Below are 144,179 nucleotides of genomic sequence, written 5' to 3'. Positions count from 1 at the left end.
TTCTCCAAAAGTAAAGTATTTGCAAACTCATCCTTTTAGAAACTTGTTTGGGCTGTTGAGAGGAGTAAAAAACCATCAAAAATTTCAATCCTGCATGATTCTACCAAGAAATGTGATTCTTCATTCAAAACCTGATTTTTGCTATTGGGCTCTATTGAATAATGAATGTTTTGAATTTTCTCCAAAAGTAAAGTAGTTGCAAACTCAAGCTTTTAGAGACTTGTTTGGGCTCATGAGAGGAGTATGAAAACATCAAAAATTTCAGTCCTGCATGATTCTACCAAGAAATGTGTGTTCATTGAAACCGCTGGTTTTTGATAGTTTGGGCCCTATTGAATAATGAATGTTTTGAATTTTCTCCAAAAGTAAAGTAGTTGCAAACTTATCCTTTTAGAAACTTGTTTGGGCAGTTGAGAGGAGTAAAAAACCATCAAAAATTTCAATCCTGCATGATTCTACCAAGAAATGTGATTCTTCATTCAAAACGCTGGTTTTTGCTATTGGGCTCTATTGAATAATGAATGTTTTGAATTTTCTCCAAAAGTAAAGTAGTTGCAAACTCATCCTTTTAGAGACTTGTTTGGGCTCATGAGAGGAGTAGAAAAACATCAAAAATTTAAGTCCTGCACGATTCTACCAAGAAATGTGTGTTCATTCAAACCGCTGGTTTTTGATATTTTGGGCCCTATTGAATAATGAATGTTTTGAATTTTCTCCAAAAGTAAAGTAGTTGCAAACTCATCCTTTTAGAAACTTGTTTGGGCTGTTGAGAGGAGTAAAAAAACATCAAAAATTTCAATCCTGCATGATTCTACCAAGAAATGTGATTCTTCATTCAAAACCTGATTTTTGCTATTGGGCTCTATTGAATAATGAATGTTTTGAATTTTCTCCAAAAGTAAAGTAGTTGCAAACTCATGCTTTTAGAGACTTGTTTGGGCTCATGAGAGGAGTAGAAAAACTTCAAAAATTTCAGTCCTGCATGATTCTACCAAGAAATGTGTGTTCATTCAAACCGCTGGTTTTTGATAGTTTGGGCCCTATTGAATAATGAATGTTTTGAATTTTCTCCAAAAGTAAAGTAGTTGCAAACTCATCCTTTTAGAAACTTGTTTGGGCTGTTGAGAGGAGTAAAAAACCATCAAAAATTTCAATCCTGCATGATTCTACCAAGAAATGTGATTCTTCATTCAAAACCTGATTTTTGCTATTGGGCTCTATTGAATAATGAATGTTTTGAATTTTCTCCAAAAGTAAAGTAGTTGCAAACTCATGCTTTTAGAGACTTGTTTGGGCTCATGAGAGGAGTAGAAAAACATCAAAAATTTCAGTCCTGCATGATTCTACAAAGAAATGTGTGTTCATTGAAACAGCTGGTTTTTGATAGTTTGGGCCCTATTGAATAATGAATGTTTTGAATTTTCTCCAAAAGTAAAGTAGTTGCAAACTCATCCTTTTAGAAACTTGTTTGGGCTGTTGAGAGGAGTAAAAAACCATCAAAAATTTCAATCCTGCATGATTCTACCAAGAAATGTGATTCTTCATTCAAAACGCTGGTTTTTGCTATTGGGCTCTATTGAATAATGAATGTTTTGAATTTTCTCCAAAAGTAAAGTAGTTGCAAACTCATGCTTTTAGAGACTTGTTTGGGCTCATGAGAGGAGTAGAAAAACATCAAAAATTTCAGTCCTGCATGATTCTACCAAGAAATGTGTGTTCATTCAAACCGCTGGTTTTTGATAGTTTGTGCCCCATTGAATAATGAATGTTTTGAATTTTCTCCAAAAGTAAAGTAGTTGCAAACTCATCCTTTTACAAACTTGTTTGGGCTGTTGAGAGGAGTAAAAAACCATCAAAAATTTCAATCCTGCATGATTCTACCAAGAAATGTGATTCTTCATTCAAAACGCTGGTTTTTGCTATTGGACTCTATTGAATAATGAATGTTTTGAATTTTCTCCAAAAGTAAAGTAGTTGCAAACTCATCCTTTTAGAGACTTGTTTGGGCTCATGAGAGGAGTAGAAAAACATCAAAAATTTCAGTCCTGCACGATTCTACCAAGAAATGTGTGTTCATTCAAACCGCTGGTTTTTGATATTTTGGGCCCTATTGAATAATGAATGTTTTGAATTTTCTCCAAAAGTAAAGTAGTTGCAAACTCATCCTTTTAGAAACTTGTTTGGGCTGTTGAGAGGAGTAAAAAACCATCAAAAATTTCAATCCTGCATGATTCTACCAAGAAATGTGATCCTTAATTCAAAACCTGATTTTAGCTATTGGGCTCTATTGAATAATGAATGTTTTGAATTTTCTCCAAAAGTAGAGTAGTTTCAAACTCATCCTTTTAGAAACTTGTTTGGGCTGTTGAGAGGAGTAAAAAACCATCAAAAATTTCAATCCTGCATGATTTTACCAAGAAATGTGATTCTTCATTCAAAAACTGATTTTTGCTATTGGGCTCTATTGAATAATGAATGTTTTGAATTTTCTCCAAAAGTAAAGTAGTTGCAAACTCATGCTTTTAGAGACTTGTTTGGGCTCATGAGAGGAGTAGAAAAACATCAAAAATTTCAGTCCTGCATGATTCTACCAAGAAATGTGTGTTCATTGAAACCGCTGGTTTTTGATAGTTTGGGCCCTATTGAATAATGAATGTTTTGAATTTTCTCCAAAAGTAAAGTAGTTGCAAACTCATCCTTTTAGAAACTTGTTTGGGCTGTTGAGAGGAGTAAAAAACCATCAAAAATTTCAATCCTGCATGATTCTACCAAGAAATGTGATTCTTCATTCAAAACCTGATTTTTGCTATTGGGCTCTATTGAATAATGAATGTTTTGAATTTTCTCCAAAAGTAAAGTAGTTGCAAACTCATGCTTTTAGAGACTTGTTTGGGCTCATGAGAGGAGTAGAAAAACTTCAAAAATTTCAGTCCTGCATGATTCTACCAAGAAATGTGTGTTCATTCAAACCGCTGGTTTTTGATAGTTTGGGCCCTATTGAATAATGAATGTTTTGAATTTTCTCCAAAAGTAAAGTAGTTGCAAACTCATCCTTTTAGAAACTTGTTTGGGCTGTTGAGAGGAGTAAAAAACCATCAAAAATTTCAATCCTGCATGATTCTACCAAGAAATGTGATTCTTCATTCAAAACGCTGGTTTTTGCTATTGGGCTCTATTGAATAATGAATGTTTTGAATTTTCTCCAAAAGTAAAGTAGTTGCAAACTCATGCTTTTAGAGACTTGTTTGGGCTCATGAGAGGAGTAGAAAAACATCAAAAATTTCAGTCCTGCATGATTCTACCAAGAAATGTGTGTTCATTCAAACCGCTGGTTTTTGATAGTTTGTGCCCCATTGAATAATGAATGTTTTGAATTTTCTCCAAAAGTAAAGTAGTTGCAAACTCATCCTTTTACAAACTTGTTTGGGCTGTTGAGAGGAGTAAAAAACCATCAAAAATTTCAATCCTGCATGATTCTACCAAGAAATGTGATTCTTCATTCAAAACGCTGGTTTTTGCTATTGGACTCTATTGAATAATGAATGTTTTGAATTTTCTCCAAAAGTAAAGTAGTTGCAAACTCATCCTTTTAGAGACTTGTTTGGGCTCATGAGAGGAGTAGAAAAACATCAAAAATTTCAGTCCTGCACGATTCTACCAAGAAATGTGTGTTCATTCAAACCGCTGGTTTTTGATATTTTGGGCCCTATTGAATAATGAATGTTTTGAATTTTCTCCAAAAGTAAAGTAGTTGCAAACTCATCCTTTTAGAAACTTGTTTGGGCTGTTGAGAGGAGTAAAAAACCATCAAAAATTTCAATCCTGCATGATTCTACCAAGAAATGTGATCCTTAATTCAAAACCTGATTTTAGCTATTGGGCTCTATTGAATAATGAATGTTTTGAATTTTCTCCAAAAGTAGAGTAGTTTCAAACTCATCCTTTTAGAAACTTGTTTGGGCTGTTGAGAGGAGTAAAAAACCATCAAAAATTTCAATCCTGCATGATTTTACCAAGAAATGTGATTCTTCATTCAAAAACTGATTTTTGCTATTGGGCTCTATTGAATAATGAATGTTTTGAATTTTCTCCAAAAGTAAAGTAGTTGCAAACTCATGCTTTTAGAGACTTGTTTGGGCTCATGAGAGGAGTAGAAAAACATCAAAAATTTCAGTCCTGCATGATTCTACCAAGAAATGTGTGTTCATTGAAACCGCTGGTTTTTGATAGTTTGGGCCCTATTGAATAATGAATGTTTTGAATTTTCTCCAAAAGTAAAGTAGTTGCAAACTCATCCTTTTAGAAACTTGTTTGGGCTGTTGAGAGGAGTAAAAAACCATCAAAAATTTCAATCCTGCATGATTCTACCAAGAAATGTGATTCTTCATTCAAAACCTGATTTTTGCTATTGGGCTCTATTGAATAATGAATGTTTTGAATTTTCTCCAAAAGTAAAGTAGTTGCAAACTCATGCTTTTAGAGACTTGTTTGGGCTCATGAGAGGAGTAGAAAAACATCAAAAATTTCAGTCCTGCACGATTCTACCAAGAAATGTGTGTTCATTCAAACCGCTGGTTTTTGATATTTTGGGCCCTATTGAATAATGAATGTTTTGAATTTTCTCCAAAAGTAAAGTAGTTGCAAACTCATCCTTTTAGAAACTTGTTTGGGCTGTTGAGAGGAGTAAAAAACCATCAAAAATTTCAATCCTGCATGATTCTACCAAGAAATGAGATTCTTCATTCAAAACCTGATTTTTGCTATTGGGCTCTATTGAATAATGAATGTTTTGAATTTTCTCCAAAAGTAAAGTAGTTGCAAACTCATGCTTTTAGAGACTTGTTTGGGCTCATGAGAGGAGTAGAAAAACATCAAAAATTTCAGTCCTGCATGATTCTACCAAGAAATGTGTGTTCATTCAAACCGCTGGTTTTTGATAGTTTGGGCCCTATTGAATAATTAATGTTTTGAATTTTCTCCAAAAGTAAAGTAGTTGCAAACTCATCCTTTTAGAAACTTGTTTGGGCTGTTGAGAGGAGTAAAAAACCATCAAAAATTTCAATCCTGCATGATTCTACCAAGAAATGTGATTCTTCATTCAAAACCTGATTTTTGCTATTGGGCTCTATTGAATAATGAATGTTTTGAATTTTCTCCAAAAGTAAAGTAGTTGCAAACTCATGCTTTTAGAGACTTGTTTGGGCTCATGAGAGGAGTAGAAAAACATCAAAAATTTCAGTCCTGCATGATTCTACCACGAAATGTGTGTTCATTGAAACAGCTGGTTTTTGATAGTTTGGGCCCTATTGAATAATGAATGTTTTGAATTTTCTCCAAAAGTAAAGTAGTTGCAAACTCATCCTTTTAGAAACTTGTTTGGGCTGTTGAGAGGAGTTAAAAACCATCAAAAATTTCAATCCTGCATGATTCTACCAAGAAATGTGATTCTTCATTCAAAACGCTGGTTTTTGCTATTGGGCTCTATTGAATAATGAATGTTCTGAATTTTCTCCAAAAGTAAAGTAGTTGCAAACTCATCCTTTTAGAGACTTGTTTGGGCTCATGAGAGGAGTAGAAAAAAATCAAAAATTTCAGTCCTGCACGATTCTACCAAGAAATGTGTGTTCATTCAAACCGCTGTTTTTTTATATTTTGGGCCCTATTGAATAATGAATGTTTTGAATTTTCTCCAAAAGTAAAGTAGTTGCAAACTCATCCTTTTAGAAACTTGTTTGGGCTGTTGAGAGGAGTAAAAAACCATCAAAAATTTCAATCCTGCATGATTCTACCAAGAAATGTGATTCTTCATTCAAAACCTGATTTTTGCTATTGTTCTCTATTGAATAATGAATGTTTTGAATTTTCTCCAAAAGTAAAGTAGTTGCAAACTCAAGCTTTTAGAGACTTGTTTGGGCTCATGAGAGGAGTATGAAAACATCAAAAATTTCAGTCCTGCATGATTCTACCAAGAAATGTGTGTTCATTGAAACCGCTGGTTTTTGATAGTTTGGGCCCTATTGAATAATGAATGTTTTGAATTTTCTCCAAAAGTAAAGTAGTTGCAAACTTATCCTTTTAGAAACTTGCTTGGGCAGTTGAGAGGAGTAAAAAACCATCAAAAATTTCAATCCTGCATGATTCTACCAAGAAATGTGATTCTTCATTCAAAACGCTGGTTTTTGCTATTGGGCTCTATTGAATAATGAATGTTCTGAATTTTCTCCAAAAGTAAAGTAGTTGCAAACTCATCCTTTTAGAGACTTGTTTGGGCTCATGAGAGGAGTAGAAAAACATCAAAAATTTCAATCCTGCATGATTCTACCAAGAAATGTGATTCTTCATTCAAAACCTGATTTTTGCTATTGGGCTCTATTGAATAATGAATGTTTTGAATTTTCTCCAAAAGTAAAGTAGTTGCAAACTCATGCTTTTAGAGACTTGTTTGGGCTCATGAGAGGAGTAGAAAAACATCAAAAATTTCAGTCCTGCATGATTCTACCACGAAATGTGTGTTCATTGAAACAGCTGGTTTTTGATAGTTTGGGCCCTATTGAATAATGAATGTTTTGAATTTTCTCCAAAAGTAAAGTAGTTGCAAACTCATCCTTTTAGAAACTTGTTTGGGCTGTTGAGAGGAGTAAAAAACCATCAAAAATTTCAATCCTGCATGATTCTACCAAGAAATGTGATTCTTCATTCAAAACGCTGGTTTTTGCTATTGGGCTCTATTGAATAATGAATGTTTTGAATTTTCTCCAAAAGTAAAGTAGTTGCAAACTCATGCTTTTAGAGACTTGTTTGGGCTCATGAGAGGAGTAGAAAAACATCAAAAATTTCAGTCCTGCATGATTCTACCAAGAAATGTGTGTTCATTGAAACCGCTGGTTTTTGATAGTTTGGGCCCTATTGAATAATGAATGTTTTGAATTTTCTCCAAAAGTAAAGTAGTTGCAAACTCATCCTTTTAGAAACTTGTTTGGGCTGTTGAGAGGAGTAAAAAACCATCAAAAATTTCAATCCTGCATGATTCTACCAAGAAATGTGATTCTTCATTCAAAACCTGATTTTTGCTATTGGGCTCTATTGAATAATGAATGTTTTGAATTTTCTCCAAAAGTAAAGTAGTTGCAAACTCATGCTTTTAGAGACTTGTTTGGGCTCATGAGAGGAGTAGAAAAACATCAAAAATTTCAGTCCTGCATGATTCTACCACGAAATGTGTGTTCATTGAAACAGCTGGTTTTTGATAGTTTGGGCCCTATTGAATAATGAATGTTTTGAATTTTCTCCAAAAGTAAAGTAGTTGCAAACTCATCCTTTTAGAAACTTGTTTGGGCTGTTGAGAGGAGTAAAAAACCATCAAAAATTTCAATCCTGCATGATTCTACCAAGAAATGTGATTCTTCATTCAAAACGCTGGTTTTTGCTATTGGGCTCTATTGAATAATGAATGTTCTGAATTTTCTCCAAAAGTAAAGTAGTTGCAAACTCATCCTTTTAGAGACTTGTTTGGGCTCATGAGAGGAGTAGAAAAAAATCAAAAATTTCAGTCCTGCACGATTCTACCAAGAAATGTGTGTTCATTCAAACCGCTGTTTTTTTATATTTTGGGCCCTATTGAATAATGAATGTTTTGAATTTTCTCCAAAAGTAAAGTAGTTGCAAACTCATCCTTTTAGAAACTTGTTTGGGCTGTTGAGAGGAGTAAAAAACCATCAAAAATTTCAATCCTGCATGATTCTACCAAGAAATGTGATTCTTCATTCAAAACCTGATTTTTGCTATTGTTCTCTATTGAATAATGAATGTTTTGAATTTTCTCCAAAAGTAAAGTAGTTGCAAACTCAAGCTTTTAGAGACTTGTTTGGGCTCATGAGAGGAGTATGAAAACATCAAAAATTTCAGTCCTGCATGATTCTACCAAGAAATGTGTGTTCATTGAAACCGCTGGTTTTTGATAGTTTGGGCCCTATTGAATAATGAATGTTTTGAATTTTCTCCAAAAGTAAAGTAGTTGCAAACTTATCCTTTTAGAAACTTGTTTGGGCAGTTGAGAGGAGTAAAAAACCATCAAAAATTTCAATCCTGCATGATTCTACCAAGAAATGTGATTCTTCATTCAAAACGCTGGTTTTTGCTATTGGGCTCTATTGAATAATGAATGTTCTGAATTTTCTCCAAAAGTAAAGTAGTTGCAAACTCATCCTTTTAGAGACTTGTTTGGGCTCATGAGAGGAGTAGAAAAACATCAAAAATTTCAATCCTGCATGATTCTACCAAGAAATGTGATTCTTCATTCAAAACCTGATTTTTGCTATTGGGCTCTATTGAATAATGAATGTTTTGAATTTTCTCCAAAAGTAAAGTAGTTGCAAACTCATGCTTTTAGAGACTTGTTTGGGCTCATGAGAGGAGTAGAAAAACATCAAAAATTTCAGTCCTGCATGATTCTACCACGAAATGTGTGTTCATTGAAACAGCTAGTTTTTGATAGTTTGGGCCCTATTGAATAATGAATGTTTTGAATTTTCTCCAAAAGTAAAGTAGTTGCAAACTCATCCTTTTAGAAACTTGTTTGGGCTGTTGAGAGGAGTAAAAAACCATCAAAAATTTCAATCCTGCATGATTCTACCAAGAAATGTGATTCTTCATTCAAAACGCTGGTTTTTGCTATTGGGCTCTATTGAATAATGAATGTTCTGAATTTTCTCCAAAAGTAAAGTAGTTGCAAACTCATCCTTTTAGAGACTTGTTTGGGCTCATGAGAGGAGTAGAAAAAAATCAAAAATTTCAGTCCTGCACGATTCTACCAAGAAATGTGTGTTCATTCAAACCGCTGGTTTTTTATATTTTGGGCCCTATTGAATAATGAATGTTTTGAATTTTCTCCAAAAGTAAAGTAGTTGCAAACTCATCCTTTTAGAAACTTGTTTGGGCTGTTGAGAGGAGTAAAAAACCATCAAAAATTTCAATCCTGCATGATTCTACCAAGAAATGTGATTCTTCATTCAAAACCTGATTTTTGCTATTGGGCTCTATTGAATAATGAATGTTTTGAATTTTCTCCAAAAGTAAAGTAGTTGCAAACTCAAGCTTTTAGAGACTTGTTTGGGCTCATGAGAGGAGTATGAAAACATCAAAAATTTCAGTCCTGCATGATTCTACCAAGAAATGTGTGTTCATTGAAACCGCTGGTTTTTGATAGTTTGGGCCCTATTGAATAATGAATGTTTTGAATTTTCTCCAAAAGTAAAGTAGTTGCAAACTTATCCTTTTAGAAACTTGTTTGGGCAGTTGAGAGGAGTAAAAAACCATCAAAAATTTCAATCCTGCATGATTCTACCAAGAAATGTGATTCTTCATTCAAAACGCTGGTTTTTGCTATTGGGCTCTATTGAATAATGAATGTTTTGAATTTTCTCCAAAAGTAAAGTAGTTGCAAACTCATCCTTTTAGAGACTTGTTTGGGCTCATGAGAGGAGTAGAAAAACATCAAAAATTTAAGTCCTGCACGATTCTACCAAGAAATGTGTGTTCATTCAAACCGCTGGTTTTTGATATTTTGGGCCCTATTGAATAATGAATGTTTTGAATTTTCTCCAAAAGTAAAGTAGTTGCAAACTCATCCTTTTAGAAACTTGTTTGGGCTGTTGAGAGGAGTAAAAAAACATCAAAAATTTCAATCCTGCATGATTCTACCAAGAAATGTGATTCTTCATTCAAAACCTGATTTTTGCTATTGGGCTCTATTGAATAATGAATGTTTTGAATTTTCTCCAAAAGTAAAGTAGTTGCAAACTCATGCTTTTAGAGACTTGTTTGGGCTCATGAGAGGAGTAGAAAAACTTCAAAAATTTCAGTCCTGCATGATTCTACCAAGAAATGTGTGTTCATTCAAACCGCTGGTTTTTGATAGTTTGGGCCCTATTGAATAATGAATGTTTTGAATTTTCTCCAAAAGTAAAGTAGTTGCAAACTCATCCTTTTAGAAACTTGTTTGGGCTGTTGAGAGGAGTAAAAAACCATCAAAAATTTCAATCCTGCATGATTCTACCAAGAAATGTGATTCTTCATTCAAAACCTGATTTTTGCTATTGGGCTCTATTGAATAATGAATGTTTTGAATTTTCTCCAAAAGTAAAGTAGTTGCAAACTCATGCTTTTAGAGACTTGTTTGGGCTCATGAGAGGAGTAGAAAAACATCAAAAATTTCAGTCCTGCATGATTCTACAAAGAAATGTGTGTTCATTGAAACAGCTGGTTTTTGATAGTTTGGGCCCTATTGAATAATGAATGTTTTGAATTTTCTCCAAAAGTAAAGTAGTTGCAAACTCATCCTTTTAGAAACTTGTTTGGGCTGTTGAGAGGAGTAAAAAACCATCAAAAATTTCAATCCTGCATGATTCTACCAAGAAATGTGATTCTTCATTCAAAACGCTGGTTTTTGCTATTGGGCTCTATTGAATAATGAATGTTTTGAATTTTCTCCAAAAGTAAAGTAGTTGCAAACTCATGCTTTTAGAGACTTGTTTGGGCTCATGAGAGGAGTAGAAAAACATCAAAAATTTCAGTCCTGCATGATTCTACCAAGAAATGTGTGTTCATTCAAACCGCTGGTTTTTGATAGTTTGTGCCCCATTGAATAATGAATGTTTTGAATTTTCTCCAAAAGTAAAGTAGTTGCAAACTCATCCTTTTACAAACTTGTTTGGGCTGTTGAGAGGAGTAAAAAACCATCAAAAATTTCAATCCTGCATGATTCTACCAAGAAATGTGATTCTTCATTCAAAACGCTGGTTTTTGCTATTGGACTCTATTGAATAATGAATGTTTTGAATTTTCTCCAAAAGTAAAGTAGTTGCAAACTCATCCTTTTAGAGACTTGTTTGGGCTCATGAGAGGAGTAGAAAAACATCAAAAATTTCAGTCCTGCACGATTCTACCAAGAAATGTGTGTTCATTCAAACCGCTGGTTTTTGATATTTTGGGCCCTATTGAATAATGAATGTTTTGAATTTTCTCCAAAAGTAAAGTAGTTGCAAACTCATCCTTTTAGAAACTTGTTTGGGCTGTTGAGAGGAGTAAAAAACCATCAAAAATTTCAATCCTGCATGATTCTACCAAGAAATGTGATCCTTAATTCAAAACCTGATTTTAGCTATTGGGCTCTATTGAATAATGAATGTTTTGAATTTTCTCCAAAAGTAGAGTAGTTTCAAACTCATCCTTTTAGAAACTTGTTTGGGCTGTTGAGAGGAGTAAAAAACCATCAAAAATTTCAATCCTGCATGATTTTACCAAGAAATGTGATTCTTCATTCAAAAACTGATTTTTGCTATTGGGCTCTATTGAATAATGAATGTTTTGAATTTTCTCCAAAAGTAAAGTAGTTGCAAACTCATGCTTTTAGAGACTTGTTTGGGCTCATGAGAGGAGTAGAAAAACATCAAAAATTTCAGTCCTGCATGATTCTACCAAGAAATGTGTGTTCATTGAAACCGCTGGTTTTTGATAGTTTGGGCCCTATTGAATAATGAATGTTTTGAATTTTCTCCAAAAGTAAAGTAGTTGCAAACTCATCCTTTTAGAAACTTGTTTGGGCTGTTGAGAGGAGTAAAAAACCATCAAAAATTTCAATCCTGCATGATTCTACCAAGAAATGTGATTCTTCATTCAAAACCTGATTTTTGCTATTGGGCTCTATTGAATAATGAATGTTTTGAATTTTCTCCAAAAGTAAAGTAGTTGCAAACTCATGCTTTTAGAGACTTGTTTGGGCTCATGAGAGGAGTAGAAAAACATCAAAAATTTCAGTCCTGCACGATTCTACCAAGAAATGTGTGTTCATTCAAACCGCTGGTTTTTGATATTTTGGGCCCTATTGAATAATGAATGTTTTGAATTTTCTCCAAAAGTAAAGTAGTTGCAAACTCATCCTTTTAGAAACTTGTTTGGGCTGTTGAGAGGAGTAAAAAACCATCAAAAATTTCAATCCTGCATGATTCTACCAAGAAATGAGATTCTTCATTCAAAACCTGATTTTTGCTATTGGGCTCTATTGAATAATGAATGTTTTGAATTTTCTCCAAAAGTAAAGTAGTTGCAAACTCATGCTTTTAGAGACTTGTTTGGGCTCATGAGAGGAGTAGAAAAACATCAAAAATTTCAGTCCTGCATGATTCTACCAAGAAATGTGTGTTCATTCAAACCGCTGGTTTTTGATAGTTTGGGCCCTATTGAATAATTAATGTTTTGAATTTTCTCCAAAAGTAAAGTAGTTGCAAACTCATCCTTTTAGAAACTTGTTTGGGCTGTTGAGAGGAGTAAAAAACCATCAAAAATTTCAATCCTGCATGATTCTACCAAGAAATGTGATTCTTCATTCAAAACCTGATTTTTGCTATTGGGCTCTATTGAATAATGAATGTTTTGAATTTTCTCCAAAAGTAAAGTAGTTGCAAACTCATGCTTTTAGAGACTTGTTTGGGCTCATGAGAGGAGTAGAAAAACATCAAAAATTTCAGTCCTGCATGATTCTACCAAGAAATGTGTGTTCATTGAAACCGCTGGTTTTTGATAGTTTGGGCCCTATTGAATAATGAATGTTTTGAATTTTCTCCAAAAGTAAAGTAGTTGCAAACTTATCCTTTTAGAAACTTGTTTGGGCTGTTGAGAGGAGTAAAAAACCATCAAAAATTTCAATCCTGCATGATTCTTTTTCAAATATGTTTATTGAATTTTCCATAAATAGGAGGAAGGACAGGGGTAACAAAACAAGACGAAAATGGGAAGAAATAAAAAATAGAGAACTCCACATTGAAACTAGAGCATATAACTTTCAGACCAGACTCCAAGCATATAGTACAGCAGTCTAATAACTTTACATATAAATTGAGTTCCACACTGCCCACTTTAAATGATATTTATGTAAGACATTGTTGTTAAAGGCAAATCGTTCTTCTATGAGACTTTGTGAACGCAGAATGTCCAAAATAATGGGGAATGCGGGTACCTCTGTCTTTCTCCACCACAAAGCTATTTGATTCTTAATTACAGTAAATAAGTGTATCATAACGTATCTGATGGATGTATCCACCCCCTCCATATCCAAGGATAAGATTACCATCTGGGGAGAGATCTTGACAAGATCAGATGATAGCAATTTAATATGTTCTCTAGTTTCCCTCCAAAGAATCTGCAATTTGGGACAACTCCAAAAGAGATGAAATAAATTCCCCGGAAAAGTACGTCCTCTCCAACATTGAGAAGACATCCCATCCCCTATATGTGCTAGTCTGGTTGGGGTGAAATACCATCGGACTAATATCTTATAGTAGGATTCCTGCAAAGACATAGAAACCATGGCCCTGCAAGTATGTTCTATGGCAAATTCCCATTGCTCTGGGTTAAATTTCTTTCGTAGATCAATTTCCCATCTTTCCATATAAATATGTTTCGTAAAGATGGAGCCCCCATTGAGGCGACTATAAATATTTTTGCAGGTCCAATTCAGTTTAGTATTACTGTGATTGACTAGTGAGGTCATTATCTCTAAATTGAGAGATCTTCTACGTATCAAAAGTAAAAGATTATCCTTCAAGATCTGATAGAAAAGAAACTCCCCAGATGGCATATGATATTTCTCCCTGATCTCGGAAAAAGAGGATACCCTACTACCATCCCATATATCTCCTACTTTCCTAACCTTTAAATCAAACCAAATCTTGGGTATGGATGATTGAAACATGACTTCAAGAAGTTTAAGAGGACATCTTTTTAGTGAAAGAGTTCTATTCTCTGTCCTTTTTAATTTAGTGAATTTCGACCAGGCATCTAATATAGCATGTACTATTGGGTTAGAGTGACGCTTAGTTTTAGGCTCTAATATATGGCTAGAGAATGTATTTTGTAGCGGTTTATAATTACCACTTGCTAGTTCAAGATCCATCCATGCAGGTTGCTCTCCAGACTTGAACCATTGATGACTGTTTTTAACCAGAATCGCCTGATGATAGGCCCTAATATTAGGAAGAGCCAACCCTCCATGTTTCTTGCTTCTAAAAAGGATAGTATGTGCTACTCTCGGTTTTTTATTGCCCCAAACAAATATTTTAATTAGTTCTTGTATTTTTTTTATTAGTTTTTCATTGACTTTGAGAGGGATGGAGCGAAAAATATAAAGAATTTTAGGCAGTATGATAGATTTAACCACCAATATACGTCCCATAAGAGTAAGGTTCAAACTTTCGAGATGTTTAAAATCTTTGGAAATGGCCTTTATTAGACCTTCAACATTACTAGGCACAATCTGGTTGAAATTTTTTGTGATATTTATACCTAAATATGTCAATGATTGTGTTTCCAGCTGAAAGTTGGTGGAGGCTAGAACTTCTTTAACTTCTTCTGGCGGAACATTAAATGACATTACTTTAGATTTTCCCGTATTAATTTTAAAGCAAGATATTCTGGAAAATTGTGCTAATATTTCCATTAAAGTTTTGACTGATTTAATTGGGTTAGTTAGGGATAAGAATAGGTCATCCGCAAAAAGGCTGACTTTATGGGTGCGATTTTTAGTATTATATCCGGTAATTGATGAATTTGCCCTAATTGCCTCTGCCAGAGGTTCCATTGCCATTGCAAATAATAAGGGAGAGAGCGGACAACCTTGTCTAGTCCCATTTGTTATGTTAAAGGAATTAGATAAGTAATTATTTAGGTAGATTCTGGCATTTGGGTAAGAGTAAAGGGAAAATATTTTAGAGATAAAGTGATCGTCGAAGCCAAATTTAGACATGACATTTTGAAGATAAAGCCAATTGATTCTATCAAACGCCTTTTCAGCGTCTAAGGCTAAAAAAAGAGATGGGACACTAGATTTCTTGATTAAGCTAAGAAGATTAATGACTCTTCTTGTGCCATCTGCTGTTTGCCTACCCACAATAAAACCCATCTGATCTGTATTAATTAACTTGGGAAGGATATATTTAAGTCTTTCAGCCAGTATTTTGGAAAATATTTTAATATCCCCGTTAATTAGGGAGATGGGCCTAAAATCTTTTACATTTACTGATTCCCCCTTTTCTTTAGGTAATAAAACTATAGTTGCTTCCAACATGCTTTTAGGAAAGGAACCAGCAATTGCTACTTGATCGTAAAGATCCTTTAAAAAGGGAGTAAGGGTTTTGGCAAATATTTGATAATACTCGTTAGCATACCCATCTGGGCCAGGAGATTTCAGAGGTTTGAGATTCAAAATAGTTTTCTCAATTTCCTCTATGGAAATGGGTTTGTTTAGTGTATCTAGATCCGAATCATTTAAACGAGGAAGTTTTAAACCGGTCAGAAATGTATTTATAGCAGTTTGGTCAGGAGAAGGGTACCCAGGCTCTTGATCCAAGTTATAAAGACTTTGGAAAAATTTTGCAAAAACATTAGCAATGTCTTGCGGGTGTGACTGCAGTTGTCCTGCTGTGTTTCGGATCTTGTTAATTCTTCTTGTAATCCTATCCCTTTGTATTTTCCTCATCATATAACGTGTGGGTTTATTTGTGGAGGTATAATAAGTGGCTTTAGTGGCTCTTATTGCTGCGTCATAATCTAAAATAAGTAACGCTTTCAATTGCTGCCTTAAATCTAATATTTCCATTTGGGTGGTATGTGATGGGTTTGCTAGACTATTTTGCTGGTCCTCTTTTAGTTTAATTTGTGATTGTAGATTTGAGATTTTTTCCCTTTTTTCTCTCCTGTTTCTAGCCGACAATTGCATGATGCACCCTCTGATTACAGCCTTGTGGGCTTGCCATAAAATGAATGGGTCAATGTGTTCTGTGGCGTTATCTGCAAAATAGTTATTGAGTGCTTTATCTATAGTTTCCTTAAATTTATTTGTCTTAAGCAGAGAGATATTGGTCCTCCATAAATAAGTATTAGATGTTTGAGGGCCTGTGGCAAATTCTGCCCTTATTGGGGAATGATCTGAAAAAGTTTTGTTGAGAATTTCAATTTTCTTAAATTTAGAGAGAGAGAGTACACTGGTGAGAAAAAGATCTATTCTCGAAGAAGATTGGTGGGTTTCGGAGAAATAGGTATACTCTCTAGAGGAAGTATTGAGGCAACGGAAAACATCGTATAATTCATTGTTGGAGAGCCAGTTGCCTAACGATGGGCATGATTTTCGTGCCTGGGATGATGCATCCAGGTCATTATTGGGCACCAGATTAAAATCTCCCACCAAAATCAACTCTCCCTTCCTGACCTTTTCAATTTTCTTGATTAGTTTATTAAAGAAGGGTAGCTGTTTACTATTTGGGGCATAGATATTAACTATAGTAAACGTAGTACCATTGAGATCACATACTAAGATATGAAATCTCCCTTCTGGATCTACCTCTTCCAACTGCAATTTAAATGATATTTTGTTACTAACAATAGTAATTACCCCCGCTTTTTTGGTTGGTTTCAAAGCCTTAAAAATATTAGAATAATTTTTATTCTGGAAGAATGGGTGGTTATCTTTAGCTAGTCTTACTTCTTGTAAGCAGATTACATCTGCCTGGTAATTTCTAATTTCTTTCCACAACGTGTGTCTTTTAAATGGACTGTTAAGACCTCTCACATTATAGGAAAGAAGTTTGATATCCATTTAGAGTGGAGCCACTTGGAGTCTGGATTCTCAAACAAGAACAAAAAAAGGAAATAAAGAAAAAAGCTAAATTTAATCACTAAAAGTAAGAGAAAAAAGATCTATTATACGGAGAACTCCTGGAGGGAGCCACCTATTGTGGCTATCTCCTGAAAGCGGGGAAAAAGTGACCTGGTTCCCGCAAGAACAACCACTATGGAAGAAATATAATATAAGACTTCTTTAACTTAAATATAATAAATTCTCCAAAGTAAAGACCTTAAAGAAATTTGATGTTACAGATCAGCCTTTATCTTTAAGATCTTTTTGAAGATAGGCTAAGAAATCCCGGCCTTCATCAGGATTAATCAGGGAGATGTTCCTGCCCTTGTACGAAACTATGACCCTGGTGGGGACCCCCATCTATAAGAGATTCCTAAGTCTCTTAGTTTGGCATTAGTTTCTCTGAATGCTTTTCTGGCATCCATAGTGCTTTTTGAAAAGTCTGAGAAAACTTTTATATTGTCGTACGGGGCTGGGAAAGTATGTTTGTCCCTTAAAAATTTTAAGATTTTTTCTTTGGTCTCAAAGAACAATAACCTCAGAATGGTGTCTCTAGGTTTGTCAGGAGGTATGCCTTTTGGTCTTTGTAGTCTATGAATTCTGTCAATTGTCAAATGGATATCTGACAATGTGGGAACTGCTTTTTTAAATAAAGTCTTGACATAGTTAGACAGATCATCTTGTAAGATGGTCTCCGGGATGCCCCTCAGTTTAAGATTATTTCGACGGCATCTATCTTCCAGATCCGTCGTTTTGGATTGGAGAAATTTAATTTCCTCTCCCAATTCCATGTTTTGTTGGACTAATGTCTCAACTTTGTTTTCCAGTTTGGTAATTTTAGTCTCGTTGGCCTCGAACCTATGTGTGAACTTGTCGCTCACCTCTTGTATAAGGTTTCGTTGTTCCTCGAAACCCAGTGTTATAGAGTCTTTTAATGCTTTGCAGAAGTTAGCGAGGACTCCCTCAGATACCTGTCGCTCTGAGTCAAGGAAAGTCTCATAATTAATTGAATCTATTGAGGATCTCTCCGGAAGAGTGGGCACAGAACGACCTCTTTTTTGTAGGGGCTTATTAGGACTCCCGTTAAGGGAGAACTCCTCTGAAGTGCTGTCTGAGTCTAAGACAGAAATGCAGCTACCCTTATCCCCTTTTCCCAGATTTTTCCGTTTGTTAGATTGGGAGAGGTCCATAGTGACACTAAGTGTGGTGTTAGGTTCGACATGCTGGTCAGAATTATCAGTAATCACATTAGGTATCAAAATGTTATGAAACTCAGGAAGTAGGTCCCTTTGTAACTTCTTTTCCTGTGTTAATTTGCCCTGAGAGACATTTGTCTCTTTTAGTGGGGGTAAATGTCTGGCTTCAGATCTCTCTCTTGGAGATCTAGACTTGTGTGTACATATTGACTCAGAGGAGTCTTTGTTTTGTCGTGTTTTTATAGTGCCCCATGTTGTCTGGGTTTTATTTTGTTGCCATTTAGATTTCTGATTCCCTGATGCCATTTTGTCGGGCTAGGAACAAGTAGGCTATATATATGTTCTGAGGTAAGTTTTTTAACAAACTAGTATAAAAGTAGATGGAGGACACCTTGTAAGACTCGCAGTACTGCAATACCTAATATGTCTCACAATACCACAAATGCACCTATTATATTGGTATTATATAAATATTACCCGATAATGCAAGTACTCTGTTTAAAGCAGGTTTTAAATGTAAAAAGTAAATACCCTTTAAGTAATTAAAGATTTTAAACTATTTGTGTCCTCCCAGTGGGAAACTGAAGTAATACCTTAGGAAAAAAGGCAGAATAAGAGAACCATAGCACAAAATAAACCGTATAGAGATAATTATCTATCCCTCTGGGGAACTCAAAGTCAAAAGTGTCAAAAGTGCCTTCTGTATAAAAAAAAAAAAAAAAAAAAAAAAAAAAAGGCAACCCAACGTCACAATGGAGGAGGCTGTACTCAATCAACTTTAGGTAATTTTAAATACCCAGAGAAGTTATTATTTATGTGAAGCCTTTATGGATTATCCAGTTTAGTCCACCAAATATATACTTGTATTAAATATCAGGGCTCCTAATGATCCTCAAAATAACAGACCCCCTCCTCACAAAATAACCACAAGCTGTAGTACTTATCTAATGCAGAGCAGAGGATTTAAACTTTCTTGCTTCCCACAGCCCCAGCAGGACTATTAGTGAAGGTTTTAATAGCGTCTTTTGCTGCTCCTAATCTTCTGGGAAATCCGTCATGTTCACCGCGGCGATTCTCTATGTTCCTGCGACGTCACCGGGACCTCAGCTCTTCCAGCCACCTTCCTTCCTTACTTCTTCCTCAGTAATGGACACCGTGACATTTTCAGCCGCCTGCAGGCTTCACCGCTGCTGTATTCACCAGTCCCGTCCTCGCCGCCTCTCCCTCCTCCTTCTTCCTGGATCCTGCCTCCGGTTGCGACGTCAGCGGTAGCGGCCCGCCTCCTCACTTTAGTCTGATAGCCCGGTCTTCACTGTGCCAAGATGGCGCCGCTTCCCGCGCTTTTTTTACCTCAGCGCAAGGGCACCGCTTCACCTCAGCTTGACAGGCACTGCAGGCTTACCGCTCTCTCAGGCCAGGTAAACGGTCATTCTTTTATTATGGCGGCTTCAAATCAGTCCGGTTCCCGCTTAGTGCCGATGACGTCAGAGCCTAGTGAAGGGACTCCCGGACTCTTGCCGTGTTTTAAACAGCAGCTCCCGCCATTTTTACCGCTCAGCAGCTATTTGTCCCAGGCTTAGCAGGCAGTAAAGCAGGAACTCCAAATCTTCAACAAAGGATATGTAGAAGGTCCTTGGACAGTCTTTAAGGTTTTTATAAGTATTTAGCAATAAATGTCATCTTTTAACATGCGTTATTGTCGCTTTTGTGGTTGTCCACACGGGAGCTCACAGCTCAGACGTCCATCATCGCCCGAGCGCAAGCCACGCCCCCAATCCTGCATGATTCTACCAAGAAATGTGATTCTTCATTCAAAACGCTGGTTTTTGCTATTGGGCTCTATTGAATAATGAATGTTTTGAATTTTCTCCAAAAGTAAAGTAGTTGCAAACTCATCCTTTTAGAGACTTGTTTGGGCTCATGAGAGGAGTAGAAAAAAATCAAAAATTTCAGTCCTGCACGATTCTACCAAGAAATGTGTGTTCATTCAAACCGCTGGTTTTTGATATTTTGGGCCCTATTGAATAATGAATGTTTTGAATTTTCTCCAAAAGTAAAGTAGTTGCAAACTCATCCTTTTAGAAACTTGTTTGGGCTGTTGAGAGGAGTAAAAAACCACCAAAAATTTCAATCCTGCATGATTCTACCAAGAAATGTGATTCTTCATTCAAAACCTGATTTTTGCTATTGGGCTCTATTGAATAATGAATGTTTTGAATTTTCTCCAAAAGTAAAGTAGTTGCAAACTCATGCTTTTAGAGACTTGTTTGGGCTCATGAGAGGAGTAGGAAAACATCAAAAATTTCAGTCCTGCATGATTCTACCAAGAAATGTGTGTTCATTGAAACCGCTGGTTTTTGATAGTTTGGGCCCTATTGAATAATGAATGTTTTGAATTTTCTCCAAAAGTAAAGTAGTTGCAAACTTATCCTTTTAGAAACTTGTTTGGGCTGTTGAGAGGAGTAAAAAACCATCAAAAATTTCAATCCTGCATGATTCTACCAAGAAATGTGATTCTTCATTCAAAACGCTGTTTTTGCTATTGGGCTCTATTGAATAATGAATGTTTTGAATTTTCTCCAAAAGTAAAGTAGTTGCAAACTCATCCTTTTAGAGACTTGTTTGGGCTCATGAGAGGAGTAGAAAAACATCAAAAATTTCAGTCCTGCACGATTCTACCAAGAAATGTGTGTTCATTCAAACCGCTGGTTTTTGATAGTTTGGGCCCTATTGAATAATGAATGTTTTGAATTTTCTCCAAAAGTAAAGTAGTTGCAAACTCATCCTTTTAGAAACTTGTTTGGGCTGTTGAGAGGAGTAAAAAACCATCATAAATTTCAATCCTGCATGATTCTACCAAGAAATGTGATTCTTCATTCAAAACGCTGGTTTTTGCTATTGGGCTCTATTGAATAATGAATGTTTTGAATTTTCTCCAAAAGTAAAGTAGTTGCAAACTCATGCTTTTAGAGACTTGTTTGGGCTCATGAGAGGAGTAGAAAAACATCAAAAATTTCAGTCCTGCATGATTCTACCAAGAAATGTGTGTTCATTGAAACCGCTGGTTTTTGATAGTTTGGGCCCTATTGAATAATGAATGTTTTGAATTTTCTCCAAAAGTAAAGTAGTTGCAAACTCATCCTTTTAGAAACTTGTTTGGGCTCATGAGAGGAGTAGAAAAACATCAAAAATTTCAGTCCTGCATGATTCTACCAAGAAATGTGTGTTCATTGAAACCGCTGGTTTTTGATAGTTTGGGCCCTATTGAATAATGAATGTTTTGAATTTTCTCCAAAAGTAAAGTAGTTGCAAACTCATCCTTTTAGAAACTTGTTTGGGCTGTTGAGAGGAGTAAAAAACCATCAAAAATTTCAATACTGCATGATTCTACCAAGAAATGTGATTCTTCATTCAAAACGCTGCTTTTTGCTATTGGGCTCTATTGAATAATGAATGTTTTGAATTTTCTCCAAAAGTAAAGTAGTTGCAAACTCATGCTTTTAGAGACTTGTTTGGGCTCATGAGAGGAGTAGAAAAACATCAAAAATTTCAGTCCTGCATGATTCTACCAAGAAATGTGTGTTCATTGAAACCGCTGGTTTTTGATAGTTTGGGCCCTATTGAATAATGAATGTTTTGAATTTTTTCCAAAAGTAAAGTAGTTGCAAACTCATCCTTTTAGAAACTTGTTTGGGCTGTTGAGAGGAGTAAAAAACCATCAAAAATTTCAATCCTGCATGATTTTACCAAGAAATGTGATTCTTCATTCAAAACCTGATTTTTGCTATTGGGCTCTATTGAATAATGAATGTTTTGAATTTTCTCCAAAAGTAAAGTAGTTGCAAACTCATGCTTTTAGAGACTTGTTTGGGCTCATGAGAGGAGTAGAAAAACATCAAAAATTTCAGTCCTGCATGATTCTACCAAGAAATGTGTGTTCATTGAAACCGCTGGTTTTTGATAGTTTGGGCCCTATTGAATAATGAATGTTTTGAATTTTCTCCAAAAGTAAAGTAGTTGCAAACTCATCCTTTTAGAAACTTGTTTGGGCTGTTGAGAGGAGTAAAAAACCATCAAAAATTTCAATCCTGCATGATTCTACCAAGAAATGTGATTCTTCATTCAAAACGCTGGTTTTTGCTATTGGGCTCTATTGAATAATGAATGTTTTGAATTTTCTCCAAAAGTAAAGTAGTTGCAAACTCATGCTTTTAGAGACTTGTTTGGGCTCATGAGAGGAGTAGAAAAACATCAAAAATTTCAGTCCTGCATGATTCTACCAAGAAATGTGTGTTCATTCAAACCGCTGGTTTTTGATAGTTTGGGCCCTATTGAATAATGAATGTTTTGAATTTTCTCCAAAAGTAAAGTAGTTGCAAACTCATCCTTTTAGAAACTTGTTTGGGCTGTTGAGAGGAGTAAAAAACCATCAAAAATTTCAATCCTGCATGATTCTACCAAGAAATGTGATTCTTCATTCAAAACGCTGATTTTTGCTATTGGGCTCTATTGAATAATGAATGTTTTGAATTTTCTCCAAAAGTAAAGTAGTTGCAAACTCATGCTTTTAGAGACTTGTTTGGGCTCATGAGAGGAGTAGAAAAACATCAAAAATTTCAGTCCTGCATGATTCTACCAAGAAATGTGTGTTCATTGAAACCGCTGGTTTTTGATAGTTTGGGTCCTATTGAATAATGAATGTTTTGAATTTTCTCCAAAAGTAAAGTAGTTGCAAACTCATCCTTTTAGAAACTTGTTTGGGCTCATGAGAGGAGTAGAAAAACATCAAAAATTTCAGTCCTGCATGATTCTACCAAGAAATGTGTGTTCATTGAAACCGCTGGTTTTTGATAGTTTGGGCCCTATTGAATAATGAATGTTTTGAATTTTCTCCAAAAGTAAAGTAGTTGCAAACTCATCCTTTTAGAAACTTGTTTGGGCTGTTGAGAGGAGTAAAAAACAATCAAAAATTTCAATCCTGCATGATTCTACCAAGAAATGTGATTCTTCATTCAAAACGCTGGTTTTTGCTAATGGGCTCTATTGAATAATGAATGTTTTGAATTTTCTCCAAAAGTAAAGTAGTTGCAAACTCATGCTTTTAGAGACTTGTTTGGGCTCATGAGAGGAGTAGAAAAACATCAAAAATTTCAGTCCTGCACGATTCTACCAAGAAATGTGTGTTCATTCAAACCGCTGGTTTTTGATATTTTGGGCCCTATTGAATAATGAATGTTTTGAATTTTCTCCAAAAGTAAAGTAGTTGCAAACTCATCCTTTTAGAAACTTGTTTGGGCTGTTGAGAGGAGTAAAAAACCATCAAAAATTTCAATCCTGCATGATTCTACCAAGAAATGTGATTCTTCATTTAAAACGCTGGTTTTTGCTATTGGGCTCTATTGAATAATTAATGTTTTGAATTTTCTCCAAAAGTAAAGTAGTTGCAAACTCATGCTTTTAGAGACTTGTTTGGGCTCATGAGAGGAGTAGAAAAACATCAAAAATTTCAGTCCTGCATGATTCTACCAAGAAATGTGTGTTCATTCAAACCGCTGGTTTTTGATAGTTTGGGCCCTATTGAATAATGAATGTTTTGAATTTTCTCCAAAAGTAAAGTAGTTGCAAACTCATCCTTTTAGAAACTTGTTTGGGCTGTTGAGAGGAGTAAAAAACCATCAAAAATTTCAATCCTGCATGATTCTACCAAGAAATGTGATTCTTCATTCAAAACCTGATTTTTGCTATTGGGCTCTATTGAATAATGAATGTTTTGAATTTTCTCCAAAAGTAAAGTAGTTGCAAACTCATGCTTTTAGAGACTTGTTTGGGCTCATGAGAGGAGTAGAAAAACATCAAAAATTTCAGTCCTGCATGATTCTACCAAGAAATGTGTGTTCATTCAAACCGCTGGTTTTTGATAGTTTGGGCCCTATTGAATAATGAATGTTTTGAATTTTCTCCAAAAGTAAAGTAGTTGCAAACTCATCCTTTTAGAAACTTGTTTGGGCTGTTGAGAGGAGTAAAAAACCATCAAAAATTTCAATCCTGCATGATTCTACAAAGAAATGTGATTCTTCATTCAAAACCTGATTTTTGCTATTGGGCTCTATTGAATAATGAATGTTTTGAATTTTCTCCAAAAGTAAAGTAGTTGCAAACTCATGCTTTTAGAGACTTGTTTGGGCTCATGAGAGGAGTAGAAAAACATCAAAAATTTCAGTCCTGCATGATTCTACCAAGAAATGTGTGTTCATTGAAACCACTGGTTTTTGATAGTTTGGGCCCTATTGAATAATGAATGTTTTGAATTTTCTCCAAAAGTAAAGTAGTTGCAAACTCATCCTTTTAGAAACTTGTTTGGGCTGTTGAGAGAAGTAAAAAACCATCAAAAATTTAAATCCTGCATGATTTTACCAAGAAATGTGATTCTTCATTCAAAACCTGATTTTTGCTATTGGGCTCTATTGAATAGTGAATGTTTTGAATTTTCTCCAAAAGTAAAGTAGTTGCAAACTCATGCTTTTAGAGACTTGTTTGGGCTCATGAGAGGAGTAGAAAAACATCAAAAATTTCAGTCCTGCATGATTCTACCAAGAAATGTGTGTTCATTGAAACCGCTGGTTTTTGATAGTTTGGGCCCTATTGAATAATGAATGTTTTGAATTTTCTCCAAAAGTAAAGTAGTTGCAAACTCATCCTTTTAGAAACTTGTTTGGGCTGTTGAGAGGAGTAAAAAACCATCAAAAATTTCAATCCTGCATGATTTTACCAAGAAATGTGATTCTTCATTCAAAACCTGATTTTTGCTATTGGGCTCTATTGAATAATGAATGTTTTGAATTTTCTCCAAAAGTAAAGTAGTTGCAAACTCATGCTTTTAGAGACTTGTTTGGGCTCATGAGAGGAGTAGAAAAACATCAAAAATTTCAGTCCTGCATGATTCTACCAAGAAATGTGTGTTCATTGAAACCGCTGGTTTTTGATAGTTTGGGCCCTATTGAATAATGAATGTTTTGAATTTTCTCCAAAAGTAAAGTAGTTGCAAACTCATCCTTTTAGAAACTTGTTTGGGCTGTTGAGAGGAGTAAAAAACCATCAAAAATTTCAATCCTGCATGATTCTACCAAGAAATGTCATTCTTCATTCAAAACGCTGGTTTTTGCTATTGGGCTCTATTGAATAATGAATGTTTTGAATTTTCTCCAAAAGTAAAGTAGTTGCAAACTCATGCTTTTAGAGACTTGTTTGGGCTCATGAGAGGAGTAGAAAAACATCAAAAATTTCAGTACTGCATGATTCTACCAAGAAATGTGTGTTCATTGAAACCGCTGGTTTTTGATAGTTTGGGCCCTATTGAATAATGAATGTTTTGAATTTTCTCCAAAAGTAAAGTAGTTGCAAACTCATCCTTTTAGAAACTTGTTTGGGCTGTTGAGAGGAGTAAAAAACCATCATAAATTTCAATCCTGCATGATTCTACCAAGAAATGTGATTCTTCATTCAAAACGCTGGTTTTTGCTATTGGGCTCTATTGAATAATGAATGTTTTGAATTTTCTCCAAAAGTAAAGTAGTTGCAAACTCATGCTTTTAGAGACTTGTTTGGGCTCATGAGAGGAGTAGAAAAACATCAAAAATTTCAGTCCTGCATGATTCTACCAAGAAATGTGTGTTCATTGAAACCGCTGGTTTTTGATAGTTTGGGCCCTATTGAATAATGAATGTTTTGAATTTTCTCCAAAAGTAAAGTAGTTGCAAACTCATCCTTTTAGAAACTTGTTTGGGCTCATGAGAGGAGTAGAAAAACATCAAAAATTTCAGTCCTGCATGATTCTACCAAGAAATGTGTGTTCATTCAAACCGCTGGTTTTTGATAGTTTGGGCCGTATTGAATAATGAATGTTTTGAATTTTCTCCAAAAGTAAAGTAGTTGCAAACTCATCCTTTTAGAAACTTGTTTGGGCTGTAGAGAGGAGTAAAAAACCATCAAAAATTTCAATCCTTCATGATTCTACCAAGAAATGTGATTCTTCATTCAAAACCTGATTTTTGCTATTGGGCTCTATTGAATAATCAATGTTTTGAATTTTCTCCAAAACTAAAGTAGTTGCAAACTCATGCTTTTAGAGACTAGTTTGGGCTCATGAGAGGAGTAGAAAAACATCAAAAATTTCAGTCCTGCATGATTCTACCAAGAAATGTGTGTTCATTCAAACCGCTGGTTTTTGATAGTTTGGGCCCTATTGAATAATGAATGTTTTGAATTTTCTCCAAAAGTAAAGCAGTTGCAAACTCATCCTTTTAGAAACTTGTTTGGGCTGTTGAGAGGAGTAAAAAACCATCAAAAATTTCAATCCTGCATGATTCTACCAAGAAATGTGATTCTTCATTCAAAACCTGATTTTTGCTATTGGGCTCTATTGAATAATGAATGTTTTGAATTTTCTCCAAAAGTAAAGTAGTTGCAAACTCATGCTTTTAGAGACTTGTTTGGGCTCATGAGAGGAGTAGAAAAACATCAAAAATTTCAGTCCTGCATGATTCTACCAAGAAATGTGTGTTCATTGAAACCGCTGGTTTTTGATAGTTTGGGCCCTATTGAATAATGAATGTTTTGAATTTTCTCCAAAAGTAAAGTAGTTGCAAACTCATCCTTTTAGAAACTTGTTTGGGCTGTTGAGAGGAGTAAAAAACCATCAAAAATTTCAATCCTGCATGATTCTACCAAGAAATGTGATTCTTCATTCAAAACGCTGGTTTTTGCTATTGGGCTCTATTGAATAATGAATGTTTTGAATTTTCTCCAAAAGTAAAGTAGTTGCAAACTCATGCTTTTAGAGACTTGTTTGGGCTCATGAGAGGAGTAGAAAAACATCAAAAATTTCAGTCCTGCATGATTCTACCAAGAAATGTGTGTTCATTGAAACCGCTGGTTTTTGATAGTTTGGGCCCTATTGAATAATGAATGTTTTGAATTTTTTCCAAAAGTAAAGTAGTTGCAAACTCATCCTTTTAGAAACTTGTTTGGGCTGTTGAGAGGAGTAAAAAACCATCAAAAATTTCAGTCCTGCATGATTTTACCAAGAAATGTGATTCTTCATTCAAAACCTGATTTTTGCTATTGGGCTCTATTGAATAATGAATGTTTTGAATTTTCTCCAAAAGTAAAGTCGTTGCAAACTCATGCTTTTAGAGACTTGTTTGGGCTCATGAGAGGAGTAGAAAAACATCAAAAATTTCAGTCCTGCATGATTCTACCAAGAAATGTGTGTTCATTCAAACCGCTGGTTTTTGATAGTTTGGGCCCTATTGAATAATGAATGTTTTGAATTTTCTCCAAAAGTAAAGTAGTTGCAAACTCATCCTTTTAGAAACTTGTTTGGGCTGTTGAGAGGAGTAAAAAACCATCAAAAATTTCAATCCTGCATGATTCTACCAAGAAATGTGATTCTTCATTCAAAACGCTGGTTTTTGCTATTGGGCTCTATTGAATAATGAATGTTTTGAATTTTCTCCAAAAGTAAAGTAGTTGCAAACTCATGCTTTTAGAGACTTGTTTGGGCTCATGAGAGGAGTAGAAAAACATCAAAAATTTCAGTCCTGCATGATTCTACCAAGAAATGTGTGTTCATTGAAACCGCTGGTTTTTGATAGTTTGGGCCCTATTGAATAATGAATGTTTTGAATTTTCTCCAAAAGTAAAGTAGTTGCAAACTCATCCTTTTAGAAACTTGTTTGGGCTGTTGAGAGGAGTAAAAAACCATCAAAAATTTCAATCCTGCATGATTCTACCAAGAAATGTGATTCTTCATTCAAAACCTGATTTTTGCTATTGGGCTCTATTGAATAATGAATGTTTTGAATTTTCTCCAAAAGTAAAGTAGTTGCAAACTCATGCTTTTAGAGACTTGTTTGGGCTCATGAGAGGAGTAGAAAAACATCAAAAATTTCAGTCCTGCATGATTCTACCAAGAAATGTGTGTTCATTGAAACCGCTGGTTTTTGATAGTTTGGGCCCTATTGAATAATGAATGTTTTGAATTTTCTCCAAAAGTAAAGTAGTTGCAAACTCATCCTTATAGAAACTTGTTTGGGCTGTTGAGAGGAGTAAAAAACAATCAAAAATTTCAATCCTGCATGATTCTACCAAGAAATGTGATTCTTCATTCAAAACGCTGGTTTTTACTAATGGGCTCTATTGAATAATGAATGTTTTGAATTTTCTCCAAAAGTAAAGTAGTTGCAAACTCATGCTTTTAGAGACTTGTTTGGGCTCATGAGAGGAGTAGAAAAACATCAAAAATTTCAGTCCTGCACGATTCTACCAAGAAATGTGTGTTCATTCAAACCGCTGGTTTTTGATATTTTGGGCCCTATTGAATAATGAATGTTTTGAATTTTCTCCAAAAGTAAAGTAGTTGCAAACTCATCCTTTTAGAAACTTGTTTGGGCTGTTGAGAGGAGTAAAAAACCATCAAAAATTTCAATCCTGCATGATTGTACCAAGAAATGTGATTCTTCATTCAAAACCTGATTTTTGCTATTGGGCTCTATTGAATAATGAATGTTTTGAATTTTCTCCAAAAGTAAAGTAGTTGCAAACTCATGCTTTTAGAGACTTGTTTGGGCTTATGAGAGGAGTAGAAAAACATCAAAAATTTCAGTCCTGCATGATTCTACCAAGAAATGTGTGTTCATTCAAACCGCTGGTTTTTGATAGTTTGGGCCCTATTGAATAATGAATGTTTTGAATTTTCTCCAAAAGTAAAGTAGTTGCAAACTCATCCTTTTAGAAACTTGTTTGGGCTGTAGAGAGGAGTAAAAAACCATCAAAAATTTCAATCCTGCATGATTCTACCAAGAAATGTGATTCTTCATTCAAAACCTGATTTTTGCTATTGGGCTCTATTGAATAATCAATGTTTTGAATTTTCTCCAAAACTAAAGTAGTTGCAAACTCATGCTTTTAGAGACTTGTTTGGGCTCATGAGAGGAGTAGAAAAACTTCAAAAATTTCAGTCCTGCATGATTCTACCAAGAAATGTGTGTTCATTCAAACCGCTGGTTTTTGATAGTTTGGGCCCTATTGAATAATGAATGTTTTGAATTTTCTCCAAAAGTAAAGCAGTTGCAAACTCATCCTTTTAGAAACTTGTTTGGGCTGTTGAGAGGAGTAAAAAACCATCAAAAATTTCAATCCTGCATGATTCTACCAAGAAATGTGATTCTTCATTCAAAACCTGATTTTTGCTATTGGGCTCTATTGAATAATGAATGTTTTGAATTTTCTCCAAAAGTAAAGTAGTTGCAAACTCATGCTTTTAGAGACTTGTTTGGGCTCATGAGAGGAGTAGAAAAACATCAAAAATTTCAGTCCTGCATGATTCTACCAAGAAATGTGTGTTCATTGAAACCGCTGGTTTTTGATAGTTTGGGCCCTATTGAATAATGAATGTTTTGAATTTTCTCCAAAAGTAAAGTAGTTGCAAACTCATCCTTTTAGAAACTTGTTTGGGCTGTTGAGAGGAGTAAAAAACCATCAAAAATTTCAATCCTGCATGATTCTACCAAGAAATGTGATTCTTCATTCAAAACGCTGGTTTTTGCTATTGGGCTCTATTGAATAATGAATGTTTTGAATTTTCTCCAAAAGTAAAGTAGTTGCAAACTCATGCTTTTAGAGACTTGTTTGGGCTCATGAGAGGAGTAGAAAAACATCAAAAATTTCAGTCCTGCATGATTCTACCAAGAAATGTGTGTTCATTGAAACCGCTGGTTTTTGATAGTTTGGGCCCTATTGAATAATGAATGTTTTGAATTTTCTCCAAAACTAAAGTAGTTGCAAACTCATCCTTTTAGAAACTTGTTTGGGCTGTTGAGAGGAGTAAAAAACCATCAAAAATTTCAATCCTGCATGATTCTACCAAGAAATGTGATTCTTCATTCAAAACCTAATTTTTGCTATTGGGCTCTATTGAATAATGAATGTTTTGAATTTTCTCCAAAACTAAAGTAGTTGCAAACTCATGCTTTTAGAGACTTGTTTGGGCTCATGAGAGGAGTAGAAAAACATCAAAAATTTCAGTCCTGCATGATTCTAACAAGAAATGTGTGTTCATTCAAACCGCTGGTTTTTGATAGTTTGGGCCCTATTGAATAATGAATGTTTTGAATTTTCTCCAAAAGTAAAGCAGTTGCAAACTCATCCTTTTAGAAACTTGTTTGGGCTGTTGATAGGAGTAAAAAACCATCAAAAATTTCAATCCTGCATGATTCTACCAAGAAATGTGATTCTTCATTCAAAACCTGATTTTTGCTATTGGGCTCTATTGAATAATGAATGTTTTGAATTTTCTCCAAAAGTAAAGTAGTTGCAAACTCATGCTTTTAGAGACTTGTTTGGGCTCATGAGAGGAGTAGAAAAACATCAAAAATTTCAGTCCTGCATGATTCTACCAAGAAATGTGTGTTCATTGAAACCGCTGGTTTTTGATAGTTTGGGCACTATTGAATAATGAATGTTTTGAATTTTCTCCAAAAGTAAAGTAGTTGCAAACTCATCCTTTTAGAAACTTGTTTGGGCTGTTGAGAGGAGTAAAAAACCATCAAAAATTTCAATCCTGCATGATTGTACCAAGAAATGTGATTCTTCATTCAAAACCTGATTTTTGCTATTGGGCTCTATTGAATAATGAATGTTTTGAATTTTCTCCAAAAATAAAGTAGTTGCAAACTCATGCTTTTAGAGACTTGTTTGGGCTCATGAGAGGAGTAGAAAAACATCAAAAATTTCAGTCCTGCATGATTCTACCAAGAAATGTGTGTTCATTCAAACCGCTGGTTTTTGATAGTTTGGGCTCTATTGAATAATGAATGTTTTGAATTTTCTCCAAAAGTAAAGTAGTTGCAAACTCATCCTTTTAGAAACTTGTTTGGGCTGTTGAGAGGAGTAAAAAACCATCAAAAATTTCAATCCTGCATGATTTTACCAAGAAATGTGATTCTTCATTCAAAACCTGATTTTTGCTATTGGGCTCTATTGAATAATGAATGTTTTGAATTTTCTCCAAAAGTAAAGTAGTTGCAAACTCATGCTTTTAGAGACTTGTTTGGGCTCATGAGAGGAGTAGAAAAACATCAAAAATTTCAGTCCTGCATGATTCTACCAAGAAATGTGTGTTCATTGAAACCGCTGGTTTTTGATAGTTTGGGCCCTATTGAATAATGAATGTTTTGAATTTTCTCCAAAAGTAAAGTAGTTGCAAACTCATCCTTTTAGGAACTTGTTTGAGCTGTTGAGAGGAGTAAAAAACCATCAAAAATTTCAATCCTGCATGATTCTACCAAGAAATGTGATTCTTCATTCAAAACGCTGGTTTTTGCTATTGGGCTCTATTGAATAATGAATGTTTTGAATTTTCTCCAAAAGTAAAGTAGTTGCAAACTCATGCTTTTAGAGACTTGTTTGGGCTCATGAGAGGAGTAGAAAAACATCAAAAATTTCAGTCCTGCATGATTCTACCAAGAAATGTGTGTTCATTCAAACCGCTGGTTTTTGATAGTTTGGGCCCTATTGAATAATGAATGTTTTGAATTTTCTCCAAAAGTAAAGTAGTTGCAAACTCATCCTTTTAGAAACTTGTTTGGGCTGTTGAGAGGAGTAAAAAACCATCAAAAATTTCAATCCTGCATGATTCTACCAAGAAATGTGATTCTTCATTCAAAACGCTGGTTTTTGCTATTGGGCTCTATTGAATAATGAATGTTTTGAATTTTCTCCAAAAGTAAAGTAGTTGCAAACTCATGCTTTTAGAGACTTGTTTGGGCTCATGAGAGGAGTAGAAAAACATCAAAAATTTCAGTCCTGCATGATTCTACCAAGAAATGTGTGTTCATTGAAACCGCTGGTTTTTGATAGTTTGGGCCCTATTGAATAATGAATGTTTTGAATTTTCTCCAAAAGTAAAGTAGTTGCAAACTCATCCTTTTAGAAACTTGTTTGGGCTGTTGAGAGGAGTAAAAAACCATCAAAAATTTCAATCCTGCATGATTCTACCAAGAAATGTGATTCTTCATTCAAAACCTGATTTTTGCTATTGGGCTCTATTGAATAATGAATGTTTTGAATTTTCTCCAAAAGTAAAGTAGTTGCAAACTCATGCTTTTAGAGACTTGTTTGGGCTCATGAGAGGAGTAGAAAAACATCAAAAATTTCAGTCCTGCATGATTCTACCAAGAAATGTGTGTTCATTGAAACCGCTGGTTTTTGATAGTTTGGGCCCTATTGAATAATGAATGTTTTGAATTTTCTCCAAAAGTAAAGTAGTTGCAAACTCATCCTTATAGAAACTTGTTTGGGCTGTTGAGAGGAGTAAAAAACCATCAAAATTTCAATCCTGCATGATTCTACCAAGAAATGTGATTCTTCATTCAAAACGCTGGTTTTTGCTAATGGGCTCTATTGAATAATGAATGTTTTGAATTTTCTCCAAAAGTAAAGTAGTTGCAAACTCATGCTTTTAGAGACTTGTTTGGGCTCATGAGAGGAGTAGAAAAACATCAAAAATTTCAGTCCTGCATGATTCTACCAAGAAATGTGTGTTCATTCAAACCGCTGGTTTTTGATAGTTTGGGCCCTATTGAATAATGAATGTTTTGAATTTTCTCCAAAAGTAAAGCAGTTGCAAACTCATCCTTTTAGAAACTTGTTTGGGCTGTTGAGAGGAGTAAAAAACCATCAAAAATTTCAATCCTGCATGATTCTACCAAGAAATGTGATTCTTCATTCAAAACCTGATTTTTGCTATTGGGCTCTATTGAATAATGAATGTTTTGAATTTTCTCCAAAAGTAAAGTAGTTGCAAACTCATGCTTTTAGAGACTTGTTTGGGCTCAACTAGAGGAGAGAGGAGTAGAAAAACATCAAAAATTTCAGTCCTGCATGATTCTACCAAGAAATGTGTGTTCATTGAAACCGCTGGTTTTTGATAGTTTGGGCCCTATTGAATAATGAATGTTTTGAATTTTCTCCAAAAGTAAAGTAGTTGCAAACTCATCCTTTTAGAAACTTGTTTGGGCTGTTGAGAGGAGTAAAAAACCATCAAAAATTTCAATCCTGCATGATTCTACCAAGAAATGTGATTCTTCATTCAAAACGCTGGTTTTTGCTATTGGGCTCTATTGAATAATGAATGTTTTGAATTTTCTCCAAAAGTAAAGTAGTTGCAAACTCATGCTTTTAGAGACTTGTTTGGGCTCATGAGAGGAGTAGAAAAACATCAAAAATTTCAGTCCTGCATGATTCTACCAAGAAATGTGTGTTCATTGAAACCGCTGGTTTTTGATAGTTTGGGCCCTATTGAATAATGAATGTTTTGAATTTTCTCCAAAAGTAAAGTAGTTGCAAACTCATCCTTTTAGAAACTTGTTTGGGCTGTTGAGAGGAGTAAAAAACCATCAAAAATTTCAATCCTGCATGATTCTACCAAGAAATGTGATTCTTCATTCAAAACCTAATTTTTGCTATTGGGCTCTATTGAATAATGAATGTTTTGAATTTTCTCCAAAAGTAAAGTAGTTGCAAACTCATGCTTTTAGAGACTTGTTTGGGCTCATGAGAGGAGTAGAAAAACATCAAAAATTTCAGTCCTGCATGATTCTACCAAGAAATGTGTGTTCATTGAAACCGCTGGTTTTTGATAGTTTGGGCCCTATTGAATAATGAATGTTTTGAATTTTCTCCAAAAGTAAAGTAGTTGCAAACTCATTCTTTTAGAAACTTGTTTGGGCTGTTGAGAGGAGTAAAAAACCATCAAAAATTTCAATCCTGCATGATTCTACCAAGAAATGTGATTCTTCATTCAAAACCTGATTTTTGCTATTGGGCGCTATTGAATAATGAATGTTTTGAATTTTCTCCAAAAGTAAAGTAGTTGCAAACTCATGCTTTTAGAGACTTGTTTGGGCTCATGAGAGGAGTAGAAAAACATCAAAAATTTCAGTCCTGCACGATTCTACCAAGAAATGTGTGTTCATTGAAACCGCTGGTTTTTGATAGTTTGGGCCCTATTGAATAATGAATGTTTTGAATTTTCTCCAAAAGTAAAGTAGTTGCAAACTCATGCTTTTAGAGACTTGTTTGGGCTCATGAGAGGAGTAGAAAAACATCAAAAATTTCAGTCCTGCATGATTCTACCAAGAAATGTGTGTTCATTGAAACCGCTGGTTTTTGATAGTTTGGGCCCTATTGAATAATGAATGTTTTGAATTTTCTCCAAAAGTAAAGTAGTTGCAAACTCATCCTTTTAGAAACTTGTTTGGGCTGTTGAGAGGAGTAAAAAACCATCAAAAATTTCAATCCTGCATGATTTTACCAAGAAATGTGATTCTTCATTCAAAACCTGATTTTTGCTATTGGGCTCTATTGAATAGTGAATGTTTTGAATTTTCTCCAAAAGTAAAGCAGTTGCAAACTCATGCTTTTAGAAACTTGTTTGGGCTCACGAGAGGAGTAGAAAAACATCAAAAATTTCAGTCCTGCATGATTCTACCAAGAAATGTGTGTTCATTGAAACCGCTGGTTTTTGATAGTTTGGGCCCTATTGAATAATGAATGTTTTGAATTTTCTCCAAAAGTAAAGTAGTTGCAAACTCATCCTTTTAGAAACTTGTTTGGGCTGTTGAGAGGAGTAAAAAACCATCAAAAATTTCAATCCTGCATGATTTTACCAAGAAATGTGATTCTTCATTCAAAACCTGATTTTTGCTATTGGGCTCTATTGAATAATGAATGTTTTGAATTTTCTCCAAAAGTAAAGTAGTTGCAAACTCATGCTTTTAGAGACTTGTTTGGGCTCATGAGAGGAGTAGAAAAACATCAAAAATTTCAGTCCTGCATGATTCTACCAAGAAATGTGTGTTCATTGAAACCGCTGGTTTTTGATAGTTTGGGCCCTATTGAATAATGAATGTTTTGAATTTTCTCCAAAAGTAAAGTAGTTGCAAACTCATCCTTTTAGAAACTTGTTTGGGCTGTTGAGAGGAGTAAAAAACCATCAAAAATTTCAATCCTGCATGATTCTACCAAGAAATGTGATTCTTCATTCAAAACCTGATTTTTGCTATTGGGCTCTACTGAATAATGAATGTTTTGAATTTTCTCCAAAAGTAAAGTAGTTGCAAACTCATCCTTTTAGAGACTTGTTTGGGCTCATGAGAGGAGTAGAAAAACATCAAAAATTTCAGTCCTGCATGATTCTACCAAGAAATGTGTGTTCATTCAAACCGCTGGTTTTTGATAGTTTGGGCCCTATTGAATAATGAATGTTTTGAATTTTCTCCAAAAGTAAAGCAGTTGCAAACTCATCCTTTTAGAAACTTGTTTGGGCTGTAGAGAGGAGTAAAAAACCATCAAAAATTTCAATCCTGCATGATTCTACCAAGAAATGTGATTCTTCATTCAAAACCTGATTTTTGCTATTGGGCTCTATTGAACAATGAATGTTTTGAATTTTCTCCAAAAGTAAAGTAGTTGCAAACTCATGCTTTTAGAGACTTGTTTGGGCTCATGAGAGGAGTAGAAAAACATCAAAAATTTCAGTCCTGCATGATTCTACCAAGAAATGTGTGTTCATTGAAACCGCTGGTTTTTGATAGTTTGGGCCCTATTGAATAATGAATGCTTTGAATTTTCTCCAAAAGTAAAGTAGTTGCAAACTCATCCTTTTAGAAACTTGTTAGGGCTGTTGAGAGGAGTAAAAAACCATCAAACATTTCAATCCTGCATGATTCTACCAAGAAATGTGATTCTTCATTCAAAACGCTGGTTTTTGCTATTGGGCTCTATTGAATAATGAATGTTTTGAATTTTCTCCAAAAGTAAAGTAGTTGCAAACTCATCCTTTTAGAGACTTGTTTGGGCTCATGAGAGGAGTAGAAAAACATCAAAAATTTCAGTCATGCACGATTCTACCAAGAAATGTGTGTTCATTCAAACCGCTGTTTTTTGATATTTTGGGCCCTATTGAATAATGAATGTTTTGAATTTTCTCCAAAAGTAAAGTAGTTGCAAACTCATCCTTTTAGAAACTTGTTTGGGCTGTTGAGAGGAGTAAAAAACCATCAAAAATTTCAATCCTGCATGATTTTACCAAGAAATGTGATTCTTCATTCAAAACCTGATTTTTGCTATTGGGCTCTATTGAATAATGAATGTTTTGAATTTTCTCCAAAAGTAAAGTAGTTGCAAACTCATGCTTTTAGAGACTTGATTGGGCTCATGAGAGGAGTAGAAAAACATCAAAAATTTCAGTCCTGCATGATTCTACCAAGAAATGTGTGTTCATTGAAACCGCTGGTTTTTGATAGTTTGGGCCCTATTGAATAATGAATGTTTTGAATTTTCTCCAAAAGTAAAGTAGTTGCAAACTCATCCTTTTAGAAACTTGTTTGGGCTGTTGAGAGGAGTAAAAAACCATCAAAAATTTCAATCCTGCATGATTCTACCAAGAAATGTGAATCTTCATTCAAAACCTGATTTTTGCTATTGGGCTCTATTGAATAATGAATGTTTTGAATTTTCTCCAAAAGTAAAGTAGTTGCAAACTCATGCTTTTAGAGACTTGTTTGGGCTCATGAGAGGAGTAGAAAGACTTCAAAAATTTCAGTCCTGCATGATTCTACCAAGAAATGTGTGTTCATTGAAACCGCTGGTTTTTGATAGTTTGGGCCCTATTGAATAATGAATGTTTTGAATTTTCTCCAAAAGTAAAGTAGTTGCAAACTCATCCTTTTAGAAACTTGTTTGGGCTGTTGAGAGGAGTAAAAAACCATCAAAAATTTCAATCCTGCATGATTCTACCAAGAAATGTGATTCTTCATTCAAAACCTGATTTTTGCTATTGGGCTCTATTGAATAATGAATGTTTTGAATTTTCTCCAAAAGTAAAGTAGTTGCAAACTCATGCTTTTAGAGACTTGTTTGGGCTCATGAGAGGAGTAGAAAAACATCAAAAATTTCAGTCCTGCATGATTCTACCACGAAATGTGTGTTCATTGAAACAGCTGGTTTTTGATAGTTTGGGCCCTATTGAATAATGAATGTTTTGAATTTTCTCCAAAAGTAAAGTAGTTGCAAACTCATCCTTTTAGAAACTTGTTTGGGCTGTTGAGAGGAGTAAAAAACCATCAAAAATTTCAATCCTGCATGATTCTACCAAGAAATGTGATTCTTCATTCAAAACGCTGTTTTTTGCTATTGGGCTCTATTGAATAATGAATGTTTTGAATTTTCTCCAAAAGTAAAGTAGTTGCAAACTCATGCTTTTAGAGACTTGTTTGGGCTCATGAGAGGAGTAGAAAAACATCAAAAATTTCAGTCCTGCATGATTCTACCAAGAAATGTGTGTTCATTCAAACCGCTGGTTTTTGATAGTTTGGGCCCTATTGAATAATGAATGTTTTGAATTTTCTCCAAAAGTAAAGCAGTTGCAAACTCATCCTTTTAGAAACTTGTTTGGGCTGTTGAGAGGAGTAAAAAACCATCAAAAATTTCAATCCTGCATGATTCTACCAAGAAATGTGATTCTTCATTCAAAACCTGATTTTTGCTATTGGGCTCTATTGAATAATGAATGTTTTGAATTTTCTCCAAAAGTAAAGTAGTTGCAAACTCATGCTTTTAGAGACTTGTTTGGGCTCATGAGAGGAGTAGAAAAACATCAAAAATTTCAGTCCTGCATGATTCTACCAAGAAATGTGTGTTCATTGAAACCGCTGGTTTTTGATAGTTTGGGCACTATTGAATAATGAATGTTTTGAATTTTCTCCAAAAGTAAAGTAGTTGCAAACTCATCCTTTTAGAAACTTGTTTGGGCTGTTGAGAGGAGTAAAAAACCATCAAAAATTTCAATCCTGCATGATTGTACCAAGAAATGTGATTCTTCATTCAAAACCTGATTTTTGCTATTGGGCTCTATTGAATAATGAATGTTTTGAATTTTCTCCAAAAGTAAAGTAGTTGCAAACTCATGCTTTTAGAGACTTGTTTGGGCTCATGAGAGGAGTAGAAAAACATCAAAAATTTCAGTCCTGCATGATTCTACCAAGAAATGTGTGTTCATTCAAACCGCTGGTTTTTGATAGTTTGGGCTCTATTGAATAATGAATGTTTTGAATTTTCTCCAAAAGTAAAGTAGTTGCAAACTCATCCTTTTAGAAACTTGTTTGGGCTGTTGAGAGGAGTAAAAAACCATCAAAAATTTCAATCCTGCATGATTCTACCAAGAAATGTGATTCTTCATTCAAAACCTGATTTTTGCTATTGGGCTCTATTGAATAATGAATGTTTTGAATTTTCTCCAAAAGTAAAGTAGTTGCAAACTCATGCTTTTAGAGACTTGTTTGGGCTCATGAGAGGATTAGAAAAACATCAAAAATTTCAGTCCTGCATGATTCTACCAAGAAATGTGTGTTCATTGAAACCGCTGGTTTTTGATAGTTTGGGCCCTATTGAATAATGAATGTTTTGAATTTTCTCCAAAAGTAAAGTAGTTGCAAACTCATCCTTTTAGAAACTTGTTTGGGCTGTTGAGAGGAGTAAAAAACCATCAAAAATTTCAATCCTGCATGATTTTACCAAGAAATGTGATTCTTCATTCAAAACGCTGGTTTTTGCTATTGGGCTCTATTGAATAATGAATGTTTTGAATTTTCTCCAAAAGTAAAGTAGTTGCAAACTCATGCTTTTAGAGACTTGTTTGGGCTCATGAGAGGAGTAGAAAAACATCAAAAATTTCAGTCCTGCATGATTCTACCAAGAAATGTGTGTTCATTCAAACCGCTGGTTTTTGATAGTTTGGGCCCTATTGAATAATGAATGTTTTGAATTTTCTCCAAAAGTAAAGTAGTTGCAAACTCATCCTTTTAGAAACTTGTTTGGGCTGTTGAGAGGAGTAAAAAACCATCAAAAATTTCAATCCTGCATGATTCTACCAAGAAATGTGATTCTTCATTCAAAACCTGATTTTTGCTATTGGGCGCTATTGAATAATGAATGTTTTGAATTTTCTCCAAAAGTAAAGTAGTTGCAAACTCATGCTTTTAGAGACTTGTTTGGGCTCATGAGAGGAGTAGAAAAACATCAAAAATTTCAGTCCTGCACGATTCTACCAAGAAATGTGTGTTCATTGAAACCGCTGGTTTTTGATAGTTTGGGCCCTATTGAATAATGAATGTTTTGAATTTTCTCCAAAAGTAAAGTAGTTGCAAACTCATGCTTTTAGAGACTTGTTTGGGCTCATGAGAGGAGTAGAAAAACATCAAAAATTTCAGTCCTGCATGATTCTACCAAGAAATGTGTGTTCATTGAAACCGCTGGTTTTTGATAGTTTGGGCCCTATTGAATAATGAATGTTTTGAATTTTCTCCAAAAGTAAAGTAGTTGCAAACTCATCCTTTTAGAAACTTGTTTGGGCTGTTGAGAGGAGTAAAAAACCATCAAAAATTTCAATCCTGCATGATTTTACCAAGAAATGTGATTCTTCATTCAAAACCTGATTTTTGCTATTGGGCTCTATTGAATAATGAATGTTTTGAATTTTCTCCAAAAGTAAAGTAGTTGCAAACTCATGCTTTTAGAGACTTGTTTGGGCTCATGAGAGGAGTAGAAAAACATCAAAAATTTCAGTCCTGCATGATTCTACCAAGAAATGTGTGTTCATTGAAACCGCTGGTTTTTGATAGTTTGGGCCCTATTGAATAATGAATGTTTTGAATTTTCTCCAAAAGTAAAGTCGTTGCAAACTCATCCTTTTAGAAACTTGTTTGGGCTGTTGAGAGGAGTAAAAAACATCAAAAATTTCAATCCTGCATGATTCTACCAAAAATGTGATTCTTCATTCAAAACCTGATTTTTGCTATTGGGCTCTATTGAATAATGAATGTTTTGAATTTTCTCCAAAAGTAAAGTAGTTGCAAACTCATCCTTTTAGAGACTTGTTTGGGCTCATGAGAGGAGTAGAAAAACATCAAAAATTTCAGTCCTGCATGATTCTACCAAGAAATGTGTGTTCATTCAAACCGCTGGTTTTTGATAGTTTGGGCCCTATTGAATAATGAATGTTTTGAATTTTCTCCAAAAGTAAAGCAGTTGCAAACTCATCCTTTTAGAAACTTGTTTGGGCTGTAGAGAGGAGTAAAAAACCATCAAAAATTTCAATCCTGCATGATTCTACCAAGAAATGTGATTCTTCATTCAAAACCTGATTTTTGCTATTGGGCTCTATTGAACAATGAATGTTTTGAATTCTCTCCAAAAGTAAAGTAGTTGCAAACTCATGCTTTTAGAGACTTGTTTGGGCTCATGAGAGGAGTAGAAAAACATCAAAAATTTCAGTCCTGCATGATTCTACCAAGAAATGTGTGTTCATTGAAACCGCTGGTTTTTGATAGTTTGGGCCCTATTGAATAATGAATGTTTTGAATTTTCTCCAAAAGTAAAGTAGTTGCAAACTCATCCTTTTAGAAACTTGTTAGGGCTGTTGAGAGGAGTAAAAAACCATCAAACATTTCAATCCTGCATGATTCTACCAAGAAATGTGATTCTTCATTCAAAATGCTGGTTTTTGCTATTGGGCTCTATTGAATAATGAATGTTTTGAATTTTCTCCAAAAGTAAAGTAGTTGCAAACTCATCCTTTTAGAGACTTGTTTGGGCTCATGAGAGGAGTAGAAAAACATCAAAAATTTCAGTCCTGCACGATTCTACCAAGAAATGTGTGTTCATTCAAACCGCTGTTTTTTGATATTTTGGGCCCTATTGAATAATGAATGTTTTGAATTTTCTCCAAAAGTAAAGTAGTTGCAAACTCATCCTTTTAGAAACTTGTTTGGGCTGTTGAGAGGAGTAAAAAACCATCAAAAATTTCAATCCTGCATGATTTTACCAAGAAATGTGATTCTTCATTCAAAACCTGATTTTTGCTATTGGGCTCTATTGAATAATGAATGTTTTGAATTTTCTCCAAAAGTAAAGTAGTTGCAAACTCATGCTTTTAGAGACTTGTTTGGGCTCATGAGAGGAGTAGAAAAACATCAAAAATTTCAGTCCTGCATGATTCTACCAAGAAATGTGTGTTCATTGAAACCGCTGGTTTTTGATAGTTTGGGCCCTATTGAATAATGAATGTTTTGAATTTTCTCCAAAAGTAAAGTAGTTGCAAACTCATCCTTTTAGAAACTTGTTTGGGCTGTTGAGAGGAGTAAAAAACCATCAAAAATTTCAATCCTGCATGATTCTACCAAGAAATGTGAATCTTCATTCAAAACCTGATTTTTGCTATTGGGCTCTATTGAATAATGAATGTTTTGAATTTTCTCCAAAAGTAAAGCAGTTGCAAACTCATCCTTTTAGAAACTTGTTTGGGCTGTAGAGAGGAGTAAAAAACCATCAAAAATTTCAATCCTGCATGATTCTACCAAGAAATGTGATTCTTCATTCAAAACCTGATTTTTGCTATTGGGCTCTATTGAACAATGAATGTTTTGAATTTTCTCCAAAAGTAAAGTAGTTGCAAACTCATGCTTTTAGAGACTTGTTTGGGCTCATGAGAGGAGTAGAAAAACATCAAAAATTTCAGTCCTGCATGATTCTACCAAGAAATGTGTGTTCATTGAAACCGCTGGTTTTTGATAGTTTGGGCCCTATTGAATAATGAATGTTTTGAATTTTCTCCAAAAGTAAAGTAGTTGCAAACTCATGCTTTTAGAGACTTGTTTGGGCTGTCGAGAGGAGTAAAAAACCATCAAAAATTTCAATCCTGCATGATTTTACCAAGAAATGTGATTCTTCATTCAAAACCTGATTTTTGCTATTGGGCTCTATTGAATAATGAATGTTTTGAATTTTCTCCAAAAGTAAAGTAGTTGCAAACTCATGCTTTTAGAGACTTGTTTGGGCTGTTGAGAGGAGTAAAAAACCATCAAAAATTTCAATCCTGCATGATTGTACCAAGAAATGTGATTCTTCATTCAAAACCTGATTTTTGCTATTGGGCTCTATTGAATAATGAATGTTTTGAATTTTCTCCAAAAGTAAAGTAGTTGCAAACTCATGCTTTTAGAGACTTGTTTGGGCTCATGAGAGGAGTAGAAAAACATCAAAAATTTCTGTCCTGCATGATTCTACCAAGAAATGTGTGTTCATTCAAACCGCTGGTTTTTGATAGTTTGGGCTCTATTGAATAATGAATGTTTTGAATTTTCTCGAAAAGTAAAGTAGTTGCAAACTCATCCTTTTAGAAACTTGTTTGGGCTGTTGAGAGGAGTAAAAAAAAATCAAAAATTTCAATCCTGCATGATTCTACCAAGAAATGTGATTCTTCATTCAAAACCTGATTTTTGCTATTGGGCTCTATTGAATAATGAATGTTTTGAATTTACTCCAAAAGTAAAGTAGTTGCAAACTCATGCTTTTAGAGACTTGTTTGGGCTCATGAGAGGAGTAGAAAAACATCAAAAATTTCAGTCCTGCATGATTCTACCAAGAAATGTGTGTTCATTGAAACCGCTGGTTTTTGATAGTTTGGGCCCTATTGAATAATGAATGTTTTGAATTTTCTCCAAAAGTAAAGTAGTTGCAAACTCATCCTTTTAGAAACTTGTTTGGGCTGTTGAGAGGAGTAAAAAACCATCAAAAATTTCAATCCTGCATGATTCTACCAAGAAATGTGATTCTTCATTCAAAACGCTGGTTTTTGCTATTGGGCTCTATTGAATAATGAATGTTTTGAATTTTCTCCAAAAGTAAAGTAGTTGCAAACTCATGCTTTTAGAGACTTGTTTGGGCTCATGAGAGGAGTAGAAAAACATCAAAAATTTCAGTCCTGCATGATTCTACCAAGAAATGTGTGTTCATTCAAACCGCTGGTTTTTGATAGTTTGGGCCCTATTGAATAATGAATGTTTTGAATTTTCTCCAAAAGTAAAGTAGTTGCAAACTCATCCTTTTAGAAACTTGTTTGGGCTGTTGAGAGGAGTAAAAAACCATCAAAAATTTCAATCCTGCATGATTGTACCAAGAAATGTGATTCTTCATTCAAAACCTGATTTTTGCTATTGGGCTCTATTGAATAATGAATGTTTTGAATTTTCTCCAAAAGTAAAGTAGTTGCAAACTCATGCTTTTAGAGACTTGTTTGGGCTCATGAGAGGAGTAGAAAAACATCAAAAATTTCAGTCCTGCATGATTCTACCAAGAAATGTGTGTTCATTCAAACCGCTGGTTTTTGATAGTTTGGGCCCTATTGAATAATGAATGTTTTGAATTTTCTCCAAAAGTAAAGCAGTTGCAAACTCATCCTTTTAGAAACTTGTTTGGGCTGTTGAGAGGAGTAAAAAACCATCAAAAATTTCAATCCTGCATGATTCTACCAAGAAATGTGATTCTTCATTCAAAACCTGATTTTTGCTATTGGGCTCTATTGAATAATGAATGTTTTGAATTTTCTCCAAAAGTAAAGTAGTTGCAAACTCATGCTTTTAGAGACTTGTTTGGGCTCATGAGAGGAGTAGAAAAACATCAAAAATTTCAGTCCTGCATGATTCTACCAAGAAATGTGTGTTCATTGAAACTGCTGGTTTTTGATAGTTTGGGCACTATTGAATAATGAATGTTTTGAATTTTCTCCAAAAGTAAAGTAGTTGCAAACTCATCCTTTTAGAAACTTGTTTGGGCTGTTGAGAGGAGTAAAAAACCATCAAAAATTTCAATCCTGCATGATTGTACCAAGAAATGTGATTCTTCATTCAAAACCTGATTTTTGCTATTGGGCTCTATTGAATAATGAATGTTTTGAATTTTCTCCAAAAGTAAAGTAGTTGCAAACTCATGCTTTTAGAGACTTGTTTGGGCTCATGAGAGGAGTAGAAAAACATCAAAAATTTCAGTCCTGCATGATTCTACCAAGAAATGTGTGTTCATTCAAACCGCTGGTTTTTGATAGTTTGGGCTCTATTGAATAATGAATGTTTTGAATTTTCTCCAAAAGTAAAGTAGTTGCAAACTCATCCTTTTAGAAACTTGTTTGGGCTGTTGAGAGGAGTAAAAAACCATCAAAAATTTCAATCCTGCATGATTCTACCAAGAAATGTGATTCTTCATTCAAAACCTGATTTTTGCTATTGGGCTCTATTGAATAATGAATGTTTTGAATTTTCTCCAAAAGTAAAGTAGTTGCAAACTCATGCTTTTAGAGACTTGTTTGGGCTCATGAGAGGATTAGAAAAACATCAAAAATTTCAGTCCTGCATGATTCTACCAAGAAATGTGTGTTCATTGAAACCGCTGGTTTTTGATAGTTTGGGCCCTATTGAATAATGAATGTTTTGAATTTTCTCCAAAAGTAAAGTAGTTGCAAACTCATCCTTTTAGAAACTTGTTTGGGCTGTTGAGAGGAGTAAAAAACCATCAAAAATTTCAATCCTGCATGATTCTACCAAGAAATGTGATTCTTCATTCAAAACGCTGGTTTTTGCTATTGGGCTCTATTGAATAATGAATGTTTTGAATTTTCTCCAAAAGTAAAGTAGTTGCAAACTCATGCTTTTAGAGACTTGTTTGGGCTCATGAGAGGAGTAGAAAAACATCAAAAATTTCAGTCCTGCATGATTCTACCAAGAAATGTGTGTTCATTCAAACCGCTGGTTTTTGATAGTTTGGGCCCTATTGAATAATGAATGTTTTGAATTTTCTCCAAAAGTAAAGTAGTTGCAAACTCATCCTTTTAGAAACTTGTTTGGGCTGTTGAGAGGAGTAAAAAACCATCAAAAATTTCAATCCTGCATGATTCTACCAAGAAATGTGATTCTTCATTCAAAACCTGATTTTTGCTATTGGGCGCTATTGAATAATGAATGTTTTGAATTTTCTCCAAAAGTAAAGTAGTTGCAAACTCATGCTTTTAGAGACTTGTTTGGGCTCATGAGAGGAGTAGAAAAACATCAAAAATTTCAGTCCTGCACGATTCTACCAAGAAATGTGTGTTCATTGAAACCGCTGGTTTTTGATAGTTTGGGCCCTATTGAATAATGAATGTTTTGAATTTTCTCCAAAAGTAAAGTAGTTGCAAACTCATGCTTTTAGAGACTTGTTTGGGCTCATGAGAGGAGTAGAAAAACATCAAAAATTTCAGTCCTGCATGATTCTACCAAGAAATGTGTGTTCATTGAAACCGCTGGTTTTTGATAGTTTGGGCCCTATTGAATAATGAATGTTTTGAATTTTCTCCAAAAGTAAAGTAGTTGCAAACTCATCCTTTTAGAAACTTGTTTGGGCTGTTGAGAGGAGTAAAAAACCATCAAAAATTTCAATCCTGCATGATTTTACCAAGAAATGTGATTCTTCATTCAAAACCTGATTTTTGCTATTGGGCTCTATTGAATAGTGAATGTTTTGAATTTTCTCCAAAAGTAAAGCAGTTGCAAACTCATGCTTTTAGAAACTTGTTTGGGCTCATGAGAGGAGTAGAAAAACATCAAAAATTTCAGTCCTGCATGATTCTACCAAGAAATGTGTGTTCATTGAAACCGCTGGTTTTTGATAGTTTGGGCCCTATTGAATAATGAATGTTTTGAATTTTCTCCAAAAGTAAAGTAGTTGCAAACTCATCCTTTTAGAAACTTGTTTGGGCTGTTGAGAGGAGTAAAAAACCATCAAAAATTTCAATCCTGCATGATTTTACCAAGAAATGTGATTCTTCATTCAAAACCTGATTTTTGCTATTGGGCTCTATTGAATAATGAATGTTTTGAATTTTCTCCAAAAGTAAAGTAGTTGCAAACTCATGCTTTTAGAGACTTGTTTGGGCTCATGAGAGGAGTAGAAAAACATCAAAAATTTCAGTCCTGCATGATTCTACCAAGAAATGTGTGTTCATTGAAACCGCTGGTTTTTGATAGTTTGGGCCCTATTGAATAATGAATGTTTTGAATTTTCTCCAAAAGTAAAGTAGTTGCAAACTCATCCTTTTAGAAACTTGTTTGGGCTGTTGAGAGGAGTAAAAAACATCAAAAATTTCAATCCTGCATGATTCTACCAAAAATGTGATTCTTCATTCAAAACCTGATTTTTGCTATTGGGCTCTATTGAATAATGAATGTTTTGAATTTTCTCCAAAAGTAAAGTAGTTGCAAACTCATCCTTTTAGAGACTTGTTTGGGCTCATGAGAGGAGTAGAAAAACATCAAAAATTTCAGTCCTGCATGATTCTACCAAGAAATGTGTGTTCATTCAAACCGCTGGTTTTTGATAGTTTGGGCCCTATTGAATAATGAATGTTTTGAATTTTCTCCAAAAGTAAAGCAGTTGCAAACTCATCCTTTTAGAAACTTGTTTGGGCTGTAGAGAGGAGTAAAAAACCATCAAAAATTTCAATCCTGCATGATTCTACCAAGAAATGTGATTCTTCATTCAAAACCTGATTTTTGCTATTGGGCTCTATTGAACAATGAATGTTTTGAATTCTCTCCAAAAGTAAAGTAGTTGCAAACTCATGCTTTTAGAGACTTGTTTGGGCTCATGAGAGGAGTAGAAAAACATCAAAAATTTCAGTCCTGCATGATTCTACCAAGAAATGTGTGTTCATTGAAACCGCTGGTTTTTGATAGTTTGGGCCCTATTGAATAATGAATGTTTTGAATTTTCTCCAAAAGTAAAGTAGTTGCAAACTCATCCTTTTAGAAACTTGTTAGGGCTGTTGAGAGGAGTAAAAAACCATCAAACATTTCAATCCTGCATGATTCTACCAAGAAATGTGATTCTTCATTCAAAATGCTGGTTTTTGCTATTGGGCTCTATTGAATAATGAATGTTTTGAATTTTCTCCAAAAGTAAAGTAGTTGCAAACTCATCCTTTTAGAGACTTGTTTGGGCTCATGAGAGGAGTAGAAAAACATCAAAAATTTCAGTCCTGCACGATTCTACCAAGAAATGTGTGTTCATTCAAACCGCTGTTTTTTGATATTTTGGGCCCTATTGAATAATGAATGTTTTGAATTTTCTCCAAAAGTAAAGTAGTTGCAAACTCATCCTTTTAGAAACTTGTTTGGGCTGTTGAGAGGAGTAAAAAACCATCAAAAATTTCAATCCTGCATGATTTTACCAAGAAATGTGATTCTTCATTCAAAACCTGATTTTTGCTATTGGGCTCTATTGAATAATGAATGTTTTGAATTTTCTCCAAAAGTAAAGTAGTTGCAAACTCATGCTTTTAGAGACTTGTTTGGGCTCATGAGAGGAGTAGAAAAACATCAAAAATTTCAGTCCTGCATGATTCTACCAAGAAATGTGTGTTCATTGAAACCGCTGGTTTTTGATAGTTTGGGCCCTATTGAATAATGAATGTTTTGAATTTTCTCCAAAAGTAAAGTAGTTGCAAACTCATCCTTTTAGAAACTTGTTTGGGCTGTTGAGAGGAGTAAAAAACCATCAAAAATTTCAATCCTGCATGATTCTACCAAGAAATGTGAATCTTCATTCAAAACCTGATTTTTGCTATTGGGCTCTATTGAATAATGAATGTTTTGAATTTTCTCCAAAAGTAAAGTAGTTGCAAACTCATGCTTTTAGAGACTTGTTTGGGCTCATGAGAGGAGTAGAAAGACATCAAAAATTTCAGTCCTGCATGATTCTACCAAGAAATGTGTGTTCATTGAAACCGCTGGTTTTTGATAGTTTGGGCCCTATTGAATAATGAATGTTTTGAATTTTCTCCAAAAGTAAAGTAGTTGCAAACTCATCCTTTTAGAAACTTGTTTGGGCTGTTGAGAGGAGTAAAAAACCATCAAAAATTTCAATCCTGCATGATTCTACCAAGAAATGTGAATCTTCATTCAAAACCTGATTTTTGCTATTGGGCTCTATTGAATAATGAATGTTTTGAATTTTCTCCAAAAGTAAAGCAGTTGCAAACTCATCCTTTTAGAAACTTGTTTGGGCTGTAGAGAGGAGTAAAAAACCATCAAAAATTTCAATCCTGCATGATTCTACCAAGAAATGTGATTCTTCATTCAAAACCTGATTTTTGCTATTGGGCTCTATTGAACAATGAATGTTTTGAATTTTCTCCAAAAGTAAAGTAGTTGCAAACTCATGCTTTTAGAGACTTGTTTGGGCTCATGAGAGGAGTAGAAAAACATCAAAAATTTCAGTCCTGCATGATTCTACCAAGAAATGTGTGTTCATTGAAACCGCTGGTTTTTGATAGTTTGGGCCCTATTGAATAATGAATGTTTTGAATTTTCTCCAAAAGTAAAGTAGTTGCAAACTCATGCTTTTAGAGACTTGTTTGGGCTGTCGAGAGGAGTAAAAAACCATCAAAAATTTCAATCCTGCATGATTTTACCAAGAAATGTGATTCTTCATTCAAAACCTGATTTTTGCTATTGGGCTCTATTGAATAATGAATGTTTTGAATTTTCTCCAAAAGTAAAGTAGTTGCAAACTCATGCTTTTAGAGACTTGTTTGGGCTGTTGAGAGGAGTAAAAAACCATCAAAAATTTCAATCCTGCATGATTGTACCAAGAAATGTGATTCTTCATTCAAAACCTGATTTTTGCTATTGGGCTCTATTGAATAATGAATGTTTTGAATTTTCTCCAAAAGTAAAGTAGTTGCAAACTCATGCTTTTAGAGACTTGTTTGGGCTCATGAGAGGAGTAGAAAAACATCAAAAATTTCTGTCCTGCATGATTCTACCAAGAAATGTGTGTTCATTCAAACCGCTGGTTTTTGATAGTTTGGGCTCTATTGAATAATGAATGTTTTGAATTTTCTCGAAAAGTAAAGTAGTTGCAAACTCATCCTTTTAGAAACTTGTTTGGGCTGTTGAGAGGAGTAAAAAAAAATCAAAAATTTCAATCCTGCATGATTCTACCAAGAAATGTGATTCTTCATTCAAAACCTGATTTTTGCTATTGGGCTCTATTGAATAATGAATGTTTTGAATTTACTCCAAAAGTAAAGTAGTTGCAAACTCATGCTTTTAGAGACTTGTTTGGGCTCATGAGAGGAGTAGAAAAACATCAAAAATTTCAGTCCTGCATGATTCTACCAAGAAATGTGTGTTCATTGAAACCGCTGGTTTTTGATAGTTTGGGCCCTATTGAATAATGAATGTTTTGAATTTTCTCCAAAAGTAAAGTAGTTGCAAACTCATCCTTTTAGAAACTTGTTTGGGCTGTTGAGAGGAGTAAAAAACCATCAAAAATTTCAATCCTGCATGATTCTACCAAGAAATGTGATTCTTCATTCAAAACGCTGGTTTTTGCTATTGGGCTCTATTGAATAATGAATGTTTTGAATTTTCTCCAAAAGTAAAGTAGTTGCAAACTCATGCTTTTAGAGACTTGTTTGGGCTCATGAGAGGAGTAGAAAAACATCAAAAATTTCAGTCCTGCATGATTCTACCAAGAAATGTGTGTTCATTCAAACCGCTGGTTTTTGATAGTTTGGGCCCTATTGAATAATGAATGTTTTGAATTTTCTCCAAAAGTAAAGTAGTTGCAAACTCATCCTTTTAGAAACTTGTTTGGGCTGTTGAGAGGAGTAAAAAACCATCAAAAATTTCAATCCTGCATGATTGTACCAAGAAATGTGATTCTTCATTCAAAACCTGATTTTTGCTATTGGGCTCTATTGAATAATGAATGTTTTGAATTTTCTCCAAAAGTAAAGTAGTTGCAAACTCATGCTTTTAGAGACTTGTTTGGGCTCATGAGAGGAGTAGAAAAACATCAAAAATTTCAGTCCTGCATGATTCTACCAAGAAATGTGTGTTCATTCAAACCGCTGGTTTTTGATAGTTTGGGCCCTATTGAATAATGAATGTTTTGAATTTTCTCCAAAAGTAAAGCAGTTGCAAACTCATCCTTTTAGAAACTTGTTTGGGCTGTTGAGAGGAGTAAAAAACCATCAAAAATTTCAATCTTGCATGATTCTACCAAGAAATGTGATTCTTCATTCAAATCCTGATTTTTGCTATTGGGCTCTATTGAATAATGAATGTTTTGAATTTTCTCCAAAAGTAAAGTAGTTGCAAACTCATGCTTTTAGAGACTTGTTTGGGCTCATGAGAGGAGTAGAAAAACATCAAAAATTTCAGTCCTGCATGATTCTACCAAGAAATGTGTGTTCATTGAAACCGCTGGTTTTTGATAGTTTGGGCCCTATTGAATAATGAATGTTTTGAATTTTCTCCAAAAGTAAAGTAGTTGCAAACTCATCCTTTTAGAAACTTGTTTGGGCTGTTGAGAGGAGTAAAAAACCATCAAAAATTTCAATCCTGCATGATTCTACCAAGAAATGTGATTCTTCATTCAAAACGCTGGTTTTTGCTATTGTGCTCTATTGAATAATGAATGTTTTGAATTTTCTCCAAAAGTAAAGTATTTGCAAACTCATGCTTTTAGAGACTTGTTTGGGCTCATGAGAGGAGTAGAAAAACATCAAAAATTTCAGTCCTGCATGATTCTACCAAGAAATGTGTGTTCATTGAAACCGCTGGTTTTTGATAGTTTGGGCCCTATTGAATAATGAATGTTTTGAATTTTCTCCAAAAGTAAAGTAGTTGCAAACTCATCCTTTTAGAAACTTGTTTGGGCTGTTGAGAGGAGTAAAAAACCATCAAAAATTTCAATCCTGCATGATTCTACCAAGAAATGTGATTCTTCATTCAAAACCTAATTTTTGCTATTGGGCTCTATTGAATAATGAATGTTTTGAATTTTCTCCAAAACTAAAGTAGTTGCAAACTCATGCTTTTAGAGACTTGTTTGGGCTCATGAGAGGAGTAGAAAAACATCAAAAATTTCAGTCCTGCATGATTCTACCAAGAAATGTGTGTTCATTCAAACCGCTGGTTTTTGATAGTTTGGGCCCTATTGAATAATGAATGTTTTGAATTTTCTCCAAAAGTAAAGTAGTTGCAAACTCATCCTTTTAGAAACTTGTTTGGGCTGTTGAGAGGAGTAAAAAACCATCAAAAATTTCAATCCTGCATGATTCTACCAAGAAATGTGATTCTTCATTCAAAACGCTGGTTTTTGCTATTGGGCTCTATTGAATAATGAATGTTTTGAATTTTCTCCAAAAGTAAAGTAGTTGCAAACTCATGCTTTTAGAGACTTGTTTGGGCTCATGAGAGGAGTAGAAAAACATCAAAAATTTCAGTCCTGCATGATTCTACCAAGAAATGTGTGTTCATTCAAACCGCTGGTTTTTGATAGTTTGGGCCCTATTGAATAATGAATGTTTTGAATTTTCTCCAAAAGTAAAGTAGTTGCAAACTCATCCTTTTAGAAACTTGTTTGGGCTGTTGAGAGGAGTAAAAAACCATCAAAAATTTCAATCCTGCATGATTGTACCAAGAAATGTGATTCTTCATTCAAAACCTGATTTTTGCTATTGGGCTCTATTGAATAATGAATGTTTTGAATTTTCTCCAAAAGTAAAGTAGTTGCAAACTCATGCTTTTAGAGACTTGTTTGGGCTCATGAGAGGAGTAGAAAAACATCAAAAATTTCAGTCCTGCATGATTCTACCAAGAAATGTGTGTTCATTCAAACCGCTGGTTTTTGATAGTTTGGGCCCTATTGAATAATGAATGTTTTGAATTTTCTCCAAAAGTAAAGCAGTTGCAAACTCATCCTTTTAGAAACTTGTTTGGGCTGTTGAGAGGAGTAAAAAACCATCAAAAATTTCAATCTTGCATGATTCTACCAAGAAATGTGATTCTTCATTCAAATCCTGATTTTTGCTATTGGGCTCTATTGAATAATGAATGTTTTGAATTTTCTCCAAAAGTAAAGTAGTTGCAAACTCATGCTTTTAGAGACTTGTTTGGGCTCATGAGAGGAGTAGAAAAACATCAAAAATTTCAGTCCTGCATGATTCTACCAAGAAATGTGTGTTCATTGAAACCGCTGGTTTTTGATAGTTTGGGCCCTATTGAATAATGAATGTTTTGAATTTTCTCCAAAAGTAAAGTAGTTGCAAACTCATCCTTTTAGAAACTTGTTTGGGCTGTTGAGAGGAGTAAAAAACCATCAAAAATTTCAATCCTGCATGATTCTACCAAGAAATGTGATTCTTCATTCAAAACGCTGGTTTTTGCTATTGGGCTCTATTGAATAATGAATGTTTTGAATTTTCTCCAAAAGTAAAGTATTTGCAAACTCATGCTTTTAGAGACTTGTTTGGGCTCATGAGAGGAGTAGAAAAACATCAAAAATTTCAGTCCTGCATGATTCTACCAAGAAATGTGTGTTCATTGAAACCGCTGGTTTTTGATAGTTTGGGCCCTATTGAATAATGAATGTTTTGAATTTTCTCCAAAAGTAAAGTAGTTGCAAACTCATCCTTTTAGAAACTTGTTTGGGCTGTTGAGAGGAGTAAAAAACCATCAAAAATTTCAATCCTGCATGATTCTACCAAGAAATGTGATTCTTCATTCAAAACCTAATTTTTGCTATTGGGCTCTATTGAATAATGAATGTTTTGAATTTTCTCCAAAACTAAAGTAGTTGCAAACTCATGCTTTTAGAGACTTGTTTGGGCTCATGAGAGGAGTAGAAAAACATCAAAAATTTCAGTCCTGCATGATTCTACCAAGAAATGTGTGTTCATTCAAACCGCTGGTTTTTGATAGTTTGGGCCCTATTGAATAATGAATGTTTTGAATTTTCTTCAAAAGTAAAGTAGTTGCAAACTCATCCTTTTAGAAACTTGTTTGGGCTGTTGAGAGGAGTAAAAAACCATCAAAAATTTCAATCCTGCATGATTCTACCAAGAAATGTGATTCTTCATTCAAAACCTGATTTTTGCTATTGGGCTCTATTGAATAATGAATGTTTTGAATTTTCTCCAAAAGTAAAGTAGTTGCAAACTCATGCTTTTAGAGACTTGTTTGGGCTCATGAGAGGAGTAGAAAAACATCAAAAATTTCAGTCCTGCATGATTCTACTAAGAAATGTGTGTTCATTGAAACCGCTGGTTTTTGATAGTTTGGGCCCTATTGAATAATGAATGTTTTGAATTTTCTCCAAAAGTAAAGTAGTTGCAAACTCATCCTTTTAGAAACTTGTTTGGGCTGTTGAGAGGAGTAAAAAACCATCAAAAATTTCAATCCTGCATGATTCTACCAAGAAATGTGATTCTTCATTCAAAACCTGATTTTTGCTTTTGGGCGCTATTGAATAATGAATGTTTTGAATTTTCTCCAAAAGTAAAGTAGTTGCAAACTCATGCTTTTAGAGACTTGTTTGGGCTCATGAGAGGAGTAGAAAAACATCAAAAATTTCAGTCCTGCACGATTCTACCAAGAAATGTGTGTTCATTGAAACCGCTGGTTTTTGATAGTTTGGGCCCTATTGAATAATGAATGTTTTGAATTTTCTCCAAAAGTAAAGTAGTTGCAAACTCATGCTTTTAGAGACTTGCTTGGGCTCATGAGAGGAGTAGAAAAACATCAAAAATTTCAATCCTGCATGATTCTACCAAGAAATGTGTGTTCATTGAAACCGCTGGTTTTTGATAGTTTGGGCCCTATTGAATAATGAATGTTTTGAATTTTCTCCAAAAGTAAAGTAGTTGCAAACTCATCCTTTTAGAAACTTGTTTGGGCTGTTGAGAGGAGTAAAAAACCATCAAAAATTTCAATCCTGCATGATTTTACCAAGAAATGTGATTCTTCATTCAAAACCTGATTTTTGCTATTGGGCTCTATTGAATAGTGAATGTTTTGAATTTTCTCCAAAAGTAAAGTAGTTGCAAACTCATGCTTTTAGAAACTTGTTTGGGCTCATGAGAGGAGTAGAAAAACATCAAAAATTTCAGTCCTGCATGATTCTACCAAGAAATGTGTGTTCATTGAAACCGCTGGTTTTTGATAGTTTGGGCCCTATTGAATAATGAATGTTTTGAATTTTCTCCAAAAGTAAAGTAGTTGCAAACTCATGCTTTTAGAGACTTGTTTGGGCTCATGAGAGGAGTAGAAAAACATCAAAAATTTCAGTCCTGCATGATTCTACCAAGAAATGTGTGTTCATTCAAACCGCTGGTTTTTGATAGTTTGGGCCCTATTGAATAATGAATGTTTTGAATTTTCTCCAAAAGTAAAGCAGTTGCAAACTCATCCTTTTAGAAACTTGTTTGGGCTGTTGAGAGGAGTAAAAAACCATCAAAAATTTCAATCCTGCATGATTCTACCAAGAAATGTGATTCTTCATTCAAAACCTGATTTTTGCTATTGGGCTCTATTGAATAATGAATGTTTTGAATTTTCTCCAAAAGTAAAGTAGTTGCAAACTCATGCTTTTAGAGACTTGTTTGGGCTCATGAGAGGAGTAGAAAAACATCAAAAATTTCAGTCCTGCATGATTCTACCAAGAAATGTGTGTTCATTGAAACTGCTGGTTTTTGATAGTTTGGGCACTATTGAATAATGAATGTTTTGAATTTTCTCCAAAAGTAAAGTAGTTGCAAACTCATCCTTTTAGAAACTTGTTTGGGCTGTTGAGAGGAGTAAAAAACCATCAAAAATTTCAATCCTGCATGATTGTACCAAGAAATGTGATTCTTCATTCAAAACCTGATTTTTGCTATTGGGCTCTATTGAATAATGAATGTTTTGAATTTTCTCCAAAAGTAAAGTAGTTGCAAACTCATGCTTTTAGAGACTTGTTTGGGCTCATGAGAGGAGTAGAAAAACATCAAAAATTTCAGTCCTGCATGATTCTACCAAGAAATGTGTGTTCATTCAAACCGCTGGTTTTTGATAGTTTGGGCTCTATTGAATAATGAATGTTTTGAATTTTCTCCAAAAGTAAAGTAGTTGCAAACTCATCCTTTTAGAAACTTGTTTGGGCTGTTGAGAGGAGTAAAAAACCATCAAAAATTTCAATCCTGCATGATTCTACCAAGAAATGTGATTCTTCATTCAAAACCTGATTTTTGCTATTGGGCTCTATTGAATAATGAATGTTTTGAATTTTCTCCAAAAGTAAAGTAGTTGCAAACTCATGCTTTTAGAGACTTGTTTGGGCTCATGAGAGGATTAGAAAAACATCAAAAATTTCAGTCCTGCATGATTCTACCAAGAAATGTGTGTTCATTGAAACCGCTGGTTTTTGATAGTTTGGGCCCTATTGAATAATGAATGTTTTGAATTTTCTCCAAAAGTAAAGTAGTTGCAAACTCATCCTTTTAGAAACTTGTTTGGGCTGTTGAGAGGAGTAAAAAACCATCAAAAATTTCAATCCTGCATGATTCTACCAAGAAATGTGATTCTTCATTCAAAACGCTGGTTTTTGCTATTGGGCTCTATTGAATAATGAATGTTTTGAATTTTCTCCAAAAGTAAAGTAGTTGCAAACTCATGCTTTTAGAGACTTGTTTGGGCTCATGAGAGGAGTAGAAAAACATCAAAAATTTCAGTCCTGCATGATTCTACCAAGAAATGTGTGTTCATTCAAACCGCTGGTTTTTGATAGTTTGGGCCCTATTGAATAATGAATGTTTTGAATTTTCTCCAAAAGTAAAGTAGTTGCAAACTCATCCTTTTAGAAACTTGTTTGGGCTGTTGAGAGGAGTAAAAAACCATCAAAAATTTCAATCCTGCATGATTCTACCAAGAAATGTGATTCTTCATTCAAAACCTGATTTTTGCTATTGGGCGCTATTGAATAATGAATGTTTTGAATTTTCTCCAAAAGTAAAGTAGTTGCAAACTCATGCTTTTAGAGACTTGTTTGGGCTCATGAGAGGAGTAGAAAAACATCAAAAATTTCAGTCCTGCACGATTCTACCAAGAAATGTGTGTTCATTGAAACCGCTGGTTTTTGATAGTTTGGGCCCTATTGAATAATGAATGTTTTGAATTTTCTCCAAAAGTAAAGTAGTTGCAAACTCATGCTTTTAGAGACTTGTTTGGGCTCATGAGAGGAGTAGAAAAACATCAAAAATTTCAGTCCTGCATGATTCTACCAAGAAATGTGTGTTCATTGAAACCGCTGGTTTTTGATAGTTTGGGCCCTATTGAATAATGAATGTTTTGAATTTTCTCCAAAAGTAAAGTAGTTGCAAACTCATCCTTTTAGAAACTTGTTTGGGCTGTTGAGAGGAGTAAAAAACCATCAAAAATTTCAATCCTGCATGATTTTACCAAGAAATGTGATTCTTCATTCAAAACCTGATTTTTGCTATTGGGCTCTATTGAATAGTGAATGTTTTGAATTTTCTCCAAAAGTAAAGCAGTTGCAAACTCATGCTTTTAGAAACTTGTTTGGGCTCATGAGAGGAGTAGAAAAACATCAAAAATTTCAGTCCTGCATGATTCTACCAAGAAATGTGTGTTCATTGAAACCGCTGGTTTTTGATAGTTTGGGCCCTATTGAATAATGAATGTTTTGAATTTTCTCCAAAAGTAAAGTAGTTGCAAACTCATCCTTTTAGAAACTTGTTTGGGCTGTTGAGAGGAGTAAAAAACCATCAAAAATTTCAATCCTGCATGATTTTACCAAGAAATGTGATTCTTCATTCAAAACCTGATTTTTGCTATTGGGCTCTATTGAATAATGAATGTTTTGAATTTTCTCCAAAAGTAAAGTAGTTGCAAACTCATGCTTTTAGAGACTTGTTTGGGCTCATGAGAGGAGTAGAAAAACATCAAAAATTTCAGTCCTGCATGATTCTACCAAGAAATGTGTGTTCATTGAAACCGCTGGTTTTTGATAGTTTGGGCCCTATTGAATAATGAATGTTTTGAATTTTCTCCAAAAGTAAAGTAGTTGCAAACTCATCCTTTTAGAAACTTGTTTGGGCTGTTGAGAGGAGTAAAAAACATCAAAAATTTCAATCCTGCATGATTCTACCAAAAATGTGATTCTTCATTCAAAACCTGATTTTTGCTATTGGGCTCTATTGAATAATGAATGTTTTGAATTTTCTCCAAAAGTAAAGTAGTTGCAAACTCATCCTTTTAGAGACTTGTTTGGGCTCATGAGAGGAGTAGAAAAACATCAAAAATTTCAGTCCTGCATGATTCTACCAAGAAATGTGTGTTCATTCAAACCGCTGGTTTTTGATAGTTTGGGCCCTATTGAATAATGAATGTTTTGAATTTTCTCCAAAAGTAAAGCAGTTGCAAACTCATCCTTTTAGAAACTTGTTTGGGCTGTAGAGAGGAGTAAAAAACCATCAAAAATTTCAATCCTGCATGATTCTACCAAGAAATGTGATTCTTCATTCAAAACCTGATTTTTGCTATTGGGCTCTATTGAACAATGAATGTTTTGAATTCTCTCCAAAAGTAAAGTAGTTGCAAACTCATGCTTTTAGAGACTTGTTTGGGCTCATGAGAGGAGTAGAAAAACATCAAAAATTTCAGTCCTGCATGATTCTACCAAGAAATGTGTGTTCATTGAAACCGCTGGTTTTTGATAGTTTGGGCCCTATTGAATAATGAATGTTTTGAATTTTCTCCAAAAGTAAAGTAGTTGCAAACTCATCCTTTTAGAAACTTGTTAGGGCTGTTGAGAGGAGTAAAAAACCATCAAACATTTCAATCCTGCATGATTCTACCAAGAAATGTGATTCTTCATTCAAAATGCTGGTTTTTGCTATTGGGCTCTATTGAATAATGAATGTTTTGAATTTTCTCCAAAAGTAAAGTAGTTGCAAACTCATCCTTTTAGAGACTTGTTTGGGCTCATGAGAGGAGTAGAAAAACATCAAAAATTTCAGTCCTGCACGATTCTACCAAGAAATGTGTGTTCATTCAAACCGCTGTTTTTTGATATTTTGGGCCCTATTGAATAATGAATGTTTTGAATTTTCTCCAAAAGTAAAGTAGTTGCAAACTCATCCTTTTAGAAACTTGTTTGGGCTGTTGAGAGGAGTAAAAAACCATCAAAAATTTCAATCCTGCATGATTTTACCAAGAAATGTGATTCTTCATTCAAAACCTGATTTTTGCTATTGGGCTCTATTGAATAATGAATGTTTTGAATTTTCTCCAAAAGTAAAGTAGTTGCAAACTCATGCTTTTAGAGACTTGTTTGGGCTCATGAGAGGAGTAGAAAAACATCAAAAATTTCAGTCCTGCATGATTCTACCAAGAAATGTGTGTTCATTGAAACCGCTGGTTTTTGATAGTTTGGGCCCTATTGAATAATGAATGTTTTGAATTTTCTCCAAAAGTAAAGTAGTTGCAAACTCATCCTTTTAGAAACTTGTTTGGGCTGTTGAGAGGAGTAAAAAACCATCAAAAATTTCAATCCTGCATGATTCTACCAAGAAATGTGAATCTTCATTCAAAACCTGATTTTTGCTATTGGGCTCTATTGAATAATGAATGTTTTGAATTTTCTCCAAAAGTAAAGTAGTTGCAAACTCATGCTTTTAGAGACTTGTTTGGGCTCATGAGAGGAGTAGAAAGACATCAAAAATTTCAGTCCTGCATGATTCTACCAAGAAATGTGTGTTCATTGAAACCGCTGGTTTTTGATAGTTTGGGCCCTATTGAATAATGAATGTTTTGAATTTTCTCCAAAAGTAAAGTAGTTGCAAACTCATCCTTTTAGAAACTTGTTTGGGCTGTTGAGAGGAGTAAAAAACCATCAAAAATTTCAATCCTGCATGATTCTACCAAGAAATGTGAATCTTCATTCAAAACCTGATTTTTGCTATTGGGCTCTATTGAATAATGAATGTTTTGAATTTTCTCCAAAAGTAAAGCAGTTGCAAACTCATCCTTTTAGAAACTTGTTTGGGCTGTAGAGAGGAGTAAAAAACCATCAAAAATTTCAATCCTGCATGATTCTACCAAGAAATGTGATTCTTCATTCAAAACCTGATTTTTGCTATTGGGCTCTATTGAACAATGAATGTTTTGAATTTTCTCCAAAAGTAAAGTAGTTGCAAACTCATGCTTTTAGAGACTTGTTTGGGCTCATGAGAGGAGTAGAAAAACATCAAAAATTTCAGTCCTGCATGATTCTACCAAGAAATGTGTGTTCATTGAAACCGCTGGTTTTTGATAGTTTGGGCCCTATTGAATAATGAATGTTTTGAATTTTCTCCAAAAGTAAAGTAGTTGCAAACTCATGCTTTTAGAGACTTGTTTGGGCTGTCGAGAGGAGTAAAAAACCATCAAAAATTTCAATCCTGCATGATTTTACCAAGAAATGTGATTCTTCATTCAAAACCTGATTTTTGCTATTGGGCTCTATTGAATAATGAATGTTTTGAATTTTCTCCAAAAGTAAAGTAGTTGCAAACTCATGCTTTTAGAGACTTGTTTGGGCTGTTGAGAGGAGTAAAAAACCATCAAAAATTTCAATCCTGCATGATTGTACCAAGAAATGTGATTCTTCATTCAAAACCTGATTTTTGCTATTGGGCTCTATTGAATAATGAATGTTTTGAATTTTCTCCAAAAGTAAAGTAGTTGCAAACTCATGCTTTTAGAGACTTGTTTGGGCTCATGAGAGGAGTAGAAAAACATCAAAAATTTCTGTCCTGCATGATTCTACCAAGAAATGTGTGTTCATTCAAACCGCTGGTTTTTGATAGTTTGGGCTCTATTGAATAATGAATGTTTTGAATTTTCTCGAAAAGTAAAGTAGTTGCAAACTCATCCTTTTAGAAACTTGTTTGGGCTGTTGAGAGGAGTAAAAAAAAATCAAAAATTTCAATCCTGCATGATTCTACCAAGAAATGTGATTCTTCATTCAAAACCTGATTTTTGCTATTGGGCTCTATTGAATAATGAATGTTTTGAATTTACTCCAAAAGTAAAGTAGTTGCAAACTCATGCTTTTAGAGACTTGTTTGGGCTCATGAGAGGAGTAGAAAAACATCAAAAATTTCAGTCCTGCATGATTCTACCAAGAAATGTGTGTTCATTGAAACCGCTGGTTTTTGATAGTTTGGGCCCTATTGAATAATGAATGTTTTGAATTTTCTCCAAAAGTAAAGTAGTTGCAAACTCATCCTTTTAGAAACTTGTTTGGGCTGTTGAGAGGAGTAAAAAACCATCAAAAATTTCAATCCTGCATGATTCTACCAAGAAATGTGATTCTTCATTCAAAACGCTGGTTTTTGCTATTGGGCTCTATTGAATAATGAATGTTTTGAATTTTCTCCAAAAGTAAAGTAGTTGCAAACTCATGCTTTTAGAGACTTGTTTGGGCTCATGAGAGGAGTAGAAAAACATCAAAAATTTCAGTCCTGCATGATTCTACCAAGAAATGTGTGTTCATTCAAACCGCTGGTTTTTGATAGTTTGGGCCCTATTGAATAATGAATGTTTTGAATTTTCTCCAAAAGTAAAGTAGTTGCAAACTCATCCTTTTAGAAACTTGTTTGGGCTGTTGAGAGGAGTAAAAAACCATCAAAAATTTCAATCCTGCATGATTGTACCAAGAAATGTGATTCTTCATTCAAAACCTGATTTTTGCTATTGGGCTCTATTGAATAATGAATGTTTTGAATTTTCTCCAAAAGTAAAGTAGTTGCAAACTCATGCTTTTAGAGACTTGTTTGGGCTCATGAGAGGAGTAGAAAAACATCAAAAATTTCAGTCCTGCATGATTCTACCAAGAAATGTGTGTTCATTCAAACCGCTGGTTTTTGATAGTTTGGGCCCTATTGAATAATGAATGTTTTGAATTTTCTCCAAAAGTAAAGCAGTTGCAAACTCATCCTTTTAGAAACTTGTTTGGGCTGTTGAGAGGAGTAAAAAACCATCAAAAATTTCAATCTTGCATGATTCTACCAAGAAATGTGATTCTTCATTCAAATCCTGATTTTTGCTATTGGGCTCTATTGAATAATGAATGTTTTGAATTTTCTCCAAAAGTAAAGTAGTTGCAAACTCATGCTTTTAGAGACTTGTTTGGGCTCATGAGAGGAGTAGAAAAACATCAAAAATTTCAGTCCTGCATGATTCTACCAAGAAATGTGTGTTCATTGAAACCGCTGGTTTTTGATAGTTTGGGCCCTATTGAATAATGAATGTTTTGAATTTTCTCCAAAAGTAAAGTAGTTGCAAACTCATCCTTTTAGAAACTTGTTTGGGCTGTTGAGAGGAGTAAAAAACCATCAAAAATTTCAATCCTGCATGATTCTACCAAGAAATGTGATTCTTCATTCAAAACGCTGGTTTTTGCTATTGGGCTCTATTGAATAATGAATGTTTTGAATTTTCTCCAAAAGTAAAGTATTTGCAAACTCATGCTTTTAGAGACTTGTTTGGGCTCATGAGAGGAGTAGAAAAACATCAAAAATTTCAGTCCTGCATGATTCTACCAAGAAATGTGTGTTCATTGAAACCGCTGGTTTTTGATAGTTTGGGCCCTATTGAATAATGAATGTTTTGAATTTTCTCCAAAAGTAAAGTAGTTGCAAACTCATCCTTTTAGAAACTTGTTTGGGCTGTTGAGAGGAGTAAAAAACCATCAAAAATTTCAATCCTGCATGATTCTACCAAGAAATGTGATTCTTCATTCAAAACCTAATTTTTGCTATTGGGCTCTATTGAATAATGAATGTTTTGAATTTTCTCCAAAACTAAAGTAGTTGCAAACTCATGCTTTTAGAGACTTGTTTGGGCTCATGAGAGGAGTAGAAAAACATCAAAAATTTCAGTCCTGCATGATTCTACCAAGAAATGTGTGTTCATTCAAACCGCTGGTTTTTGATAGTTTGGGCCCTATTGAATAATGAATGTTTTGAATTTTCTCCAAAAGTAAAGTAGTTGCAAACTCATCCTTTTAGAAACTTGTTTGGGCTGTTGAGAGGAGTAAAAAACCATCAAAAATTTCAATCCTGCATGATTCTACCAAGAAATGTGATTCTTCATTCAAAACGCTGGTTTTTGCTATTGGGCTCTATTGAATAATGAATGTTTTGAATTTTCTCCAAAAGTAAAGTAGTTGCAAACTCATGCTTTTAGAGACTTGTTTGGGCTCATGAGAGGAGTAGAAAAACATCAAAAATTTCAGTCCTGCATGATTCTACCAAGAAATGTGTGTTCATTCAAACCGCTGGTTTTTGATAGTTTGGGCCCTATTGAATAATGAATGTTTTGAATTTTCTCCAAAAGTAAAGTAGTTGCAAACTCATCCTTTTAGAAACTTGTTTGGGCTGTTGAGAGGAGTAAAAAACCATCAAAAATTTCAATCCTGCATGATTGTACCAAGAAATGTGATTCTTCATTCAAAACCTGATTTTTGCTATTGGGCTCTATTGAATAATGAATGTTTTGAATTTTCTCCAAAAGTAAAGTAGTTGCAAACTCATGCTTTTAGAGACTTGTTTGGGCTCATGAGAGGAGTAGAAAAACATCAAAAATTTCAGTCCTGCATGATTCTACCAAGAAATGTGTGTTCATTCAAACCGCTGGTTTTTGATAGTTTGGGCCCTATTGAATAATGAATGTTTTGAATTTTCTCCAAAAGTAAAGCAGTTGCAAACTCATCCTTTTAGAAACTTGTTTGGGCTGTTGAGAGGAGTAAAAAACCATCAAAAATTTCAATCTTGCATGATTCTACCAAGAAATGTGATTCTTCATTCAAATCCTGATTTTTGCTATTGGGCTCTATTGAATAATGAATGTTTTGAATTTTCTCCAAAAGTAAAGTAGTTGCAAACTCATGCTTTTAGAGACTTGTTTGGGCTCATGAGAGGAGTAGAAAAACATCAAAAATTTCAGTCCTGCATGATTCTACCAAGAAATGTGTGTTCATTGAAACCGCTGGTTTTTGATAGTTTGGGCCCTATTGAATAATGAATGTTTTGAATTTTCTCCAAAAGTAAAGTAGTTGCAAACTCATCCTTTTAGAAACTTGTTTGGGCTGTTGAGAGGAGTAAAAAACCATCAAAAATTTCAATCCTGCATGATTCTACCAAGAAATGTGATTCTTCATTCAAAACGCTGGTTTTTGCTATTGGGCTCTATTGAATAATGAATGTTTTGAATTTTCTCCAAAAGTAAAGTATTTGCAAACTCATGCTTTTAGAGACTTGTTTGGGCTCATGAGAGGAGTAGAAAAACATCAAAAATTTCAGTCCTGCATGATTCTACCAAGAAATGTGTGTTCATTGAAACCGCTGGTTTTTGATAGTTTGGGCCCTATTGAATAATGAATGTTTTGAATTTTCTCCAAAAGTAAAGTAGTTGCAAACTCATCCTTTTAGAAACTTGTTTGGGCTGTTGAGAGGAGTAAAAAACCATCAAAAATTTCAATCCTGCATGATTCTACCAAGAAATGTGATTCTTCATTCAAAACCTAATTTTTGCTATTGGGCTCTATTGAATAATGAATGTTTTGAATTTTCTCCAAAACTAAAGTAGTTGCAAACTCATGCTTTTAGAGACTTGTTTGGGCTCATGAGAGGAGTAGAAAAACATCAAAAATTTCAGTCCTGCATGATTCTACCAAGAAATGTGTGTTCATTCAAACCGCTGGTTTTTGATAGTTTGGGCCCTATTGAATAATGAATGTTTTGAATTTTCTTCAAAAGTAAAGTAGTTGCAAACTCATCCTTTTAGAAACTTGTTTGGGCTGTTGAGAGGAGTAAAAAACCATCAAAAATTTCAATCCTGCATGATTCTACCAAGAAATGTGATTCTTCATTCAAAACCTGATTTTTGCTATTGGGCTCTATTGAATAATGAATGTTTTGAATTTTCTCCAAAAGTAAAGTAGTTGCAAACTCATGCTTTTAGAGACTTGTTTGGGCTCATGAGAGGAGTAGAAAAACATCAAAAATTTCAGTCCTGCATGATTCTACTAAGAAATGTGTGTTCATTGAAACCGCTGGTTTTTGATAGTTTGGGCCCTATTGAATAATGAATGTTTTGAATTTTCTCCAAAAGTAAAGTAGTTGCAAACTCATCCTTTTAGAAACTTGTTTGGGCTGTTGAGAGGAGTAAAAAACCATCAAAAATTTCAATCCTGCATGATTCTACCAAGAAATGTGATTCTTCATTCAAAACCTGATTTTTGCTTTTGGGCGCTATTGAATAATGAATGTTTTGAATTTTCTCCAAAAGTAAAGTAGTTGCAAACTCATGCTTTTAGAGACTTGTTTGGGCTCATGAGAGGAGTAGAAAAACATCAAAAATTTCAGTCCTGCACGATTCTACCAAGAAATGTGTGTTCATTGAAACCGCTGGTTTTTGATAGTTTGGGCCCTATTGAATAATGAATGTTTTGAATTTTCTCCAAAAGTAAAGTAGTTGCAAACTCATGCTTTTAGAGACTTGCTTGGGCTCATGAGAGGAGTAGAAAAACATCAAAAATTTCAATCCTGCATGATTCTACCAAGAAATGTGTGTTCATTGAAACCGCTGGTTTTTGATAGTTTGGGCCCTATTGAATAATGAATGTTTTGAATTTTCTCCAAAAGTAAAGTAGTTGCAAACTCATCCTTTTAGAAACTTGTTTGGGCTGTTGAGAGGAGTAAAAAACCATCAAAAATTTCAATCCTGCATGATTTTACCAAGAAATGTGATTCTTCATTCAAAACCTGATTTTTGCTATTGGGCTCTATTGAATAGTGAATGTTTTGAATTTTCTCCAAAAGTAAAGTAGTTGCAAACTCATGCTTTTAGAAACTTGTTTGGGCTCATGAGAGGAGTAGAAAAACATCAAAAATTTCAGTCCTGCATGATTCTACCAAGAAATGTGTGTTCATTGAAACCGCTGGTTTTTGATAGTTTGGGCCCTATTGAATAATGAATGTTTTGAATTTTCTCCAAAAGTAAAGTAGTTGCAAACTCATCCTTTTAGAAACTTGTTTGGGCTGTTGAGAGGAGTAAAAAACCATCAAAAATTTCAATCCTGCATGATTTTACCAAGAAATGTGATTCTTCATTCAAAACCTGATTTTTGCTATTGGGCTCTATTGAATAATGAATGTTTTGAATTTTCTCCAAAAGTAAAGTAGTTGCAAACTCATGCTTTTAGAGACTTGTTTGGGCTCATGAGAGGAGTAGAAAAACATCAAAAATTTCAGTCCTGCATGATTCTACCAAGAAATGTGTGTTCATTGAAACCGCTGGTTTTTGATAGTTTGGGCCCTATTGAATAATGAATGTTTTGAATTTTCTCCAAAAGTAAAGTAGTTGCAAACTCATCCTTTTAGAAACTTGTTTGGGCTGTTGAGAGGAGTAAAAAACCATCAAACATTTCAATCCTGCATGATTCTACCAAGAAATGTGATTCTTCATTCAAAACCTGATTTTTGCTATTGGGCTCTATTGAATAATGAATGTTTTGAATTTTCTCCAAAAGTAAAGTAGTTGCAAACTCATCCTTTTAGAGACTTGTTTGGGCTCATGAGAGGAGTAGAAAAACATCAAAAATTTCAGTCCTGCTCGATTCTACCAAGAAATGTGTGTTCATTCAAACCGCTGTTTTTTGATATTTTGGGCCCTATTGAATAATGAATGTTTTGAATTTTCTCCAAAAGTAAAGTAGTTGCAAACTCATCCTTTTAGAAACTTGTTTGGGCTGTTGAGAGGAGTAAAAAACCATCAAAAATTTCAATCCTGCATGATTCTACCAAGAAATGTGATTCTTCATTCAAAACCTGATTTTTGCTATTGGGCTCTATTGAATAATGAATGTTTTGAATTTTCTCCAAAAGTAAAGTAGTTGCAAACTCATGCTTTTAGAGACTTGTTTGGGCTCATGAGAGGAGTAGAAAAACATCAAAAATTTCAGTCCTGCATGATTCTACCAAGAAATGTGTGTTCATTGAAACCGCTGGTTTTTGATAGTTTGGGCCCTATTGAATAATGAATGTTTTGAATTTTCTCCAAAAGTAAAGTAGTTGCAAACTCATCCTTTTAGAAACTTGTTTGGGCTGTTGAGAGGAGTAAAAAACTATCAAAAATTTCAATCCTGCATGATTTTACCAAGAAATGTGATTCTTCATTCAAAACCTGATTTTTGCTATTGGGCTCTATTGAATAGTGAATGTTTTGAATTTTCTCCAAAAGTAAAGTAGTTGCAAACTCATGCTTTTAGAGACTTGTTTGGGCTCATGAGAGGAGTAGAAAAACATCAAAAATTTCAGTCCTGCATGATTCTACCAAGAAATGTGTGTTCATTGAAACAGCTGGTTTTTGATAGTTTGGGCCCTATTGAATAATGAATGTTTTGAATTTTCTCCAAAAGTAAAGTAGTTGCAAACTCATCCTTTTAGAAACTTGTTTGGGCTGTTGAGAGGAGTAAAAAACCATCAAAAATTTCAATCCTGCATGATTCTACCAAGAAATGTGATTCTTCATTCAAAACCTGATTTTTGCTATTGGGCTCTATTGAATAATGAATGTTTTGAATTTTCTCCAAAAGTAAAGTAGTTGCAAACTCATGCTTTTAGAGACTTGTTTGGGCTCATGAGAGGAGTAGAAAAACATCAAAAATTTCAGTCCTGCATGATTCTACCAAGAAATGTGTGTTCATTGAAACCGCTGGTTTTTGATAGTTTGGGCCCTATTGAATAAAGAATGTTTTGAATTTTCTCCAAAAGTAAAGTAGTTGCAAACTCATCCTTTTAGAAACTTGTTTGGGCTGTTGAGAGGAGTAAAAAACCATCAAAAATTCAATCCTGCATGATTTTACAAAGAAATGTGATTCTTCATTCAAAACCTGATTTTTGCTATTGGGCTCTATTGAATAATGAATGTTTTGAATTTTCTCCAAAAGTAAAGTAGTTGCAAACTCATCCTTTTAGAAACTTGTTTGGGCTGTTGAGAGGAGTAAAAAACCATCAAAAATTTCAATCCTGCATGATTTTACCAAGAAATGTGATTCTTCATTCAAAACCTGATTTTTGCTATTGGGCTCTATTGAATAATGAATGTTTTGAATTTTCTCCAAAAGTAAAGTAGTTGCAAACTCATGCTTTTAGAGACTTGTTTGGGCTCATGAGAGGAGTAGAAAAACATCAAAAATTTCAGTCCTGCATGATTCTACCAAGAAATGTGTGTTCATTGAAACCGCTGGTTTTTGATAGTTTGGGCCCTATTGAATAATGAATGGTTTGAATTTTCTCCAAAAGTAAAGTAGTTGCAAACTCATCCTTTTAGAAACTTGTTTGGGCTGTTGAGAGGAGTAAAAAACCATCAAAAATTTCAATCCTGCATGATTCTACCAAGAAATGTGAATCTTCATTCAAAACCTGATTTTTGCTATTGGGCTCTATTGAATAATGAATGTTTTGAATTTTCTCCAAAAGTAAAGTAGTTGCAAACTCATGCTTTTAGAGACTTGTTTGGGCTCATGAGAGGAGTAGAAAGACATCAAAAATTTCAGTCCTGCATGATTCTACCAAGAAATGTGTGTTCATTGAAACCGCTGGTTTTTGATAGTTTGGGCCCTATTGAATAATGAATGTTTTGAATTTTCTCCAAAAGTAAAGTAGTTGCAAACTCATCCTTTTAGAAACTTGTTTGGGCTGTTGAGAGGAGTAAAAAACCATCAAAAATTTCAATCCTGCATGATTCTACCAAGAAATGTGATTCTTCATTCAAAACCTGATTTTTGCTATTGGGCTCTATTGAATAATGAATGTTTTGAATTTTCTCCAAAAGTAAAGTAGTTGCAAACTCATGCTTTTAGAGACTTGTTTGGGCTCATGGGAGGAGTAGAAAAACATCAAAAATTTCAGTCCTGCATGATTCTACCACGAAATGTGTGTTCATTGAAACAGCTGGTTTTTGATAGTTTGGGCCCTATTGAATAATGAATGTTTTGAATTTTCTCCAAAAGTAAAGTAGTTGCAAACTCATCCTTTTAGAAACTTGTTTGGGCTGTTGAGAGGAGTAAAAAACCATCAAAAATTTCAATCCTGCATGATTCTACCAAGAAATGTGATTCTTCATTCAAAACGCTGGTTTTTGCTATTGGGCTCTATTGAATAATGAATGTTCTGAATTTTCTCCAAAAGTAAAGTAGTTGCAAACTCATGCTTTTAGAGACTTGTTTGGGCTCATGAGAGGAGTAGAAAAAAATCAAAAATTTCAGTCCTGCACAATTCTACCAAGAAATGTGTGTTCATTCAAACCTCTGGTTTTTGATATTTTGGGCCCTATTGAATAATGAATGTTTTGAATTTTCTCCAAAAGTAAAGTAGTTGCAAACTCATCCTTTTAGAAACTTGTTTGGGCTGTTGAGAGGAGTAAAAAACCATCAAAAATTTCAATCCTGCATGATTCTACCAAGAAATGTGATTCTTCATTCAAAACCTGATTTTTGCTATTGGGCTCTATTGAATAATGAATGTTTTGAATTTTCTCCAAAAGTAAAGTAGTTGCAAACTCAAGCTTTTAGAGACTTGTTTGGGCTCATGAGAGGAGTAGGAAAACATCAAAAATTTCAGTCCTGCATGATTCTACCAAGAAATGTGTGTTCATTGAAACCGCTGGTTTTTGATAGTTTGGGCCCTATTGAATAATGAATGTTTTGAATTTTCTCCAAAAGTAAAGTAGTTGCAAACTTATCCTTTTAGAAACTTGTTTGGGCTGTTGAGAGGAGTAAAAAACCATCAAAAATTTCAATCCTGCATGATTCTACCAAGAAATGTGATTCTTCATTCAAAACGCTGGTTTTTGCTATTGGGCTCTATTGAATAATGAATGTTTTGAATTTTCTCCAAAAGTAAAGTAGTTGCAAACTCATCCTTTTAGAGACTTGTTTGGGCTCATGAGAGGAGTAGAAAAACATCAAAAATTTCAGTCCTGCACGATTCTACCAAGAAATGTGTGTTCATTCAAACCGCTGGTTTTTGATATTTTGGGCCCTATTGAATAATGAATGTTTTGAATTTTCTCCAAAAGTAAAGTAGTTGCAAACTCATCCTTTTAGAAACTTGTTTGGGCTGTTGAGAGGAGTAAAAAAACATCAAAAATTTCAATCCTGCATGATTCTACCAAGAAATGTGATTCTTCATTCAAAACCTGATTTTTGCTATTGGGCTCTATTGAATAATGAATGTTTTGAATTTTCTCCAAAAGCAAAGTAGTTGCAAACTCATGCTTTTAGAGACTTGTTTGGGCTCATGAGAGGAGTAGAAAAACATCAAAAATTTCAGTCCTGCATGATTCTACCAAGAAATGTGTGTTCATTCAAACCGCTGGTTTTTGATAGTTTGGGCCCTATTGAATAATGAATGTTTTGAATTTTCTCCAAAAGTAAAGTAGTTGCAAACTCATCCTTTTAGAAACTTGTTTGGGCTGTTGAGAGGAGTAAAAAACCATCAAAAATTTCAATCCTGCATGATTCTACCAAGAAATGTGATTCTTCTTTCAAAACCTGATTTTTGCTATTGGGCTCTATTGAATAATGAATGTTTTGAATTTTCTCCAAAAGTAAAGTAGTTGCAAACTCATGCTTTTAGAGACTTGTTTGGGCTCATGAGAGGAGTAGAAAAACATCAAAAATTTCAGTCCTGCATGATTCTACCAAGAAATGTGTGTTCATTGAAACCGCTGGTTTTTGATAGTTTGGGCCCTATTGAATAATGAATGTTTTGAATTTTCTCCAAAAGTAAAGTAGTTGCAAACTCATCCTTTTAGAAACTTGTTTGGGCTGTTGAGAGGAGTAAAAAACCATCAAAAATTTCAATCCTGCATGATTCTACCAAGAAATGTGATTCTTCATTCAAAACCTGATTTTTGCTATTGGGCTCTATTGAATAATGAATGTTTTGAATTTTCTCCAAAAGTAAAGTAGTTGCAAACTCATGCTTTTAGAGACTTGTTTGGGCTCATGAGAGGAGTAGAAAAACATCAAAAATTTCAGTCCTGCATGATTCTACCAAGAAATGTGTGTTCATTGAAACCGCTGGTTTTTGATAGTTTGGGCCCTATTGAATAATGAATGTTTTGAATTTTCTCCAAAAGTAAAGTAGTTGCAAACTCATCCTTTTAGAAACTTGTTTGGGCTGTTGAGAGGAGTAAAAAACCATCAAAAATTTCAATCCTGCATGATTCTACCAAGAAATGTGATTCTTCATTCAAAACGCTGGTTTTTGCTATTGGGCTCTATTGAATAATGAATGTTTTGAATTTTCTCCAAAAGTAAAGTAGTTGCAAACTCATGCTTTTAGAGACTTGTTTGGGCTCATGAGAGGAGTAGAAAAACATCAAAAATTTCAGTCCTGCATGATTCTACCAAGAAATGTGTGTTCATTCAAACCGCTGGTTTTTGATAGTTTGGGCCCCATTGAATAATGAATGTTTTGAATTTTCTCCAAAAGTAAAGTAGTTGCAAACTCATCCTTTTAGAAACTTGTTTGGGCTGTTGATAGGAGTAAAAAACCATCAAAAATTTCAATCCTGCATGATTCTACCAAGAAATGTGATTCTTCATTCAAAACGCTGGTTTTTGCTATTGGGCTCTATTGAATAATGAATGTTTTGAATTTTCTCCAAAAGTAAAGTAGTTGCAAACTCATCCTTTTAGAGACTTGTTTGGGCTCATGAGAGGAGTAGAAAAAAATCAAAAATTTCAGTCCAGCACGATTCTACCAAGAAATGTGTGCTCATTCAAACCGCTGGTTTTTGATATTTTGGGCCCTATTGAATAATGAATGTTTTGAATTTTCTCCAAAAGTAAAGTAGTTGCAAACTCATCCTTTTAGAAACTTGTTTGGGCTGTTGAGAGGAGTAAAAAACCACCAAAAATTTCAATCCTGCATGATTCTACCAAGAAATGTGATTCTTCATTCAAAACCTGATTTTTGCTCTTGGGCTCTATTGAATAATGAATGTTTTGAATTTTCTCCAAAAGTAAAGTAGTTGCAAACTCATGCTTTTAGAGACTTGTTTGGGCTCATGAGAGGAGTAGGAAAACATCAAAAATTTCAGTCCTGCATGATTCTACCAAGAAATGTGTGTTCATTGAAACCGCTGGTTTTTGATAGTTTGGGCCCTATTGAATAATGAATGTTTTGAATTTTCTCCAAAAGTAAAGTAGTTGCAAACTTATCCTTTTAGAAACTTGTTTGGGCTGTTGAGAGGAGTAAAAAACCATCAAAAATTTCAATCCTGCATGATTCTACCAAGAAATGTGATTCTTCATTCAAAACGCTGTTTTTCCTATTGGGCTCTATTGAATAATGAATGTTTTGAATTTTCTCCAAAAGTAAAGTAGTTGCAAACTCATCCTTTTAGAGACTTGTTTGGGCTCATGAGAGGAGTAGAAAAACATCAAAAATTTCAGTCCTGCACGATTCTACCAAGAAATGTGTGTTCATTCAAACCGCTGGTTTTTGATATTTTGGGCCCTATTGAATAATGAATGTTTTGAATTTTCTCCAAAAGTAAAGTAGTTGCAAACTCATCCTTTTAGAAACTTGTTTGGGCTGTTGAGAGGAGTAAAAAAACATCAAAAATTTCAATCCTGCATGATTCTACCAAGAAATGTGATTCTTCATTCAAAACCTGATTTTTGCTATTGGGCTCTATTGAATAATGAATGTTTTGAATTTTCTCCAAAAGTAAAGTACTTGCAAACTCATGCTTTTAGAGACTTGTTTGGCTCATGAGAGGAGTAGAAAAACATCAAAAATTTCAGTCCTGCATGATTCTACCAAGAAATGTGTGTTCATTCAAACCGCTGGTTTTTGATAGTTTGGGCCCTATTGAATAATGAATGTTTTGAATTTTCTCCAAAAGTAAAGTAGTTGCAAACTCATCCTTTTAGAAACTTGTTTGGGCTGTTGAGAGGAGTAAAAAACCATCATAAATTTCAATCCTGCATGATTCTACCAAGAAATGTGATTCTTCATTCAAAACGCTGGTTTTTGCTATTGGGCTCTATTGAATAATGAATGTTTTGAATTTTCTCCAAAAGTAAAGTAGTTGCAAACTCATGCTTTTAGAGACTTGTTTGGGCTCATGAGAGGAGTAGAAAAACATCAAAAATTTCAGTCCTGCATGATTCTACCAAGAAATGTGTGTTCATTGAAACCGCTGGTTTTTGATAGTTTGGGCCCTATTGAATAATGAATGTTTTGAATTTTCTCCAAAAGTAAAGTAGTTGCAAACTCATCCTTTTAGAAACTTGTTTGGGCTCATGAGAGGAGTAGAAAAACATCAAAAATTTCAGTCCTGCATGATTCTACCAAGAAATGTGTGTTCATTGAAACCGCTGGTTTTTGATAGTTTGGGCCCTATTGAATAATGAATGTTTTGAATTTTCTCCAAAAGTAAAGTAGTTGCAAACTCATCCTTTTAGAAACTTGTTTGGGCTGTTGAGAGGAGTAAAAAACCATCAAAAATTTCAATCCTGCATGATTCTACCAAGAAATGTGATTCTTCATTCAAAACGCTGGTTTTTGCTATTGGGCTCTATTGAATAATGAATGTTTTGAATTTTCTCCAAAAGTAAAGTAGTTGCAAACTCATGCTTTTAGAGACTTGTTTGGGCTCATGAGAGGAGTAGAAAAACATCAAAAATTTCAGTCCTGCATGATTCTACCAAGAAATGTGTGTTCATTGAAACCACTGGTTTTTGATAGTTTGGGCCCTATTGAATAATGAATGTTTTGAATTTTCTCCAAAAGTAAAGTAGTTGCAAACTCATCCTTTTAGAAACTTGTTTGGGCTGTTGAGAGGAGTAAAAAAACCATCAAAAATTTAAATCCTGCATGATTTTACCAAGAAATGTGATTCTTCATTCAAAACCTGATTTTTGCTATTGGGCTCTATTGAATAGTGAATGTTTTGAATTTTCTCCAAAAGTAAAGTAGTTGCAAACTCATGCTTTTAGAGACTTGTTTGGGCTCATGAGAGGAGTAGAAAAACATCAAAAATTTCAGTCCTGCATGATTCTACCAAGAAATGTGTGTTCATTGAAACCGCTGGTTTTTGATAGTTTGGGCCCTATTGAATAATGAATGTTTTGAATTTTCTCCAAAAGTAAAGTAGTTGCAAACTCATCCTTTTAGAAACTTGTTTGGGCTGTTGAGAGGAGTAAAAAACCATCAAAAATTTCAATCCTGCATGATTTTACCAAGAAATGTGATTCTTCATTCAAAACCTGATTTTTGCTATTGGTCTCTATTGAATAATGAATGTTTTGAATTTTCTCGAAAAGTAAAGTAGTTGCAAACTCATGCTTTTAGAGACTTGTTTGGGCTCATGAGAGGAGTAGAAAAACATCAAAAATTTCAGTCCTGCATGATTCTACCAAGAAATGTGTGTTCATTGAAACCGCTGGTTTTTGATAGTTTGGGCCCTATTGAATAATGAATGTTTTGAATTTTCTCCAAAAGTAAAGTAGTTGCAAACTCATCCTTTTAGAAACTTGTTTGGGCTGTTGAGAGGAGTAAAAAACCATCAAAAATTTCAATCCTGCATGATTCTACCAAGAAATGTGATTCTTCATTCAAAACCTGATTTTTGCTATTGGGCTCTATTGAATAATGAATGTTTTGAATTTTCTCCAAAAGTAAAGTAGTTGCAAACTCATGCTTTTAGAGACTTGTTTGGGCTCATGAGAGGAGTAGAAAAACATCAAAAATTTCAGTCCTGCATGATTCTACCAAGAAATGTGTGTTCATTGAAACCGCTGGTTTTTGATAGTTTGGGCCCTATTGAATAATGAATGTTTTGAATTTTCTCCAAAAGTAAAGTAGTTGCAAACTCATCCTTTTAGAAACTTGTTTGGGCTGTTGAGAGGAGTAAAAAACCATCAAAAATTTCAATCCTGCATGATTCTACCAAGAAATGTGATTCTTCATTCAAAACGCTGGTTTTTGCTATTGGGCTCTATTGAATAATGAATGTTTTGAATTTTCTCCAAAAGTAAAGTAGTTGCAAACTCATGCTTTTAGAGACTTGTTTGGGCTCATGAGAGGAGTAGAAAAACATCAAAAATTTCAGTCCTGCATGATTCTACCAAGAAATGTGTGTTCATTCAAACCGCTGGTTTTTGATAGTTTGGGCCCCATTGAATAATGAATGTTTTGAATTTTCTCCAAAAGTAAAGTAGTTGCAAACTCATCCTTTTAGAAACTTGTTTGGGCTGTTGATAGGAGTAAAAAACCATCAAAAATTTCAATCCTGCATGATTCTACCAAGAAATGTGATTCTTCATTCAAAACGCTGGTTTTTGCTATTGGGCTCTATTGAATAATGAATGTTTTGAATTTTCTCCAAAAGTAAAGTAGTTGCAAACTCATCCTTTTAGAGACTTGTTTGGGCTCATGAGAGGAGTAGAAAAAAATCAAAAATTTCAGTCCAGCACGATTCTACCAAGAAATGTGTGCTCATTCAAACCGCTGGTTTTTGATATTTTGGGCCCTATTGAATAATGAATGTTTTGAATTTTCTCCAAAAGTAAAGTAGTTGCAAACTCATCCTTTTAGAAACTTGTTTGGGCTGTTGAGAGGAGTAAAAAACCACCAAAAATTTCAATCCTGCATGATTCTACCAAGAAATGTGATTCTTCATTCAAAACCTGATTTTTGCTCTTGGGCTCTATTGAATAATGAATGTTTTGAATTTTCTCCAAAAGTAAAGTAGTTGCAAACTCATGCTTTTAGAGACTTGTTTGGGCTCATGAGAGGAGTAGGAAAACATCAAAAATTTCAGTCCTGCATGATTCTACCAAGAAATGTGTGTTCATTGAAACCGCTGGTTTTTGATAGTTTGGGCCCTATTGAATAATGAATGTTTTGAATTTTCTCCAAAAGTAAAGTAGTTGCAAACTTATCCTTTTAGAAACTTGTTTGGGCTGTTGAGAGGAGTAAAAAACCATCAAAAATTTCAATCCTGCATGATTCTACCAAGAAATGTGATTCTTCATTCAAAACGCTGTTTTTCCTATTGGGCTCTATTGAATAATGAATGTTTTGAATTTTCTCCAAAAGTAAAGTAGTTGCAAACTCATCCTTTTAGAGACTTGTTTGGGCTCATGAGAGGAGTAGAAAAACATCAAAAATTTCAGTCCTGCACGATTCTACCAAGAAATGTGTGTTCATTCAAACCGCTGGTTTTTGATATTTTGGGCCCTATTGAATAATGAATGTTTTGAATTTTCTCCAAAAGTAAAGTAGTTGCAAACTCATCCTTTTAGAAACTTGTTTGGGCTGTTGAGAGGAGTAAAAAAACATCAAAAATTTCAATCCTGCATGATTCTACCAAGAAATGTGATTCTTCATTCAAAACCTGATTTTTGCTATTGGGCTCTATTGAATAATGAATGTTTTGAATTTTCTCCAAAAGTAAAGTACTTGCAAACTCATGCTTTTAGAGACTTGTTTGGCTCATGAGAGGAGTAGAAAAACATCAAAAATTTCAGTCCTGCATGATTCTACCAAGAAATGTGTGTTCATTCAAACCGCTGGTTTTTGATAGTTTGGGCCCTATTGAATAATGAATGTTTTGAATTTTCTCCAAAAGTAAAGTAGTTGCAAACTCATCCTTTTAGAAACTTGTTTGGGCTGTTGAGAGGAGTAAAAAACCATCATAAATTTCAATCCTGCATGATTCTACCAAGAAATGTGATTCTTCATTCAAAACGCTGGTTTTTGCTATTGGGCTCTATTGAATAATGAATGTTTTGAATTTTCTCCAAAAGTAAAGTAGTTGCAAACTCATGCTTTTAGAGACTTGTTTGGGCTCATGAGAGGAGTAGAAAAACATCAAAAATTTCAGTCCTGCATGATTCTACCAAGAAATGTGTGTTCATTGAAACCGCTGGTTTTTGATAGTTTGGGCCCTATTGAATAATGAATGTTTTGAATTTTCTCCAAAAGTAAAGTAGTTGCAAACTCATCCTTTTAGAAACTTGTTTGGGCTCATGAGAGGAGTAGAAAAACATCAAAAATTTCAGTCCTGCATGATTCTACCAAGAAATGTGTGTTCATTGAAACCGCTGGTTTTTGATAGTTTGGGCCCTATTGAATAATGAATGTTTTGAATTTTCTCCAAAAGTAAAGTAGTTGCAAACTCATCCTTTTAGAAACTTGTTTGGGCTGTTGAGAGGAGTAAAAAACCATCAAAAATTTCAATCCTGCATGATTCTACCAAGAAATGTGATTCTTCATTCAAAACGCTGGTTTTTGCTATTGGGCTCTATTGAATAATGAATGTTTTGAATTTTCTCCAAAAGTAAAGTAGTTGCAAACTCATGCTTTTAGAGACTTGTTTGGGCTCATGAGAGGAGTAGAAAAACATCAAAAATTTCAGTCCTGCATGATTCTACCAAGAAATGTGTGTTCATTGAAACCACTGGTTTTTGATAGTTTGGGCCCTATTGAATAATGAATGTTTTGAATTTTCTCCAAAAGTAAAGTAGTTGCAAACTCATCCTTTTAGAAACTTGTTTGGGCTGTTGAGAGGAGTAAAAAAACCATCAAAAATTTAAATCCTGCATGATTTTACCAAGAAATGTGATTCTTCATTCAAAACCTGATTTTTGCTATTGGGCTCTATTGAATAGTGAATGTTTTGAATTTTCTCCAAAAGTAAAGTAGTTGCAAACTCATGCTTTTAGAGACTTGTTTGGGCTCATGAGAGGAGTAGAAAAACATCAAAAATTTCAGTCCTGCATGATTCTACCAAGAAATGTGTGTTCATTGAAACCGCTGGTTTTTGATAGTTTGGGCCCTATTGAATAATGAATGTTTTGAATTTTCTCCAAAAGTAAAGTAGTTGCAAACTCATCCTTTTAGAAACTTGTTTGGGCTGTTGAGAGGAGTAAAAAACCATCAAAAATTTCAATCCTGCATGATTTTACCAAGAAATGTGATTCTTCATTCAAAACCTGATTTTTGCTATTGGTCTCTATTGAATAATGAATGTTTTGAATTTTCTCGAAAAGTAAAGTAGTTGCAAACTCATGCTTTTAGAGACTTGTTTGGGCTCATGAGAGGAGTAGAAAAACATCAAAAATTTCAGTCCTGCATGATTCTACCAAGAAATGTGTGTTCATTGAAACCGCTGGTTTTTGATAGTTTGGGCCCTATTGAATAATGAATGTTTTGAATTTTCTCCAAAAGTAAAGTAGTTGCAAACTCATCCTTTTAGAAACTTGTTTGGGCTGTTGAGAGGAGTAAAAAACCATCAAAAATTTCAATCCTGCATGATTCTACCAAGAAATGTGATTCTTCATTCAAAACCTGATTTTTGCTATTGGGCTCTATTGAATAATGAATGTTTTGAATTTTCTCCAAAAGTAAAGTAGTTGCAAACTCATGCTTTTAGAGACTTGTTTGGGCTCATGAGAGGAGTAGAAAAACATCAAAAATTTCAGTCCTGCATGATTCTACCAAGAAATGTGTGTTCATTGAAACCGCTGGTTTTTGATAGTTTGGGCCCTATTGAATAATGAATGTTTTGAATTTTCTCCAAAAGTAAAGTAGTTGCAAACTCATCCTTTTAGAAACTTGTTTTGGCTGTTGAGAGGAGTAAAAAACCATCAAAAATTTCAATCCTGCATGATTCTACCAAGAAATGTGATTCTTCATTCAAAACCTGATTTTTGCTATTGGGCTCTATTGAATAATGAATGTTTTGAATTTTCTCCAAAAGTAAAGTAGTTGCAAACTCATGCTTTTAGAGACTTGTTTGGGCTCATGAGAGGAGTAGAAAAACATCAAAAATTTCAGTCCTGCATGATTCTACCAAGAAATGTGTGTTCATTGAAACCGCTGGTTTTTGATAGTTTGGGCCCTATTGAATAATGAATGTTTTGAATTTTCTCCAAAAGTAAAGTAGTTGCAAACTCATCCTTTTAGAAACTTGTTTGGGCTGTTGAGAGGAGTAAAAAACCATCAAAAATTTCAATCCTGCATGATTCTACCAAGAAATGTGATTCTTCATTCAAAACGCTGGTTTTTGCTATTGGGCTCTATTGAATAATGAATGTTTTGAATTTTCTCCAAAAGTAAAGTAGTTGCAAACTCATGCTTTTAGAGACTTGTTTGGGCTCATGAGAGGAGTAGAAAAACATCAAAAATTTCAGTCCTGCATGATTCTACCAAGAAATGTGTGTTCATTCAAACCGCTGGTTTTTGATAGTTTGGGCCCCATTGAATAATGAATGTTTTGAATTTTCTCCAAAAGTAAAGTAGTTGCAAACTCATCCTTTTAGAAACTTGTTTGGGCTGTTGATAGGAGTAAAAAACCATCAAAAATTTCAATCCTGCATGATTCTACCAAGAAATGTGATTCTTCATTCAAAACGCTGGTTTTTGCTATTGGGCTCTATTGAATAATGAATGTTTTGAATTTTCTCCAAAAGTAAAGTAGTTGCAAACTCATCCTTTTAGAGACTTGTTTGGGCTCATGAGAGGAGTAGAAAAAAATCAAAAATTTCAGTCCTGCACGATTCTACCAAGAAATGTGTGCTCATTCAAACCGCTGGTTTTTGATATTTTGGGCCCTATTGAATAATGAATGTTTTGAATTTTCTCCAAAAGTAAAGTAGTTGCAAACTCATCCTTTTAGAAACTTGTTTGGGCTGTTGAGAGGAGTAAAAAACCACCAAAAATTTCAATCCTGCATGATTCTACCAAGAAATGTGATTCTTCATTCAAAACCTGATTTTTGCTATTGGGCTCTATTGAATAATGAATGTTTTGAATTTTCTCCAAAAGTAAAGTAGTTGCAAACTCATGCTTTTAGAGACTTGTTTGGGCTCATGAGAGGAGTAGGAAAACATCAAAAATTTCAGTCCTGCATGATTCTACCAAGAAATGTGTGTTCATTGAAACCGCTGGTTTTTGATAGTTTGGGCCCTATTGAATAATGAATGTTTTGAATTTTCTCCAAAAGTAAAGTAGTTGCAAACTTATCCTTTTAGAAACTTGTTTGGGCTGTTGAGAGGAGTAAAAAACCATCAAAAATTTCAATCCTGCATGATTCTACCAAGAAATGTGATTCTTCATTCAAAACGCTGTTTTTCCTATTGGGCTCTATTGAATAATGAATGTTTTGAATTTTCTCCAAAAGTAAAGTAGTTGCAAACTCATCCTTTTAGAGACTTGTTTGGGCTCATGAGAGGAGTAGAAAAACATCAAAAATTTCAGTCCTGCACGATTCTACCAAGAAATGTGTGTTCATTCAAACCGCTGGTTTTTGATATTTTGGGCCCTATTGAATAATGAATGTTTTGAATTTTCTCCAAAAGTAAAGTAGTTGCAAACTCATCCTTTTAGAAACTTGTTTGGGCTGTTGAGAGGAGTAAAAAAACATCAAAAATTTCAATCCTGCATGATTCTACCAAGAAATGTGATTCTTCATTCAAAACCTGATTTTTGCTATTGGGCTCTATTGAATAATGAATGTTTTGAATTTTCTCCAAAAGTAAAGTACTTGCAAACTCATGCTTTTAGAGACTTGTTTGGCTCATGAGAGGAGTAGAAAAACATCAAAAATTTCAGTCCTGCATGATTCTACCAAGAAATGTGTGTTCATTGAAACCGCTGGTTTTTGATAGTTTGGGCCCTATTGAATAATGAATGTTTTGAATTTTCTCCAAAAGTAAAGTAGTTGCAAACTCATCCTTTTAGAAACTTTTTGGGCTGTTGAGAGGAGTAAAAAACCATCAAAAATTTCAATCCTGCATGATTCTACCAAGAAATGTGATTCTTCATTCAAAACCTGATTTTTGCTATTGGTCTCTATTGAATAATGAATGTTTTGAATTTTCTCAAAAAGTAAAGTAGTTGCAAACGCATGCTTTTAGAGACTTGTTTGGGCTCATGAGAGGAGTAGAAAAACATCAAAAATTTCAGTCCTGCATGATTCTACCAAGAAATGTGTGTTCATTGAAACCGCTGGTTTTTGATAGTTTGGGCCCTATTGAATAATGAATGTTTTGAATTTTCTCCAAAAGTAAAGTAGTTGCAAACTCATCCTTTTAGAAACTTGTTTGGGCTGTTGAGAGGAGTAAAAAACCATCAAAAATTTCAATCCTGCATGATTCTACCAAGAAATGTGATTCTTCATTCAAAACCTGATTTTTGCTATTGGGCTCTATTGAATAATGAATGTTTTGAATTTTCTCCAAAAGTAAAGTAGTTGCAAACTCATGCTTTTAGAGACTTGTTTGGGCTCATGAGAGGAGTAGAAAAACATCAAAAATTTCAGTCCTGCATGATTCTACCAAGAAATGTGTGTTCATTGAAACCGCTGGTTTTTGATAGTTTGGGCCCTATTGAATAATGAATGTTTTGAATTTTCTCCAAAAGTAAAGTAGTTGCAAACTCATCCTTTTAGAAACTTGTTTGGGCTGTTGAGAGGAGTAAAAAACCATCAAAAATTTCAATCCTGCATGATTCTACCAAGAAATGTGATTCTTCATTCAAAACCTGATTTTTGCTATTGGGCTCTATTGAATAATGAATGTTTTGAATTTTCTCCAAAAGTAAAGTAGTTGCAAACTCATGCTTTTAGAGACTTGTTTGGGCTCATGAGAGGAGTAGAAAAACATCAAAAATTTCAGTCCTGCATGATTCTACCAAGAAATGTGTGTTCATTGAAACCGCTGGTTTTTGATAGTTTGGGCCCTATTGAATAATGAATGTTTTGAATTTTCTCCAAAAGTAAAGTAGTTGCAAACTCATCCTTTTAGAAACTTGTTTGGGCTGTTGAGAGGAGTAAAAAACCATCAAAAATTTCAATCCTGCATGATTCTACCAAGAAATGTGATTCTTCATTCAAAACGCTGGTTTTTGCTATTGGGCTCTATTGAATAATGAATGTTTTGAATTTTCTCCAAAAGTAAAGTAGTTGCAAACTCATGCTTTTAGAGACTTGTTTGGGCTCATGAGAGGAGTAGAAAAACATCAAAAATTTCAGTCCTGCATGATTCTACCAAGAAATGTGTGTTCATTCAAACCGCTGGTTTTTGATAGTTTGGGCCCCATTGAATAATGAATGTTTTGAATTTTCTCCAAAAGTAAAGTAGTTGCAAACTCATCCTTTTAGAAACTTGTTTGGGCTGTTGATAGGAGTAAAAAACCATCAAAAATTTCAATCCTGCATGATTCTACCAAGAAATGTGATTCTTCATTCAAAACGCTGGTTTTTGCTATTGGGCTCTATTGAATAATGAATGTTTTGAATTTTCTCCAAAAGTAAAGTAGTTGCAAACTCATCCTTTTAGAGACTTGTTTGGGCTCATGAGAGGAGTAGAAAAAAATCAAAAATTTCAGTCCTGCATGATTCTACCAAGAAATGTGTGCTCATTCAAACCGCTGGTTTTTGATATTTTGGGCCCTATTGAATAATGAATGTTTTGAATTTTCTCCAAAAGTAAAGTAGTTGCAAACTCATCCTTTTAGAAACTTGTTTGGGCTGTTGAGAGGAGTAAAAAACCACCAAAAATTTCAATCCTGCATGATTCTACCAAGAAATGTGATTCTTCATTCAAAACCTGATTTTTGCTATTGGGCTCTATTGAATAATGAATGTTTTGAATTTTCTCCAAAAGTAAAGTAGTTGCAAACTCATGCTTTTAGAGACTTGTTTGGGCTCATGAGAGGAGTAGGAAAACATCAAAAATTTCAGTCCTGCATGATTCTACCAAGAAATGTGTGTTCATTGAAACCGCTGGTTTTTGATAGTTTGGGCCCTATTGAATAATGAATGTTTTGAATTTTCTCCAAAAGTAAAGTAGTTGCAAACTTATCCTTTTAGAAACTTGTTTGGGCTGTTGAGAGGAGTAAAAAACCATCAAAAATTTCAATCCTGCATGATTCTACCAAGAAATGTGATTCTTCATTCAAAACGCTGTTTTTCCTATTGGGCTCTATTGAATAATGAATGTTTTGAATTTTCTCCAAAAGTAAAGTAGTTGCAAACTCATCCTTTTAGAGACTTGTTTGGGCTCATGAGAGGAGTAGAAAAACATCAAAAATTTCAGTCCTGCACGATTCTACCAAGAAATGTGTGTTCATTCAAACCGCTGGTTTTTGATATTTTGGGCCCTATTGAATAATGAATGTTTTGAATTTTCTCCAAAAGTAAAGTAGTTGCAAACTCATCCTTTTAGAAACTTGTTTGGGCTGTTGAGAGGAGTAAAAAAACATCAAAAATTTCAATCCTGCATGATTCTACCAAGAAATGTGATTCTTCATTCAAAACCTGATTTTTGCTATTGGGCTCTATTGAATAATGAATGTTTTGAATTTTCTCCAAAAGTAAAGTACTTGCAAACTCATGCTTTTAGAGACTTGTTTGGCTCATGAGAGGAGTAGAAAAACATCAAAAATTTCAGTCCTGCATGATTCTACCAAGAAATGTGTGTTCATTGAAACCGCTGGTTTTTGATAGTTTGGGCCCTATTGAATAATGAATGTTTTGAATTTTCTCCAAAAGTAAAGTAGTTGCAAACTCATCCTTTTAGAAACTTTTTGGGCTGTTGAGAGGAGTAAAAAACCATCAAAAATTTCAATCCTGCATGATTCTACCAAGAAATGTGATTCTTCATTCAAAACCTGATTTTTGCTATTGGGCTCTATTGAATAATGAATGTTTTGAATTTTCTCCAAAAGTAAAGTAGTTGCAAACTCATGCTTTTAGAGACTTGTTTGGGCTCATGAGAGGAGTAGAAAAACATCAAAAATTTCAGTCCTGCATGATTCTACCAAGAAATGTGTGTTCATTGAAACCGCTGGTTTTTGATAGTTTGGGCCCTATTGAATAATGAATGTTTTGAATTTTCTCCAAAAGTAAAGTAGTTGCAAACTCATCCTTTTAGAAACTTGTTTGGGCTGTTGAGAGGAGTAAAAAACCATCAAAAATTTCAATCCTGCATGATTCTACCAAGAAATGTGATTCTTCATTCAAAACGCTGGTTTTTGCTATTGGGCTCTATTGAATAATGAATGTTTTGAATTTTCTCCAAAAGTAAAGTAGTTGCAAACTCATGCTTTTAGAGACTTGTTTGGGCTCATGAGAGGAGTAGAAAAACATCAAAAATTTCAGTCCTGCATGATTCTACCAAGAAATGTGTGTTCATTGAAACCGCTGGTTTTTGATAGTTTGGGCCCTATTGAATAATGAATGTTTTGAATTTTCTCCAAAAGTAAAGTAGTTGCAAACTTATCCTTTTAGAAACTTGTTTGGGCTCATGAGAGGAGTAGAAAAACATCAAAAATTTCAGTCCTGCATGATTCTACCAAGAAATGTGTGTTCATTGAAACCGCTGGTTTTTGATAGTTTGGGCCCTATTGAATAATGAATGTTTTGAATTTTCTCCAAAAGTAAAGTAGTTGCAAACTCATCCTTTTAGAAACTTGTTTGGGCTGTTGAGAGGAGTAAAAAACCATAAAAAATTTCAATCCTGCATGATTCTACCAAGAAATGTGATTCTTCATTCAAAACGCTGGTTTTTGCTATTGGGCTCTATTGAATAATGAATGTTTTGAATTTTCTCCAAAAGTAAAGTAGTTGCAAACTCATGCTTTTAGAGACTTGTTTGGGCTCATGAGAGGAGTAGAAAAACATCAAAAATTTCAGTCCTGCATGATTCTACCAAGAAATGTGTGTTCATTGAAACCACTGGTTTTTGATAGTTTGGGCCCTATTGAATAATGAATGTTTTGAATTTTCTCCAAAAGTAAAGTAGTTGCAAACTCATCCTTTTAGAAACTTGTTTGGGCTGTTGAGAGGAGTAAAAAAACCATCAAAAATTTAAATCCTGCATGATTTTACCAAGAAATGTGATTCTTCATTCAAAACCTGATTTTTGCTATTGGGCTCTATTGAATAGTGAATGTTTTGAATTTTCTCCAAAAGTAAAGTAGTTGCAAACTCATGCTTTTAGAGACTTGTTTGGGCTCATGAGAGGAGTAGAAAAACATCAAAAATTTCAGTCCTGCATGATTCTACCAAGAAATGTGTGTTCATTGAAACCGCTGGTTTTTGATAGTTTGGGCCCTATTGAATAATGAATGTTTTGAATTTTCTCCAAAAGTAAAGTAGTTGCAAACTCATCCTTTTAGAAACTTGTTTGGGCTGTTGAGAGAAGTAAAAAACCATCAAAAATTTCAATCCTGCATGATTTTACCAAGAAATGTGATTCTTCATTCAAAACCTGATTTTTGCTATTGGGCTCTATTGAATAATGAATGTTTTGAATTTTCTCGAAAAGTAAAGTAGTTGCAAACTCATGCTTTTAGAGACTTGTTTGGGCTCATGAGAGGAGTAGAAAAACATCAAAAATTTCAGTCCTGCATGATTCTACCAAGAAATGTGTGTTCATTGAAACCGCTGGTTTTTGATAGTTTGGGCCCTATTGAATAATGAATGTTTTGAATTTTCTCCAAAAGTAAAGTAGTTGCAAACTCATCCTTTTAGAAACTTGTTTGGGCTGTTGAGAGGAGTAAAAAACCATCAAAAATTTCAATCCTGCATGATTGTACCAAGAAATGTGATTCTTCATTCAAAACCTGATTTTTGCTATTGGGCTCTATTGAATAATGAATGTTTTGAATTTTCTCCAAAAGTAAAGTAGTTGCAAACTCATGCTTTTAGAGACTTGTTTGGGCTCATGAGAGGAGTAGAAAAACATCAAAAATTTCAGTCCTGCATGATTCTACCAAGAAATGTGTGTTCATTCAAACCGCTGGTTTTTGATAGTTTGGGCCCTATTGAATAATGAATGTTTTGAATTTTCTCCAAAAGTAAAGTAGTTGCAAACTCATCCTTTTAGAAACTTGTTTGGGCTGTTGAGAGGAGTAAAAAACCATCAAAAATTTCAATCCTGCATGATTCTACCAAGAAATGTGATTCTTCATTCAAAACCTGATTTTTGCTATTGGGCTCTATTGAATAATGAATGTTTTGAATTTTCTCCAAAACTAAAGTAGTTGCAAACTCATGCTTTTAGAGACTTGTTTGGGCTCATGAGAGGAGTAGAAAAACATCAAAAATTTCAGTCCTGCATGATTCTACCAAGAAATGTGTGTTCATTCAAACCGCTGGTTTTTGATAGTTTGGGCCCTATTGAATAATGAATGTTTTGTATTTTCTCCAAAAGTAAAGCAGTTGCAAACTCATCCTTTTAGAAACTTGTTTGGGCTGTTGAGAGGAGTAAAAAACCATCAAAAATTTCAATCCTGCATGATTCTACCAAGAAATGTGATTCTTCATTCAAAACCTGATTTTTGCTATTGGGCTCTATTGAATAATGAATGTTTTGAATTTTCTCCAAAAGTAAAGTAGTTGCAAACTCATGCTTTTAGAGACTTGTTTGGGCTCATGAGAGGAGTAGAAAAACATCAAAAATTTCAGTCCTGCATGATTCTACCAAGAAATGTGTGTTCATTGAAACCGCTGGTTTTTGATAGTTTGGGCCCTATTGAATAATGAATGTTTTGAATTTTCTCCAAAAGTAAAGTAGTTGCAAACTCATCCTTTTAGAAACTTGTTTGGGCTGTTGAGAGGAGTAAAAAACCATCAAAAATTTCAATCCTGCATGATTCTACCAAGAAATGTGATTCTTCATTCAAAACGCTGGTTTTTGCTATTGGGCTCTATTGAATAATGAATGTTTTGCATTTTCTCCAAAAGTAAAGTAGTTGCAAACTCATGCTTTTAGAGACTTGTTTGGGCTCATGAGAGGAGTAGAAAAACATCAAAAATTTCAGTCCTGCATGATTCTACCAAGAAATGTGTGTTCATTCAAACCGCTGGTTTTTGATAGTTTGGGCCCTATTGAATAATGAATGTTTTGAATTTTCTCCAAAAGTAAAGTAGTTGCAAACTCATCCTTTTAGAAACTTGTTTGGACTGTTGAGAGGAGTAAAAAACCATCAAAAATTTCAATCCTGCATGATTCTACCAAGAAATGTGATTCTTCATTCAAAACGCTGGTTTTTGCTATTGGGCTCTATTGAATAATGAATGTTTTGAATTTTCTCCAAAACTAAAGTAGTTGCAAACTCATGCTTTTAGAGACTTGTTTGGGCTCATGAGAGGAGTAGAAAAACATCAAAAATTTCAGTCCTGCATGATTCTACCAAGAAATGTGTGTTCATTGAAACCGCTGGTTTTTGATAGTTTGGGCCCTATTGAATAATAAATGTTTTGAATTTTCTCCAAAAGTAAAGTAGTTGCAAACTCATCCTTATAGAAACTTGTTTGGGCTGTTGAGAGGAGTAAAAAACAATCAAAAATTTCAATCCTGCATGATTCTACCAAGAAATGTGATTATTCATTCAAAACGCTGGTTTTTGCTAATGGGCTCTATTGAATAATGAATGTTTTGAATTTTCTCCAAAAGTAAAGTAGTTGCAAACTCATGCTTTTAGAGACTTGTTTGGGCTCATGAGAGGAGTAGAAAAACATCAAAAATTTCAGTCCTGCACGATTCTACCAAGAAATGTGTGTTCATTCAAACCGCTGGTTTTTGATATTTTGGGCCCTATTGAATAATGAATGTTTTGAATTTTCTCCAAAAGTAAAGTAGTTGCAAACTCATCCTTTTAGAAACTTGTTTGGGCTGTTGAGAGGAGTAAAAAACCATCAAAAATTTCAATCCTTCATGATTGTACCAAGAAATGTGATTCTTCATTCAAAACCTGATTTTTGCTATTGGGCTCTATTGAATAATGAATGTTTTGAATTTTCTCCAAAAGTAAAGTAGTTGCAAACTCATGCTTTTAGAGACTTGTTTGGGCTCATGAGAGGAGTAGAAAAACATCAAAAATTTCAGTCCTGCATGATTCTACCAAGAAATGTGTGTTCATTCAAACCGCTGGTTTTTGATAGTTTGGGCCCTATTGAATAATGAATGTTTTGAATTTTCTCCAAAAGTAAAGTAGTTGCAAACTCATCCTTTTAGAAACTTGTTTGGGCTGTTGAGAGGAGTAAAAAACCATCAAAAATTTCAATCCTGCATGATTCTACCAAGAAATGTGATTCTTCATTCAAAACCTGATTTTTGCTATTGGGCTCTATTGAATAATGAATGTTTTGAATTTTCTCCAAAAGTAAAGTAGTTGCAAACTCATGCTTTTAGAGACTTGTTTGGGCTCATGAGAGGAGTAGAAAAACATCAAAAATTTCAGTCCTGCATGATTCTACCAAGAAATGTGTGTTCATTCAAACCGCTGGTTTTTGATAGTTTGGGCCCTATTGAATAATGAATGTTTTGAATTTTCTCCAAAAGTAAAGCAGTTGCAAACTCATCCTTTTAGAAACTTGTTTGGGCTGTTGAGAGGAGTAAAAAACCATCAAAAATTTCAATCCTGCATGATTCTACCAAGAAATGTGATTCTTCATTCAAAACCTGATTTTTGCTATTGGGCTCTATTGAATAATGAATGTTTTGAATTTTCTCCAAAAGTAAAGTAGTTGCAAACTCATGCTTTTAGAGACTTGTTTGGGCTCATGAGAGGAGTAGAAAAACATCAAAAATTTCAGTCCTGCATGATTCTACCAAGAAATGTGTGTTCATTGAAACCGCTGGTTTTTGATAGTTTGGGCCCTATTGAATAATGAATGTTTTGAATTTTCTCCAAAAGTAAAGTAGTTGCAAACTCATCCTTTTAGAAACTTGTTTGGGCTGTTGAGAGGAGTAAAAAACCATCAAAAATTTCAATCCTGCATGATTCTACCAAGAAATGTGATTCTTCATTCAAAACGCTGGTTTTTGCTATTGGGCTCTATTGAATAATGAATGTTTTGAATTTTCTCCAAAAGTAAAGTAGTTGCAAACTCATGCTTTTAGAGACTTGTTTGGGCTCATGAGAGGAGTAGAAAAACATCAAAAATTTCAGTCCTGCATGATTCTACCAAGAAATGTGTGTTCATTGAAACCGCTGGTTTTTGATAGTTTGGGCCCTATTGAATAATGAATGTTTTGAATTTTCTCCAAAAGTAAAGTAGTTGCAAACTCATCCTTTTAGAAACTTGTTTGGGCTGTTGAGAGGAGTAAAAAACCATCAAAAATTTCAATCCTGCATGATTCTACCAAGAAATGTGATTCTTCATTCAAAACGCTGGTTTTTGCTATTGGGCTCTATTGAATAATGAATGTTTTGAATTTTCTCCAAAAGTAAAGTAGTTGCAAACTCATGCTTTTAGAGACTTGTTTGGGCTCATGAGAGGAGTAGAAAAACATCAAAAATTTCAGTCCTGCATGATTCTACCAAGAAATGTGTATTCATTCAAACCGCTGGTTTTTGATAGTTTGGGCCCTATTGAATAATGAAAGTTTTGAATTTTCTCCAAAAGTAAAGTAGTTGCAAACTCATCCTTTTAGAAACTTGTTTGGGCTGTTGAGAGGAGTAAAAAACCATCAAAAATTTCAATCCTGCATGATTCTACCAAGAAATGTGATTTTTCATTCAAAACGCTGGTTTTTGCTATTGGGCTCTATTGAATAATGAATGTTTTGAATTTTCTCCAAAAGTAAAGTAGTTGCAAACTCATGCTTTTAGAGACTTGTTTGGGCTCATGAGAGGAGTAGAAAAACATCAAAAATTTCAGTCCTGCATGATTCTACCAAGAAATGTGTGTTCATTGAAACCGCTGGTTTTTGATAGTTTGGGCCCTATTGAATAATGAATGTTTTGAATTTTCTCCAAAAGTAAAGTAGTTGCAAACTCATCCTTTTAGAAACTTGTTTGGGCTGTTGAGAGGAGTAAAAAACCATCAAAAATTTCAATCCTGCATGATTCTACCAAGAAATGTGATTCTTCATTCAAAACCTGATTTTTGCTATTGGGCTCTATAGAATAATGAATGTTTTGAATTTTCTCCAAAAGTAAAGTAGTTGCAAACTCATGCTTTTAGAGACTTGTTTGGGCTCATGAGAGGAGTAGAAAAACATCAAAAATTTCAGTCCTGCATGATTCTACCAAGAAATGTGTGTTCATTGAAACCGCTGGTTTTTGATAGTTTGGGCCCTATTGAATAATGAATGTTTTGAATTTTCTCCAAAAGTAAAGTAGTTGCAAACTCATCCTTATAGAAACTTGTTTGGGCTGTTGAGAGGAGTAAAAAACAATCAAAAATTTCAATCCTGCATGATTCTACCAAGAAATGTGATTCTTCATTCAAAACGCTGGTTTTTGCTATTGGGCTCTATTGAATAATGAATGTTTTGAATTTTCTCCAAAAGTAAAGTAGTTGCAAACTCATGCTTTTAGAGACTTGTTTGGGCTCATGAGAGGAGTAGAAAAACATCAAAAATTTCAGTCCTGCATGATTCTACCAAGAAATGTGTGTTCATTCAAACCGCTGGTTTTTGATAGTTTGGGCCCTATTGAATAATGAATGTTTTGAATTTTCTCCAAAAGTAAAGTAGTTGCAAACTCATCCTTTTAGAAACTTGTTTGAGCTGTTGAGAGGAGTAAAAAACCATCAAAAATTTCAATCCTGCATGATTCTACCAAGAAATGTGATTCTTCATTCAAAACGCTGGTTTTTGCTATTGGGCTCTATTGAATAATGAATGTTTTGAATTTTCTCCAAAAGTAAAGTAGTTGCAAACTCATGCTTTTAGAGACTTGTTTGGGCTCATGAGAGGAGTAGAAAAACATCAAAAATTTCAGTCCTGCATGATTCTACCAAGAAATGTGTGTTCATTGAAACCGCTGGTTTTTGATAGTTTGGGCCCTATTGAATAATGAATGTTTTGAATTTTCTCCAAAAGTAAAGTAGTTGCAAACTCATCCTTTTAGAAACTTGTTTGGGCTGTTGAGAGGAGTAAAAAACCATCAAAAATTTCAATCCTGCATGATTCTACCAAGAAATGTGATTCTTCATTCAAAACCTGATTTTTGCTATTGGGCTCTATTGAATAATGAATGTTTTGAATTTTCTCCAAAAGTAAAGTAGTTGCAAACTCATGCTTTTAGAGACTTGTTTGGGCTCATGAGAGGAGTAGAAAAACATCAAAAATTTCAGTCCTGCATGATTCTACCAAGAAATGTGTGTTCATTCAAACCGCTGGTTTTTGATAGTTTGGGCCCTATTGAATAATGAATGTTTTGAATTTTCTCCAAAAGTAAAGTAGTTGCAAACTCATCCTTTTAGAAACTTGTTTGAGCTGTTGAGAGGAGTAAAAAACCATCAAAAATTTCAATCCTGCATGATTCTACCAAGAAATGTGATTCTTCATTCAAAACGCTGGTTTTTGCTATTGGGCTCTATTGAATAATGAATGTTTTGAATTTTCTCCAAAAGTAAAGTAGTTGCAAACTCATGCTTTTAGAGACTTGTTTGGGCTCATGAGAGGAGTAGAAAAACATCAAAAATTTCAGTCCTGCATGATTCTACCAAGAAATGTGTGTTCATTGAAACCGCTGGTTTTTGATAGTTTGGGCCCTATTGAATAATGAATGTTTTGAATTTTCTCCAAAAGTAAAGTAGTTGCAAACTCATCCTTTTAGAAACTTGTTTGGGCTGTTGAGAGGAGTAAAAAACCATCAAAAATTTCAATCCTGCATGATTCTACCAAGAAATGTGATTCTTCATTCAAAACCTGATTTTTGCTATTGGGCTCTATTGAATAATGAATGTTTTGAATTTTCTCCAAAAGTAAAGTAGTTGCAAACTCATGCTTTTAGAGACTTGTTTGGGCTCATGAGAGGAGTAGAAAAACATCAAAAATTTCAGTCCTGCATGATTCTACCAAGAAATGTGTGTTCATTGAAACCGCTGGTTTTTGATAGTTTGGGCCCTATTGAATAATGAATGTTTTGAATTTTCTCCAAAAGTAAAGTAGTTGCAAACTCATCCTTATAGAAACTTGTTTGGGCTGTTGAGAGGAGTAAAAAACAATCAAAAATTTCAATCCTGCATGATTCTACCAAGAAATGTGATTCTTCATTCAAAACGCTGGTTTTTGCTATTGGGCTCTATTGAATAATGAATGTTTTGAATTTTCTCCAAAAGTAAAGTAGTTGCAAACTCATGCTTTTAGAGACTTGTTTGGGCTCATGAGAGGAGTAGAAAAACATCAAAAATTTCAGTCCTGCATGATTCTACCAAGAAATGTGTGTTCATTGAAACCGCTGGTTTTTGATAGTTTGGGCCCTATTGAATAATGAATGTTTTGAATTTTCTCCAAAAGTAAAGTAGTTGCAAACTCATCCTTTTAGAAACTTGTTTGGGCTGTTGAGAGGAGTAAAAAACCATCAAAAATTTCAATCCTGCATGATTCTACCAAGAAATGTGATTCTTCATTCAAAACCTGATTTTTGCTATTGGGCTCTATTGAATAATGAATGTTTTGAATTTTCTCCAAAACTAAAGTAGTTGCAAACTCATGCTTTTAGAGACTTGTTTGGGCTCATGAGAGGAGTAGAAAAACATCAAAAATTTCAGTCCTGCATGATTCTACCAAGAAATGTGTGTTCATTCAAACCGCTGGTTTTTGATAGTTTGGGCCCTATTGAATAATGAATGTTTTGAATTTTCTCCAAAAGTAAAGCAGTTGCAAACTCATCCTTTTAGAAACTTGTTTGGGCTGTTGAGAGGAGTAAAAAACCATCAAAAATTTCAATCCTGCATGATTCTACCAAGAAATGTGATTCTTCATTCAAAACCTGATTTTTGCTATTGGGCTCTATTGAATAATGAATGTTTTGAATTTTCTCCAAAAGTAAAGTAGTTGCAAACTCATGCTTTTAGAGACTTGTTTGGGCTCATGAGAGGAGTAGAAAAACATCAAAAATTTCAGTCCTGCATGATTCTACCAAGAAATGTGTGTTCATTGAAACCGCTGGTTTTTGATAGTTTGGGCCCTATTGAATAATGAATGTTTTGAATTTTCTCCAAAAGTAAAGTAGTTGCAAACTCATCCTTTTAGAAACTTGTTTGGGCTGTTGAGAGGAGTAAAAAACCATCAAAAATTTCAATCCTGCATGATTCTACCAAGAAATGTGATTCTTCATTCAAAACGCTGGTTTTTGCTATTGGGCTCTATTGAATAATGAATGTTTTGAATTTTCTCCAAAAGTAAAGTAGTTGCAAACTCATGCTTTTAGAGACTTGTTTGGGCTCATGAGAGGAGTAGAAAAACATCAAAAATTTCAGTCCTGCATGATTCTACCAAGAAATGTGTGTTCATTCAAACCGCTGGTTTTTGATAGTTTGGGCCCTATTGAATAATGAATGTTTTGAATTTTCTCCAAAAGTAAAGTAGTTGCAAACTCATCCTTTTAGAAACTTGTTTGGGCTGTTGAGAGGAGTAAAAAACCATCAAAAATTTCAATCCTGCATGATTCTACCAAGAAATGTGATTCTTCATTCAAAACGCTGGTTTTTGCTATTGGGCTCTATTGAATAATGAATGTTTTGAATTTTCTCCAAAAGTAAAGTAGTTGCAAACTCATGCTTTTAGAGACTTGTTTGGGCTCATGAGAGGAGTAGAAAAACATCAAAAATTTCAGTCCTGCATGATTCTACCAAGAAATGTGTGTTCATTGAAACCGCTGGTTTTTGATAGTTTGGGCCCTATTGAATAATGAATGTTTTGAATTTTCTCCAAAAGTAAAGTAGTTGCAAACTCATCCTTATAGAAACTTGTTTGGGCTGTTGAGAGGAGTAAAAAACAATCAAAAATTTCAATCCTGCATGATTCTACCAAGAAATGTGATTCTTCATTCAAAACGCTGGTTTTTGCTATTGGGCTCTATTGAATAATGAATGTTTTGAATTTTCTCCAAAAGTAAAGTAGTTGCAAACTCATGCTTTTAGAGACTTGTTTGGGCTCATGAGAGGAGTAGAAAAACATCAAAAATTTCAGTCCTGCATGATTCTACCAAGAAATGTGTGTTCATTCAAACCGCTGGTTTTTGATAGTTTGGGCCCTATTGAATAATGAATGTTTTGAATTTTCTCCAAAAGTAAAGTAGTTGCAAACTCATCCTTTTAGAAACTTGTTTGGGCTGTTGAGAGGAGTAAAAAACCATCAAAAATTTCAATCCTGCATGATTCTACCAAGAAATGTGATTCTTCATTCAAAACCTGGTTTTTGCTATTGGGCTCTATTGAATAATGAATGTTTTGAATTTTCTCCAAAAGTAAAGTAGTTGCAAACTCATGCTTTTAGAGACTTGTTTGGGCTCATGAGAGGAGTAGAAAAACATCAAAAATTTCAGTCCTGCATGATTCTACCAAGAAATGTGTGTTCATTGAAACCGCTGGTTTTTGATAGTTTGGGCCCTATTGAATAATGAATGTTTTGAATTTTCTCCAAAAGTAAAGTAGTTGCAAACTCATCCTTTTAGAAACTTGTTTGGGCTGTTGAGAGGAGTAAAAAACCATCAAAAATTTCAATCCTGCATGATTCTACCAAGAAATGTGATTCTTCATTCAAAACCTGATTTTTGCTATTGGGCTCTATTGAATAATGAATGTTTTGAATTTTCTCCAAAAGTAAAGTAGTTGCAAACTCATGCTTTTAGAGACTTGTTTGGGCTCATGAGAGGAGTAGAAAAACATCAAAAATTTCAGTCCTGCATGATTCTACCAAGAAATGTGTGTTCATTCAAACCGCTGGTTTTTGATAGTTTGGGCCCTATTGAATAATGAATGTTTTGAATTTTCTCCAAAAGTAAAGTAGTTGCAAACTCATCCTTTTAGAAACTTGTTTGGGCTGTTGAGAGGAGTAAAAAACCATCAAAAATTTCAATCCTGCATGATTCTACCAAGAAATGTGATTCTTCATTCAAAACCTGATTTTTGCTATTGGGCTCTATTGAATAATGAATGTTTTGAATTTTCTCCAAAAGTAAAGTAGTTGCAAACTCATGCTTTTAGAGACTTGTTTGGGCTCATGAGAGGAGTAGAAAAACATCAAAAATTTCAGTCCTGCATGATTCTACCAAGAAATGTGTGTTCATTGAAACCGCTGGTTTTTGATAGTTTGGGCCCTATTGAATAATGAATGTTTTGAATTTTCTCCAAAAGTAAAGTAGTTGCAAACTCATCCTTTTAGAAACTTGTTTGGGCTGTTGAGAGGAGTAAAAAACCATCAAAAATTTCAATCCTGCATGATTCTACCAAGAAATGTGATTCTTCATTCAAAACGCTGGTTTTTGCTATTGGGCTCTATTGAATAATGAATGTTTTGAATTTTCTCCAAAAGTAAAGTAGTTGCAAACTCATGCTTTTAGAGACTTGTTTGGGCTCATGAGAGGAGTAGAAAAACATCAAAAATTTCAGTCCTGCATGATTCTACCAAGAAATGTGTGTTCATTGAAACCGCTGGTTTTTGATAGTTTGGGCCCTATTGAATAATGAATGTTTTGAATTTTCTCCAAAAGTAAAGTAGTTGCAAACTCATCCTTTTAGAAACTTGTTTGGGCTGTTGAGAGGAGTAAAAAACCATCAAAAATTTCAATCCTGCATGATTCTACCAAGAAATGTGATTCTTCATTCAAAACGCTGGTTTTTGCTATTGGGCTCTATTGAATAATGAATGTTTTGAATTTTCTCCAAAAGTAAAGTAGTTGCAAACTCATGCTTTTAGAGACTTGTTTGGGCTCATGAGAGGAGTAGAAAAACATCAAAAATTTCAGTCCTGCATGATTCTACCAAGAAATGTGTATTCATTCAAACCGCTGGTTTTTGATAGTTTGGGCCCTATTGAATAATGAAAGTTTTGAATTTTCTCCAAAAGTAAAGTAGTTGCAAACTCATCCTTTTAGAAACTTGTTTGGGCTGTTGAGAGGAGTAAAAAACCATCAAAAATTTCAATCCTGCATGATTCTACCAAGAAATGTGATTCTTCATTCAAAACGCTGGTTTTTGCTATTGGGCTCTATTGAATAATGAATGTTTTGAATTTTCTCCAAAAGTAAAGTAGTTGCAAACTCATGCTTTTAGAGACTTGTTTGGGCTCATGAGAGGAGTAGAAAAACATCAAAAATTTCAGTCCTGCATGATTCTACCAAGAAATGTGTGTTCATTGAAACCGCTGGTTTTTGATAGTTTGGGCCCTATTGAATAATGAATGTTTTGAATTTTCTCCAAAAGTAAAGTAGTTGCAAACTCATCCTTTTAGAAACTTGTTTGGGCTGTTGAGAGGAGTAAAAAACCATCAAAAATTTCAATCCTGCATGATTCTACCAAGAAATGTGATTCTTCATTCAAAACCTGATTTTTGCTATTGGGCTCTATAGAATAATGAATGTTTTGAATTTTCTCCAAAAGTAAAGTAGTTGCAAACTCATGCTTTTAGAGACTTGTTTGGGCTCATGAGAGGAGTAGAAAAACATCAAAAATTTCAGTCCTGCATGATTCTACCAAGAAATGTGTGTTCATTGAAACCGCTGGTTTTTGATAGTTTGGGCCCTATTGAATAATGAATGTTTTGAATTTTCTCCAAAAGTAAAGTAGTTGCAAACTCATCCTTATAGAAACTTGTTTGGGCTGTTGAGAGGAGTAAAAAACAATCAAAAATTTCAATCCTGCATGATTCTACCAAGAAATGTGATTCTTCATTCAAAACGCTGGTTTTTGCTATTGGGCTCTATTGAATAATGAATGTTTTGAATTTTCTCCAAAAGTAAAGTAGTTGCAAACTCATGCTTTTAGAGACTTGTTTGGGCTCATGAGAGGAGTAGAAAAACATCAAAAATTTCAGTCCTGCATGATTCTACCAAGAAATGTGTGTTCATTCAAACCGCTGGTTTTTGATAGTTTGGGCCCTATTGAATAATGAATGTTTTGAATTTTCTCCAAAAGTAAAGTAGTTGCAAACTCATCCTTTTAGAAACTTGTTTGAGCTGTTGAGAGGAGTAAAAAACCATCAAAAATTTCAATCCTGCATGATTCTACCAAGAAATGTGATTCTTCATTCAAAACGCTGGTTTTTGCTATTGGGCTCTATTGAATAATGAATGTTTTGAATTTTCTCCAAAAGTAAAGTAGTTGCAAACTCATGCTTTTAGAGACTTGTTTGGGCTCATGAGAGGAGTAGAAAAACATCAAAAATTTCAGTCCTGCATGATTCTACCAAGAAATGTGTGTTCATTGAAACCGCTGGTTTTTGATAGTTTGGGCCCTATTGAATAATGAATGTTTTGAATTTTCTCCAAAAGTAAAGTAGTTGCAAACTCATCCTTTTAGAAACTTGTTTGGGCTGTTGAGAGGAGTAAAAAACCATCAAAAATTTCAATCCTGCATGATTCTACCAAGAAATGTGATTCTTCATTCAAAACCTGATTTTTGCTATTGGGCTCTATTGAATAATGAATGTTTTGAATTTTCTCCAAAAGTAAAGTAGTTGCAAACTCATGCTTTTAGAGACTTGTTTGGGCTCATGAGAGGAGTAGAAAAACATCAAAAATTTCAGTCCTGCATGATTCTACCAAGAAATGTGTGTTCATTCAAACCGCTGGTTTTTGATAGTTTGGGCCCTATTGAATAATGAATGTTTTGAATTTTCTCCAAAAGTAAAGTAGTTGCAAACTCATCCTTTTAGAAACTTGTTTGAGCTGTTGAGAGGAGTAAAAAACCATCAAAAATTTCAATCCTGCATGATTCTACCAAGAAATGTGATTCTTCATTCAAAACGCTGGTTTTTGCTATTGGGCTCTATTGAATAATGAATGTTTTGAATTTTCTCCAAAAGTAAAGTAGTTGCAAACTCATGCTTTTAGAGACTTGTTTGGGCTCATGAGAGGAGTAGAAAAACATCAAAAATTTCAGTCCTGCATGATTCTACCAAGAAATGTGTGTTCATTGAAACCGCTGGTTTTTGATAGTTTGGGCCCTATTGAATAATGAATGTTTTGAATTTTCTCCAAAAGTAAAGTAGTTGCAAACTCATCCTTTTAGAAACTTGTTTGGGCTGTTGAGAGGAGTAAAAAACCATCAAAAATTTCAATCCTGCATGATTCTACCAAGAAATGTGATTCTTCATTCAAAACTTGATTTTTGCTATTGGGCTCTATTGAATAATGAATGTTTTGAATTTTCTCCAAAAGTAAAGTAGTTGCAAACTCATGCTTTTAGAGACTTGTTTGGGCTCATGAGAGGAGTAGAAAAACATCAAAAATTTCAGTCCTGCATGATTCTACCAAGAAATGTGTGTTCATTGAAACCGCTGGTTTTTGATAGTTTGGGCCCTATTGAATAATGAATGTTTTGAATTTTCTCCAAAAGTAAAGTAGTTGCAAACTCATCCTTATAGAAACTTGTTTGGGCTGTTGAGAGGAGTAAAAAACAATCAAAAATTTCAATCCTGCATGATTCTACCAAGAAATGTGATTCTTCATTCAAAACGCTGGTTTTTGCTATTGGGCTCTATTGAATAATGAATGTTTTGAATTTTCTCCAAAAGTAAAGTAGTTGCAAACTCATGCTTTTAGAGACTTGTTTGGGCTCATGAGAGGAGTAGAAAAACATCAAAAATTTCAGTCCTGCATGATTCTACCAAGAAATGTGTGTTCATTGAAACCGCTGGTTTTTGATAGTTTGGGCCCTATTGAATAATGAATGTTTTGAATTTTCTCCAAAAGTAAAGTAGTTGCAAACTCATCCTTTTAGAAACTTGTTTGGGCTGTTGAGAGGAGTAAAAAACCATCAAAAATTTCAATCCTGCATGATTCTACCAAGAAATGTGATTCTTCATTCAAAACCTGATTTTTGCTATTGGGCTCTATTGAATAATGAATGTTTTGAATTTTCTCCAAAAGTAAAGTAGTTGCAAACTCATGCTTTTAGAGACTTGTTTGGGCTCATGAGAGGAGTAGAAAAACATCAAAAATTTCAGTCCTGCATGATTCTACCAAGAAATGTGTGTTCATTGAAACCGCTGGTTTTTGATAGTTTGGGCCCTATTGAATAATGAATGTTTTGAATTTTCTCCAAAAGTAAAGTAGTTGCAAACTCATCCTTATAGAAACTTGTTTGGGCTGTTGAGAGGAGTAAAAAACCATCAAAAATTTCAATCCTGCATGATTCTACCAAGAAATGTGATTCTTCATTCAAAACGCTGATTTTTGCTATTGGGCTCTATTGAATAATGAATGTTTTGAATTTTCTCCAAAAGTAAAGTAGTTGCAAACTCATGCTTTTAGAGACTTGTTTGGGCTCATGAGAGGAGTAGAAAAACATCAAAAATTTCAGTCCTGCATGATTCTACCAAGAAATGTGTGTTCATTGAAACCGCTGGTTTTTGATAGTTTGGGCCCTATTGAATAATGAATGTTTTGAATTTTCTCCAAAAGTAAAGTAGTTGCAAACTCATCCTTATAGAAACTTGTTTGGGCTGTTGAGAGGAGTAAAAAACAATCAAAAATTTCAATCCTGCATGATTCTACCAAGAAATGTGATTCTTCATTCAAAACGCTGGTTTTTGCTATTGGGCTCTATTGAATAATGAATGTTTTGAATTTTCTCCAAAAGTAAAGTAGTTGCAAACTCATGCTTTTAGAGACTTGTTTGGGCTCATGAGAGGAGTAGAAAAACATCAAAAATTTCAGTCCTGCATGATTCTACCAAGAAATGTGTGTTCATTCAAACCGCTGGTTTTTGATAGTTTGGGCCCTATTGAATAATGAATGTTTTGAATTTTCTCCAAAAGTAAAGTAGTTGCAAACTCATCCTTTTAGAAACTTGTTTGAGCTGTTGAGAGGAGTAAAAAACCATCAAAAATTTCAATCCTGCATGATTCTACCAAGAAATGTGATTCTTCATTCAAAACGCTGGTTTTTGCTATTGGGCTCTATTGAATAATGAATGTTTTGAATTTTCTCCAAAAGTAAAGTAGTTGCAAACTCATGCTTTTAGAGACTTGTTTGGGCTCATGAGAGGAGTAGAAAAACATCAAAAATTTCAGTCCTGCATGATTCTACCAAGAAATGTGTGTTCATTGAAACCGCTGGTTTTTGATAGTTTGGGCCCTATTGAATAATGAATGTTTTGAATTTTCTCCAAAAGTAAAGTAGTTGCAAACTCATCCTTTTAGAAACTTGTTTGGGCTGTTGAGAGGAGTAAAAAACCATCAAAAATTTCAATCCTGCATGATTCTACCAAGAAATGTGATTCTTCATTCAAAACCTGATTTTTGCTATTGGGCTCTATTGAATAATGAATGTTTTGAATTTTCTCCAAAAGTAAAGTAGTTGCAAACTCATGCTTTTAGAGACTTGTTTGGGCTCATGAGAGGAGTAGAAAAACATCAAAAATTTCAGTCCTGCATGATTCTACCAAGAAATGTGTGTTCATTCAAACCGCTGGTTTTTGATAGTTTGGGCCCTATTGAATAATGAATGTTTTGAATTTTCTCCAAAAGTAAAGTAGTTGCAAACTCATCCTTTTAGAAACTTGTTTGAGCTGTTGAGAGGAGTAAAAAACCATCAAAAATTTCAATCCTGCATGATTCTACCAAGAAATGTGATTCTTCATTCAAAACGCTGGTTTTTGCTATTGGGCTCTATTGAATAATGAATGTTTTGAATTTTCTCCAAAAGTAAAGTAGTTGCAAACTCATGCTTTTAGAGACTTGTTTGGGCTCATGAGAGGAGTAGAAAAACATCAAAAATTTCAGTCCTGCATGATTCTACCAAGAAATGTGTGTTCATTGAAACCGCTGGTTTTTGATAGTTTGGGCCCTATTGAATAATGAATGTTTTGAATTTTCTCCAAAAGTAAAGTAGTTGCAAACTCATCCTTTTAGAAACTTGTTTGGGCTGTTGAGAGGAGTAAAAAACCATCAAAAATTTCAATCCTGCATGATTCTACCAAGAAATGTGATTCTTCATTCAAAACCTGATTTTTGCTATTGGGCTCTATTGAATAATGAATGTTTTGAATTTTCTCCAAAAGTAAAGTAGTTGCAAACTCATGCTTTTAGAGACTTGTTTGGGCTCATGAGAGGAGTAGAAAAACATCAAAAATTTCAGTCCTGCATGATTCTACCAAGAAATGTGTGTTCATTGAAACCGCTGGTTTTTGATAGTTTGGGCCCTATTGAATAATGAATGTTTTGAATTTTCTCCAAAAGTAAAGTAGTTGCAAACTCATCCTTATAGAAACTTGTTTGGGCTGTTGAGAGGAGTAAAAAACAATCAAAAATTTCAATCCTGCATGATTCTACCAAGAAATGTGATTCTTCATTCAAAACGCTGGTTTTTGCTATTGGGCTCTATTGAATAATGAATGTTTTGAATTTTCTCCAAAAGTAAAGTAGTTGCAAACTCATGCTTTTAGAGACTTGTTTGGGCTCATGAGAGGAGTAGAAAAACATCAAAAATTTCAGTCCTGCATGATTCTACCAAGAAATGTGTGTTCATTGAAACCGCTGGTTTTTGATAGTTTGGGCCCTATTGAATAATGAATGTTTTGAATTTTCTCCAAAAGTAAAGTAGTTGCAAACTCATCCTTTTAGAAACTTGTTTGGGCTGTTGAGAGGAGTAAAAAACCATCAAAAATTTCAATCCTGCATGATTCTACCAAGAAATGTGATTCTTCATTCAAAACCTGATTTTTGCTATTGGGCTCTATTGAATAATGAATGTTTTGAATTTTCTCCAAAAGTAAAGTAGTTGCAAACTCATGCTTTTAGAGACTTGTTTGGGCTCATGAGAGGAGTAGAAAAACATCAAAAATTTCAGTCCTGCATGATTCTACCAAGAAATGTGTGTTCATTGAAACCGCTGGTTTTTGATAGTTTGGGCCCTATTGAATAATGAATGTTTTGAATTTTCTCCAAAAGTAAAGTAGTTGCAAACTCATCCTTATAGAAACTTGTTTGGGCTGTTGAGAGGAGTAAAAAACAATCAAAAATTTCAATCCTGCATGATTCTACCAAGAAATGTGATTCTTCATTCAAAACGCTGGTTTTTGCTATTGGGCTCTATTGAATAATGAATGTTTTGAATTTTCTCCAAAAGTAAAGTAGTTGCAAACTCATGCTTTTAGAGACTTGTTTGGGCTCATGAGAGGAGTAGAAAAACATCAAAAATTTCAGTCCTGCATGATTCTACCAAGAAATGTGTGTTCATTCAAACCGCTGGTTTTTGATAGTTTGGGCCCTATTGAATAATGAATGTTTTGAATTTTCTCCAAAAGTAAAGTAGTTGCAAACTCATCCTTTTAGAAACTTGTTTGAGCTGTTGAGAGGAGTAAAAAACCATCAAAAATTTCAATCCTGCATGATTCTACCAAGAAATGTGATTCTTCATTCAAAACGCTGGTTTTTGCTATTGGGCTCTATTGAATAATGAATGTTTTGAATTTTCTCCAAAAGTAAAGTAGTTGCAAACTCATGCTTTTAGAGACTTGTTTGGGCTCATGAGAGGAGTAGAAAAACATCAAAAATTTCAGTCCTGCATGATTCTACCAAGAAATGTGTGTTCATTGAAACCGCTGGTTTTTGATAGTTTGGGCCCTATTGAATAATGAATGTTTTGAATTTTCTCCAAAAGTAAAGTAGTTGCAAACTCATCCTTTTAGAAACTTGTTTGGGCTGTTGAGAGGAGTAAAAAACCATCAAAAATTTCAATCCTGCATGATTCTACCAAGAAATGTGATTCTTCATTCAAAACCTGATTTTTGCTATTGGGCTCTATTGAATAATGAATGTTTTGAATTTTCTCCAAAAGTAAAGTAGTTGCAAACTCATGCTTTTAGAGACTTGTTTGGGCTCATGAGAGGAGTAGAAAAACATCAAAAATTTCAGTCCTGCATGATTCTACCAAGAAATGTGTGTTCATTCAAACCGCTGGTTTTTGATAGTTTGGGCCCTATTGAATAATGAATGTTTTGAATTTTCTCCAAAAGTAAAGTAGTTGCAAACTCATCCTTTTAGAAACTTGTTTGAGCTGTTGAGAGGAGTAAAAAACCATCAAAAATTTCAATCCTGCATGATTCTACCAAGAAATGTGATTCTTCATTCAAAACGCTGGTTTTTGCTATTGGGCTCTATTGAATAATGAATGTTTTGAATTTTCTCCAAAAGTAAAGTAGTTGCAAACTCATGCTTTTAGAGACTTGTTTGGGCTCATGAGAGGAGTAGAAAAACATCAAAAATTTCAGTCCTGCATGATTCTACCAAGAAATGTGTGTTCATTGAAACCGCTGGTTTTTGATAGTTTGGGCCCTATTGAATAATGAATGTTTTGAATTTTCTCCAAAAGTAAAGTAGTTGCAAACTCATCCTTTTAGAAACTTGTTTGGGCTGTTGAGAGGAGTAAAAAACCATCAAAAATTTCAATCCTGCATGATTCTACCAAGAAATGTGATTCTTCATTCAAAACCTGATTTTTGCTATTGGGCTCTATTGAATAATGAATGTTTTGAATTTTCTCCAAAAGTAAAGTAGTTGCAAACTCATGCTTTTAGAGACTTGTTTGGGCTCATGAGAGGAGTAGAAAAACATCAAAAATTTCAGTCCTGCATGATTCTACCAAGAAATGTGTGTTCATTGAAACCGCTGGTTTTTGATAGTTTGGGCCCTATTGAATAATGAATGTTTTGAATTTTCTCCAAAAGTAAAGTAGTTGCAAACTCATCCTTATAGAAACTTGTTTGGGCTGTTGAGAGGAGTAAAAAACAATCAAAAATTTCAATCCTGCATGATTCTACCAAGAAATGTGATTCTTCATTCAAAACGCTGGTTTTTGCTATTGGGCTCTATTGAATAATGAATGTTTTGAATTTTCTCCAAAAGTAAAGTAGTTGCAAACTCATGCTTTTAGAGACTTGTTTGGGCTCATGAGAGGAGTAGAAAAACATCAAAAATTTCAGTCCTGCATGATTCTACCAAGAAATGTGTGTTCATTCAAACCGCTGGTTTTTGATAGTTTGGGCCCTATTGAATAATGAATGTTTTGAATTTTCTCCAAAAGTAAAGTAGTTGCAAACTCATCCTTTTAGAAACTTGTTTGAGCTGTTGAGAGGAGTAAAAAACCATCAAAAATTTCAATCCTGCATGATTCTACCAAGAAATGTGATTCTTCATTCAAAACGCTGGTTTTTGCTATTGGGCTCTATTGAATAATGAATGTTTTGAATTTTCTCCAAAAGTAAAGTAGTTGCAAACTCATGCTTTTAGAGACTTGTTTGGGCTCATGAGAGGAGTAGAAAAACATCAAAAATTTCAGTCCTGCATGATTCTACCAAGAAATGTGTGTTCATTGAAACCGCTGGTTTTTGATAGTTTGGGCCCTATTGAATAATGAATGTTTTGAATTTTCTCCAAAAGTAAAGTAGTTGCAAACTCATCCTTTTAGAAACTTGTTTGGGCTGTTGAGAGGAGTAAAAAACCATCAAAAATTTCAATCCTGCATGATTCTACCAAGAAATGTGATTCTTCATTCAAAACCTGATTTTTGCTATTGGGCTCTATTGAATAATGAATGTTTTGAATTTTCTCCAAAAGTAAAGTAGTTGCAAACTCATGCTTTTAGAGACTTGTTTGGGCTCATGAGAGGAGTAGAAAAACATCAAAAATTTCAGTCCTGCATGATTCTACCAAGAAATGTGTGTTCATTGAAACCGCTGGTTTTTGATAGTTTGGGCCCTATTGAATAATGAATGTTTTGAATTTTCTCCAAAAGTAAAGTAGTTGCAAACTCATCCTTATAGAAACTTGTTTGGGCTGTTGAGAGGAGTAAAAAACAATCAAAAATTTCAATCCTGCATGATTCTACCAAGAAATGTGATTCTTCATTCAAAACGCTGGTTTTTGCTATTGGGCTCTATTGAATAATGAATGTTTTGAATTTTCTCCAAAAGTAAAGTAGTTGCAAACTCATGCTTTTAGAGACTTGTTTGGGCTCATGAGAGGAGTAGAAAAACATCAAAAATTTCAGTCCTGCACGATTCTACCAAGAAATGTGTGTTCATTCAAACCGCTGGTTTTTGATATTTTGGGCCCTATTGAATAATGAATGTTTTGAATTTTCTCCAAAAGTAAAGTAGTTGCAAACTCATCCTTTTAGAAACTTGTTTGGGCTGTTGAGAGGAGTAAAAAACCATCAAAAATTTCAATCCTGCATGATTGTACCAAGAAATGTGATTCTTCATTCAAAACCTGATTTTTGCTATTGGGCTCTATTGAATAATGAATGTTTTGAATTTTCTCCAAAAGTAAAGTAGTTGCAAACTCATGCTTTTAGAGACTTGTTTGGGCTCATGAGAGGAGTAGAAAAACATCAAAAATTTCAGTCCTGCATGATTCTACCAAGAAATGTGTGTTCATTCAAACCGCTGGTTTTTGATAGTTTGGGCCCTATTGAATAATGAATGTTTTGAATTTTCTCCAAAAGTAAAGTAGTTGCAAACTCATCCTTTTAGAAACTTGTTTGGGCTGTTGAGAGGAGTAAAAAACCATCAAAAATTTCAATCCTGCATGATTCTACCAAGAAATGTGATTCTTCATTCAAAACCTGATTTTTGCTATTGGGCTCTATTGAATAATGAATGTTTTGAATTTTCTCCAAAAGTAAAGTAGTTGCAAACTCATGCTTTTAGAGACTTGTTTGGGCTCATGAGAGGAGTAGAAAAACATCAAAAATTTCAGTCCTGCATGATTCTACCAAGAAATGTGTGTTCATTCAAACCGCTGGTTTTTGATAGTTTGGGCCCTATTGAATAATGAATGTTTTGAATTTTCTCCAAAAGTAAAGTAGTTGCAAACTCATCCTTTTAGAAACTTGTTTGGGCTGTTGAGAGGAGTAAAAAACCATCAAAAATTTCAATCCTGCATGATTCTACCAAGAAATGTGATTCTTCATTCAAAACCTGATTTTTGCTATTGGGCTCTATTGAATAATGAATGTTTTGAATTTTCTCCAAAAGTAAAGTAGTTGCAAACTCATGCTTTTAGAGACTTGTTTGGGCTCATGAGAGGAGTAGAAAAACATCAAAAATTTCAGTCCTGCATGATTCTACCAAGAAATGTGTGTTCATTGAAACCGCTGGTTTTTGATAGTTTGGGCCCTATTGAATAATGAATGTTTTGAATTTTCTCCAAAAGTAAAGTAGTTGCAAACTCATCCTTTTAGAAACTTGTTTGGGCTGTTGAGAGGAGTAAAAAACCATCAAAAATTTCAATCCTGCATGATTCTACCAAGAAATGTGATTCTTCATTCAAAACGCTGGTTTTTGCTATTGGGCTCTATTGAATAATGAATGTTTTGAATTTTCTCCAAAAGTAAAGTAGTTGCAAACTCATGCTTTTAGAGACTTGTTTGGGCTCATGAGAGGAGTAGAAAAACATCAAAAATTTCAGTCCTGCATGATTCTACCAAGAAATGTGTGTTCATTGAAACCGCTGGTTTTTGATAGTTTGGGCCCTATTGAATAATGAATGTTTTGAATTTTCTCCAAAAGTAAAGTAGTTGCAAACTCATCCTTTTAGAAACTTGTTTGGGCTGTTGAGAGGAGTAAAAAACCATCAAAAATTTCAATCCTGCATGATTCTACCAAGAAATGTGATTCTTCATTCAAAACGCTGGTTTTTGCTATTGGGCTCTATTGAATAATGAATGTTTTGAATTTTCTCCAAAAGTAAAGTAGTTGCAAACTCATGCTTTTAGAGACTTGTTTGGGCTCATGAGAGGAGTAGAAAAACATCAAAAATTTCAGTCCTGCATGATTCTACCAAGAAATGTGTATTCATTCAAACCGCTGGTTTTTGATAGTTTGGGCCCTATTGAATAATGAATGTTTTGAATTTTCTCCAAAAGTAAAGTAGTTGCAAACTCATCCTTTTAGAAACTTGTTTGGGCTGTTGAGAGGAGTAAAAAACCATCAAAAATTTCAATCCTGCATGATTCTACCAAGAAATGTGATTTTTCATTCAAAACGCTGGTTTTTGCTATTGGGCTCTATTGAATAATGAATGTTTTGAATTTTCTCCAAAAGTAAAGTAGTTGCAAACTCATGCTTTTAGAGACTTGTTTGGGCTCATGAGAGGAGTAGAAAAACATCAAAAATTTCAGTCCTGCATGATTCTACCAAGAAATGTGTGTTCATTGAAACCGCTGGTTTTTGATAGTTTGGGCCCTATTGAATAATGAATGTTTTGAATTTTCTCCAAAAGTAAAGTAGTTGCAAACTCATCCTTTTAGAAACTTGTTTGGGCTGTTGAGAGGAGTAAAAAACCATCAAAAATTTCAATCCTGCATGATTCTACCAAGAAATGTGATTCTTCATTCAAAACCTGATTTTTGCTATTGGGCTCTATAGAATAATGAATGTTTTGAATTTTCTCCAAAAGTAAAGTAGTTGCAAACTCATGCTTTTAGAGACTTGTTTGGGCTCATGAGAGGAGTAGAAAAACATCAAAAATTTCAGTCCTGCATGATTCTACCAAGAAATGTGTGTTCATTGAAACCGCTGGTTTTTGATAGTTTGGGCCCTATTGAATAATGAATGTTTTGAATTTTCTCCAAAAGTAAAGTAGTTGCAAACTCATCCTTATAGAAACTTGTTTGGGCTGTTGAGAGGAGTAAAAAACAATCAAAAATTTCAATCCTGCATGATTCTACCAAGAAATGTGATTCTTCATTCAAAACGCTGGTTTTTGCTATTGGGCTCTATTGAATAATGAATGTTTTGAATTTTCTCCAAAAGTAAAGTAGTTGCAAACTCATGCTTTTAGAGACTTGTTTGGGCTCATGAGAGGAGTAGAAAAACATCAAAAATTTCAGTCCTGCATGATTCTACCAAGAAATGTGTGTTCATTCAAACCGCTGGTTTTTGATAGTTTGGGCCCTATTGAATAATGAATGTTTTGAATTTTCTCCAAAAGTAAAGTAGTTGCAAACTCATCCTTTTAGAAACTTGTTTGAGCTGTTGAGAGGAGTAAAAAACCATCAAAAATTTCAATCCTGCATGATTCTACCAAGAAATGTGATTCTTCATTCAAAACGCTGGTTTTTGCTATTGGGCTCTATTGAATAATGAATGTTTTGAATTTTCTCCAAAAGTAAAGTAGTTGCAAACTCATGCTTTTAGAGACTTGTTTGGGCTCATGAGAGGAGTAGAAAAACATCAAAAATTTCAGTCCTGCATGATTCTACCAAGAAATGTGTGTTCATTGAAACCGCTGGTTTTTGATAGTTTGGGCCCTATTGAATAATGAATGTTTTGAATTTTCTCCAAAAGTAAAGTAGTTGCAAACTCATCCTTTTAGAAACTTGTTTGGGCTGTTGAGAGGAGTAAAAAACCATCAAAAATTTCAATCCTGCATGATTCTACCAAGAAATGTGATTCTTCATTCAAAACCTGATTTTTGCTATTGGGCTCTATTGAATAATGAATGTTTTGAATTTTCTCCAAAAGTAAAGTAGTTGCAAACTCATGCTTTTAGAGACTTGTTTGGGCTCATGAGAGGAGTAGAAAAACATCAAAAATTTCAGTCCTGCATGATTCTACCAAGAAATGTGTGTTCATTCAAACCGCTGGTTTTTGATAGTTTGGGCCCTATTGAATAATGAATGTTTTGAATTTTCTCCAAAAGTAAAGTAGTTGCAAACTCATCCTTTTAGAAACTTGTTTGAGCTGTTGAGAGGAGTAAAAAACCATCAAAAATTTCAATCCTGCATGATTCTACCAAGAAATGTGATTCTTCATTCAAAACGCTGGTTTTTGCTATTGGGCTCTATTGAATAATGAATGTTTTGAATTTTCTCCAAAAGTAAAGTAGTTGCAAACTCATGCTTTTAGAGACTTGTTTGGGCTCATGAGAGGAGTAGAAAAACATCAAAAATTTCAGTCCTGCATGATTCTACCAAGAAATGTGTGTTCATTGAAACCGCTGGTTTTTGATAGTTTGGGCCCTATTGAATAATGAATGTTTTGAATTTTCTCCAAAAGTAAAGTAGTTGCAAACTCATCCTTTTAGAAACTTGTTTGGGCTGTTGAGAGGAGTAAAAAACCATCAAAAATTTCAATCCTGCATGATTCTACCAAGAAATGTGATTCTTCATTCAAAACCTGATTTTTGCTATTGGGCTCTATTGAATAATGAATGTTTTGAATTTTCTCCAAAAGTAAAGTAGTTGCAAACTCATGCTTTTAGAGACTTGTTTGGGCTCATGAGAGGAGTAGAAAAACATCAAAAATTTCAGTCCTGCATGATTCTACCAAGAAATGTGTGTTCATTGAAACCGCTGGTTTTTGATAGTTTGGGCCCTATTGAATAATGAATGTTTTGAATTTTCTCCAAAAGTAAAGTAGTTGCAAACTCATCCTTATAGAAACTTGTTTGGGCTGTTGAGAGGAGTAAAAAACAATCAAAAATTTCAATCCTGCATGATTCTACCAAGAAATGTGATTCTTCATTCAAAACGCTGGTTTTTGCTATTGGGCTCTATTGAATAATGAATGTTTTGAATTTTCTCCAAAAGTAAAGTAGTTGCAAACTCATGCTTTTAGAGACTTGTTTGGGCTCATGAGAGGAGTAGAAAAACATCAAAAATTTCAGTCCTGCATGATTCTACCAAGAAATGTGTGTTCATTGAAACCGCTGGTTTTTGATAGTTTGGGCCCTATTGAATAATGAATGTTTTGAATTTTCTCCAAAAGTAAAGTAGTTGCAAACTCATCCTTTTAGAAACTTGTTTGGGCTGTTGAGAGGAGTAAAAAACCATCAAAAATTTCAATCCTGCATGATTCTACCAAGAAATGTGATTCTTCATTCAAAACCTGATTTTTGCTATTGGGCTCTATTGAATAATGAATGTTTTGAATTTTCTCCAAAAGTAAAGTAGTTGCAAACTCATGCTTTTAGAGACTTGTTTGGGCTCATGAGAGGAGTAGAAAAACATCAAAAATTTCAGTCCTGCATGATTCTACCAAGAAATGTGTGTTCATTGAAACCGCTGGTTTTTGATAGTTTGGGCCCTATTGAATAATGAATGTTTTGAATTTTCTCCAAAAGTAAAGTAGTTGCAAACTCATCCTTATAGAAACTTGTTTGGGCTGTTGAGAGGAGTAAAAAACAATCAAAAATTTCAATCCTGCATGATTCTACCAAGAAATGTGATTCTTCATTCAAAACGCTGGTTTTTGCTATTGGGCTCTATTGAATAATGAATGTTTTGAATTTTCTCCAAAAGTAAAGTAGTTGCAAACTCATGCTTTTAGAGACTTGTTTGGGCTCATGAGAGGAGTAGAAAAACATCAAAAATTTCAGTCCTGCATGATTCTACCAAGAAATGTGTGTTCATTCAAACCGCTGGTTTTTGATAGTTTGGGCCCTATTGAATAATGAATGTTTTGAATTTTCTCCAAAAGTAAAGTAGTTGCAAACTCATCCTTTTAGAAACTTGTTTGAGCTGTTGAGAGGAGTAAAAAACCATCAAAAATTTCAATCCTGCATGATTCTACCAAGAAATGTGATTCTTCATTCAAAACGCTGGTTTTTGCTATTGGGCTCTATTGAATAATGAATGTTTTGAATTTTCTCCAAAAGTAAAGTAGTTGCAAACTCATGCTTTTAGAGACTTGTTTGGGCTCATGAGAGGAGTAGAAAAACATCAAAAATTTCAGTCCTGCATGATTCTACCAAGAAATGTGTGTTCATTGAAACCGCTGGTTTTTGATAGTTTGGGCCCTATTGAATAATGAATGTTTTGAATTTTCTCCAAAAGTAAAGTAGTTGCAAACTCATCCTTTTAGAAACTTGTTTGGGCTGTTGAGAGGAGTAAAAAACCATCAAAAATTTCAATCCTGCATGATTCTACCAAGAAATGTGATTCTTCATTCAAAACCTGATTTTTGCTATTGGGCTCTATTGAATAATGAATGTTTTGAATTTTCTCCAAAAGTAAAGTAGTTGCAAACTCATGCTTTTAGAGACTTGTTTGGGCTCATGAGAGGAGTAGAAAAACATCAAAAATTTCAGTCCTGCATGATTCTACCAAGAAATGTGTGTTCATTCAAACCGCTGGTTTTTGATAGTTTGGGCCCTATTGAATAATGAATGTTTTGAATTTTCTCCAAAAGTAAAGTAGTTGCAAACTCATCCTTTTAGAAACTTGTTTGAGCTGTTGAGAGGAGTAAAAAACCATCAAAAATTTCAATCCTGCATGATTCTACCAAGAAATGTGATTCTTCATTCAAAACGCTGGTTTTTGCTATTGGGCTCTATTGAATAATGAATGTTTTGAATTTTCTCCAAAAGTAAAGTAGTTGCAAACTCATGCTTTTAGAGACTTGTTTGGGCTCATGAGAGGAGTAGAAAAACATCAAAAATTTCAGTCCTGCATGATTCTACCAAGAAATGTGTGTTCATTGAAACCGCTGGTTTTTGATAGTTTGGGCCCTATTGAATAATGAATGTTTTGAATTTTCTCCAAAAGTAAAGTAGTTGCAAACTCATCCTTTTAGAAACTTGTTTGGGCTGTTGAGAGGAGTAAAAAACCATCAAAAATTTCAATCCTGCATGATTCTACCAAGAAATGTGATTCTTCATTCAAAACCTGATTTTTGCTATTGGGCTCTATTGAATAATGAATGTTTTGAATTTTCTCCAAAAGTAAAGTAGTTGCAAACTCATGCTTTTAGAGACTTGTTTGGGCTCATGAGAGGAGTAGAAAAACATCAAAAATTTCAGTCCTGCATGATTCTACCAAGAAATGTGTGTTCATTGAAACCGCTGGTTTTTGATAGTTTGGGCCCTATTGAATAATGAATGTTTTGAATTTTCTCCAAAAGTAAAGTAGTTGCAAACTCATCCTTTTAGAAACTTGTTTGGGCTGTTGAGAGGAGTAAAAAACCATCAAAAATTTCAATCCTGCATGATTCTACCAAGAAATGTGATTCTTCATTCAAAACGCTGGTTTTTGCTATTGGGCTCTATTGAATAATGAATGTTTTGAATTTTCTCCAAAAGTAAAGTAGTTGCAAACTCATGCTTTTAGAGACTTGTTTGGGCTCATGAGAGGAGTAGAAAAACATCAAAAATTTCAGTCCTGCATGATTCTACCAAGAAATGTGTGTTCATTGAAACCGCTGGTTTTTGATAGTTTGGGCCCTATTGAATAATGAATGTTTTGAATTTTCTCCAAAAGTAAAGTAGTTGCAAACTCATCCTTATAGAAACTTGTTTGGGCTGTTGAGAGGAGTAAAAAACAATCAAAAATTTCAATCCTGCATGATTCTACCAAGAAATGTGATTCTTCATTCAAAACGCTGGTTTTTGCTATTGGGCTCTATTGAATAATGAATGTTTTGAATTTTCTCCAAAAGTAAAGTAGTTGCAAACTCATGCTTTTAGAGACTTGTTTGGGCTCATGAGAGGAGTAGAAAAACATCAAAAATTTCAGTCCTGCATGATTCTACCAAGAAATGTGTGTTCATTCAAACCGCTGGTTTTTGATAGTTTGGGCCCTATTGAATAATGAATGTTTTGAATTTTCTCCAAAAGTAAAGTAGTTGCAAACTCATCCTTTTAGAAACTTGTTTGAGCTGTTGAGAGGAGTAAAAAACCATCAAAAATTTCAATCCTGCATGATTCTACCAAGAAATGTGATTCTTCATTCAAAACGCTGGTTTTTGCTATTGGGCTCTATTGAATAATGAATGTTTTGAATTTTCTCCAAAAGTAAAGTAGTTGCAAACTCATGCTTTTAGAGACTTGTTTGGGCTCATGAGAGGAAAAACATCAAAAATTTCAGTCCTGCATGATTCTACCAAGAAATGTGTGTTCATTGAAACCGCTGGTTTTTGATAGTTTGGGCCCTATTGAATAATGAATGTTTTGAATTTTCTCCAAAAGTAAAGTAGTTGCAAACTCATCCTTTTAGAAACTTGTTTGGGCTGTTGAGAGGAGTAAAAAACCATCAAAAATTTCAATCCTGCATGATTCTACCAAGAAATGTGATTCTTCATTCAAAACCTGATTTTTGCTATTGGGCTCTATTGAATAATGAATGTTTTGAATTTTCTCCAAAAGTAAAGTAGTTGCAAACTCATGCTTTTAGAGACTTGTTTGGGCTCATGAGAGGAGTAGAAAAACATCAAAAATTTCAGTCCTGCATGATTCTACCAAGAAATGTGTGTTCATTCAAACCGCTGGTTTTTGATAGTTTGGGCCCTATTGAATAATGAATGTTTTGAATTTTCTCCAAAAGTAAAGTAGTTGCAAACTCATCCTTTTAGAAACTTGTTTGAGCTGTTGAGAGGAGTAAAAAACCATCAAAAATTTCAATCCTGCATGATTCTACCAAGAAATGTGATTCTTCATTCAAAACGCTGGTTTTTGCTATTGGGCTCTATTGAATAATGAATGTTTTGAATTTTCTCCAAAAGTAAAGTAGTTGCAAACTCATGCTTTTAGAGACTTGTTTGGGCTCATGAGAGGAGTAGAAAAACATCAAAAATTTCAGTCCTGCATGATTCTACCAAGAAATGTGTGTTCATTGAAACCGCTGGTTTTTGATAGTTTGGGCCCTATTGAATAATGAATGTTTTGAATTTTCTCCAAAAGTAAAGTAGTTGCAAACTCATCCTTTTAGAAACTTGTTTGGGCTGTTGAGAGGAGTAAAAAACCATCAAAAATTTCAATCCTGCATGATTCTACCAAGAAATGTGATTCTTCATTCAAAACCTGATTTTTGCTATTGGGCTCTATTGAATAATGAATGTTTTGAATTTTCTCCAAAAGTAAAGTAGTTGCAAACTCATGCTTTTAGAGACTTGTTTGGGCTCATGAGAGGAGTAGAAAAACATCAAAAATTTCAGTCCTGCATGATTCTACCAAGAAATGTGTGTTCATTGAAACCGCTGGTTTTTGATAGTTTGGGCCCTATTGAATAATGAATGTTTTGAATTTTCTCCAAAAGTAAAGTAGTTGCAAACTCATCCTTATAGAAACTTGTTTGGGCTGTTGAGAGGAGTAAAAAACAATCAAAAATTTCAATCCTGCATGATTCTACCAAGAAATGTGATTCTTCATTCAAAACGCTGGTTTTTGCTATTGGGCTCTATTGAATAATGAATGTTTTGAATTTTCTCCAAAAGTAAAGTAGTTGCAAACTCATGCTTTTAGAGACTTGTTTGGGCTCATGAGAGGAGTAGAAAAACATCAAAAATTTCAGTCCTGCATGATTCTACCAAGAAATGTGTGTTCATTGAAACCGCTGGTTTTTGATAGTTTGGGCCCTATTGAATAATGAATGTTTTGAATTTTCTCCAAAAGTAAAGTAGTTGCAAACTCATCCTTTTAGAAACTTGTTTGGGCTGTTGAGAGGAGTAAAAAACCATCAAAAATTTCAATCCTGCATGATTCTACCAAGAAATGTGATTCTTCATTCAAAACCTGATTTTTGCTATTGGGCTCTATTGAATAATGAATGTTTTGAATTTTCTCCAAAAGTAAAGTAGTTGCAAACTCATGCTTTTAGAGACTTGTTTGGGCTCATGAGAGGAGTAGAAAAACATCAAAAATTTCAGTCCTGCATGATTCTACCAAGAAATGTGTGTTCATTGAAACCGCTGGTTTTTGATAGTTTGGGCCCTATTGAATAATGAATGTTTTGAATTTTCTCCAAAAGTAAAGTAGTTGCAAACTCATCCTTATAGAAACTTGTTTGGGCTGTTGAGAGGAGTAAAAAACAATCAAAAATTTCAATCCTGCATGATTCTACCAAGAAATGTGATTCTTCATTCAAAACGCTGGTTTTTGCTATTGGGCTCTATTGAATAATGAATGTTTTGAATTTTCTCCAAAAGTAAAGTAGTTGCAAACTCATGCTTTTAGAGACTTGTTTGGGCTCATGAGAGGAGTAGAAAAACATCAAAAATTTCAGTCCTGCATGATTCTACCAAGAAATGTGTGTTCATTCAAACCGCTGGTTTTTGATAGTTTGGGCCCTATTGAATAATGAATGTTTTGAATTTTCTCCAAAAGTAAAGTAGTTGCAAACTCATCCTTTTAGAAACTTGTTTGAGCTGTTGAGAGGAGTAAAAAACCATCAAAAATTTCAATCCTGCATGATTCTACCAAGAAATGTGATTCTTCATTCAAAACGCTGGTTTTTGCTATTGGGCTCTATTGAATAATGAATGTTTTGAATTTTCTCCAAAAGTAAAGTAGTTGCAAACTCATGCTTTTAGAGACTTGTTTGGGCTCATGAGAGGAGTAGAAAAACATCAAAAATTTCAGACCTGCATGATTCTACCAAGAAATGTGTGTTCATTGAAACCGCTGGTTTTTGATAGTTTGGGCCCTATTGAATAATGAATGTTTTGAATTTTCTCCAAAAGTAAAGTAGTTGCAAACTCATCCTTTTAGAAACTTGTTTGGGCTGTTGAGAGGAGTAAAAAACCATCAAAAATTTCAATCCTGCATGATTCTACCAAGAAATGTGATTCTTCATTCAAAACCTGATTTTTGCTATTGGGCTCTATTGAATAATGAATGTTTTGAATTTTCTCCAAAAGTAAAGTAGTTGCAAACTCATGCTTTTAGAGACTTGTTTGGGCTCATGAGAGGAGTAGAAAAACATCAAAAATTTCAGTCCTGCATGATTCTACCAAGAAATGTGTGTTCATTCAAACCGCTGGTTTTTGATAGTTTGGGCCCTATTGAATAATGAATGTTTTGAATTTTCTCCAAAAGTAAAGTAGTTGCAAACTCATCCTTTTAGAAACTTGTTTGAGCTGTTGAGAGGAGTAAAAAACCATCAAAAATTTCAATCCTGCATGATTCTACCAAGAAATGTGATTCTTCATTCAAAACGCTGGTTTTTGCTATTGGGCTCTATTGAATAATGAATGTTTTGAATTTTCTCCAAAAGTAAAGTAGTTGCAAACTCATGCTTTTAGAGACTTGTTTGGGCTCATGAGAGGAGTAGAAAAACATCAAAAATTTCAGTCCTGCATGATTCTACCAAGAAATGTGTGTTCATTGAAACCGCTGGTTTTTGATAGTTTGGGCCCTATTGAATAATGAATGTTTTGAATTTTCTCCAAAAGTAAAGTAGTTGCAAACTCATCCTTTTAGAAACTTGTTTGGGCTGTTGAGAGGAGTAAAAAACCATCAAAAATTTCAATCCTGCATGATTCTACCAAGAAATGTGATTCTTCATTCAAAACCTGATTTTTGCTATTGGGCTCTATTGAATAATGAATGTTTTGAATTTTCTCCAAAAGTAAAGTAGTTGCAAACTCATGCTTTTAGAGACTTGTTTGGGCTCATGAGAGGAGTAGAAAAACATCAAAAATTTCAGTCCTGCATGATTCTACCAAGAAATGTGTGTTCATTGAAACCGCTGGTTTTTGATAGTTTGGGCCCTATTGAATAATGAATGTTTTGAATTTTCTCCAAAAGTAAAGTAGTTGCAAACTCATCCTTTTAGAAACTTGTTTGGGCTGTTGAGAGGAGTAAAAAACCATCAAAAATTTCAATCCTGCATGATTCTACCAAGAAATGTGATTCTTCATTCAAAACGCTGGTTTTTGCTATTGGGCTCTATTGAATAATGAATGTTTTGAATTTTCTCCAAAAGTAAAGTAGTTGCAAACTCATGCTTTTAGAGACTTGTTTGGGCTCATGAGAGGAGTAGAAAAACATCAAAAATTTCAGTCCTGCATGATTCTACCAAGAAATGTGTGTTCATTGAAACCGCTGGTTTTTGATAGTTTGGGCCCTATTGAATAATGAATGTTTTGAATTTTCTCCAAAAGTAAAGTAGTTGCAAACTCATCCTTTTAGAAACTTGTTTGGGCTGTTGAGAGGAGTAAAAAACCATCAAAAATTTCAATCCTGCATGATTCTACCAAGAAATGTGATTCTTCATTCAAAACGCTGGTTTTTGCTATTGGGCTCTATTGAATAATGAATGTTTTGAATTTTCTCCAAAAGTAAAGTAGTTGCAAACTCATGCTTTTAGAGACTTGTTTGGGCTCATGAGAGGAGTAGAAAAACATCAAAAATTTCAGTCCTGCATGATTCTACCAAGAAATGTGTGTTCATTCAAACCGCTGGTTTTTGATAGTTTGGGCCCTATTGAATAATGAATGTTTTGAATTTTCTCCAAAAGTAAAGTAGTTGCAAACTCATCCTTTTAGAAACTTGTTTGGGCTGTTGAGAGGAGTAAAAAACCATCAAAAATTTCAATCCTGCATGATTCTACCAAGAAATGTGATTCTTCATTCAAAACGCTGGTTTTTGCTATTGGGCTCTATTGAATAATGAATGTTTTGAATTTTCTCCAAAAGTAAAGTAGTTGCAAACTCATGCTTTTAGAGACTTGTTTGGGCTCATGAGAGGAGTAGAAAAACATCAAAAATTTCAGTCCTGCATGATTCTACCAAGAAATGTGTGTTCATTGAAACCGCTGGTTTTTGATAGTTTGGGCCCTATTGAATAATGAATGTTTTGAATTTTCTCCAAAAGTAAAGTAGTTGCAAACTCATCCTTTTAGAAACTTGTTTGGGCTGTTGAGAGGAGTAAAAAACCATCAAAAATTTCAATCCTGCATGATTCTACCAAGAAATGTGATTCTTCATTCAAAACGCTGGTTTTTGCTATTGGGCTCTATTGAATAATGAATGTTTTGAATTTTCTCCAAAAGTAAAGTAGTTGCAAACTCATGCTTTTAGAGACTTGTTTGGGCTCATGAGAGGAGTAGAAAAACATCAAAAATTTCAGTCCTGCATGATTCTACCAAGAAATGTGTGTTCATTGAAACCGCTGGTTTTTGATAGTTTGGGCCCTATTGAATAATGAATGTTTTGAATTTTCTCCAAAAGTAAAGTAGTTGCAAACTCATCCTTTTAGAAACTTGTTTGGGCTGTTGAGAGGAGTAAAAAACCATCAAAAATTTCAATCCTGCATGATTCTACCAAGAAATGTGATTCTTCATTCAAAACGCTGGTTTTTGCTATTGGGCTCTATTGAATAATGAATGTTTTGAATTTTCTCCAAAAGTAAAGTAGTTGCAAACTCATGCTTTTAGAGACTTGTTTGGGCTCATGAGAGGAGTAGAAAAACATCAAAAATTTCAGTCCTGCATGATTCTACCAAGAAATGTGTGTTCATTCAAACCGCTGGTTTTTGATAGTTTGGGCCCTATTGAATAATGAATGTTTTGAATTTTCTCCAAAAGTAAAGTAGTTGCAAACTCATCCTTTTAGAAACTTGTTTGGGCTGTTGAGAGGAGTAAAAAACCATCAAAAATTTCAATCCTGCATGATTCTACCAAGAAATGTGATTCTTCATTCAAAACGCTGGTTTTTGCTATTGGGCTCTATTGAATAATGAATGTTTTGAATTTTCTCCAAAAGTAAAGTAGTTGCAAACTCATGCTTTTAGAGACTTGTTTGGGCTCATGAGAGGAGTAGAAAAACATCAAAAATTTCAGTCCTGCATGATTCTACCAAGAAATGTGTGTTCATTGAAACCGCTGGTTTTTGATAGTTTGGGCCCTATTGAATAATGAATGTTTTGAATTTTCTCCAAAAGTAAAGTAGTTGCAAACTCATCCTTTTAGAAACTTGTTTGGGCTGTTGAGAGGAGTAAAAAACCATCAAAAATTTCAATCCTGCATGATTCTACCAAGAAATGTGATTCTTCATTCAAAACCTGATTTTTGCTATTGGGCTCTATTGAATAATGAATGTTTTGAATTTTCTCCAAAAGTAAAGTAGTTGCAAACTCATGCTTTTAGAGACTTGTTTGGGCTCATGAGAGGAGTAGAAAAACATCAAAAATTTCAGTCCTGCATGATTCTACCAAGAAATGTGTGTTCATTGAAACCGCTGGTTTTTGATAGTTTGGGCCCTATTGAATAATGAATGTTTTGAATTTTCTCCAAAAGTAAAGTAGTTGCAAACTCATCCTTATAGAAACTTGTTTGGGCTGTTGAGAGGAGTAAAAAACAATCAAAAATTTCAATCCTGCATGATTCTACCAAGAAATGTGATTCTTCATTCAAAACGCTGGTTTTTGCTATTGGGCTCTATTGAATAATGAATGTTTTGAATTTTCTCCAAAAGTAAAGTAGTTGCAAACTCATGCTTTTAGAGACTTGTTTGGGCTCATGAGAGGAGTAGAAAAACATCAAAAATTTCAGTCCTGCATGATTCTACCAAGAAATGTGTGTTCATTCAAACCGCTGGTTTTTGATAGTTTGGGCCCTATTGAATAATGAATGTTTTGAATTTTCTCCAAAAGTAAAGTAGTTGCAAACTCATCCTTTTAGAAACTTGTTTGAGCTGTTGAGAGGAGTAAAAAACCATCAAAAATTTCAATCCTGCATGATTCTACCAAGAAATGTGATTCTTCATTCAAAACGCTGGTTTTTGCTATTGGGCTCTATTGAATAATGAATGTTTTGAATTTTCTCCAAAAGTAAAGTAGTTGCAAACTCATGCTTTTAGAGACTTGTTTGGGCTCATGAGAGGAGTAGAAAAACATCAAAAATTTCAGTCCTGCATGATTCTACCAAGAAATGTGTGTTCATTGAAACCGCTGGTTTTTGATAGTTTGGGCCCTATTGAATAATGAATGTTTTGAATTTTCTCCAAAAGTAAAGTAGTTGCAAACTCATCCTTTTAGAAACTTGTTTGGGCTGTTGAGAGGAGTAAAAAACCATCAAAAATTTCAATCCTGCATGATTCTACCAAGAAATGTGATTCTTCATTCAAAACCTGATTTTTGCTATTGGGCTCTATTGAATAATGAATGTTTTGAATTTTCTCCAAAAGTAAAGTAGTTGCAAACTCATGCTTTTAGAGACTTGTTTGGGCTCATGAGAGGAGTAGAAAAACATCAAAAATTTCAGTCCTGCATGATTCTACCAAGAAATGTGTGTTCATTCAAACCGCTGGTTTTTGATAGTTTGGGCCCTATTGAATAATGAATGTTTTGAATTTTCTCCAAAAGTAAAGTAGTTGCAAACTCATCCTTTTAGAAACTTGTTTGAGCTGTTGAGAGGAGTAAAAAACCATCAAAAATTTCAATCCTGCATGATTCTACCAAGAAATGTGATTCTTCATTCAAAACGCTGGTTTTTGCTATTGGGCTCTATTGAATAATGAATGTTTTGAATTTTCTCCAAAAGTAAAGTAGTTGCAAACTCATGCTTTTAGAGACTTGTTTGGGCTCATGAGAGGAGTAGAAAAACATCAAAAATTTCAGTCCTGCATGATTCTACCAAGAAATGTGTGTTCATTGAAACCGCTGGTTTTTGATAGTTTGGGCCCTATTGAATAATGAATGTTTTGAATTTTCTCCAAAAGTAAAGTAGTTGCAAACTCATCCTTTTAGAAACTTGTTTGGGCTGTTGAGAGGAGTAAAAAACCATCAAAAATTTCAATCCTGCATGATTCTACCAAGAAATGTGATTCTTCATTCAAAACCTGATTTTTGCTATTGGGCTCTATTGAATAATGAATGTTTTGAATTTTCTCCAAAAGTAAAGTAGTTGCAAACTCATGCTTTTAGAGACTTGTTTGGGCTCATGAGAGGAGTAGAAAAACATCAAAAATTTCAGTCCTGCATGATTCTACCAAGAAATGTGTGTTCATTGAAACCGCTGGTTTTTGATAGTTTGGGCCCTATTGAATAATGAATGTTTTGAATTTTCTCCAAAAGTAAAGTAGTTGCAAACTCATCCTTTTAGAAACTTGTTTGGGCTGTTGAGAGGAGTAAAAAACCATCAAAAATTTCAATCCTGCATGATTCTACCAAGAAATGTGATTCTTCATTCAAAACGCTGGTTTTTGCTATTGGGCTCTATTGAATAATGAATGTTTTGAATTTTCTCCAAAAGTAAAGTAGTTGCAAACTCATGCTTTTAGAGACTTGTTTGGGCTCATGAGAGGAGTAGAAAAACATCAAAAATTTCAGTCCTGCATGATTCTACCAAGAAATGTGTGTTCATTGAAACCGCTGGTTTTTGATAGTTTGGGCCCTATTGAATAATGAATGTTTTGAATTTTCTCCAAAAGTAAAGTAGTTGCAAACTCATCCTTATAGAAACTTGTTTGGGCTGTTGAGAGGAGTAAAAAACAATCAAAAATTTCAATCCTGCATGATTCTACCAAGAAATGTGATTCTTCATTCAAAACGCTGGTTTTTGCTATTGGGCTCTATTGAATAATGAATGTTTTGAATTTTCTCCAAAAGTAAAGTAGTTGCAAACTCATGCTTTTAGAGACTTGTTTGGGCTCATGAGAGGAGTAGAAAAACATCAAAAATTTCAGTCCTGCATGATTCTACCAAGAAATGTGTGTTCATTCAAACCGCTGGTTTTTGATAGTTTGGGCCCTATTGAATAATGAATGTTTTGAATTTTCTCCAAAAGTAAAGTAGTTGCAAACTCATCCTTTTAGAAACTTGTTTGAGCTGTTGAGAGGAGTAAAAAACCATCAAAAATTTCAATCCTGCATGATTCTACCAAGAAATGTGATTCTTCATTCAAAACGCTGGTTTTTGCTATTGGGCTCTATTGAATAATGAATGTTTTGAATTTTCTCCAAAAGTAAAGTAGTTGCAAACTCATGCTTTTAGAGACTTGTTTGGGCTCATGAGAGGAGTAGAAAAACATCAAAAATTTCAGTCCTGCATGATTCTACCAAGAAATGTGTGTTCATTGAAACCGCTGGTTTTTGATAGTTTGGGCCCTATTGAATAATGAATGTTTTGAATTTTCTCCAAAAGTAAAGTAGTTGCAAACTCATCCTTTTAGAAACTTGTTTGGGCTGTTGAGAGGAGTAAAAAACCATCAAAAATTTCAATCCTGCATGATTCTACCAAGAAATGTGATTCTTCATTCAAAACCTGATTTTTGCTATTGGGCTCTATTGAATAATGAATGTTTTGAATTTTCTCCAAAAGTAAAGTAGTTGCAAACTCATGCTTTTAGAGACTTGTTTGGGCTCATGAGAGGAGTAGAAAAACATCAAAAATTTCAGTCCTGCATGATTCTACCAAGAAATGTGTGTTCATTCAAACCGCTGGTTTTTGATAGTTTGGGCCCTATTGAATAATGAATGTTTTGAATTTTCTCCAAAAGTAAAGTAGTTGCAAACTCATCCTTTTAGAAACTTGTTTGAGCTGTTGAGAGGAGTAAAAAACCATCAAAAATTTCAATCCTGCATGATTCTACCAAGAAATGTGATTCTTCATTCAAAACGCTGGTTTTTGCTATTGGGCTCTATTGAATAATGAATGTTTTGAATTTTCTCCAAAAGTAAAGTAGTTGCAAACTCATGCTTTTAGAGACTTGTTTGGGCTCATGAGAGGAGTAGAAAAACATCAAAAATTTCAGTCCTGCATGATTCTACCAAGAAATGTGTGTTCATTGAAACCGCTGGTTTTTGATAGTTTGGGCCCTATTGAATAATGAATGTTTTGAATTTTCTCCAAAAGTAAAGTAGTTGCAAACTCATCCTTTTAGAAACTTGTTTGGGCTGTTGAGAGGAGTAAAAAACCATCAAAAATTTCAATCCTGCATGATTCTACCAAGAAATGTGATTCTTCATTCAAAACCTGATTTTTGCTATTGGGCTCTATTGAATAATGAATGTTTTGAATTTTCTCCAAAAGTAAAGTAGTTGCAAACTCATGCTTTTAGAGACTTGTTTGGGCTCATGAGAGGAGTAGAAAAACATCAAAAATTTCAGTCCTGCATGATTCTACCAAGAAATGTGTGTTCATTGAAACCGCTGGTTTTTGATAGTTTGGGCCCTATTGAATAATGAATGTTTTGAATTTTCTCCAAAAGTAAAGTAGTTGCAAACTCATCCTTATAGAAACTTGTTTGGGCTGTTGAGAGGAGTAAAAAACAATCAAAAATTTCAATCCTGCATGATTCTACCAAGAAATGTGATTCTTCATTCAAAACGCTGGTTTTTGCTATTGGGCTCTATTGAATAATGAATGTTTTGAATTTTCTCCAAAAGTAAAGTAGTTGCAAACTCATGCTTTTAGAGACTTGTTTGGGCTCATGAGAGGAGTAGAAAAACATCAAAAATTTCAGTCCTGCATGATTCTACCAAGAAATGTGTGTTCATTGAAACCGCTGGTTTTTGATAGTTTGGGCCCTATTGAATAATGAATGTTTTGAATTTTCTCCAAAAGTAAAGTAGTTGCAAACTCATCCTTTTAGAAACTTGTTTGGGCTGTTGAGAGGAGTAAAAAACCATCAAAAATTTCAATCCTGCATGATTCTACCAAGAAATGTGATTCTTCATTCAAAACCTGATTTTTGCTATTGGGCTCTATTGAATAATGAATGTTTTGAATTTTCTCCAAAAGTAAAGTAGTTGCAAACTCATGCTTTTAGAGACTTGTTTGGGCTCATGAGAGGAGTAGAAAAACATCAAAAATTTCAGTCCTGCATGATTCTACCAAGAAATGTGTGTTCATTCAAACCGCTGGTTTTTGATAGTTTGGGCCCTATTGAATAATGAATGTTTTGAATTTTCTCCAAAAGTAAAGTAGTTGCAAACTCATCCTTTTAGAAACTTGTTTGAGCTGTTGAGAGGAGTAAAAAACCATCAAAAATTTCAATCCTGCATGATTCTACCAAGAAATGTGATTCTTCATTCAAAACGCTGGTTTTTGCTATTGGGCTCTATTGAATAATGAATGTTTTGAATTTTCTCCAAAAGTAAAGTAGTTGCAAACTCATGCTTTTAGAGACTTGTTTGGGCTCATGAGAGGAGTAGAAAAACATCAAAAATTTCAGTCCTGCATGATTCTACCAAGAAATGTGTGTTCATTGAAACCGCTGGTTTTTGATAGTTTGGGCCCTATTGAATAATGAATGTTTTGAATTTTCTCCAAAAGTAAAGCAGTTGCAAACTCATCCTTTTAGAAACTTGTTTGGGCTGTTGAGAGGAGTAAAAAACCATTAAAAATTTCAATCCTGCATGATTCTACCAAGAAATGTGATTCTTCATTCAAAACCTGATTTTTGCTATTGGGCTCTATTGAATAATGAATGTTTTGAATTTTCTCCAAAAGTAAAGTAGTTGCAAACTCATGCTTTTAGAGACTTGTTTGGGCTCATGAGAGGAGTAGAAAAACATCAAAAATTTCAGTCCTGCATGATTCTACCAAGAAATGTGTGTTCATTGAAACCGCTGGTTTTTGATAGTTTGGGCCCTATTGAATAATGAATGTTTTGAATTTTCTCCAAAAGTAAAGTAGTTGCAAACTCATCCTTTTAGAAACTTGTTTGGGCTGTTGAGAGGAGTAAAAAACCATCAAAAATTTCAATCCTGCATGATTCTACCAAGAAATGTGATTCTTCATTCAAAACGCTGGTTTTTGCTATTGGGCTCTATTGAATAGTGAATGTTTTGAATTTTCTCCAAAAGTAAAGTAGTTGCAAACTCATGCTTTTAGAGACTTGTTTGGGCTCATGAGAGGAGTAGAAAAACATCAAAAATTTCAGTCCTGCATGATTCTACCAAGAAATGTGTGTTCATTGAAACCGCTGGTTTTTGATAGTTTGGGCCCTATTGAATAATGAATGTTTTGAATTTTCTCCAAAAGTAAAGTAGTTGCAAACTCATCCTTATAGAAACTTGTTTGGGCTGTTGAGAGGAGTAAAAAACAATCAAAAATTTCAATCCTGCATGATTCTACCAAGAAATGTGATTCTTCATTCAAAACGCTGGTTTTTGCTATTGGGCTCTATTGAATAATGAATGTTTTGAATTTTCTCCAAAAGTAAAGTAGTTGCAAACTCATGCTTTTAGAGACTTGTTTGGGCTCATGAGAGGAGTAGAAAAACATCAAAAATTTCAGTCCTGCATGATTCTACCAAGAAATGTGTGTTCATTCAAACCGCTGGTTTTTGATAGTTTGGGCCCTATTGAATAATGAATGTTTTGAATTTTCTCCAAAAGTAAAGTAGTTGCAAACTCATCCTTTTAGAAACTTGTTTGAGCTGTTGAGAGGAGTAAAAAACCATCAAAAATTTCAATCCTGCATGATTCTACCAAGAAATGTGATTCTTCATTCAAAACGCTGGTTTTTGCTATTGGGCTCTATTGAATAATGAATGTTTTGAATTTTCTCCAAAAGTAAAGTAGTTGCAAACTCATGCTTTTAGAGACTTGTTTGGGCTCATGAGAGGAGTAGAAAAACATCAAAAATTTCAGTCCTGCATGATTCTACCAAGAAATGTGTGTTCATTGAAACCGCTGGTTTTTGATAGTTTGGGCCCTATTGAATAATGAATGTTTTGAATTTTCTCCAAAAGTAAAGTAGTTGCAAACTCATCCTTTTAGAAACTTGTTTGGGCTGTTGAGAGGAGTAAAAAACCATCAAAAATTTCAATCCTGCATGATTCTACCAAGAAATGTGATTCTTCATTCAAAACCTGATTTTTGCTATTGGGCTCTATTGAATAATGAATGTTTTGAATTTTCTCCAAAAGTAAAGTAGTTGCAAACTCATGCTTTTAGAGACTTGTTTGGGCTCATGAGAGGAGTAGAAAAACATCAAAAATTTCAGTCCTGCATGATTCTACCAAGAAATGTGTGTTCATCCAAACCGCTGGTTTTTGATAGTTTGGGCCCTATTGAATAATGAATGTTTTGAATTTTCTCCAAAAGTAAAGTAGTTGCAAACTCATCCTTTTAGAAACTTGTTTGAGCTGTTGAGAGGAGTAAAAAACCATCAAAAATTTCAATCCTGCATGATTCTACCAAGAAATGTGATTCTTCATTCAAAACGCTGGTTTTTGCTATTGGGCTCTATTGAATAATGAATGTTTTGAATTTTCTCCAAAAGTAAAGTAGTTGCAAACTCATGCTTTTAGAGACTTGTTTGGGCTCATGAGAGGAGTAGAAAAACATCAAAAATTTCAGTCCTGCATGATTCTACCAAGAAATGTGTGTTCATTGAAACCGCTGGTTTTTGATAGTTTGGGCCCTATTGAATAATGAATGTTTTGAATTTTCTCCAAAAGTAAAGTAGTTGCAAACTCATCCTTTTAGAAACTTGTTTGGGCTGTTGAGAGGAGTAAAAAACCATCAAAAATTTCAATCCTGCATGATTCTACCAAGAAATGTGATTCTTCATTCAAAACCTGATTTTTGCTATTGGGCTCTATTGAATAATGAATGTTTTGAATTTTCTCCAAAAGTAAAGTAGTTGCAAACTCATGCTTTTAGAGACTTGTTTGGGCTCATGAGAGGAGTAGAAAAACATCAAAAATTTCAGTCCTGCATGATTCTACCAAGAAATGTGTGTTCATTGAAACCGCTGGTTTTTGATAGTTTGGGCCCTATTGAATAATGAATGTTTTGAATTTTCTCCAAAAGTAAAGTAGTTGCAAACTCATCCTTATAGAAACTTGTTTGGGCTGTTGAGAGGAGTAAAAAACAATCAAAAATTTCAATCCTGCATGATTCTACCAAGAAATGTGATTCTTCATTCAAAACGCTGGTTTTTGCTATTGGGCTCTATTGAATAATGAATGTTTTGAATTTTCTCCAAAAGTAAAGTAGTTGCAAACTCATGCTTTTAGAGACTTGTTTGGGCTCATGAGAGGAGTAGAAAAACATCAAAAATTTCAGTCCTGCATGATTCTACCAAGAAATGTGTGTTCATTGAAACCGCTGGTTTTTGATAGTTTGGGCCCTATTGAATAATGAATGTTTTGAATTTTCTCCAAAAGTAAAGTAGTTGCAAACTCATCCTTTTAGAAACTTGTTTGGGCTGTTGAGAGGAGTAAAAAACCATCAAAAATTTCAATCCTGCATGATTCTACCAAGAAATGTGATTCTTCATTCAAAACCTGATTTTTGCTATTGGGCTCTATTGAATAATGAATGTTTTGAATTTTCTCCAAAAGTAAAGTAGTTGCAAACTCATGCTTTTAGAGACTTGTTTGGGCTCATGAGAGGAGTAGAAAAACATCAAAAATTTCAGTCCTGCATGATTCTACCAAGAAATGTGTGTTCATTGAAACCGCTGGTTTTTGATAGTTTGGGCCCTATTGAATAATGAATGTTTTGAATTTTCTCCAAAAGTAAAGTAGTTGCAAACTCATCCTTATAGAAACTTGTTTGGGCTGTTGAGAGGAGTAAAAAACAATCAAAAATTTCAATCCTGCATGATTCTACCAAGAAATGTGATTCTTCATTCAAAACGCTGGTTTTTGCTATTGGGCTCTATTGAATAATGAATGTTTTGAATTTTCTCCAAAAGTAAAGTAGTTGCAAACTCATGCTTTTAGAGACTTGTTTGGGCTCATGAGAGGAGTAGAAAAACATCAAAAATTTCAGTCCTGCATGATTCTACCAAGAAATGTGTGTTCATTCAAACCGCTGGTTTTTGATAGTTTGGGCCCTATTGAATAATGAATGTTTTGAATTTTCTCCAAAAGTAAAGTAGTTGCAAACTCATCCTTTTAGAAACTTGTTTGAGCTGTTGAGAGGAGTAAAAAAACCATCAAAAATTTCAATCCTGCATGATTCTACCAAGAAATGTGATTCTTCATTCAAAACGCTGGTTTTTGCTATTGGGCTCTATTGAATAATGAATGTTTTGAATTTTCTCCAAAAGTAAAGTAGTTGCAAACTCATGCTTTTAGAGACTTGTTTGGGCTCATGAGAGGAGTAGAAAAACATCAAAAATTTCAGTCCTGCATGATTCTACCAAGAAATGTGTGTTCATTGAAACCGCTGGTTTTTGATAGTTTGGGCCCTATTGAATAATGAATGTTTTGAATTTTCTCCAAAAGTAAAGTAGTTGCAAACTCATCCTTTTAGAAACTTGTTTGGGCTGTTGAGAGGAGTAAAAAACATCAAAAATTTCAATCCTGCATGATTCTACCAAGAAATGTGATTCTTCATTCAAAACCTGATTTTTTGCTATTGGGCTCTATTGAATAATGAATGTTTTGAATTTTCTCCAAAAGTAAAGTAGTTGCAAACTCATGCTTTTAGAGACTTGTTTGGGCTCATGAGAGGAGTAGAAAAACATCAAAAATTTCAGTCCTGCATGATTCTACCAAGAAATGTGTGTTCATTCAAACCGCTGGTTTTTGATAGTTTGGGCCCTATTGAATAATGAATGTTTTGAATTTTCTCCAAAAGTAAAGTAGTTGCAAACTCATCCTTTAGAAACTTGTTTGAGCTGTTGAGAGGAGTAAAAAACCATCAAAAATTTCAATCCTGCATGATTCTACCAAGAAATGTGATTCTTCATTCAAAACGCTGGTTTTTGCTATTGGGCCTCTATTGAATAATGAATGTTTTGAATTTTCTCCAAAAGTAAAGTAGTTGCAAACTCATGCCTTTTAGACACTTGTTTGGGCTCATAGAGAGGAGTAGAAAAACATCAAAAATTTCAGTCCTGCATGATTCTACCAAGAAATGTGTGTTCATTGAAACCGCTGGTTTTTGATAGTTTTGGGCCCTATTGAATAATGAATGTTTTGAATTTTCTCCAAAAGTAAAGTAGTTGCAAACTCATCCTTTTAGAAACTTGTTTGGGCTGTTGAGAGGAGTAAAAAACCATCAAAAATTTCAATCCTGCATGATTCTACCAAGAAATGTGATTCTTCATTCAAAACCTGATTTTTGCTATTGGGCTCTATTGAATAATGAATGTTTTGAATTTTCTCCAAAAGTAAAGTAGTTGCAACTCATGCTTTTAGAGACTTGTTTGGGCTCATGAGAGGAGTAGAAAAACATCAAAAATTTCAGTCCTGCATGATTCTACCAAGAAATGTGTGTTCATTGAAACCGCTGGTTTTTGATAGTTTGGGCCCTATTGAATAATGAATGTTTTGAATTTTCTCCAAAAGTAAAGTAGTTGCAAACTCATCCTTTTAGAAACTTGTTTGGGCTGTTGAGAGGAGTAAAAAACCATCAAAAATTTCAATCCTGCATGATTCTACCAAGAAATGTGATTCTTCATTCAAAACGCTGGTTTTTGCTATTGGGCTCTATTGAATAATGAATGTTTTGAATTTTCTCCAAAAGTAAAGTAGTTGCAAACTCATGCTTTTAGAGACTTGTTTGGGCTCATGAGAGGAGTAGAAAAACATCAAAAATTTCAGTCCTGCAATGATTCTACCAAGAAATGTGTGTTCATTGAAACCGCTGGTTTTTGATAGTTTGGGCCCTATTGAATAATGAATGTTTTGAATTTTCTCCAAAAGTAAAGTAGTTGCAAACTCATCCTTTTAGAAACTTGTTTGGGCTGTTGAGAGGAGTAAAAAACCATCAAAAATTTCAATCCTGCATGATTCTACCAAGAAATGTGATTCTTCATTCAAAACGCTGGTTTTTGCTATTGGGCTCTATTGAATAATGAATGTTTTGAATTTTCTCCAAAAGTAAAGTAGTTGCAAACTCATGCTTTTAGAGACTTGTTTGGGCTCATGAGAGGAGTAGAAAAACATCAAAAATTTCAGTCCTGCATGATTCTACCAAGAAATGTGTATTCATTCAAACCGCTGGTTTTTGATAGTTTGGGCCCTATTGAATAATGAAAGTTTTGAATTTTCTCCAAAAGTAAAGTAGTTGCAAACTCATCCTTTTAGAAACTTGTTTGGGCTGTTGAGAGGAGTAAAAAACCATCAAAAATTTCAATCCTGCATGATTCTACCAAGAAATGTGATTTTTCATTCAAAACGCTGGTTTTTGCTATTGGGCTCTATTGAATAATGAATGTTTTGAATTTTCTCCCAAAAGTAAAGTAGTTGCAAACTCATGCTTTTAGAGACTTGTTTGGGCTCATGAGAGGAGTAGAAAAACATCAAAAATTTCAGTCCTGCATGATTCTACCAAGAAATGTGTGTTCATTGAAACCGCTGGTTTTTGATAGTTTGGGCCTATTGAATAATGAATGTTTTGAATTTTCTCCAAAAGTAAAGTAGTTGCAAACTCATCCTTTTAGAAACTTGTTTGGGCTGTTGAGAGGAGTAAAAAACCATCAAAAATTTCAATCCTGCATGATTCTACCAAGAAATGTGATTCTTCATTCAAAACCTGATTTTTGCTATTGGGCTCTATAGAATAATGAATGTTTTGAATTTTCTCCAAAAGTAAAGTAGTTGCAAACTCATGCTTTTAGAGACTTGTTTGGGCTCATGAGAGGAGTAGAAAAACATCAAAAATTTCAGTCCTGCATGATTCTACCAAGAAATGTGTGTTCATTGAAACCGCTGGTTTTTGATAGTTTGGGCCCTATTGAATAATGAATGTTTTGAATTTTCTCCAAAAGTAAAGTAGTTGCAAACTCATCCTTATAGAAACTTGTTTGGGCTGTAGAGAGGAGTAAAAAACAATCAAAAATTTCAATCCTGCATGATTCTACCAAGAAATGTGATTCTTCATTCAAAACGCTGGTTTTTGCTAATGGGCTCTATTGAATAATGAATGTTTTGAATTTTCTCCAAAAGTAAAGTAGTTGCAAACTCATGCTTTTAGAGACTTGTTTGGGCTCATGAGAGGAGTAGAAAAACATCAAAAATTTCAGTCCTGCACGATTCTACCATGAAATGTGTGTTCATTCAAACCGCTGGTTTTTGATATTTTGGGCCCTATTGAATAATGAATGTTTTGAATTTTCTCCAAAAGTAAAGTAGTTGCAAACTCATCCTTTTAGAAACTTGTTTGGGCTGTTGAGAGGAGTAAAAAACCATCAAAAATTTCAATCCTGCATGATTGTACCAAGAAATGTGATTCTTCATTCAAAACCTGATTTTTGCTATTGGGCTCTATTGAATAATGAATGTTTTGAATTTTCTCCAAAAGTAAAGTAGTTGCAAACTCATGCTTTTAGAGACTTGTTTGGGCTCATGAGAGGAGTAGAAAAACATCAAAAATTTCAGTCCTTCATGATTCTACCAAGAAATGTGTGTTCATTGAAACCGCTGGTTTTTGATAGTTTGGGCCCTATTGAATAATGAATGTTTTGAATTTTCTCCAAAAGTAAAGTAGTTGCAAACTCATCCTTTTAGAAACTTGTTTGGGCTGTTGAGAGGAGTAAAAAACCATCAAAAATTTCAATCCTGCATGATTCTACCAAGAAATGTGATTCTTCATTCAAAACCTGATTTTTGCTATTGGGCTCTATTGAATAATGAATGTTTTGAATTTTCTCCAAAACTAAAGTAGTTGCAAACTCATGCTTTTAGAGACTTGTTTGGGCTCATGAGAGGAGTAGAAAAACATCAAAAATTTCAGTCCTGCATGATTTTACCAAGAAATGTGTGTTCATTCAAACCGCTGGTTTTTGATAGTTTGGGCCCTATTGAATAATGAATGTTTTGAATTTTCTCCAAAAGTAAAGCAGTTGCAAACTCATCCTTTTAGAAACTTGTTTGGGCTGTTGAGAGGAGTAAAAAACCATCAAAAATTTCAATCCTGCATGATTCTACCAAGAAATGTGATTCTTCATTCAAAACCTGATTTTTGCTATTGGGCTCTATTGAATAATGAATGTTTTGAATTTTCTCCAAAAGTAAAGTAGTTGCAAACTCATCCTTTTAGAGACTTGTTTGGGCTCATGAGAGGAGTAGAAAAAAATCAAAAATTTCAGTCCTGCACGATTCTACCAAGAAATGTGTGTTCATTCAAACCGCTGGTTTTTGATAGTTTGGGCCCTATTGAATAATGAATGTTTTGAATTTTCTCCAAAAGTAAAGTAGTTGCAAACTCATCCTTTTAGAAACTTGTTTGGGCTGTTGAGAGGAGTAAAAAACCATCAAAAATTTCAATCCTGCATGATTCTACCAAGAAATGTGATTCTTCATTCAAAACCTGATTTTTGCTATTGGGCTCTATTGAATAATGAATGTTTTGAATTTTCTCCAAAACCAAAGTAGTTGCAAACTCATGCTTTTAGAGACTTGTTTGGGCTCATGAGAGGAGTAGAAAAACATCAAAAATTTCAGTCCTGCATGATTCTACCAAGAAATGTGTGTTCATTCAAACCGCTGGTTTTTGATAGTTTGGGCCCTATTGAATATTGAATGTTTTGAATTTTCTCCAAAAGTAAAGCAGTTGCAAACTCATCCTTTTAGAAACTTGTTTGGGCTGTTGAGAGGAGTAAAAAACCATCAAAAATTTCAATCCTGCATGATTCTACCAAGAAATGTGATTCTTCATTCAAAACCTGATTTTTGCTATTGGGCTCTATTGAATAATGAATGTTTTGAATTTTCTCCAAAAGTAAAGTAGTTGCAAACTCATGCTTTTAGAGACTTGTTTGGGCTCATGAGAGGAGTAGAAAAGCATCAAAAATTTCAGTCCTGCATGATTCTACCAAGAAATGTGTGTTCATTGAAACCGCTGGTTTTTGATAGTTTGGGCCCTATTGAATAATGAATGTTTTGAATTTTCTCCAAAAGTAAAGTAGTTGCAAACTCATCCTTTTAGAAACTTGTTTGGGCTGTTGAGAGGAGTAAAAAACCATCAAAAATTTCAATCCTGCATGATTCTACCAAGAAATGTGATTCTTCATTCAAAACGCTGGTTTTTGCTATTGGGCTCTATTGAATAATGAATGTTTTGAATTTTCTCCAAAAGTAAAGTAGTTGCAAACTCATGCTTTTAGAGACTTGTTTGGGCTCATGAGAGGAGTAGAAAAACATCAAAAATTTCAGTCCTGCATGATTCTACCAAGAAATGTGTGTTCATTGAAACCGCTGGTTTTTGATAGTTTGGGCCCTATTGAATAATGAATGTTTTGAATTTTCTCCAAAAGTAAAGTAGTTGCAAACTCATCCTTTTAGAAACTTGTTTGGGCTGTTGAGAGGAGTAAAAAACCATCAAAAATTTCAATCCTGCATGATTCTACCAAGAAATGTGATTCTTCATTCAAAACGCTGGTTTTTGCTATTGGGCTCTATTGAATAATGAATGTTTTGAATTTTCTCCAAAAGTAAAGTAGTTGCAAACTCATCCTTTTAGAGACTTGTTTGGGCTCATGAGAGGAGTAGAAAAAAATCAAAAATTTCAGTCCTGCACGATTCTACCAAGAAATGTGTGTTCATTCAAACCGCTGGTTTTTGATAGTTTGGGCCCTATTGAATAATGAATGTTTTGAATTTTCTCCAAAAGTAAAGTAGTTGCAAACTCATCCTTTTAGAAACTTGTTTGGGCTGTTGAGAGGAGTAAAAAACCATCAAAAATTTCAATCCTGCATGATTCTACCAAGAAATGTGATTCTTCATTCAAAACCTGATTTTTGCTATTGGGCTCTATTGAGCAATGAATGTTTTGAATTTTCTCCAAAAGTAAAGTAGTTGCAAACTCATGCTTTTAGAGACTTGTTTGGGCTCATGAGAGGAGTAGAAAAACATCAAAAATTTCAGTCCTGCATGATTCTACCAAGAAATGTGTGTTCATTGAAACCGCTGGTTTTTGATAGTTTGGGCCCTATTGAATAATGAATGTTTTGAATTTTCTCCAAAAGTAAAGTAGTTGCAAACTCATCCTTTTAGAAACTTGTTTGGGCTGTTGAGAGGAGTAAAAAACCATCAAAAATTTCAATCCTGCATGATTCTACCAAGAAATGTGATTCTTCATTCAAAACGCTGGTTTTTGCTATTGGGCTCTATTGAATAATGAATGTTTTGAATTTTCTCCAAAAGTAAAGTAGTTGCAAACTCATGCTTTTAGAGACTTGTTTGGGCTCATGAGAGGAGTAGAAAAACATCAAAAATTTCAGTCCTGCATGATTCTACCAAGAAATGTGTGTTCATTGAAACCGCTGGTTTTTGATAGTTTGGGCCCTATTGAATAATGAATGTTTTGAATTTTCTCCAAATGTAAAGTAGTTGCAAACTCATCCTTTTAGAAACTTGTTTGGGCTGTTGAGAGGAGTAAAAAAACCATCAAAAATTTCAATCCTGCATGATTCTACCAAGAAATGTGATTCTTCATTCAAAACCTGATTTTTGCTATTGGGCTCTATTGAATAATGAATGTTTTGAATTTTCTCCAAAAGTAAAGTAGTTGCAAACTCATGCTTTTAGAGACTTGTTTGGGCTCATGAGAGGAGTAGAAAAACATCAAAAATTTCAGTCCTGCAAGATTCTACCAAGAAATGTGTGTTCATTGAAACCGCTGGTTTTTGATAGTTTGGGCCCTATTGAATAATGAATGTTTTGAATTTTCTCCTAAAGTAAAGTAGTTGCAAACTCATCCTTTCAGAAACTTGTTTGGGCTGTTGAGAGGAGTAAAAAACCATCAAAAATTTCAATCCTGCATGATTCTACCAAGAAATGTGATTCTTCATTCAAAACGCTGTTTTTGCTATTGGGCTCTATTGAATAATGAATGTTTTGAATTTTCTCCAAAAGTAAAGTAGTTGCAAACTCATCCTTTTAGAGACTTGTTTGGGCTCATGAGAGGAGTAGAAAAACATCAAAAATTTCAGTCCTGCACGATTCTACCAAGAAATGTGTGTTCATTCAAACCGCTGGTTTTTGATATTTTGGGCCCTATTGAATAATGAATGTTTTGAATTTTCTCCAAAAGTAAAGTAGTTGCAAACTCATCCTTTTAGAAACTTGTTTGGGCTGTTGAGAGGAGTAAAAAACCATCAAAAATTTCAATCCTGCATGATTCTACCAAGAAATGTGATTCTTCATTCAAAACCTGATTTTAGCTATTGGGCTCTATTGAATAATGAATGTTTTGAATTTTCTCCAAAAGTAAAGTAGTTGCAAACTCATGCTTTTAGAGACTTGTTTGGGCTCATGAGAGGAGTAGAAAAACATCAAAAATTTCAGTACTGCATGATTCTACCAAGAAATGTGTGTTCATTCAAACCGCTGGTTTTCGATAGTTTGGGCCCTATTGAATAATGAATGTTTTGAATTTTCTCCAAAAGTAAAGTAGTTGCAAACTCATCCTTTTAGAAACTTGTTTGGGCTGTTGAGAGGAGTAAAAAACCATCAAAAATTTCAATCCTGCATGATTCTACCAAGAAATGTGATTCTTCATTCAAAACCTGATTTTTGCTATTGGGCTCTATTGAATAATGAATGTTTTGAATTTTCTCCAAAAGTAAAGTAGTTGCAAACTCATGCTTTTAGAGACTTGTTTGGGCTCATGAGAGGAGTAGAAAAACATCAAAAATTTCAGTCCTGCATGATTCTACCAAGAAATGTGTGTTCATTGAAACCGCTGGTTTTTGATAGTTTGGGCCCTATTGAATAATGAATGTTTTGAATTTTCTCCAAAAGTAAAGTAGTTGCAAACTCATCCTTTTAGAAACTTGTTTGGGCTGTTGAGAGGAGTAAAAAACCATCACAAATTTCAATCCTGCATGATTTTACCAAGAAATGTGATTCTTCATTCAAAACCTGATTTTTGCTTTTGGGCTCTATTGAATAATGAATGTTTTGAATTTTCTCCAAAAGTAAAGTAGTTGCAAACTCATGCTTTTATGTTCCAATAATCTTTATTAAAGTTTCAAAATTTTTGAGGGAAGGGGGGGATACAAGAAAAAAGGGATAGGGAAGGGAAAAGATTACCCTGTGAAGACAGGGAAATCCCCCAAGTGGGGGAGTAGACAGGCAATATACATTACACATCAGAGACCTCATAGTCTTATGTATCAACCTTTCAAAATACAAAGATTCTTTAAAATATTAACTAACAGTAAGAAATATACCAGTACATAAAAATATGCAGTAACATTCGCTTATCTGTGTAGCGAAGAAATGCTACAAATTCAACATAGCCAACCTGTTGCCTAATTTCTCAACAATAAGTAGTGATGTAGACATCTTCGGGTATCAATATACCTGAAAACAAAAACAATTATTCTTGTTCGCCTCCAATGTGTCAATTAGTGAACATTCTATATATAAGGTAGATTATAAGAAGTATAGTAACCTGCCCCGTCCGGGTCACCTAGTGGTGGCCCTAAGACCGATTGGGGGGAAAGTCCGGTTCAATTCCAGAATGTTATAAACGTGGAATACAATAAGTAAGTAGACTATAAAGATACAATTCTTTCAATCAGGATGATAGTCCGTATTTAAAGAAGAGATTTCCTTTGGAATCCTGGAAAGTACAATTCCGACGCTTTCTAGGAAGTCAGTCCCTTCATCTGGAGAGGAAATAGGGATTAACTTTGTTGCAAATTTCACAAGGAGAGTCGAAGATTGAGACCAATAATATGGTATCCCGGCGCGCAAAAGTTCCCGTGTAGTAGAGGAGAATGTTTTCCTTTTTTGCAGGGTGTTTTTTGATAAGTCCTTGAAGAAAGATAAATGACTGTAGGGGGAAGACTCGAATTTTGATTCTTTAGACATTCTAAGGAGCGCATTCCTTATCCAGTTTGGACAAAACGAGACAATAACATCCCTTGCTAATTCTTGCGGAAGTGTAGGTGGTCTGCGTATGCGAAACGTTTTTTCAATCAGATAATTCTCATTAGTGTTGGGAAACAAATAGGTGACCATTGAAGATATATAGCTCTTTAACTGGGAGGTCTGAACAGATTCAGGGATCCCACGTATCTTAACATTATTTTTCCTTTTAAAATCCTCATAGTTGGCCAGAGTAGAGTTAAAATAAGCAATGTCCCTTTTAATTTTATTCAATGAGTCTGAAACCATGGACAGCGTTTGTGAGTTGCCTAATTGTAATATATCACTATCGATTTTAGCAGAATCAGTTATCTTTATATCATCAGAATAAGACCCAGAGACCCTTGAAGAATTTGAAAAAGTGGAATGGGTTGAATAAACTGAACGGGTATCATCTGTTAGTATTGTTGAAGTATCTTTAAAAAGCTTTTTGATAAAAATTTCAGAAGCTTCATGTTTATCCGTCTGTTTAACATCAGACAGCTGGATTTTGGGGCCATGCGATAGATCCAGATCGCTCCTTCTAGAGGTTTCAACTGAGTTTATAAGGGCTATAAACATTTTCGCCATGAACCCCTCTGTAGGGTAATTATCAGATGCTGGTATTTCATCTATAGATAACGGGTTAGAGAAAGACTGCTCATGGTCTATATCATGAATCAACCCAGTCTTGCCAGCCTGAAATAAAATTTTTTCAGTAAGCTCAGAATTTGTTCGCGTAACCGAATTTTTTGAAGACGAAGATATAGAATGAATTTCATCTGAATTGTTGCTGAAGGAGTCACTTTCACTATTTTCACATGATCCCCTATCCACATAAAAATCCCCTGAGTATACACTTTCTAGACCCTCCAACGAATCAAGAGAGCCTCTGCTTACAAGAGACGCTTTGGATGTCCCATTCAGAAAATGCTTAGCAGTATGATGATCTAAATCTGGGTTTTTAGCGTTAAAACTAGTAATTTGTAGTGTAGGGTTAAAAAGATTAGGAGGAGAATCTCCTCCATTCTGCACCCCCAAACGCAATCCTCCATATTCAGACCCATTTATCTGTGCACAGGTATGTCCAGCATCAGAGCCCCCAACATTCTTCTGATGTGGTTTATTTATATCTTTATAAGTGTTCCCATACACCTCTCCTGTATTAAATTGGTCTCCACATACCCCACCATCTAGATCCAGGCTTCCAGAATGCGCCCCTGATGTTTCTCCTTCAGTCATCACTCCCCAAGGTGCCACTTCCAACATCTGAAATCCAGGTCTTGCCTGTGTCCTAGGCACAAATACAGGCGCATCGCTTCTCAGTGAAGGCTCACCATTCATCCCTTTGGAGTCTTGTTTAGGACGCAGTGGTAAAGTAGGAGATTCACTGCCGATATCCCCCTGCAGCCACACAGCCTCAGCAAGCATCCCCGATTCCCGGCTATGATCCTCCACAGCTGTGGCCACTTTGAACTCCGGGGACCTCACCGTCAGTGTCCGATATCCAGGTCGGGCATTTAATGAGTCCAGATCCCCTCCGCAACTGCTGACAAGCTGATCGCATGTTCCCTTCTTCGCCTCGGTGGAAGATTCATCAGCATGTCTCCCCTGCAGCCACGCGGCCTCAGGTCTCTCCCCGCTGCGCTCCCGACTTCTGTATCCCGCAGCCAGGGTCGCGCTGATTTCCCATGACCTCACCTCCGAATCCCGACTACTCTGCCGGACTCCCGATGTCCCAGCGGAGGTCTCCTCCGATTTCTTCTCCTGTATTCAGCGCGGTCTGTCGGCTTCTTCTTTGAACTTGTGCCAGGACCGCGCTCTGCTCAGGGAGCCCAGCCGCTGATCTCCGTATTGTCTGGAGGGACTCTTCAGCTCCCCGCCTCTCTTCCTTGTCGGCTGACTTCTTCAGCGGCGCCGCTTCTTCTCTGCAGCGGCTCCCCCGCAGCCGCGCGGCTCCTGTCTCCAGCGTGGTCTGCTGACTTCTTCTTTCAGCTTGTGCCAGGACCGCGCTCTGCTCAGGGAGCCCAGCCGCTGACCCCCGCACTGACCGGAGGGACCCATCGGCTCCCCGCCTTTCATCCTTGTCGGCTTCAGCTGCAGCTGCTTGAAGCCTGGGGCCATCTTGTTTACAAACAGCACGGCGGGGACTAGGGCCCGACAGGTTCCCCAGACTGCTTGGACCCGCTGGTCGATTTCTCCTCACCAGAAAAGCTCTTCTCCTATTGTACTTCTTCCCAGGCATCTTCTTCTTGGTCTTTAAGTATATTATTCCACGATTTAGTAGTCTTTTCTGTAGCTTAAAGTGGGGAAGAGCAGGAGCTCCTAGAAGACACGTCTGCTCAGCTCCCCTGCAAACCACGCCCCCCCAAACTCATGCTTTTAGAGACTTGTTTGGGCTCATGAGAGGAGTAGAAAAACATCAAAAATTTCAGTCCTGCATGATTCTACCAAGAAATGTGTGTTCATTGAAACCGCTGGTTTTTGATAGTTTGGGCCCTATTGAATAATGAATGTTTTGAATTTTCTCCAAAAGTAAAGTAGTTGCAAACTCATCCTTTTAGAAACTTGTTTGGGCTGTTGAGAGGAGTAAAAAACCATCAAAAATTTCAATCCTGCATGATTCTACCAAGAAATGTGATTCTTCACTCAAAACGCTGGTTTTTGCTATTGGGCTCTATTGAATAATGAATGTTTTGAATTTTCTCCAAAAGTAAAGTAGTTGCAAACTCATGCTTTTAGAGACTTGTTTGGGCTCATGAGAGGAGTAGAAAAACATCAAAAATTTCAGTCCTGCATGATTCTACCAAGAAATGTGTGTTCATTGAAACCGCTGGTTTTTGATAGTTTGGGCCCTATTGAATAATGAATGTTTTGAATTTTCTCCAAAAGTAAAGTAGTTGCAAACTCATCCTTTTAGAAACTTGTTTGGGCTGTTGAGAGGAGTAAAAAACCATCAAAAATTTCAATCCTGCATGATTCTACCAAGAAATGTGATTCTTCATTCAAAACGCTGGTTTTTGCTATTGGGCTCTATTGAATAATGAATGTTTTGAATTTTCTCCAAAAGTAAAGTAGTTGCAAACTCATGCTTTTAGAGACTTGTTTGGGCTCATGAGAGGAGTAGAAAAACATCAAAAATTTCAGTCCTGCATGATTCTACCAAGAAATGTGTGTTCATTCAAACCGCTGGTTTTTGATAGTTTGGGCCCTATTGAATAATGAAAGTTTTGAATTTTCTCCAAAAGTAAAGTAGTTGCAAACTCATCCTTTTAGAAACTTGTTTGGGCTGTTGAGAGGAGTAAAAAACCATCAAAAATTTCAATCCTGCATGATTCTACCAAGAAATGTGATTCTTCATTCAAAACGCTGGTTTTTGCTATTGGGCTCTATTGAATAATGAATGTTTTGAATTTTCTCCAAAAGTAAAGTAGTTGCAAACTCATGCTTTTAGAGACTTGTTTGGGCTCATGAGAGGAGTAGAAAAACATCAAAAATTTCAGTCCTGCATGATTCTACCAAGAAATGTGTGTTCATTGAAACCGCTGGTTTTTGATAGTTTGGGCCCTATTGAATAATGAATGTTTTGAATTTTCTCCAAAAGTAAAGTAGTTGCAAACTCATCCTTTTAGAAACTTGTTTGGGCTGTTGAGAGGAGTAAAAAACCATCAAAAATTTCAAACCTGCATGATTCTACCAAGAAATGTGATTCTTCATTCAAAACCTGATTTTTGCTATTGGGCTCTATAGAATAATGAATGTTTTGAATTTTCTCCAAAAGTAAAGTAGTTGCAAACTCATGCTTTTAGAGACTTGTTTGGGCTCATGAGAGGAGTAGAAAAACATCAAAAATTTCAGCCCTGCATGAATCTACCAAGAAATGTGTGTTCATTGAAACCGCTGGTTTTTGATAGTTTGGGCCCTATTGAATAATGAATGTTTTGAATTTTCTCCAAAAGTAAAGTAGTTGCAAACTCATCCTTATAGAAACTTGTTTGGGCTGTTGAGAGGAGCAAAAAACAATCAAAAATTTCAATCCTGCATGATTCTACCAAGAAATGTGATTCTTCATTCAAAACGCTGGTTTTTGCTAATGGGCTCTATTGAATAATGAATGTTTTGAATTTTCTCCAAAAGTAACGTAGTTGCAAACTCATGCTTTTAGAGACTTGTTTGGGCTCATGAGAGGAGTAGAAAAACATCAAAAATTTCAGTCCTGCACGATTCTACCAAGAAATGTGTGTTCATTCAAACCGCTGGTTTTTGATATTTTGGGCCCTATTGAATAATGAATGTTTTGAATTTTCTCCAAAAGTAAAGTAGTTGCAAACTCATCCTTTTAGAAACTTGTTTGGGCTGTTGAGAGGAGTAAAAAACCATCAAAAATTTCAATCCTGCATGATTGTACCAAGAAATGTGATTCTTCATTCAAAACCTGATTTTTGCTATTGGGCTCTATTGAATAATGAATGTTTTGAATTTTCTCCAAAAGTAAAGTAGTTGCAAACTCATGCTTTTAGAGACTTGTTTGGGCTCATGAGAGGAGTAGAAAAACATCAAAAATTTCAGTCCTGCATGATTCTACCAAGAAATGTGTGTTCATTCAAACCGCTGGTTTTTGATAGTTTGGGCCCTATTGAATAATGAATGTTTTGAATTTTCTCCAAAAGTAAAGTAGTTGCAAACTCATCCTTTTAGAAACTTGTTTGGGCTGTTGAGAGGAGTAAAAAACCATCAAAAATTTCAATCCTGCATGATTCTACCAAGAAATGTGATTCTTCATTCAAAACCTGATTTTTGCTATTGGGCTCTATTGAATAATGAATGTTTTGAATTTTCTCCAAAAGTAAAGTAGTTGCAAACTCATGCTTTTAGAGACTTGTTTGGGCTCATGAGAGGAGTAGAAAAACATCAAAAATTTCAGTCCTGCATGATTCTACCAAGAAATGTGTGTTCATTCAAACCGCTGGTTTTGATAGTTTGGGCCCTATTGAATAATGAATGTTTTGAATTTTCTCCAAAAGTAAAGCAGTTGCAAACTCATCCTTTTAGAAACTTGTTTGGGCTGTTGAGAGGAGTAAAAAACCATCAAAAATTTCAATCCTGCATGATTCTACCAAGAAATGTGATTCTTCATTCAAAACCTGATTTTTGCTATTGGGCTCTATTGAATAATGAATGTTTTGAATTTTCTCCAAAAGTAAAGTAGTTGCAAACTCATGCTTTTAGAGACTTGTTTGGGCTCATGAGAGGAGTAGAAAAACATCAAAAATTTCAGTCCTGCATGATTCTACCAAGAAATGTGTGTTCATTCAAACCGCTGGTTTTTGATAGTTTGGGCCCTATTGAATAATGAATGTTTTGAATTTTCTCCAAAAGTAAAGTAGTTGCAAACTCATCCTTTTAGAAACTTGTTTGGGCTGTTGAGAGGAGTAAAAAACCATCAAAAATTTCAATCCTGCATGATTCTACCAAGAAATGTGATTCTTCATTCAAAACGCTGGTTTTTGCTATTGGGCTCTATTGAATAATGAATGTTTTGAATTTTCTCCAAAAGTAAAGTAGTTGCAAACTCATGCTTTTAGAGACTTGTTTGGGCTCATGAGAGGAGTAGAAAAACATCAAAAATTTCAGTCCTGCATGATTCTACCAAGAAATGTGTGTTCATTGAAACCGCTGGTTTTTGATAGTTTGGGCCCTATTGAATAATGAATGTTTTGAATTTTCTCCAAAAGTAAAGTAGTTGCAAACTCATCCTTTTAGAAACTTGTTTGGGCTGTTGAGAGGAGTAAAAAACCATCAAAAATTTCAATCCTGCATGATTCTACCAAGAAATGTGATTCTTCATTCAAAACGCTGGTTTTTGCTATTGGGCTCTATTGAATAATGAATGTTTTGAATTTTCTCCAAAAGTAAAGTAGTTGCAAACTCATCCTTTTAGAGACTTGTTTGGGCTCATGAGAGGAGTAGAAAAAAATCAAAAATTTCAGTCCTGCACGATTCTACCAAGAAATGTGTGTTCATTCAAACCGCTGGTTTTTGATAGTTTGGGCCCTATTGAATAATGAATGTTTTGAATTTTCTCCAAAAGTAAAGTAGTTGCAAACTCATCCTTTTAGAAACTTGTTTGGGCTGTTGAGAGGAGTAAAAAACCATCAAAAATTTCAATCCTGCATGATTCTACCAAGAAATGTGATTCTTCATTCAAAACCTGATTTTTGCTATTGGGCTCTATTGAATAATGAATGTTTTGAATTTTCTCCAAAACCAAAGTAGTTGCAAACTCATGCTTTTAGAGACTTGTTTGGGCTCATGAGCGGAGTAGAAAAACATCAAAAATTTCAGTCCTGCATGATTCTACCAAGAAATGTGTGTTCATTCAAACCGCTGGTTTTTGATAGTTTGGGCCCTATTGAATATTGAATGTTTTGAATTTTCTCCAAAAGTAAAGCAGTTGCAAACTCATCCTTTTAGAAACTTGTTTGGGCTGTTGAGAGGAGTAAAAAACCATCAAAAATTTCAATCCTGCATGATTCTACCAAGAAATGTGATTCTTCATTCAAAACCTGATTTTTGCTATTGGGCTCTATTGAATAATGAATGTTTTGAATTTTCTCCAAAAGTAAAGTAGTTGCAAACTCATGCTTTTAGAGACTTGTTTGGGCTCATGAGAGGAGTAGAAAAGCATCAAAAATTTCAGTCCTGCATGATTCTACCAAGAAATGTGTGTTCATTGAAACCGCTGGTTTTTGATAGTTTGGGCCCTATTGAATAATGAATGTTTTGAATTTTCTCCAAAAGTAAAGTAGTTGCAAACTCATCCTTTTAGAAACTTGTTTGGGCTGTTGAGAGGAGTAAAAAACCATCAAAAATTTCAATCCTGCATGATTCTACCAAGAAATGTGATTCTTCATTCAAAACGCTGGTTTTTGCTATTGGGCTCTATTGAATAATGAATGTTTTGAATTTTCTCCAAAAGTAAAGTAGTTGCAAACTCATGCTTTTAGAGTCTTGTTTGGGCTCATGAGAGGAGTAGAAAAACATCAAAAATTTCAGTCCTGCATGATTCTACCAAGAAATGTGTGTTCATTGAAACCGCTGGTTTTTGATAGTTTGGGCCCTATTGAATAATGAATGTTTTGAATTTTCTCCAAAAGTAAAGTAGTTGCAAACTCATCCTTTTAGAAACTTGTTTGGGCTGTTGAGAGGAGTAAAAAACCATCAAAAATTTCAATCCTGCATGATTCTACCAAGAAATGTGATTCTTCATTCAAAACGCTGGTTTTTGCTATTGGGCTCTATTGAATAATGAATGTTTTGAATTTTCTCCAAAAGTAAAGTAGTTGCAAACTCATCCTTTTAGAGACTTGTTTGGGCTCATGAGAGGAGTAGAAAAAAATCAAAAATTTCAGTCCTGCACGATTCTACCAAGAAATGTGTGTTCATTCAAACCGCTGGTTTTTGATAGTTTGGGCCCTATTGAATAATGAATGTTTTGAATTTTCTCCAAAAGTAAAGTAGTTGCAAACTCATCCTTTTAGAAACTTGTTTGGGCTGTTGAGAGGAGTAAAAAACCATCAAAAATTTCAATCCTGCATGATTCTACCAAGAAATGTGATTCTTCATTCAAAACCTGATTTTTGCTATTGGGCTCTATTGAGCAATGAATGTTTTGAATTTTCTCCAAAAGTAAAGTAGTTGCAAACTCATGCTTTTAGAGACTTGTTTGGGCTCATGAGAGGAGTAGAAAAACATCAAAAATTTCAGTCCTGCATGATTCTACCAAGAAATGTGTGTTCATTGAAACCGCTGGTTTTTGATAGTTTGGGCCCTATTGAATAATGAATGTTTTGAATTTTCTCCAAAAGTAAAGTAGTTGCAAACTCATCCTTTTAGAAACTTGTTTGGGCTGTTGAGAGGAGTAAAAAACCATCAAAAATTTCAATCCTGCATGATTCTACCAAGAAATGTGATTCTTCATTCAAAACGCTGGTTTTTGCTATTGGGCTCTATTGAATAATGAATGTTTTGAATTTTCTCCAAAAGTAAAGTAGTTGCAAACTCATGCTTTTAGAGACTTGTTTGGGCTCATGGGAGGAGTAGAAAAACATCAAAAATTTCAGTCCTGCATGATTCTACCAAGAAATGTGTGTTCATTGAAACCGCTGGTTTTTGATAGTTTGGGCCCTATTGAATAATGAATGTTTTGAATTTTCTCCAAATGTAAAGTAGTTGCAAACTCATCCTTTTAGAAACTTGTTTGGGCTGTTGAGAGGAGTAAAAAAACCATCAAAAATTTCAATCCTGCATGATTCTACCAAGAAATGTGATTCTTCATTCAAAACCTGATTTTTGCTATTGGGCTCTATTGAATAATGAATGTTTTGAATTTTCTCCAAAAGTAAAGTAGTTGCAAACTCATGCTTTTAGAGACTTGTTTGGGCTCATGAGAGGAGTAGAAAAACATCAAAAATTTCAGTCCTGCAAGATTCTACGAAGAAATGTGTGTTCATTGAAACCGCTGGTTTTTGATAGTTTGGGCCCTATTGAATAATGAATGTTTTGAATTTTCTCCTAAAGTAAAGTAGTTGCAAACTCATCCTTTCAGAAACTTGTTTGGGCTGTTGAGAGGAGTAAAAAACCATCAAAAATTTCAATCCTGCATGATTCTACCAAGAAATGTGATTCTTCATTCAAAACGCTGTTTTTGCTATTGGGCTCTATTGAATAATGAATGTTTTGAATTTTCTCCAAAAGTAAAGTAGTTGCAAACTCATCCTTTTAGAGACTTGTTTGGGCTCATGAGAGGAGTAGAAAAACATCAAAAATTTCAGTCCTGCACGATTCTACCAAGAAATGTGTGTTCATTCAAACCGCTGGTTTTTGATATTTTGGGCCCTATTGAATAATGAATGTTTTGAATTTTCTCCAAAAGTAAAGTAGTTGCAAACTCATCCTTTTAGAAACTTGTTTGGGCTGTTGAGAGGAGTAAAAAACCATCAAAAATTTCAATCCTGCATGATTCTACCAAGAAATGTGATTCTTC

This window comes from Dendrobates tinctorius, unplaced genomic scaffold (genome assembly GCF_039654945.1).
Source record: "Dendrobates tinctorius isolate UK_male_01 unplaced genomic scaffold, ASM3965494v1 ptg000015l, whole genome shotgun sequence".
Lineage (NCBI taxonomy): Eukaryota > Metazoa > Chordata > Amphibia > Anura > Dendrobatidae > Dendrobates > Dendrobates tinctorius.
Note: the sequence above shows the minus strand (reverse complement) of the source record.